Below are 130,347 nucleotides of genomic sequence, written 5' to 3' on the forward strand. Positions count from 1 at the left end.
CACTACAGCAAAACTCCTACCATCTCCATCTCTCTAGTCTCCTCCAGCATCCCAGCGAACACACTGGGCTGGCTTGGGCACTGACAGGTCATACCACCACCTTCAAAGGGTGACTTAAGGAGTGTCAGGAGGCTATACTTGATCAAGGACCTCCCCCCTGGTCAGTTCAAAGCCTCCCATTTGTCCTTACTGACCTAAAAGGTCCAGTGTGAAACAGTTAGACAACATCAACTAACCCAGGAACTACTATAGAAATGTTCATTTAATACATGAGAGATGAAGGAAAGACACTTCTCTTACTAGGTATCCAATGAGTCACTAGTTTACAAAAACTGATCAGATTAGTGCATCAAAAAGAGAGAAGACAGAGAGCTGGGTCACAGATGGGGAAGTTTTACTGGGATCACAGGGAGAAAACATTTTGCTGTATGAAGAACAGGCAGCTCTGAGGACCATAATTATTGGAGGAAGTGTGTGGGCTTGATATGCAGAAACTCAAAAGGTAAGAGGCCCAAGGTTGTAGGGAAGAGATGTAGGAAAGGTCAATTTTTCCCATTTTCCGACTTACAGCCTGAGTCTTGCCGCCCTGAACCAGAAGGCAACAGCTGGCTGGCTGGCTATGCATATTCATGAACCCATGCTGCTGCAGACAGAAAGGTGTGAATATTTTAAATCTATATTTTCTGTTTCTGTCAGGAGCTTGAAAATTTTCTGCAATCAAATTATGGAAGGCAGGAAGTTTGAGGGTAGAAATTATCGTCTTTTGGGGCTTAAAGAACAATAATAACCTTTTCCACCTGCAGGATCTGTTGGGTAACTTATAGCAGAAGAAAGAGGCAGGGGAGGGCACTCCCTGAGGGGCTTTTCCCATGTCCCTGTGGTGGTTCGCTTTATGTGGGGAAAGAATTCAAGGGCAGAAAAAGCAATGATAAATGCAGATCAGAATACACAGACTTCTAAAGTATCTCAATTTATAAAGTTACTTTGTGTGACTTAAAGCAGCTGAAGTATGAAATGTGATTTCTTTGACTTCCATAGATGCCATTAACATTTAGCATCTAACTCCCTGATGCCTGCACACTTAACAATAAAGAGAAAAATAATGTAGGCACATATAGTAAGGTTAAAACTCTCCCACTTCAACCCCAAATCTCAGTGATTCGAGAGAGAAAAGTTTATTTTTCATTCCCACCACAGTCCAGGGTGGAATGCAGTCCCTCAGGTACTTGGATCCTTCCAGTGACTTCTCTTTGGAGCTGATCAAGAAGGCAGAAGGAAAGTGCCCAAAGAAGGCTTTCCTGTGCTTAAACAGCTCAGCCCAGAGGTGACTGATATGGGAACTAGTCACATGGTCCAGACTTAATACAAGAAGCTAGAGAAATGTATGTCCTCAGGCAGAAGAGAACATGGTTTGGCAAGCACCTCATCTCTACCATAGCAAGTAACATTCATTTTAGCATCTAGTCAGTTTCCCATTTGGTTTTCCCTCTATTAGCACAATATATAATGCAGATCATGGCTGTGTTGAACAACATTCAAATTCAAAGTGTTCGTAGGAAGCATCTTCCTCTAGATGGCCACATCCTTGCCAAGTTTGCTGTCACTTCGCATTTCCTGACCATAACAGAAAGAGCTAATTAATCATGACATTTTTTCCTATAACTCCAGTCACAGCCACATAATCCTTCTCAGTACCAAACAGTATATAGATACAGATATATAATACAGTATATAGACACTCAGTATCAATGGATCCGAAGCAGTTGTAATACAATATCTATTTTCATCAAGAATCACTTGATTTTTTCCCTCATCTCACATTTTATATATGAAGGAACTGAAAACTTAGGGAAGTAAAATAACTTCATTCACTGAAAAAATTCTCTTTTGTCCCTACTATACACTAGAAATGCTAAGCTTAGACAATACTCCTTCAAACAAGTTACAGGCCTGCCTCCAGAAACTTATGGGAAAGTGGAAGTCAGATGAGAGGAGAGTAGTTACAGTGCATTGTGACAAGTACTAAGAAAGAGGTAAGGGTGGGATGCTATGGGAGAACTTGGCAGTGACATCCAACCTGTTCTAGATGAGGGCTAGGCAAAATTTTCTAGAGGAATACGCATCTCCACTAATCATAAAAATGGACAAACTTTAGTCAAGCAAGGGGTGAAGCTGAAGGATAAGAACATTTCAGGCAGAGGAACCAGCCTATGTAAAACTCAAAAGGTAAAAATCAGGATGGCAATCCATAGAAAACAGTAAGAATTCTATTTAGCCTGACTGCACTCCACAATACAGAGAGGTGAAATAAAGGGTGTATCAGTCAGCTACTGCTATATAACAAACCACCCCAAAACCTGGTGGCTTAAAATAATAGCATCATTATTATTGCTCATGAGTCTGTAGGTCAGCTGAGCTGTTCTTCTCATCTTGGCTGGCTCATTCACATGTCAGCAGAGAGCTGGGCAAGTAGCCTTTCTCTCGCAGGTCTGGGCAATAGCTAGCTATAGACTGACTTAGGAAAGCCCTGGCTGTGACACCTAGGCTGTCCTCCAAATAGTCTCTCATGCCCCTGCAGCCTAGCCTGGCCTTGTCCACATGGCAGTGGCAGGGTTCCAAAAGTGAGAGCAAAAGCACTCCAAGCCTCTGATGCCAAGGCTCAGAAATTACAGTGCCACTTTCAGTGCATTCAGTAAGCCAAAGTGACAAGGACAACTCAGAGTGAAGAGGTGAGAAAACAGACTCTGCCTCTTGATGGAAGAAGCTACACAATCTTTTTGCAAAGCATGTGCATATCAGGGGGAAGGATTTAGTCTGTTTTTTAAAAAGTCAAACTGCCACAGAGAGAGACCAGTGGCAAGAAGTAAACTGTAAAGATAGACAGGGCCAAGAAATAAAAAACCTAATTTTCCAAACTCAAGTGTTCAGAGAGGCAATGGAGAAACATGCAGGAGTGGCATGTTCAGATTTGAACACTAGAAAGTTGTTACTTTAACCCAAAAGATAGTTGAAGGCCTGGATTATAGCAGGAGAAATGGATTACGGTGGTTGGAATTAAGAGATAACTACAGATGCTACCTGTCATAGGGGTGAAAAAGAGGGAAACATCTAATATTTTATAGCTGGTGAGTGGAAGAGCTTAAAGCCAGGCCTTCTACACTGCAATCTCATGTCACTATCTTTTTTCCCCTAAGTATAGTATTTTAAGTTCATAGATTTTTCCATCCCTCCCCTACCAGTTAGTGTTTTATTGATTGTTTTCTAAACCCATTACCAGGAAACAGGCACCAAGGCCATTGTAAGAAGCAAACCTCGTTAAGATATGAAGCCCTGCTTATCACATTTAACTGTCAGCGGTAGAAAGCCTTTAGTGATAGAGAAATAACAATAGACCCCAATAACATGCGTATCCACCTGGTGTGGCCTGGAAAATCATTAACCATTGTTAGATAAAGAAATCACAACTATTGCTTTCCCAGGAGCATGCGTCTCAGAGTTGCTTATGTGAGAAGCAGCTCAGTTGCAAATCAACACCTCTCATTAGGAGCATTTACCCTTTGGACTTTCAATTTAGGACACACTCATATTTGAAACTATTCTGTTTTTCTCTGCCCACAGCATCTCAGTCCTTTGGCCAGTCTCTCTCAGCCAGCAATCTGCAGGTCTCAGTTGAATATCAACTGTTCTAAAGAATAACTTCTCCAGAACTCTTCCCAAGTCAATCCCATGTGTGCCAAATCAATGTTGCCCATATTTTGTCTGATCTTTGTAAGCATACCCTCCAAATCTGATAAAGTCCACCTAATTGGTTTTGTAGATCAAGGTGACAAACAGAATCTGTTTATTTATTGTAGACAATTGACCATGCATGAGTGCTAAATCTCTATAGTCGTGTCCAACTCTTTGTGACCCTATGGACCATAGCCTGCGAGGCTCATCTGTCCATGGATTTCTCCAAGTAAGAATACTGGAGTGGGTAGCCATTCCCTCCTCCAGGGGATTTTCCTGACCCAGGGATCGAACCTGTGTCTCTTATGTCTCCTGCATTGGCAGGCAGGTTCTTTACCACTAGAACCACCTGAGAAGCCCACAATTGACCATACACTGCACTTTTCTAGCAAGGAGTTCCTTCATTTAATAGTACACCTTGACAGGTATGAGTCAGCTGTCATTATTTCTTTGTTTTCAAGTCCAATGTGACAGCTGATCTGCAAAGACGGTCTGCTGCTGCTGCTGTTGCTTCAGTCGTGGCCGACTCTGTGCGACCCCATAGACGGCAGCCCACCAGGCTCCCCAGTCCCTGGGATTCTCCAGGCAGGAACACTGGAGTGGGTTGCCATTTCCTTCTCCAATGCATGAAAGTGAAAAGTGAAAATGAAGTCGCTCAGTTGTGTCTGACCCTCAGCGACTCCGTGGACTGCAGCCTTCCAGGCTCCTCCATCCATGGGATTTTCCAGGCAAGAGTACTGGAGTGGGGTGCCATTGCCTTCTCTGCCCACCCTTTATATCACATATCCTTTTTCAGGAATTCCCACCAGGAAATAGAAGCTGTTTCCCCACCTCTTGAATCTGATTTGGCCTCATCACTCACTTGAACGAACAGAATATGGCATAAGCGGCCTTGGCGTCTCAACTGACCTTGCAGCTTCTGGTGTAGCTTTCTTGGAGCTGCTGCCACGTTAATTCATGGGAGCCTGCCAGAGAGCCTGCCAAGTTAGCCAATTGCAGGATTAAACAAGAGAACATGTACTGAGTCCCTGTGGAAAACTAAACAAGAGACTATGTCCTGAGTCCCTAGCACACAGTAGGTGTTACAGTAGATGTGAGTTTCTTGCCTCATTTTCTGTGGTAATCAGTTTCTATCAAGGTAAGGTTTGAATTAAATCAGTAATTTTTTCACATTTCTCTTTAAGAGCAGGAGAATGGTTTTCCCCTTTTCCTTGTTCAGAAATGTACTAAGAACCTGGTGTGAGGACGGCCAGTTGAAGTATGTCAGATACGATTACCATCTGAAGGACAACAGCAGGGCTCTTCAAAAACCCTCTGCCCCTTACTGAGAGAAAGGGTTCACTTTGTAATATGTTCTCAAGCCATGGGCACAGAGAGGACTTTGAGTTCTGAATACTAAGTATAGTTCAAAAATCCAACTCATTGGAAAGGAAAAAGGAAAATCACAGGTTTTACAACAAAGTCGCTCTTCAGGTTTTCAGAATCACTTGAAAAGACCAATTTTAGTGTTTGCCTGCCAAACCTGAGTATTTTTGTCCTATGGCTGCTAACCACATAGGTCTCCGTGGGTCACCAAGGCCTCAGAGACCAGTCTGCTGCAGCAGGAAAAACCAGTCAAACTGGTGGGGGGCAGTGCAACCGGTGGTAACTTATTCCTTCCTTGGGAGTCCTTTGAGATTTACAAAGAGAAAGGGGTATGGGAGGTGGGTGGTGGCAGAGGTTGTGTGACATTCTCTTGCCAAGACAGTTGTGATAGCTGCCGCAGAGCCGATAACAGTCCAAAATCTGGATCGTCATAAACGTCCTCACTGCCAGCAGGAAATACAATCAGCCAGGGTCTGCAGTCTTTCAAAAGCACCCATTCAAGACTTCAATGTACGCACTTCCATTCTCGGAGACTGTACCTCCTATACAGGGTGCGTGGGCGCTCGGGACAGAGAGTAGAGAAGGAAGTAAGAAAGTCAATAATCCCCATAACCAGGTGCTTTAGCTGGGGCGGCAGGGTGGGGAAGATGACTCCTATGCCAGTTTTCTTTGGCATATGAGTTGACACTTGCCAATACTTGCTATGAATTGAAGTCTGTATGAAAGTTATTTTAATGAGTAGAAATTGTGACTCGATACTCCAGATATGAGCAATGTCACATATTTTTATGTTTATAAACCACACAAAATCCACCTTCATGTCCCAGACAACGAGGTCAGTGAGAAGATGACACCCATCATCAGTCATTTTTGTGGCTTCTCTCCTCTGCCTTGGTTTGCATCAGAGCATGGGTGGGGTGCGTTCCAGGGGGGAATGTAGGTAAAAGCTCTGGGCAGTCCCTTCTGGTCACTCTCACTACTATGCCTTTTGTGTGCCATGATGAAAAGCTGCTCCCTCTCCCTATGTCCCAAGACCACAAAGGCTGCGACACCCTTCCCAAGAGCATAGCATTCACACAACCACTTAGTGGCCAAGGGCCTGAGATTTTTGAAGGGCTTTGTACAAGAGGCAGCCCAAATTTCAGACATCCTGCACAGAAGTCTACAATCCCCATTCTGCCCTTGTCTCCAGGGCAGAACTTCAGCCTGAGATTTTTGAAGGGCTTTGTACAAGAGGCAGCCCAAATTTCAGACACCCTGCACAGAAGCCTACAATCCCCATCCTGCCCTCGTCTCCAGGACGGAACTTCAGTAGAGCCCTCGCATCTGGAAAATAAACAAGGTTGTCAATGCACCTGTGGAGCAGGAACCTGAAACTCAAGGCTGCCTGTCCTTCCTCAGATGGAAATGGAAAATCTACCTCCTCATTCTTCGGCTCTGAGTCTACCACAATAAATAAAACAAAGCATAAACTAAATAGTTGTAAATGGCAGCCTGTCTGATGCTGAACTGTGGTCATTTCTCTGTATTTCCACTGTTGGTAAATAACAGTAAACTTTTCTTGATACTTTCTTGATGTGTAAAGTTGCTTGACAACTTGTCCATGCTTTCTTTGTCCAAGCTACTATGGTTTCTAAGACTGTCAATTCTCAGGGTGTCATCACCAATTATTTATGTTTCAATATAATTACAATATGATGCAAAACTAGGTACTCATGTATAATGATCCCTTCTAATAATCATCATTATCCTATATTACCCTTTATTGAGAAGTTATTTTGTGATAAGCCTATGTTAAAAACTATACTTGTGTTATCTAATTTTGTTCTCAGAGCAACCCACAGAAGTAAATGTTATTATCCCCATTTTCCAGTTGCGAAAATCAAAGCATGGAAAGACTAAATTGCTCATGATCACTAGCTACTACACTAGTAGGGTCAAGGTCAACCTCTATGATACTTCGTCTTCTACCACATACAGGATAAGCCCAAGTGTGGCTCACCAAGACCCTACTAACCCCTCTGACTTTGTACAGCCACAAGTATAATTTCAGGTCCATCAAAGAATATGCAACTCCCTGAACACAACCTGTTGTTTTATGCCTTGGAGCCTTAGTTCCTTCCTATGGGTGTCTCTGCTAGGATCACCTGCTCCCCACTACTTTTGCTCATTCATTTCACACAAATCAGCTGAGACATAAGCTCCCCAGAACTTTCCCCAATCCTTTCACCAGGCTGGGTTTGTCTCCTCACTCTGTTACCCCTAGAACGCTAGGCATTCTTCTGTCTTTGTACGTACACTGAAGCATAGGATTACATTTCCTATTTATTCATCTGTCCTACTAGACTTTGAGCTCCTTCAGAGACAAGAGTATGTAATATATTGTATCGGTTATATAATATATAGAAATATACATTTTATATAATATGCATTATATTATATATATATATATAATATGTACAAGACCCTTGAGTCCACTGTTAATCAAAGCACAGATGAATGACCAAGGGAGTTATATCAAAATACCAAAGCATATCTGTATATCAATCAGTCAAATAGTATTTATGTGCATATGCTGCTGCTGCTGCTGCTAAGTCGCTTCAGTCGTGTCCGACTCTGTGCGACCCCATAGACGGCAGCACACCAGGCTTCTCCGTCCCTGGGATTCTCTAGGCAAGAACACTGGACTGGGTTGCCATTTCCTTCTCCAACGCATGAAAGTGAAAAGTGAAAGTGAAGTCGCTCAGTTGTGTCTGACTCCTAGCGACCCCATGGACTGCAGCCTACCAGGCTCCTCCATCCATGGGATTTTCTAGGCAAAAGTACTGGAGTGGGTGCCATTGCCTTCTCCGTATGTGCATAGGTAGACATATAAATATATACATATATACATATGTCCTGTTATATACATTAAATTTATATTTTATGATACATTTGTATTTTATATATATTTTTAATTTCCAATACTTCATAAATTCTCTATTGTATATTAGATACACAATAAATATTTGCTAACTTCCACTTCCAATAACATTAAGTGAGTTTCTGATGCTCATCTAAAAGTATTACCTACAGCTTTGAAACAATAAGTTAAAAATGATCACCATTTAATCTAACCAGTATTTATCATAGTCACTTAAAAGAGCATAAGGAGATCTTGGAGAAAATTCAGGATGGCATATAGATGAAAGACTGTCTGGAATGGGAAGTAAGGAACTGAGTTCAAATCCCTTGTAGCTACTTTCCAGCTCAGGCACTCCCTAAGCTTCTATTGGTTCATCTGTGGAACAGGGTGAATCATATCTTATTTATTAATACCATGAATGGTTTGTGTGAGGAACAATTAAGAGAATATTTATGAATCCTGAAAACATTAAACAATTAAATGGTTTTGTTTTGCTTTTCACAGAGCCTGGGACATAGTAAATATCCAATAATATTATTTAAATGAATTAATTATTAAACTCTTCATTCTCTGGTTGAGATATCAGAGAACAGGTTAAATAACTTATTTAAGTTTACCCCTAAACTATATAGTCACTGGAAGCAAGACATTTTTTTTATTCCCAGCACCTAACACAGTATCTGGCCCATGGTAGATGTTCCATGAATTTGTGGAAGAAAGGGAGGAAAGAAAGGAGGAACATCATAGAGCTGAGAGTGACTGAAAACAGACCCTTCCATCTGATCATGTTATTGGGTAGTCAAGGTCAGTGGTTCTCAACATATGGCCTGAGAACCAGCAGCACCAGCATCAAGTGGAAACTTGTTAGACTCACAGACTTAGAAAAAGAACTTATGGCTGCCAGGGGGAAGAATGGGAGGAAGGGATAGTTAGGAAGGTCGGTATCAACATGCACACACAGCTATATTTAAAATGGATAACCAACAAAGACCTACTGTATAGCACAGGGAACTCTGCTCAATGTTATGTGGCAGCCTGGATGGGAGAGTAGTTTGGGAGATAACGGATACATGTATATGTATGGCTGAGTCCCTTTGCTATCCACCTGAAACTATCACGACATTGTTAATCAGCTATTCTCTAATACAAAATAAATTTTTTTAAAAAAGAAAAGTTAAACTTGTTAGAAATGCTCAGGCTTCATCCCAGATTTGCTAAATCAGAATCTCTGGAGATGAGTCCCTGTAATCTAGATTTTAACAAGACCTCCAAGAAATTCTGATGTGTGCCAAAGTTAGACATCATTGTTGAAGGAGAAACTCTTCATCATTTGCTTACATTTGAAACAAGAGGGACAGGGTGAATGTATTGATATCTTTTAAATAATTTATTCAAGACACGTAATATTATTTTAATTGTTATTTCCTTCTAAATTGATATATTTATGATACAAGGCAGGTACATTGTTGGAAAGATTGCATCAATAACACAATATGCTTTTGGTTAACAATAATATTTACTGAATTATTTTCTAAGTATAGAAGAGTACATGATCATTGCTAATAATACGTATAATACTGAGAATTGTAATCACACCTACATAGTTCTGCTACATACCAGGCACTATTCTAAACACTTTTTCTATCTTAAATCACTTATTGCTCAAAACGATCCCATAAGTAGGTATAGTTTTTATCACTTCCACTTTTCAGAGGGAAAACTGAGGCATGTAGAAGTTACATAACTTGCAAATAAAGGTTACATGGCTGGTAGAGCCAAGATTTGTATCCATGCAGTCTAGCTCCAAAATCTATGAGATTAACCCTATTATACTATAAATCACCCATAATTTAGAGATAATCACTGATTATTAATATGTATGAAGGATTTAGAATTTTCCTTCAGGTTGGTAAAATATATATATATGCACTCACATCTGTGCATTTACATGTGTATATAATATATTGGCAAACATATTTACTTATAATTTATTTATTTACATGTAAATAATTTTAATAGTTTTTACATTTTTAACTTATCTTTATATTTTTTACAAATACATTTCTTACAATTTACAAAATAAAATTGAGTAATATGCTGCTATAGCCTAATTATTTTATTTAATAATATATCATATACACATTCCAATATTACTTCAACTCTAAAATAATTGTAATGGCTATACTGAATTCTCTTCTAATTTAATCAGTTTTCATGTTGAACAATCAGATTATATCCAACATTTTGTATGATAACTTGGTAATGAACATCTCTGAACTTAAGGCATGATGATAACACACTTCAGTTTTAAACCTCTGAATCATTCTTTAACATGGTCCCACATAAATAAAGAAAAATAACTCTCCAAACTGTACATACAGTCAATAAACTTTCTTGCTTTAATACTTTATGACAGCAAAATCTAATTATGCCCTCCAGTCCAGCAACAAGACTATCTAATAATTATACAAGTCATTTAAAAATACTCTAAGTGACAATTTTATTAGCTTTATATTAAGGAAACCACAGGCACTATCATCAGAGATTCAGAGAGGCAGTAAAAGAAGAACTGAATAGCAATAAAAGGTCAAAATATTTATGAAGGAAAAATAAAGCTCTCTTTGCATCTAAATTTATCCCAAAGGCTAGACAGAGTCTAGAACACAGCAAACGGTTCGTGAATGAGCCTGCCAATGCAGGAGAGGCCAGTTTGATCCCTGGGTCAAGAAGATGCCCTGGAGGAGGGCAGGGCAACCCACTCCAGTATTCTTGCCTGGAGAATCCCATGGACAGAGGAGCCTGGTGGGCTACAGTTCATGGGGGTCACAAAGAGTAGGACACAACTTATCAACTGAGCACACAGGCACACATCCATCTAACACCAATTAATCAATGAAAATATGAGAGAGACTAGAGAAAAGGAGAAAACAGTCCCCTTTTCCAGACTTCTCTGAAAAAGGCTATTCATCCCATGGAGGCAAATAATTTGAATATGATTCATCCACCAACACTAGAGACTAATATAAATAGTAAAGTGATTCATTTACACACCACCACATGTGGTACAGCCTTCTAGGGCCTTGGTGTATTTGTTTGGATTTGGCCTGAAATCTCCCAAATCCAAACTCCCAAGGAACTTGAGGGAAACAAATTTATTTAAGTCAAACTGGAGGGGCCCAGGATGTTTGCTGCAAGCTAATAATAATAATGATAGGACCTCTGTGTCCACACCTGTTACAGTGGGAAGGGAAGGTATGACTCTACTAATCCAGATTTAAGTACAGAATCAATGCTGGGGAAGACGTGTGGGGAGGAGGCAGGTTGGTAGTGCCAAGTGTTTCAGGAAACTCCCTCTTCCTCTGCGTGTTGTGTGTGTGTGTGGAATCTGGAAAAGGAAACACCCAACAGTTCTTAAAGTTAAAATGACACTGTAATATGGAAGTGGAGCCTTATATTTAGAGTAGTTGTGGTATCTGTAACTGAAGAAGAAAAAAAAAAGATTGAAATAGATATATACTCCCAAGAGTGAGAGGGTCATTTCAGCGTCAGAACCTACCAAAACCTCTTTTCGTGTCATTATCTCCTGCACTTTCTTGCCAAAGGAAAATTTCATACAGCGGAGAGACAGGTTCTTCACGTATAACTGATCCTTTCAGATCCCATAAGTAAATTTTAAAGCCATGCTGTTGACGCAAATGTTTGAGAATCCCAAGTCGCTGAAGTTGGAAGGACGTTCGTGTTCAACAACTCTCAATCTAGCATTTCTCATGAGAAAATGAAAGCCTAAAGAGGTGAAGTGACTTCCAGAATCACAGAACAAATTAGGGGCAGAGCCAGGATGAGGGTCACAGCTTTGATTTCCACTCCCACACCACATGGGCACTGCCCCATGCTTGTGACCTCAATGCTATGATATTACACTTCCTCAGACTATCAGCTAACAAATTTCATTTTACCCCAATACTGCTTAATTCCTTTGTATTCTTTTATTCAACACCTATTTACTGAGTACTTTCTAGATATCAATGTTCTAAATGAAAGTGAGAAAGTATTTAGCAAGTTGTGGTCCTTGTCTTCATAGATTTGTGGGGATACAGACAAGGAGTAAGTGAAGAAGATAAGTTCAGATGGTAATAAATGCTATGAAGACAATATAATAATGTGGCAAAGGGTGTCTAGGATTAGAAGAGGCTACCTTCTAGAGAGTAATCAGAAAAGGCTTAAGTGACCCAGATGACATTTGAGTTAAAACTTGAAATATGAGTAGGAGTTGGTCAATCAAAGATGTAGGTGAAAAGCATTTCAAGCAGGGAATAAAATAAGTGCAAAATCCCTGAAGCCGGAATTCCAGCTCCAGATTAGATGATGTAAGCACGTTCTCTCCCACAGATGTGGCTAGAAAGCCTCAAGTTTTCTTAAACCATTGAAGGCAAATTGGAGAAGACCAGAATTTGAAGTACCAGCAAACCAGCTGTGAATTTTTCCTCTTGTATCCTCAATCTGGTTTCTAGACATCCTGATATCCAGAGTTGGGCAGTAGGCACAGAAATAGAGGTTGAGAAGAAGCCTTCTAGCTCTAGGGTAATGCTAAGGGAGAAAGGAAAATTTCTTTGGGTTTGTTTTCTCATGAACCAATCCTCAGACAATTAATTCCACAATAATTGTTAATATTGATAACAATAGTAACAACAGCCAGGGCCTATAGATGCCTACATTCTGAGGAAGGGAAGCTTTCTCTCTTATCAGAGGAAATTTGGTCCTAGGGACATGGGAAGAACATCTATTGTTTTCTTCTATCTCGCTATCCTCCCAACACTGATGCAGGCATGGTTGTAGGAAGTCCATGGCTGAGTTATACCTAAGGGCCTGAGGACTGAACAGGGGAACAACAGGGACCTGGAAAGTACAGGGAGCTCATGGAAAGGGAGGAGTCAGAAAGAATTCTTTCATTAAAAAAAGAAAATGCAAACGACTCAAACACATAAAAAGATATTCCATCTCTTTCAGAGAGAGAAAACTAAAACCATGCTGAGGTATCACTTCTCACCTATCAGATGGCAAAAGGTCCAAAAGACTGACAACATATTCTGTAATATTACTTTGAGGAAACAGATCCTTTCATTCCTTTATGGTGGGAAGGCAAAATGGTACAACCTCTATGGAGCTTAACTGGCAATATCTACAAAATTCTCATTTTCTCTTTGACCCAGAAATTCCATTTCCAAGTATCAATCCCAAAACTACACTTTAAAAATATGAGAAGTTCTGTGTATACCATGTCAAATGCAAATTGCATTACTTGGAGTAAAAAAGACTAGATGCAACTTTAAATGTTCATCAGTAGGAAGCTGGCTGCATAAATAACAGTACATGCTCACAATGGAGTTCTCTAAGCTGTAAAAATGCTATGAAGTGATTTCTAAGGTATAACAATGAATGAGAAAACAAGGCAGAGAAGTTATTTCAGTAAACTCCTGTTTAAATACGTATATGTTTATATATACATGATACTTATGGTATACACACATACACACACACACATGAGGTTGTTGTTGTTCAGTCACTAAGTCGTGTCTGACTCTTTGCGACCCTATGGACTGTAGCCAGACAGGCTCCTCTGTCCATGGGGTTTTTCCAAGCAAGAGTACTGGAATGGGTTGTCATTTCCTTCTCTGGGGGATCTTGCTGATTTGGGGGTCAAACCCATGTCTCCTGCATTGGCAGGAGGATTCTTTACCACTGAGCCACCTGGGAAGCCCATATAAGAGATTACATATATTTAAAACAGAATGTTACCTATGGGAGAGAGAGGGAAAAGGACAGAGGGAATAAGATGAGAAACTAGACTCAATATAATTTGTTTTGTAGATTAGACTTCTAACCATTTAAATGTTTAGATGATTAACTAACAAAAATAAAAGCACTCCCTGAGAAATAAAAACAAAATAAGACAAAAATTAACAGTATATTGAAAGGAATTATTTCACATAATTTTAAAACATAGTGATTTGGCAGTATATCCCCAGTGGAGAAAAAGAACTGCAAAACTACCTTAAACTATGTTTAGTAATCATATTGCTATTATTATTCTGAAACTATTATACTCATGGTAGAACAAAGCAAATAAATTATAGTTAATATTGTTAGGCACCAATATTTTCAGATTAGAAAAAAATAAATACAAATACTATGAAAATCAAAGAAGTTATGTAATACTCTGTAATAATAAATTTCATATTATTATGAACTCATGATGCCTTTTCTTCTTAAAAAAAAAAAAAAAGTATGGCCAAGATCTCTCCACTGAAATGTCATAAAAACAATAATAACTCCAATAACAATGAACACTGCTAATCTTCAGATCATGGGTCTCTAAATACCATTTCCTTGGAGAAATGCTTGACTTGAGGTTGGAGCAGAAAATGTAAAAGACAAGCTTGGCTATCTTGTCATAATAAAAAGCAAGGAAGCAATTAAAGAAGTTTGGTGTTGCGTCAAAAGGACTCAGGAGCCATAGTGAAAAAAGCTCCCCTTGGACAAAGTTGAAGTAATTTGAACATTAAAAAGAATAACATCTGTAATTAATTCAAACAAGTCAAAAGTATTAAACTTCATGAGTTCATTTTTTTTTTTAAAGCATTTTTGAAAGATGCCAGGGAACCAGCTCAGTATTCTAAACACTGGTAAACACAAAGAAAATCAAGCATAGATTTTTGTTCTTAGTGTTTCCAAACAACTGATGAAGGAAACATTTCTCTTAAGAAAAGATTCCAGTTGCATGAAGTAATGATTGAATCAGAATGTGACCATTTTTGCAAACTCTGAATGAAATAATGCTAGTTAATAATCATCAATGTCAGCTTATATTACCACAGAGAAAGACAACCTCTCGCTATATGCCTCATGATGGAAATTCCCAACACCACGTGTGTTAGTTTTCAAGGGCTGTTGAAACAAAGAAAAGTAACCTGAGTGGCTGAAGCAAAAGAGATTCATTTTCACACAGTTCTAGAGGCTAGAAGGGTGAAATCAAGGTCTCAGCAGGGTTAATGTCTTCTAAGGCCTCTCACTTGGACTTGTAGATGGTCCATCTTAGGTTTTCTTATGGTTTTCCCTCTGAAATTGTCTTTTTCCAAATTTCCTCTTCTTCTAAGGACACCAGCCATACTGGATTAGAGCCCAGCTTAATGACCTCACTTTAACTAAATCACCTCTTTAAGGATCCTATCTCCAAGAACAGTTCACATTCTGAGGTACTGGGGATTATGATGTCAACATACAAATTTGGGGGAGACACAGTTCAGCCCCTAACAATATCCACAACATATTCTTGCCAAAAACTAGAATCTGAATTAGATCAAACCTCTACTTTACAGGAAATATACCAGTTTACAGGGAATACAGGGAGAAGAGAAACATGTTAAACAATATAATAGGAAGGGGCTTCCCTAGTTGTTCTGACGGTAAAGCATTTGCCTTCAATGCAAGAGACCTGGGTTTGATCCCTGGGTCGGGAAGATCCCCTGGAGAAGGAAATGGCAATCAACTCCAGTATTCTTGCCTGGAAAAATCCCATGGACGGAGGAGCCTGGAGGGCTACAGTCCATGGGGTCGCAAAGAGTTGGACACAACGGAGTGATTAACACACACACACACAATTTGCTACATTCAGAATTTGAAAAACTCCAACTGACTTACTTCTGTAACAAATAAATTGCAAAGACAAAAGAAAAGAGGAAGAAAGGTACCCACAGAGTATCAGTAGACCTAAGAAATATACTAATCAAATGCTATCTATGTGCCTCCTATGGATCTCAGTTAAACCAAGCAATTTTTTAAAGGACCGCTCTATGAGACAATTGGTCAATTTGAATATTAACCAATTCTGAGATTTTTTTTACGTTATTAAGGAATTGTTTTTAGGTGTGATAATTACTGTGGTTATGTTTTTAAAACAATTCATGTGTCATGACGTTAGATTCAGTAGATTCATGTCATGTCAGTAGATTCAGCCAATCCTAAAGAAATCAGTCCTGAATATTCATTGGAAGGACTGATGCTGAAGCTGAAGCTCCAATACTTTGGCCACCTAATGCGAAGAACTCATTGGAAAAGACCCTGATCCTGGGAAAGATTGAAGGCAAGAGGAGAAGGGGACAACAGAGGATGAGACGGTTGGATGCCATCACTGACTGAATGGACATGAGTTTGAGCAAGCTCTGAGAGTTGGTGATGGACAGGGAAGCCTGGCGTGCTGCAGTCCATGGGGTCACAAAGAGTCAGACACAACTGAGGGACTAAACTTACTTACTTACTTAATATGGTGTCAAGTGAGTGTGTGCTCAGTCCTGTCCTACTCTTTGAGACTCCATGGACTGTAGCTCATCAGGCTCCTTTGTCTATGGGATTTTCCAGGCATGAATACCAGAGTGGGTTGCCATTTCCTACTCCAGGGGACCTTCCCAACCCAGGGATAGAACACACTTCTTTTGTGTCTCCTGCATTGGCAGGCAGATTCTTTACTACTTCACCACCTGGGATATGATGTCAGGGATCCATTTAAAAATAATTCAGTGGGGAAGGAAGCACACAGAGCAGCAATGAGTTAATGCTGATAACTGGGTGATGAATACCAGCTCTCTACTTCTGGGTATGTTTTAAGTGTTCCATAATTAAAGGCGTATAAAGTAAACCGTAAATGAATGAATGAATGGGTGGCCATGAATCCCACTGGCCAAGAGCCAAACAACTGAGATGGAAACAGGGAAGATCAACATACTAAGGGAGGCAATTGGAAATAAAATTCAACTAACACATGACAGCGACTGCCCTTTGTTGAGTAATAGAAAGCTTTCAGGACAAGGACTAGGCAACATCATCCATCTACATGCATAGTCACAAATTTCTACTGCCTTTCATCTTTATGATATTCCTGGAGCAGGGGACATATTGGGTCATTTTACAAATAGGGAATCCAAGATTCAGAGATGCCTGAAACCACAAGCTGGTAAGGACCTGAGACAAACCCAGGACTTAGATCTACTATATATATCCCCTTTCCCTTACACCACTCTGCCTCTGGGGGTTCAAAAGAGAATGGGATCATGGCCAAAACTTGAGTCAAGAGGGAGTGGTCTTTTATTATCTGGAAATAAAACTTTGTTTTCTTTCTTTGTTCTTATGGAAATGTGTTTTAAGAGCTTCTTTTGCTTTGTCCTCTACTTGTACTCTTGATTTTTTATTTTTTTTTTTAAAAAAGCACACTAAATGGTCCTCATAAAAGAAATGTTTATAGTCATATTTCTTCTGCAGGTTCATTTTTTAAATTCATATATTTATTTATTAGGCTGTGCCAGCTCTTAGTTGCAGCATGCAGGATCTTTAGCTGCAGCATGCAAACTCTTAACTGTGGTATGCGGGATCTAGTTCCCTGATCAGGGGTCAAACCCAAGCCCTCTGCATTGGGAGCAAGGATTGTTAGCCACTGGACCAACAGGGAACTTCCTGCAGGCTCATTTTTACAGTAATGAATACCAAGCCTTTTTTTCACCTCCAGTGTAATATACGTAGAGCTATAACACCAATTTGAAAAGTATAAATAAAACAGAGATAGTATGGAAAATATATGTGCATTCTTTATCTTATGCTATTAGTTTCTAGGTATTCCTTTCTGCCAAAATAAAACTCTTCAGACATGATTCATATGCACATGTTATCTCAAATAAAATGGCATCCATCTTTTTTCATGTGTAGAGTATGCTTTGGTTCCGTTTTTATTTTCACTACACTCTTTTTAATAACACAGGGAAGTAGACTCCATTTTTAAAAGATCTCCATCAAGACAGGTAACAATGAAAGGATCAGCCCTTGAAGCTGAATCCTGGCTCACCGGTGATTCTACACAACCAGGCATTACTCAAGCTACTAGAATGTCAGTTTCTCTCTCACCCCAGATTTTTATCTCCCTCATGAAGGTTAGGGAAAGAGTTGAGGTGGAGGTGGACACTAATGATTTGTCCCTTCCAGAATCATGTGCTTGATTGCTCCTTCAAGCTGCTTGTTCTCTGGCCACGTCTCTATCTGCAAAGGTGTTGGGAGGGTCTGGGGAAAGAGAGCCTTTACTTTCCCTTTATGAATCTGCCTCGAATCGAACACAAAGGATTGGAAGTACAGGGATACATAGAGGCCTTTTGGTCTGACATCTCATTTATGAAAGGATTAACATTTTCCTTTACAGACTTTTCTAAGTGGAGTTACATATAAAGATAGAAAAAGGCTGACAGGAGTGGGAGATACTGATGTTTGCCTTGCCTTTCAGCTTTAGGCTTGTATCCAATCCCTGAGCTACAGCACCCATAGTATGCAATTTGTATACCAGGTAATTACCCTGTTAAGAGCACACTTTCATTGCTTGTATTTTGCATGTGTGTGTTGCAAAGCACTAATTTGTGATATGTAAATGTTTAAAGCATACCAGTATTTTGCAATCATATTTTGTAATTTCCTTGTTTTTTAATACAACGGCAGCCTCAAAAAATGGAAGTTGCTCTGGCCTCTTTGGATATCTGAAAAGCCTCTGAGAAGAGGAAGAGGAGAAGGTACGGTAATAACAGTCACAGCAGTGTACATATACTAAGCATTTCTATGAGCCAAATGCTGCTTGGTATCCTAATTTGACTTGTTAATTAGCATGTTAATTAACATGTATTAATTAATTTAATCCTCACCTAAGAGGTAGATATTATCTCCATTTACAGATAAGGAAATTGAGGCACAGATGATAAGAAGCTGGGTATCAAACTTTACTGAAGAGTTGGCAGAAGCCAAAGGGAATTACAGAGTGTGAGGGAAATAGTATAAAACTAAATACTAACTATAGCTGTCTGTGATTAAAAGGAAAAGCTGCTAAGGTTAAACCCTTCATAAAGGGAATTTCCTTCCTGGAAACCCTGTAGATCCTATCGTTGTTTCTGGACCCTCATATTCTCATATGAGAAAGCAGCTCTCTTCTCTACCAATCTCTAGAAAACCCACCTTTCCTTACAGGGACTGTTCTTGCAGGGTCATATCTCTTCCCCGACCTTTCCACTAGGGAGTGTGTTCGTGCTCAGTCATGTCTGACTCTCTGCGACCCCACAAACTGTAGCCTGCCAGGCTCCTCTGTCCATGGAAATTTCCAGGCAAGAAAATTGGAGAGGGTTGCCGCTAGAGAAAATATCTCAAATTCTGAGTTACACAGTCTGGCATAACACATGGAGTTGGTACTCCATGTGTCCAGCCCTCTTTGGTGTCTCTCTGACATGATAGGTGACAGTTAAAAATCATCTATCTTGGCCTGTCAATAACTACTGAATCTACCCTAAGCTTAACATTAATCATCAGAGGCAGTTAAATCTAAACCACTCCATAGGGTTACAAAGAACTGAACCAAAATGCTTCATAATTTGCAAATGTATCTGTCCCAGCACTGGAGTTAGGGCTCTGAATTACCATGATTCCTTGATGGGGTTCATTGCCCTCTTCCCTCAGTATGGTTTCCTTAGGCAAACCATCTTCCTCTCCATAACTGTCTGGGGCGGATAGGAAGTATGTCAGTGAGGGTATGAAGGCTTAGGTCTTCCAGCCCCACCACAATATAAATAAGGTCATCTGAGACTTTTTTTAAAAACATACTTCCTCTGTATTCTAAGACATCAGTAAAAGATTGTGGTTGATATCACTCAGTTACATTTCACCCCAGCACCAAAAGTATTTGAGAGATACCTGAGGTCTTGGTTGTTAATAAATACTGTATAACTACTTTCTCTAAGGTAAGTACCAGGGCTTGGCCCTTACCCAGCTAAGTGGTAAGAAATCTCCTGTTAATGTTTTATTATGGTAAACATTATTTGGGGCTGGCTCTAAACACAGGGATAAATTGGTACTATCAACAATTCAAGGTCAGTTTTTAGAATGAAAGTAATGCACAGAATAATAAGTTCTCCAAAGCACTTTTACACCAACTACATTGTTTCAGTCTCATGATAATGCAGAAAGGTCGTTAGACTTGGCATTATTACTTCCGTTCAATGGAACAGGAAATTGAATATTTAAGTGATTGGGTAAGGTCACTCAGCTAATTAAAGTGCAAAGCTTGCTTTCAGACAGCCTAGCCAAAGCATTGATGTTTGCCTCCTTTATATCTGTAAAGCATTTCAGTTATTCCCCTAATGTATAGTTCTATAGAAATCTATTAAAACTCATTTAATCCTTGTGATGGTTAATCTTATGCATCAACTTGACTAGGCTAAAGAATGCCCAGATAGCTGGTAAAACACTGCTTCTGTGAATGTCTCTGAGAGTGTTTCTAGAAGAGGTGAACATTTGAATTGGTGAACTGAGTAAAGCAGATGGCCCTCCTCAATGTGGGTGGACACTATCCAATCTGTTGAGGACCCAAATAAAACAAAAGAGTGGAGGAAGGGTGAATTTGCTATCTCTGCCTGTGAGCTGGAATATCCTTCTTCTCCTGCCAGCGACATCAGAACTCCTGGCTCCTGGGCTTTCAGACTAGGCCTGGAACTTACATCATTGTCTTTCCTCAGCCACTTCCCTTAGTGGGTTCAGCAGTGTGTTAATCAAGAATACAAGTCTGACATATATACACTATGATGTATAAAATAGATAACTAATGAGAACATGCTGTAGAGCATGGGAAACTCTAATCAATGATCTGGGGTGATCTAAATGGGAAAGAAATCTAAAATAGAGTGGATATACTTATGTGTACAACTGATTGACTTCACTGTACAGCAAAAACTAACACAAAATTGTAAAGCAACTATACCCCAATAAAACAATAAAATAAAAATTAAAAGGTAGACATGGGGAAAAAAGAATACAAGCCTGAGATCCTGGAATGACTTCTGAAAGAAAAGTACTCAAACTGGAGAAGACAAAAATTCCTTATGGAAACTAGGAGACAGCAAAAAAATAATTCTAGATATTATTATTGACATTAGGAATACCTTCTGAGAGTTATCATCAATCAACTAAAATATGTCATTGGGGAAAGAATAATATTTTCAACAAATGGTGTTGGGACATTTGCACTGGATATTCACACACGAAAAATGAAATTGGTCCCTGTATCATTATATAAAATTAGCTCAAAATGAATCAAGGGCCTGAATCTAAGAATTAAAGCTATAAAACTCTTAGAAGAAAATACAGAGGTAGAGCTTTGGAACCCTGAAATAATCAATACTTTCTTAGAATCCACACCAAACAGACAAGTAAGCAAAGAAAACATTGATAAGTTGGTCTTCATCAAAATTTTTGAATGTCGTGCTTCAGAGGACATTATCTCTGAAGAGAATATCAAGAAAGTAAAAAGACAATGCATAGAATGGGAGAAAGTATTTGCAAATCATCTAGCTAATAAAGGACTTATATCTAGAATATACAAAGAAATCTTACAACTTAACCATAAAAAGAAAAAAAATTCAATGAATATATGGGCAAAGGACTTGAATACATAATTCTTCAGAAAAGATAACAATGGCATATAAGCACATAAAAAGATGTTCAACATCATTAGCCACCAGGGAAACACAAATCAAAACCACAACGAGGTACCACTTTGTACCTACTAGGATGGCTATAATCAAGTCTTAAAGAGAATGTGAACAAACCCTCCATACATTGCTGGTAGGAATGTAAAATAGTGCAGCCACTTTGGAAAACACTCTGTCAGTTTCTCAAAAAGATAAACAAAAAAGTATCATGTGACTCAGCAGTTCTGCTCCTGGGTTTATACTCAAGAAATTAACATATGTACGCACAAAAGGTTGTACACAAATGTTCACATTACAATTATTCAAAGTAGCCAAAAAGCAAAAAGAATGCACATCAATTGAAGTATAGATATACAAAATATGGCATATTCATACAACAGAATAATATTCAGCCATGAAAGAGAAATGAAAAACTGATATATGCCATAAATGAATGAACCTTGAAAATACCATGCTTAGTTTGAGAAGCCAGACACAAAAGGTAACATATCACATGATTCCATTTATATAAGATGTCCACAATAGGTAAAGGCACGGAGACAGAAAGTATATTAGTGGTTGCCAGGGGCTGGGAGGAGAGGGAGATGGTAAATAACTGCTAATAAATATGTGTTTAATGACAATGTTCGGGAATTACACAGTGGGATGTGAATATGCAAAGAAATAGAGGAAAACAATAGAATGGGGAAGACTAGAGATCTGTTCAAGAAAATTAGAGATACCAAGGGAACATTTCATGCGAAGATGGGCGCAATAAAGGACAGAAATGGTATGGAACTAAGAGAAGCAAAAGATATTAAGAAGAGGTGGCAAGGATACACAGAAGAACTGTACAAAAAAGGTCTTAATGACCTGGATAACCACAATGGTGTGATCACTGGACTAGAGCCAGACATCCTAAAATGTGAAGTCAAGTGGGCCTTAGGAAGCATCACTACGAACAAAGCTAGTGGAAGTAATGGAATTCCAGCTGAGCTATTTCAAATCTTAAAAGATGATGCCATTAAAGTGCTGCACTCAATATACCAGCAAATTTGGAAAACTCAGCAGTGGCCACAGGACTGGAAAAGGTCAGTTTTCATTCCAATCCCAAAGAAGGACAATGCCAAAGAATGTTCAAATTACTGCACAATTGCACTCATTTCACATGCTAGCAAGGTAATGTTCACATCCTTTAAGCTAAGTTTTAACAATACGTGAACCAGGAACTTCCAGATGTTCTAGCTGGATTTAGAAAAGGCAGAGGAACCAGAGATCAAATTGCCAGCATCCATTGGATCATAGAAAAAGCAAGGGAATTCCAGAAAAACATCTATTTCTGCTTTATTGACTATGCTTTTAAAGTCTTTGACTGTGTGGATCACAACAAAATATGGAAAATTTTTAAAGAGATGGGAATACCAGACCACCTGACCTGCCTCATGAGAAATCTGTATACAGGTCAGGAAGCAACAGTTAGAACTGGACATGGAACAACAGACTGGTTCTAAATAGGGAAAGAAGGACATTAAGGCTGTATATTGTCACCCTACTTATTTTACTTATATGCAGAGTACATCCGGAGAAGGCGATGGCACCCAACTCCAGTACTCTTGCCTGGAAAATCCCATGGACGGAGGAGTCTGGTAGGCTGCAGTCCATGGGGTCGCGAAGAGTTGGACACGACTGAGCGACTTCACTTTCTTTTCACTTTCATGCTTTGGAGAAGGAAATGGCAACCCACTCCAGTGTTCTTGCCTGGAGAATCCCAGGGACGGGGGAGCCTGGTGGGCTGCCGTCTATGGGGTTGCACAGAGTCGGCCATGACTGAAGCGACTTAGCAGCAGCATCAGCAGCAGAGTACATCATGTGAAATGCTGGGCTGGATGAAGCACAAGCTGGAATCAAGATTGCCAGGAGAAATATCAATAACCTAAGATATGCAGATGACACCACCCTAATAGCTGAAAGCAAAGAGGAACTAAAGAGCCTCTTGATGAAGGTGAAAGAGGAGACTGAAAAAGCTGGCTTAAAACTAAACATTCAAAAAACTAAGGTCGTGGTATCTGGTCCCATCACTTTATGGCAAATACATGGGGAAACAATGGAAACAGTGACAGACTTTATTTTCTTGAGCTCCAAAATCACTACTGACAGTGACTACAGCCATAAAATTAGAAGACGCTTGCTCCTTGAAAGAAAAGCTGTGACAAGCTACACCTAGATGGTGTATTAAAAAGCAGAGACGTCACTTTGTTAACAAAGGTTTGGATAGTCAAAGCTATGGTTTTCCAGTAATCATGTATGGATATGGGAATTGGACCATAAAGAAGGCTGAGCCCCGAAGAATTGATGCTTTCGAACTGTGAGCAAGAGAAGACTCTCAAGAGAAGACTCTTGAGATTCTCTTGGACAGCAAGATCAAAGCAGTCAATCCTAAAGGAAATCAAACCTGAATATTCATTGGAAGGACTGATGTTGAAGCTGAAGCTCCAATACTCTGGCCACCTAATGCAAAGAACCAACTCATTGGAAAAGACCCTGATGCTGAGAGGGATTGAAGGCAGGAGGAGAAGCAGGCGACAGAGGATGAAATGGTTGGATGGCACCATCGATTATTCAAAGTACATGAGTTAGAGCAAACTCCAGGAGATAGTGAAAGACAGAGAAGCCTGGCATGCTGCAGTCCATGGGGTTGCAAAGAGTCAGACACAACTGAGTGACTGAACAATAGCAACAAATGTGAATATGCTAAAAATCACTGAATTAATGTTAGAAGACCAAATATTATGCTATGTGAATTATATCTCAATTAAAAAACATAACTTCCAGCTTCTTAAAGGTGCTACATTAAGGAAGACAAATAAATCACTTAATTCATGGAATCTAAACCCAACACCACTGGAGAAGGCAATGGCACCCCACTCCAGTACTCTGGCCTGGAAAATCCCATGGACAGAGGAGCCTGGTGGGCTGTAGTCCATGGGGTTGCTAGGAGTCAGACAGGACTGAGTGACTTCACTTTCACTTTTCACTTTCATGCATTGGAGAAGGAAATGGTAACCCACTCCAGTGTTCTTGCCTGGAGAATCCCAGGGACGGCGGAGCCTGATGGGCTGCCGTCTATGGGGTCACACAGAGTCGGACACGACTGAAGTGACTTAGCAGCAGCAGCAAACCCATCAGCTGGGGCTTCCCAGGTGGTGCTAGTGGTAAAGAACTTGCCAGCTAATGCAGGAGACTTAAGAGAGGCAGGTTTGATTCCTGAGTTGGGAAGATCCCCTGGTGGAGGGCATGGCAACTCACTCCAGTATTCATGCCTGGAGGATCCCATGAACAGAGAAGCCTGGCAGGCTACAGTTTATAGATTTGCAGAGTTGAACACAACTGAAATGACTTAGCATACATGAAAACCATCATCAGGGAACCCAGTAAGAAAAAAATAATGTTCAGAAAACCACCAGGGAGGTCAGTTTGGCTGTTAAGACTCTAAAAGTATTCTAGGAGCACTCCACATCAGTCTCTAGGAAATCTGCATCATGCTTATACCATGACCAGCCCCAAAGTGAAGCTACAGTCTTAGGACAAAGCTGATCTCATTTCTCATTAACCTCTATCTTGCCATCTTTCAGATGTTTCCTCTGCAGTATCAGAAAGAAGCAAGGTCAAATTTATGACTCCTTCTCAGATAAATGAACTCAATTCATTCAATATGTTTTATTGAGGTGCCAGATACTTCTTGGACCCAGGGAATCCATCATGATCAAGGTGGATGTTCTTCTCCATTGATTAAACTCATATTCTAATATGAAAAAAAGGATAATAAAAATTATGCTTTTTGTCTTCAAGGGCCTTCCCATTCCCAATCTATTCAATAGCCTTTTCTGATCTGCTTCTGGAGAGGTGGGGTGCATATCTGTGGATGGTATAAACCAGACTCCCTTTTACAAGCAGGAAACAGGCAGCAAGAAGAGGGAGATCAGGGTATTTCTTCTCCCTGCCTCAGCCCTACAGTTCTGGCAGATTTCAACTACTACATCTCCTGTAAAATAGACTTTCTCCGCAGTGCCAGATCTCATTGGAAATTCTACTTTCTTCCTCTGACTTTTTATACCAAAGCACATGTGGTAAATTATCTGAAAGAGTTAGTTGCTCAGTTGTGTCCAACTCTGCAACCCCAGGGACTGAAGCCTGTCAGGTCCCTCTGTCCATAGGATTTCCCAGGCAAGAATACTGGAGTAGGCTGCCATTTCCTCCTCCAGGGGATACTCCTGACCCAGAGATTGAACCTGGTCTCCCGCATTGCAGGCAGATTTTTTTACCATCTGAGCCACCAAGGAAGAAAGGAAGATTATCTGAGACAATAGCTACCGATGATTCATTTCAACCCTTTATGTTCATACTGATCCGCCTCTTAATAGGTAGTATCCAGTTTGCCTCCCCTTGAAACTGGACTTGCCTTTTGACTTGCTTTGACCAGGAAAATGTGGCAAATGTTATGCTCTGTCAGTTCTGGGGTAAGTCCTTAAGAGGCCCAGCAGCTTCCACTTTGACTTTCCTGGGACCCAGACACCTAATAAGCACTCAGGCTAAATTATTAAATAAGGAGAGAAAGAGATATAGGCCTAGTCCAACACTCACCAGTCCAGCCCACTCCAGCACAGAGGCAACAGATGTATGAATGCACCCATTTCAGATCCTCACTCAGCTCCAGGTGAATTTCCCCAGCCAACTCTATCAAGTAGAGAGTGGAGATAAGCCCTTTCTACCAACCCCTACTCAAATTGAATAACTGTGAGCAAATAAATGGTGGGTATTTTTTTAAGTTACCAAGTTGTGGGCAGTCTGTTACACAGCAACAGACAACTGAAACTGATGGTAATGGGTCCTCACTGCTGCTAGTCCCCAATACTCGACATCCTTATTAATACCCTTGCCCTGACCTTGACTCCATGAATGGTTCATTGACTTCATTCTCTTGAAATAAATCCTTTTGAGTTCTGTTTCACCAGAAAGAGTGGTGTCTCTGCCCCGGGCCACAGAGCTACAGCTTGGAATTGCTTTCATATCTCTGGGTAGAGCACTCATTTCATTTGCCCCACTAGGCTGGATATTTGAAGTAGAAGAAAAACAGAAAGAATGGGAACAGCTCCTTCCCAGCCATGTGTGCTTCCTCTCATCTCCCAATATACCTGAAAGTATGATTTTTAAAATGTATTTATTTATTTTGGTTACGCTGGGTCTTAGTCGCTGCTCTCTGGCTTTCTCTAGTTGTGGTGAGCGGGGGCTACTCTTTGTTGCAGTACACAGACCCCTCATTGAGGGGCTTCTCTTGTTGCAGAGCACAGGCTTTAGGCGCTCGGGCTCAGTAGTTGTGGTGCATGGGCTTTAGTCTCCTGTGGCATGCAGAATCTTCCTGGACCAGGGATTGAACCCATGTCCCCTGCAATGGCAGATGGATTCCTATCCACTCTACCACCAGGGAAGTCTTGAAAGTACAACTTTGATGGGTGTGCGCCATACTGCCCAAGAAGAACCAGGACTAAAAAATGGGAGGGATGTTAAAAGGGACTTTTATATAAGGTATGAAAGCATATTTTTTCCCACAGTTAGAAGTAATTTGAAAGGCAACATATTTTCATCAATACAATTGGCAAAAACTGTAAAGAGCAATAGCATCTAGTGCTGATGAGGATGTGACAAAGTGGGCTTTTCAATATGTTGCTTGGTGAGAGTAAGAACTGCTGTCCTCTCTTTGGTACAAAATTTGCCAACATCCTTAAATTAAAAAAAAAAAAAAATGCAACATATCTTCCCCTGGCCCCACTTTTGAGAATCTAGTCTAACCACCATATGTAAAGATGGATGTACAAAGATCTATTTTATTGCAATACTGTTTACAGTGGCAAAAATAAAAAGTAGGAACAACCTGATTATCCACCAATAAGAAAATGGTTCAATAAATTATGGGACATTCACATTAAGTGTGATTCACAAGGAATCACACTTGTATTAAAAAAAAAATGAGTTAGATCTGTATTTATTTAGCTAAAGGGATATTTATAATATACTATTAAGCAGATATTTTAAAAAGCAAGCATCATGTATAGCATGATCCTAAAGCAAAACTTACATATGTGCACATAAATTTGTTTATATTTGTATGAACATGGAGACAGTATAGAAAAATACCTATCATGCTTTAACAAGATTACCTTAGTGGGGTGAAAGCAAATGGAAAAGAATTAAATTTCCTATATGTATTTTTGGACTGTTTCACTTGTTGAGTATATGTCACTTTCATATTTAATTCTCCTGTCCTCACCCCTCTTTTCCCCTGAGGCAAGCAGACCTAATTTGTTTCACTTTAGATCAATTTAAACTGTTCTAGAATCTTACATAAATGGATTCATACACTTTTGTGTCTGGCTTCTTTTGGTTCACTGCTGTGTCTATGAGATTCATCCAGATTGTTGAATATATTTGTAGTTCATTTCCTTTTGTTGCTAAGTTGCATTCCATTCAAGTGGTATATTACAATTTGTCCATATCCTGCTAATGGACATTTGGGTTGTTTCTAGATTTTGACTATTGTAAATAAAGCTGCTGTGAACATTCTTTTTTTTTTTTTTTTTTCATGAGACACCCTCAGACATTTTATTAGGGGCTTAGAAAGGGTCCTACAGGATCTTCCTCTGTGTTCCCAAGGGTTATGGGCCCAGGAATAGATCAGATCTGGACGTAGGACAAGGTGACATCACCGTGGATCTCCACCAAGTCCACCCTCTGGAAGGCTGAGAGGCGATGGGAGAAGTTGAAGAGGTGCTGGCCATTGGCATACACCTTGAAGCGATCTGCACCACAACAAACGGACAGATCAAAGAGCTGTCCAGGACCAAATGGGTTGTAGGGGACCTTCCTCTCCTCAGATCCCCAAGAGCCATTCAGAAAGCTGTTCCGAACCACAGTGCCCTCAGTCATGTGGGGGTTAATGTGCAGAGCCGTGTCCCCAGAGGAGCCCACCTTGAAGTTGATGACAAAGCTCTTGGCTGTGGGGGGTATGTAGCCCTTGATAATGATGGTTCTTCAAGCTATGAGCCCCCCTTGCAGTCTCCCATTAAGTGGCACGGGCGGGTTGAAGGCTGGGGGTCCCTCCATGGTAGGCAGTCTGCTTTGTTGTTGATAGTACTGTCCGGGACTTGGGTACGCCTGAGCAGGCATGGGCATCTGGTTTGAGGGGGGCTGGCCTCCAATGAAGTTAATTGATTGAAGCATCAGGTCGCCATCCACATGCAGGTGGGTGGCCATCTGCAGCAGGATCCGGTGCTTAAACTCATGGAAGGGAGTCCCATTCACCACCACCTGGAGAATTTCAGGGACAGAGGAGCCTGGTGGGCTGCAGTGCATGGGGTGACAAAGAGTTGGATACAACTGAAGCTACTAACACAAATCTCAATCTCGCAAGAACACAGAGGGGCAAGAAGATAAACGCGAAACATGTCAGAAGGGTCTCCATGGTGGAGGAATGGCAATAAGAAAAAGAGATGAGAGAATTTGTATTTAAAAAGTTCTAAATGAAAAAAAAAAATTAAAAGAAAAAGAACTGGCTAACAGGCAGAAAAGAAGGAAAAGAAAAGAAAAAAGGGAGGAGGGAGGGGAAAGGGAAAGAGGGAAAAAGAAGAAAGAAACGGCGGGTGGGAGGGAATAAGGGAAGAAAGGCAGGCAGGCAGGCAGACAGGAAGAAAGCTGAACATTCTTGCACAATAATTTTTTTATTGAAGTATAGTTGATTTGCAATGTTATGTCACTATCTGCTATACAGAGAAGTGATTTAGTTATACATACGCATACATCGGAGAAGGTGATGGCACCCCACTCCAGTACTCTTGCCTGGAAAATCCCATGGGCGGAGGAGCCCGGTAGGCTGCAGTCCATGGGGTCGCAAAGAGTTGGACACAACTGAGAGACTTCACTTTCACTTTTCATTTTCATGCATTGGAGAAGGAAATGGCAACCCACTCCAGTGTTCTTGCCTGGAGAATCCCAGGGATGGGGGAGCCTGGTGGGCTGCCATCTATGGGGTCGCACAGAGTCGGCCATGACTGAAGCAACTTAGCAGCAGCAGCATACATACATCCTTTTTTATATTCTTTTCTATTATGGCTTATCAAAGGATATTGAATATAGTTCTCTGTTGCACAATAATTTTGATGTAGATTTCCATTTCTCTTGGATACATACTTAGTATTTGAATTACTGACTCAAAAGATAGATATATAAGGATGCAAGAACATATTTTACTATTGAAAATTAAACAAAACAATAAAAACATTTCCAATGAAAACTTTGAAGAAAGAAAATGAATCTGTACTTCAAAAAGATAATAATCATTGCTATCTTTTTGTCTACTCCCTCCCCTCCCAATAGGTGTTTGCGTTTTGTCTGTCAGTTCTTAGGCTTCCCAGGCCAGACCAGTGACCCACTACTTTTCAGGATGAATCATCAAAGATGAGGAAATTCTAATGCTATACTTGCCCAACAGGAACTCGATTTAGATAACACCCACAAGAAGCCTTCAGATTCAAATGATAATTTAAGAGAACTGCTAACACACAGGAAAAGCAGCTTCCATAATCGGAAACTTCTTGCAAATCAAACAAAACAAACCTCATAACACTCCTTTTCTATAATAATAAGATGCCACCAGAATAGATACTTAGCATGAAAAAGAAGAACCGAGTCAAATCAATACATCAAGAAAAAGAGTAGCAGAAGTAACCCTACTGCAAGGGAGAGTTTATAAACAAACTGAACTAAACCTTGGTAACTTTCCAAACTTAAACTGAAAGTCCAGAATGCTACAAAAATCCAGTCAATAACAATGAAGACCTATTCTAGGAAGGATTGGCTAGAATAAACACTTTTTTTTAAGTGTTAATAAAAGGGCACTGCATGGACGGAGGAGCCTGGTGTACATGGGGTCAGAAAGAGTCAGACACGACTGAGCGACTTCACTTTCACTTTCACACCATCAATGACAGATTTTAGGGGTACCTGCTAAACCCATGGTCCACTGTCACCCTTTTTCTTAGAAGTGGCCTCGAGTTTTAACTCATAGGAGGGTCAGAGTATCAGTATTTCCTCTAGGATATGGCTGTTTGGACCAGAGATGGGTCTTTTACAGTTCAAGTTTGGATTCTAAGTGTCATGGTAAGAATGAATTATTTTGTGCAAGTAGTAACATGGTCTGATATAAGAATTGAAAAGATCTTGGAGGAATAAATTAGCAGGCATTTGCAGTAGTTCAGGTGAGAGATAATTAAGGTCAGCGATGGCAGTGCGAGAGAAGCCCTGCTGCTGCTGCTGCTGCTAAGTCGCTTCAGTCGTGGCCGACTCTGTGCGACCCCATAGACGGCAGCCCACCAGGCTCCGCCATCCCTGGGATTCTCCAGGCAAGAACACTGGAGTGGGTTGCCATTTCCTTCTCCAATGCATGAAAGTGAAAAGGGAAAGTGAAGTCGTTCAGTCGTGTCAGACTGGTAGCAACCCCATGGACTGCAGCCCACCAGGCTCCTCCATCCATGGGATTCTCCAGGCAAGAGTACTGGACTGTGGTGCCATGAGAGAAGCCCTAGAGAACCCTTCAACATCTACAAGCCAGGGAGAGGAACAGAGGATTTCTGAAGTAACTGACATGTAGGCCTAAAAGACTATGGGGTCTTGAAAGCTAAGACAGAAGGAGTTTTTGAGAAGGAAGAAGTGATCCATTGTGACTTGAGAAGCAATGACAAGGAGCCTGTTTGTGAAGAAGACAACACTCTTTAAAGAGAGCAGAGAAACGGGGCTGTAGCAGGAAGAAGATAAAGTGACAAGGAAGTGACTATAGCATGTTTGTACTTTCTTGTTGCATTGCAGAAAAAATCTAAAAGGCCATGTTCTTAACCTGACATACGAGAATGCAGGTGATGAACTGCACAGAGGTCAGGAGGGCACAAAGCAAAGCAGAGAAATCCATGGAAGTGGGTTGAGCCAGGAAATCACCAGCAAGCCGTGCTCACCTCCTCAGCTCATCTCTGATCACTCTTCCTGTCCCCACTCCCACCACTGGGCCTTCTTTCACCCAGAAACAAGCCAAGCTGCCTGCGGCTTTGAGCCTGGGCACAGGCTGTTCTTTCTGTCTGGAGTACTCTTCCCCTCTCCGCCTCATTAACTCAAAATTGTATTTTCACCTTCACTTTAAATGTCTCATTCCCAGAGAGGTCTTTCCTGGCCCTTTTCTCTATCCCACCTGAAGGAAACACCACCATTACGTTCTCTCATAGCACCTTGGTTTTTTTTCCTTTTCTTTTTAAAAAATATTTATTTATTTGATTGCATCAGGTCTTAGTTGTAGAACAGGGGATCTTTTAGCTGTGACCACCCTGTTCTTTTCTCCTACAGTACTCTTTATCACATACAATGACAGATTTACCAAGGAATGATTTCTTTAACATCCATCTACTCCCTCAGACTAAATTTCGTGAGAACAGGAATTTGTGTCTGTTTTCACAGTACAGTTCTTGGCAATGGGATCAGATCAGATCAGTCGCTCAGTTGTGTCCGACTCCTCGAGACCCCATGAATCGCAGCACACCAGGCCTCCCTGTCCATCACCAACTCCTGGAATTCACTCAGACTCACGTCCATTGAGTCAGTGATGCCATCCAGCCATCTCATCCTCTGTCATCCCCTTCTCCTCCTGTCCCCAATCCCTCCAGCATCAGAGTCTTTTCCAATGAGTCAACTCTTTGCATGAGGTGGCCAAAGTACTGAAGTTTCAGCTTTAGCAATGGGATAAATGCCCAAATATCAATGTATATTTATTTTAAGACTTAATGAACCTGTTCTTGTACCCTCTCCACATCACCCATGATCTCTGGATACTAACAGTGTAGCAATGATAACAGATCTTATTTAATCTGTTACATGTCAATCAGTGTGCTAAGAATTTAATCTATACCATCTCATTCACCCAGGTAAATAGCAGGGAGGGAACACAGCTCCACCCATCAACAGAAAATTGGATTAAAGATTTACTGAGCATGGCCCCACCCATCAGCACAAGACCCAGTTTCCCCCTCAGTCAGTCTCTCCCATCAGGAAGATTCCATAAGTCTCTTATCCTTCTCCATCAGAGGGCAGACAGACTGAAAGCCTGTCTGCTTTCAGTCACAACCACAGAAAACTAACCAATCTGATCACATGGACCAGAGCCTTGTCTAACTTAGTGAAACTATGAGCCATGTAGGGCCACCCAAGATGGGCAGGTCATGGTGGAGATTTCTGACAAAACGTTGTCCACTGGAGAAGGGAATGGCAAACCATTTCAGTATTCTTGCCTTGAGAACTCTATGAACAATATGAAAAGACAAAAAGATAGGACACTGAAAGATGAACTCTCCAGGTTGGTAGGTGCTCAATATGCTACTGGAAATCAGTGGAGAAATAACTCCAGAAAGAATGAAGAGATGGGGCCAAAGAAAAAACAACACCCAGTTTTGGAAGTGACTGGTGATAGAAGCAAAGTCCAATGCTGTAAAGAGCAATATTGTATAGGAACCTGGAATGTTAGGTGCATGAATCAACGCAAATTGGAAGTGGTCAAACAGAAGATGGCAAGAGTAAACATTGACATTTTAGGAATCAGTGAACTAAAATGGACTGGAATGGGTGAATTTAACTCAGATGACCATTATATCTACTACCATGGGCAAGAATCCCTTAGAAGAAATGGAATAGCCATCACAGTCAACAAAAGAGTCTGAAATGCAGTACTTGGATGCAATCTCAAAAATGACAGAATGATCTGCTTTATTGACTATGCCAAAGCCTTTGACTGTGTGGATCACAACAAACTGGAATATTCTTAAAGAGATGGGAATACCAGACCACCTGACCTGCATCTTGAGAAATCTGAATGCAGGTCAGGAAGCAACAGTTAGAACTGGACATGGAACAACAGACTGGTTCCAAGTAGGGAAAGGGCTACGTCAAGGCTGTATATTGCCACCCTGCTTATTTAACTTATATGCAGAGTACATCATGAGAAATACTGGATTGGATGAAGCACAAGCTGGAATCAAGATTGCTGGAAGAAATATCAATAACCTCAGATATGCAGATGACACCACCCTTATCGCAGAAAGTGAAGAAGAACTAAAGAGCCTCTTGATGAAAGTGAAAGAGGAGAGTGAAAAAGTTGGCTTAAAGCTCAACATTCAGAAAACTAAGATCATGGCATCTGGCCCCATCACTTCATGGCAAATAAATGGGGAAACAGTGCAAACAGTGTCAGACTTTATTTTTGGGGGCTCCAAAATCACTGCAGATTGTAACTACAGCCATGAAGTTAAAAGACACTTATTCCTTGAAAGAAAAGTTTTAACCAACCTAGATAGCACATTAAAAAGCAGATTCATTACTTTGCCAACAAAGGTCTGTCTAGTCAAGGCTATGGTTTCCCCAGTAGTCATGTATGGATGTGAGAGCTGGACTATAAAGAAAGCTGAGAGCTGAAGAACTGATGCTTTTGAACTGTGGTGTTGGAAAAGACTCCTGAGAGTCCCTTGGATTGCAAGGAGATCCAACCAGTACATCTTAAAGGAAATCGGTCCTAATGTTCATTAGAGGGACTGATGCTGAAACTGAAATTCCAATACTCTGGCCACCTGATACGAAGAACTGACTCATTTGAAAAGACCCTGATGCTGGGAAAGACTGAAGGCAGGAGGAGTAGGGGATGACAGAGGATGAGACGGTTGGATGGCATCACCGACTTGATGGACATGAGTTTGAGCAAGCTCCAGGAGTTGGTGTTGGACAGGGAGGCCTAGCATGCTGTAGTCCATGGGGTCGCAAAGAGTCAGAGACGACTGAGCGACTGAGCTGAACTGAACTGATCTCATTCACAGCCTACAACAACCCTTTGAGTCAGGAACTCTTTTCAGCCCTATTTTCCAACAAGGGCACCAGGATTTAGTCAATATCACACAGCTTTACGTTGCAAACCAAATTCTACCGATACCTTAGACAGTGCCCTGACCTTCCTCCCTCCCCCTCCCCCATTACAGATCAGATCAGATCAGATCAGTCGCTCAGTCGTGTCCGACTCTTTGTGACCCCATGAATCGCAGCACGCCAGGCTTCCCTGTCCATCACCAACTCCCACAGTTCACTGAGACTCAAGTCCATTGAGTTAGTGATGCCATCCAGCCATCTCATCCTCTGTCGTCCCCTTCTCCTCCTGCCCCCAATCCCTCCCAGCATCAGAGTCTTTTCCAATGAGTCAACTCTTCGCATGAGGTGGCCAAAGTACTGGAGTTTCAGCTTTAGCATCATTCCTTCCAAAGAAATCCCAGGGCTGATCTCCTTCAGAATGGACTGGTTGCATCTCCTTGCAGTCCAAGGGACTCTCAAGAGTCTTCTCCAACACCACAGTTCAAAAGCATCAATTCTTCGGTGCTCAGTCTTCTTCACAGTCCAACTCTTACATCCATACACGACCACAGGGAAAACCATAGCCTTGACTAGACGAACCTTTGTTGGCAAAGTAATGTCTCTGCTTTTGAATATGCTATCTAGGTTGGTCATAACTTTCCTTCCAAGGAGTAAGCGTCTTTTAATTTCATGGCTGCAGTCACCATCTGCAGTGATTTTGGAGCCCAGAAAAATAAAGTCTGACACTGTTTCCACTGTTTCCCCATCCATTTCCCATGAAGTGATGGGACCGGATGCCATGATCTTCATTTTCTGAATGTTGAGCTTTAAGCCAACTTTTTCACTCTCCACTTTCACTTTCATCAAGAGGCTTTTTAGTTCCTCTTCACTTTCTGCCATAAGGGTGGTGTCATCTGCATATCTGAGGTTATTGATATTTCTCCTGGCACTGCCTCATAAATACCTTTCAGTGCTTTTGCTTATTTGTTTATGAAATGGCAACCCACTCCAGTATTCTTGCCTGGAGAATCCCATGGACAGAGGAGCTTGGTGGGCTACAGTCCACGGGTCGCAGAGTCGGACACGACTTCACTTTCACTTTTACTTTCTGTCTTCCATATTTGACTATAATCCCCTTGGATAACAACAGGTTTTGGTTATCTGTTTAACCCCACTGCACATGATGCTCAATAGACACCAAATGTCAACTCTTTCCTACCAGAAAGGAATGACTCGTGCTGACTGACCTCTTGCCCTACTCCCAGTCTTTAGCCACATTCATTCTGTTTATTAAAGAGCAGCAATTTGTCAATTCGACTCTTGGTGTCCACTGCAGTGTGCTCTTCCTAGAGCACAATTCTTTTACTGAACTGATAAGAGTTCAAGGATCAGCAAAGTCTCCTGAGAAGTCGGGACATGTGGGGGCTTTCCCAGGACATTTGACTTTATCCAGAAAGACTCTGCCTCAGAAACCAGCCAGCCCATCCTTTCTGATATCCACCCCAGTCACTCCTGAATCTGACTTAACAGCCAGATAAATTCCCACAGTCACAAGAAACATAGTTGCTTCATTGATGGCACCTTGGCTTCCTGTGAATAGAGTTTTCAGAGATCCAGCTACTAGAAACAGTGCACCTTCTCTGGGCTCGCCTGTGGTCAGGGGACAGAAGGAGAGAGAGCACCCCAGAAGACAGGAAAATGATTCCAAGAGCACCTCAGCCCCCATCTCACTACTGCCAGCACCTGCACACTCTTGCAGAAGGACTGCAAGAATAGAATGTGTTGGCCCTTTAGAGCACCTACCAGGGTCTCTGAATAGATCCGCCTGAGCCCTGCTGACAGCCCTGAAAGGAAACTGCATTTCAGCCAAGAAGACCAGAACAGAGAGTTGGCGAGGGCATGCCCTGCTACCAGCTTATCTGTGACATGATGCTGTGGCTCCACTTAACTCCTTCCTCTTCACTGCCATCTTTTCTTTTCAGTTATCTTCCATGGCATTCTTTTCTCTTTTGCTCTCCACAACCCAACTTTTCTGTAATGTAGACCAAATTAAAAAAAAAAAAAATTGCAAAGATTTGGACACCACTGAGCATGCACACACTCACGCAGACCCTACCTTAGACTTATAGTAGTTAACAACTATTGCTTTTGTCTATGTAAACAACTATGGCTTTCTTCAGTTTCTTCAGAGAGCTTTTGGTTTTCACTCTACACAGCTCTCCTAGGGCTAACGATCGCACAATGCATGGCAGCAAGACAGGTACGTGAGCCAAATTGGGCCAGTCAGTCATTCCCTGTGCTATTAGACTCAGTGGATGAAAGACTAAAGTGTTTCTTTCCCACTGGTTGCCTAACCAAAAAATGGAACCTATTCTCCACAAGCTAATACCCTATTTCCTGCCAACTAGAAGAAACTTAACTGCAATAAAGGAACATGAAAATCAGAGAGAGTTCTGACCGTATTTGCTAAGATCCTGAGGTAAATTCAATCTCTGAACTCCTCTATCTCCTGGGTCAATAAATTCTCTTACTCTGGTTAGGCTTAGGATACTCTGATAGACCAATCCCTCATTATAAGGAAAAAGTTGAGATCTACATAGTAAAAACAGTGAAAGTGGTAATTGCTTAGTCCTATCTGACTCTTTGTGACCCCATGGACTGTACCCCGCCAGGCTCCTCTATCCATGGAATTCTCTAGGCAAGAATACTGGAGTGGGTTACCATTCCCTTCCCCAGGGGATCTTCATAATCCAGGGATCAAACCTGGGTCTTCTGCATTTCAAGCAGGTTCTTTACCATCTGAGGTACCAGGGAAGCCAGAGATCTACATAACAGATTGATAATAATGATAAGGCAGAATTTAGTGAGGACTGACTGCATGCAGGACACAATGTGAAATGAGTTATTTATATTACCTCATTCAATCCTCAGCATGTCACTTTGAATTTACTATGTTTACCAAATCTATTTGCTTGTTTAATATGTCTCTTTTATCTCTGACTGTATGCCCACCACCTCACCACCCAGCACAGTGTGTAGAACATAGTAGCAGCTTACTAAATACTTGTAATATTGAATAAATTTTGCAAATTAATATAATCACTAGCAGCAGTAATAGTAGTAGTAGCAGCACTGTGCTGTGATAGGTCACTTCAGTTGTGTTCGACTCTTTGCAACCCTATGGACCAGAGCCCACCAGGCTCTTCTGTCCATGGGATTCTCCAGGCAATACTGGAGTGGGTTGCCATGCCCTTCTCCAGGGGTCTCCCTGACCCAGAGATTGAACCTGGGTCTCTTACATCTCCTGCATTGGCAGGCAGGTTCTTTACCATAAGCAACACCTGGGAAGCCCAAGTAGCAGGAGGATCACTAGCATTTACTGAGTGTTTATTTTGTGTGAGATTTTTTTCTAAGTTATTTTTAAACATTAGCTTATTTAATTGTCTGAGAAAGTTTTTAAGATGAGTTTCTGTTATTCCTCATTATGATAAGAAAACTGAGTCACAGAAAAGAAAAGATAACACTTAAGTCGTGTCCGACTCTTGCAACCCAGTGGACTGTAGCCTGCCAGACTCCTCTGTCCTTGGGATTTTGCAGGCAAGAATACTGAAATGGGGTGCCATTTCCTTCTCCAGGGGATCTTCCTAACCCAGGAACTGAACCCAGGTATCCAGCATTGTAGGCAGATTCTTTACCGACTGAGCTATAGGAGATGTCAAATAATTCCAAAGTCACATATTTACAGCTAGTAAGTAGCAAAACTAAGATTCAAACCCAGGCAACCTGGCTCCAGAGATCCAATTCACAACCTCTATGCTTTATGAGTTTACTTAACTTATCCAGAATGACCAAGCTACTGAATAGCAGATATAGAATTTGGACCTAGGTTTGTTTGAGTACAGATCCTGCACTCTTGAACCACTACTTTATACTTTCTCTCTGTGGTTAACTGACTGACAGTTCACAGTATTACATATAATTGGGGCTCTGGGGTTGTACAATACATAATCTGCCTAGCTCTTGTGGCAACCCTCATATTAATATCAGAAATCAAGTATCTTGACTTCTAGAGAAAAGCGGTTATGTGTGATCAAAAACAACAGTCACTGGGTCAAATACTGAAACCAAGGTATAACTCTGCCTCTTGTTTCAGTTTGGATACTGCAAGAAGCAGAAGCCAAGCTGGAATTAGAAGTGTAGATTAGAGATTTATTAAAGGATAAATGGAAGAAGGAACAAGAGTACATGGGAAGAGTCTCAAGCTACAAGAAGTTCTGTCAAGGGAGAAAGGAGAAGGAAGGAAGATTGGGTTGGAAGATAATCTGTCCAGTTGCAGCAAAACTGAGGAAATGTGGGCCAGGTTGGGGCAGAGGGGAGCCAAAGGAAATTGCTGGCTCAGCAAAGGAGTCTTGCATTGGCTGGCTCCAGAACACCTTGCTCAGTCATTGCCTGGGAGTAGCCCATTGACAGCACAGCCTTGGCATAAACGCTGCACCTCATTCCAAAGAAGTAGAAGTGGCTGCTGGAGCTGTTAGCTATCCACACTCCCCTCAATGGGTTCTCTTGAAGAAAGATCTGGGAGGTGCCTTCCCATGGCTGCCACAGCCCTGTACTAGGAATTAAACTCCTCTGAAGGACACACCAAGGAGCCAGCCATAGGAGATAAGCATACTTATAATTGCTCCTCACACATAAGTAACACTGCTGAGTACATTTGCTTTCAAACCTTGTGCTGGTTTGGCCTCATTAAAAGCCCATTTAGTAAAAAATATGTTTTCCTGAAGAGGGTAGGTGGGACATTTTCTTGTTTATTTTTCTACTGTGGACACATTTAAATTGCCACAACTATGTTACTATGGAAACTGCTCTCAAAGTTGCAAGATAAAGGGTAAAAATGGAACACTTTGTTAAAATGCAAATGATTAGTCTTTGGAGACCAGACCACTTTTTAACAAACTCTCCTTGTTTGGTTCTTCTATTAAAGGCTCTTTTGAGTCAAAGGTAGACAGGCAGGTTTTTTGGTGTTACATTCTAGATGGCACTGGTCAACTGTGAACAGACCACAGGTGACAACATTGGAATAAGTCTAGACACTTTCAAACTTGTTTTTGGAGCAGGCAAAGCAGGTGACAACATTGTACTCATTGGGTAACTCTGGTGAAGTTGATCATGAATTACTATGAACGTGTAAACAGGCCTAGGGCAGGGAAGGCCGTTATTTTCACGCCAGGCTCTTTCTGCTGGTGTACCCTGGACCTGCTTGTTTGAAAGTTAACTTGCTGAGCTCTTATTTATGGAAAGCAGATTCTCTTTCTTATCTTCCCTGGCCACATTCCACCTTTCGAATCTTGAGCTGGACAGTCCATTCAACATGAAACACAAAATTCTCATTTGAAAGCCCTATTTCTCTGCCTCTTTACGTGCACCTCCCCACCCACCTCTTCAACTCACTTTACTTCTGTCTGCCTGAGCACTCCTATCTTGACAAAGCTCTCAGACAGTTTTGATCTGATTTGTGCTTTTTATACTTTTCTGCCTGGCAATTCTTTCAACTTGTTTTGGTGAAATCCTGAAGTCTTACTGAAAGCCGTTCTAGAGCTCAGTCAGTCAGTTCAGTCACTCAGTCCTGTACAACTCTTTGCGACCCCATGGACTGCAGCACGCCAGGCTTCCCTGTCCATCACCAACTCCTGGAGCTTGCTCAAACTCATCTCCATCAAGTCAGTGATGCCATCCAACCATCTCATCCTCTGTCTCCCCCTTCTCCTCCCACCTTCAATCTTTCTCAGCATCAGGGTCTTTTCCAATGAATCAGCTCTTTGCATCAGGTGGCCAAAATATTGGAGTTTGAGCTTCAACATCAGTCCTTCCGATGAACATTCAGGACTGACTTCTTTTAGGATTGACTGGTTGGATCTCCTTGCAGTCCAAGGGACTCTCAAGAGTCTTATCCAACACCACAGTTCAAAAGCATCAATTTTTCAGTGCTCAGCTTTCTTTATGGTCCAACTCTCACATCCATACATGACTACTGGAAAAACCATAGCTTTGACTAAATGGACCTTTGTTGGCAAAGTAATGTCTCTGCTTTTTAATATGCTATCTAGGTCGGTCATAGCTTTTCTTCCAAGGAGCAAGCATCTTTTAATTTCATGGCTGTAGTTACCATCTGCAGTGATTTTGGAACCCCAAAATATACAGTCTGTCCCTTTTTCTATTGTTCCCCATCTATTTGTCATGAAGTGATGGGACCAGATGCTATGATCTTCAGTTCAGTTCAGTTCAGTAGCTCAGTCGTGTCTGACTCTTTGCGACGCCATGAACCACAGCATGCCAGGCTTCCCTGTCCATCACCAACTCCTTGAGTCCACCCAAACCCATGTCCATTGAGTTGGTGATGCCATCCAACCAGCTCATCCTCTGTCATGGCCCTTCTCCTCCTGCGCTCAATCTTTCCCAGCATCAGGAACTTTTCAAATGAGTCAGCTCTCTGCATCAGGTGGCCAAAGTATTGGAGTGTCATCTTCAACATCAGTCCTTCCAATGAACACCCAGGCCTGATATCCTTTAGGACAGACTGGTTGGATCTCCTTGCAGTCCAAGGGACTCTCAAGAGTCTTCTCCAACACCACAGTTCAAAAGCATCAATTCTTCAGCGCTCAGCTTTCTTTATAGTCCAACTCTCATCTCCATACATGACCACTGGAAAAACCATAGCCTTGACTAGACAGACCTTTGTTGACAAAGTAATGTCTCTGCTTTTTAATATGCTGTCTAGGTTGGTCATAACTTTCCTTCCAAGGAGTAAGCGTCTTTTAATTTCATGGCTGCAATCACCATCTGCAGTGATTTTGGAGTTCAGAGAAATAAAGTCGGTCACTGTTTACACATTTTCCCCATCTATTTGCCATGAAGTGTTGGGACTGGATGCCATGATCTTAGTTTTCTGAATGTTGGCCATGATCTTAGTTTTCCAAATGCTGAGTTTTTAGCCAACTTTTTCACTCTCCTCTTTCACTTTCATCAAGAGGCTCTTTAGTTCTTCTTCACTTTCTGTGATAAGGGTGGTGTCATCTGCATATCTGAGGTTACTGATATTTCTCCCAGCAATCTTGATTCCAGCTTGTGCTTCATCCAGCCCAGCATTTCACATGATGTATTCTGCATATAAGTTAAATAAACAGGGTGACAATATAAAGTCTTGACATACTCCTTTCGTGATTTGGAACCAGTCTGTTGTTCCATGTCCAGTTCTAACTGTTGCTTCTGAACCTGCATACAGACTTCTCAGGAAATCTTCCAGAGCTCCTTCCAGTTATTTAATGGATGCAGTATGAGGAACTGATTTGACCTGAAGAACTAACTACGGGTCAGGTGTTCTAGATTCTTGATTTGGGATCATTTTTACCTAGCTTCATGACTAGCAGCAATCGATTTCACGTCTCCATTGTGAATCAGTCCTCAATAGAAATTCTTTTCTTGCAGGTTAAAAAAAATTTTTTTTTGCCATTTCCTTTTTATCATTAAAGTTTCAGCTTAAATAAAATGTCCTCAGGGGACTTCCCATGCATCCACTACAGGGGGGTGGGTTCAATCCCAGGTGGGGGAACTAAGATCCTACCTCCCCCCTAAAAAAAATGTCCTCAAAGACACCCTAAATATTCCCTAATACTATTTTCCTCTAACATCATTCTCTATAACATTCTCTTCTGTTTTCTTCACTTTCTATCAGCAATTATCTTAAATGTTTCCTTGATTACTATGTTTTCCTCCAAAGACCTTTAAGATCCAAGAGAGCTGAGGCCTTGTCTGTCTTCTTCCCAGCTGTGTTCTCCACTCCTTCAGTTCAGTTCAGTTCAGTCACTCAGTTGTGTCCAACTCTTTGCGACCCCATGGACTGCAGCACACCAGGCCTCCCTGTCCATCACCAACTCTTGCGTTACTCTCTCTCGTGATACCATCCAACCATCTCATCCTCTGTCATCCCCCTCTCCTTCTCCCCACTCCTCTCACATAGAAAATGTTCAATAAAAATTTGTAGAATGTAAAGAACTGTAAAATTTAAGCAGTTTGACCAAATGAACTTTAAGAGTGTTTGTGGCTCTAACATGAACATTGTCAAAAAATGAGTAAGTGAAAAATAAAGTGACAATAATCATTGCAATAAAACAATGAATGCCGTGTAGGTGTGTATCTACACTTTGAGAATATACACCTGTCAGGTTCTTGGATCCGTCATAATGTCGTAGTGTTGTTTTTCTACAATTTCCCATGGAGTGTGAACTGAGGCTCTGAACTTTATAGTAAGTACCTAACAAGGATATTAAGTATCTGTCTAAATATAAGAGCACTGTATGGTAGAATTAGAATGGAATAGGTTTTAAGATACAACCTTTTCAATGTACAAGGATGGAAACTAAAGCCCAGGGAAGGAAATATATCTGGGCATTTGGAACCAAATACAGAATTACTTCTGTCAATGAGGAGTTCATATGCCAATTATACTTCTTATAGTCATCGCGTGCACGCGTCACTTCAGTCGTTTCCGACTGAGATCCTACGGACTGCAGCCTGGCAGTTTCCTCTGTCCATTGTTGTTGTTGTTGCTCAGCCACTCAGTCATGTCCGACTCTTTGCGACCCCATCGACTACAGCACACCAGGCTTCCCTGTCCTTCACCATCTCCTGGAGCTTGCTCAAACTCATGTCTATCGAGTTGGTGACGCCACTCAACCGTCTCATCCTCTGTCGTCCCCTTCTCCTCCTGCCTTCAACCTTTCCCAGCATCAGGGTCTTTTCTAATAAGTCATTTCTTCACATCAGGTGGCCAAAGTATTGGAGTTTCAGCTTCAGCATCAGTCCCTCCAATGAACATTCAGGACTGATTTCCTTTAGGACTGGTTGGATCTCCTTGCAGTCCAAGGGACTCTAAAGGGTCTTCTTCAACACCACAGCTCAAAAGGATCAATTCTTCGGCTCTCAGCTTTCTTTATGGCCCAACTTTCACATCTATATATGACTACTGCGTAGGGGTGCGGAGAATCCGGAGAGCTTTTTTACCGAAGAATTCTAACTTTAGCTTTCCTCTGAAACTCTTTCAGCCTAATTTGGCGCACAGAGAACTACAAGTCCCAGCGTGCCCCGTGCGCAGCGGGCGGAAAGTCAGGCACTTCCGCTCCACGCAGCGCCTCTGCCCCCGCGTCTCGACGTGTCACTGGGCGCCGCGGCTGTGGCAAGAGAAGGAGCTGACTGGGGGAGTTTGAGGCGGCGGGCGGCGGCGGAGGCGGCGTGGACAGCGGCAGCGACCCCGGCCTGGATCTGCCCCGGCGCGGAAGTGTTCCGGGGTCCGTGGGGTACAGGAGAGGGAGGTGGAGGCCCGGCCCGCTCGGGCAAGATGTTGAACATGTGGAAGGTGCGGGAGCTGGTGGACAAAGCGTGAGTATCGGGGGGCAGTTGTGGCCGAGGCCCACGCGGGGGAGGGGCGGGGGGGAAAGGGAGCCGGTTCTGCGCTCCGGGCCGTCCGCGTCACGCCCCCCAGATGGGTCGGCCCTATCATGGCGGCGGGCGACTCTCTTCTCGGCCCGGGGCCGCGTCCCGATCCGCCAACCGAAGGGACCTTTTCTCTGTCGAAACATCTTAGTCCCCTTATCTCCTATCCAGGCCTTCCTCACCCTGCAGCTACCCCACCCCTCTAGGCGCGGACACTTTGATCAGGGGCGGGGGCAGGGTTGTCTCGAGCTGGGTCACTGCCCTGGCCGGAGAACTGTCTTGGCCCCTGGCTTTTGGTCTTTGCCTCCTGGGCAGCAGTGAAAACTTGAGGCTGGGGAAACTTATTTCAGTGGCTCCCTGTGCTCCTCAGCGGTTGTAGAGATCTTAGGCCTGGTTGGGATGTGTCCTTTACCTTGCTGAGCTTCTTTTAATTCCTAATGAGCCTGAGGTATTGTAGTGGGTGGTAGGTGTAACAAGTGGCCATTGTGGTCAGACTGAAGTTACTCAGACTCTCTCCTTTGCTTTTCTAACACTAGTGAGAGTAGATCACCATGTAATTTACTGTGATTCCTTTCCTGTTTCCTTTTCCACTACATTTCATTTTTGGAGGGCCATTTGTTCCATTTAGTTTAATTAACTAATCACTGAATTAACAAGAAATGTCTCCCCAAAAAGGAAACAACCAAGGTTTATATCCTGTTGATCTACTTGTAAGTACAGACAGGTAAAATGACTAATGCATAGCTGATAGTCTTTAAGATTTAAGTGATCACTTTAGTATCTTACTACCCTAGGGAAACCTTAACACTTACATTGAATGTATCATATACATTATAACAGTGGTTAAGTAAGGTCTTCTAGAACAGCAGGAAGTAAAGTTTAAGAATTTAACTAGTCCCCTTCTTTTCAGGTTTTAGTGATGATATAATAAGTGTAATGGCAAAAACAGTTCATTTGTGCCACTCATCCAATCTAAAATCAGGAAGTGAGGATGGCAAATTCTTGGCTTTCTTGACCCCCCAAAAAATAACTTATTGTAAACTGCTATGTATAAATTAGATCCAAGCATATAATGTACAGCACAGGAAATACAGCCACCATTTTATAATAACTTTAAACTGTATAATCTGTTAAATTATCGAATTACTGTTTGTACACCTGAAACTAATAAATCAACTATACTTCAGTAAGAAAAAATTCAGTGGCTTGGATAATGCATCAGATAGAATTTAGAGTTTGACTGTATTTTCAAGTTTTCTGTGCTACCGAGAATGCAGTAGAGTGCCTAAGGAGCACAGATTTCTGAACCTGCAGAGCTGGATTCAAGCTCTGTAACCTTGGCAAATTACTTACCCTTGAAGTGTCCCAGTTTTCTCAGGTGAAATATGAAAATAGTGATGGATATTTACCTTAGAATGTTGTGAGAATTAAGGGTGAAGAACTTAAATAGCATATAAAGGCCATAATGCAGTAAGTTTAGATCAGTATGCTTTTGATAATTATAGCACATGTTCTACATCAAGAGTAATATTAAAATTCATTAAGAGAAAAGCTCCATGTTTGAAAAGTGATTTGGTGGTTTTGCTTTGTCAACCATTTATTTGACCATTAAGTCCCCAGTCCTTTATTTTGGTTTTGTTTTGCTATTTATATATCCTTTGCTTTCCAAAGGTAAAAATAAAATCATGTTTTTGTTTTTTGGTTTTTTTTTTAATCCAAGTTTATTGGTGGTTCTTTTATATATGGTGTAAAGGATACCAGCTTAAACAGTCTTTGAAGATCCAAAAATCTCTACAGAACTATTTCTTAACCAGAGGTCGGTGGAAGAAAAAATCACTAAAAAAGCACCTTCTTACCTTAGGGGACTAAATTTGTGGTACTCAAAAATTTGAAGCAAGGTACACTTTTTCAGGAGACAAATCAAGGCAATATTCTTGCTCTTGTTGTTCTTTTCATGTTGTTTTTCTCACCTTTGTTACTAAGTTTCAAGTACCTCAGATTAAATTTGTCACATAAATAGCTATCAGGTCAATCTAATGGAAGAGCTGCTGTTGAAAAATACCTTCAGTCTTCCTTTTTACTACCCAAATAAGAATGGAAACCTGGGGATTTCCCTGGTGGTCCAGTGACAAAGACTTGGGGCTTCAGTGCAGGGGGCCCGGCCGGGTTCCATCCCTGGTCAGAGAACTAGATCCCACATGCAGCAACTGAGACTAGGTGCAGCCAAATAAATAAGTATCTTAAAAAATTTTAGAAAGAGTGGAAACTTAAACCAAGTTACTCAAGAACATGTAAGAATGTTGCCACCAAGGACTTTTTAAAAAACTTTCAGTGGTGTCTGACACATATTAGGATTAGAACATGAGGTTATTTTACTGATGAGTACTTAATTTTCATCTTTCACTGGAAGAAAAGAAATAGGTCTTCCACCCCAAATACAAACATTTTACAAAACCAGTACCTGTGGCATTATGCCCATTTAGACCGTTCATCTTAAATTGCCATAATGGAAGTGAAACAGATCCATAGAACAGCTATTCAGGTTATCAAGGGGATAAGGTGATGAGGAAACTTGCAAAAGAGGAAACAATAAAGTGATTAAGGACTGCTCTCAGAGCTGTGTTGAATAGAAATGAGGCTTTATATGATATAGCCCTGGCTAGAGGTTTGGGGAGACCTGGGTTCACCTTCTGATACTGCTTTTTAAATTAGCCATATGTATAATTTGAGGCAGAATCATATGACTCTCCAGAGCTTGGATTCCTTATCTTTAAAATGATGGGATTGTATTAGAATGACTTTTTCCAACCTTGTTGGCATTTTGGAAATACGAATTTCTGTCAGGGGAAAAATGGAGCAAGTATTTCATAACAGCAGATGAATTTTAGAAAGTCATTATCCACCAGAGACAGTTTCAGCTGAAAAGACAGTTTTTCTATGTGACAATCAATAAATGTTATATTTAATTGCTTTATGCAATAAATAAAGTGCAATCCATGACTCTGGAAAATTAGGACTTTTTATTTAGTATATATCCCTACCCAATTGAGGTTTATACTTCAGAAAGAAAAATGCTCTTGTGTCCTCTGAAGCTACTGTTAGATCCAGTATGATGGCAGTTCTTAAGTATAATGATATATTTTAAATATTGACTTTTGAGAATTTGAAAACTTTCACGGAGGGTTAGGGAGATACTTTCCACAAGTTTTGAACCTGCTCGTGGTATTAAATGCCTCTGTTTTGCAGGACATTGTGGAACTGAGGAAAAGTAGATAAAACCAAAAGCTCACCAGAGCTTGGAGTGCCAATTTCCTCCCACATGTACTCAAGTTGCATTAAAGGGAGCTGTGGCAGGAAAGGATAAGTGGCACCACTTCCACCAACTGGGACTAGCTTGATCACTGTCATCCTTTGACCTGCCTCCCTTCATGTGATGATGAAATAAAATTGAGCACTTTAATATTTTGTTACCCCATTTTTGGTATGAACTGAAAGTTGCTGCAGTTCTGTTGTGTTCTTCAAATTTTGGAAATGCAGTGAAGGTAACCTGGTAGTGGAGAATCAAACCACTTACTACTGCTTCCTGTTCAAGGCCAGCCAACCCTTCTCTTTCATGCAGGGAGTAATATTAATGGTAAATCTATTTCATCAGTGGCCCTTATTCTCTTTAAGATAGTGATTCAAGCTGCTAGCAATTGCTATAGATTGTCCATTTTAAGTTATTCTCTTAAGCATAGCTTGCATTTTTTCCCCTTTAAGATGATTTTTGTTGGTGTATTTGCATGTTTTTAGTTTCTAAATGTTTGCATAACATAATAGAATTGTGCAAATTTCTATTTTAGTCTAGCTGACCCCAGAAGGAGAACCTTGCTTTTAATAGAAAATATTTCATTCAGTTATTTCAACAGTTAATACATTTATTATTTATTGGAATAGTACTGTATTTTTTGGACTTGAAAAATAAAATACCTGTCTTAAAAAAAATTGCCACTACAACTTGAACTTATCATTGGTTTTCCCTCTCAGTCCTCAGATGTATTCCCCCTAATTTCCCTATCTTACTAGTAAATCTCTGTTCAGTTTGCTTCTTAGAATTTAAAAATAAAGGTGATTTTCAGCTTTCTAGTCTCTCCATATCAACTTTTCTTTAAACCAGTTGTTATTGCTGAAACAGTAAATTCATTATCCTGTCATCCTCTCTTCTAGTAACTGGACACAAGTAAATACTAAGAATTTAATTCCAAAGAAAGATGAGTTTTACCTTTTGCGAGCGTATTTTAGGAGTGGTTTTTCTGTAGTTTAAATTAGTCGTTAGTACTGTTGCCAAGGTGCTTCTTAAAAGCTCTTAGCTGCATCTTACGTTTTCCTGTGCCCTAGTGTTTTCAAGCAGTTTTTCGTCTGTTTACTGATACATCCATTGAAAGTATTTGGCTTTTTAAATTTTAAGTACCTCTAACTAACACTCCTAGGTTTTACAAAGTAAGGCTTCATAGTTGAACCTTTTTCTGTGCTCTTGTGTTATTTTCTTCCTATTTCCAATGTTTATTTATTATTTCCTTTAAGAAAGAAAGAGTATAGGCAGCTTAAGTAACTTTTTTTAATCGTGAAGAAATTTTATGTTTCATATTTAGATCTAATTGGAATTTAATTTTGGGCTTTTATTTTGGAAAATTTTAAATATATCCAAAAATGGATGTAGTGAATCCCTGCTTACACAGACCTAGCTTCAAAGTTTGGCTAGTTTTGCTTTATCCCCACTCCATATTATTTTGAAGCAAATTCAAGACAGTGTATCATTTCATTTGTATCAGTCTTCAAAAGGTAAAGAGTCATCTTTTTTTTATTATTATAACCAGATTATCATACCTTTTAAAAAAGATGATTACTTTATATCGAATGTCCAGTCATCATTCCTTTCTCATTTACCTCTTGATTCCTCTTTGATGTTTCTGAGTTGGTGGGTGTATCTCTTGATTCTCTTTTTGTCTAGGTTCAATCCCGGTCTTTTTTTTCACTCATACTATTTATTTGTTGAAGAAATTAAGTTTTTTGTACTTTCTTCAGTTTGGATTTTGTTAATTGGTTCCCATACAGTTGTTTGTTTCTCTAATGTCTATATGTCCTGCAATTTGGTAATTGTATCTACTCACTTGATAAATTCCAATTCCAATTTTGGGGACAACAGGACTACTTCATAGAGTCAAAGTACATTTGCAGTACTTTTAATGAGTCTTATGTATAAAGATTAGCTCTTTTTAGTCTTAGCTGACATTACCTAACATTCTGGGACAGTATACTTAACTGTTTATCTTTTTTTTTTTTAAGGTGTCACTTCTTATGACCTTTCATTGTTAGGTCTAATTATGTATACTAGTCCCTGTATATATTTTTATATTACTTTTCTAGCTATATGCACTGTCTTATACTTAGGCACTTCCATCTGGTGTTGAGTGAATCTGGGAAGAAGTTTGTGGTTCAGAGATCAGAAATGGGTTGAAATCCTAAGTCCATCACTAAGAAATAGTGATCCTGAGGATTAGGACAATATCTCCAAACTTTCCCATCTATAAAATAGGATGGTATTTTGTTTTACAGAATTCTTGTGAGGATTAAATTTGAAACACTTAGCGTAGTGCTTGACATAAAATAAACTCTTGAAATGCTACTTTTATTGTGCAAAGCACAAAATAATTTATATAACAATTTATAACAGAAAAAAATCAAAAGATATAGTTTGAAGGAATAAAGAAAATGTCAAACTAAATTATTTACAAATGTGTAAGAACTGTGTCTTAATCCATAAATCATTATTTTCAATGTGTATTCACCTAAATAGACACATTAAGCAACCCATAGAACTCATAAAAATATCTCTGTTATGTATGCCTTGTGTTGTGTTTAGCAAACCACAAATGCCTTTAATATTGTAAAGCATATTACAGAAACGCTTTTGAAAGACACGTTGAGGAATAAAGTCTTTGGAAAGACATATTGCAATTTCCATCTGCTCATTTTTTTTCAGCTTGTATTTCTCAAGGTTTTAAAGATGCTGCTAATATAAAATATTTCTTCTAAAATACATAAAGATTTATGAAGGCAAATTGAAGTGGACAATCTATCCTTAAAGAAACTGAACAGAATCAAGAAAAGTGACTCTAAAATGTGATTCCCAATTCATAATCTCTGATAGTAGATGAGCAGTATATACAAGAAAGGGGGCTTCCCAGGTGGCTCAGCGGATAAGGAACCCGCCTGCCAATGCAGGAGACGCAGAAGGCATGGGATCAATCCCTGGATCAGGAAGATCCCCTGGAGAAGGAAATGTCAACCCACTCCAGTATTCTTTCCTGGGAAATCCCATGGACAGAGGAGCCTGGTGGGCTGCAGTCCCCATGGGGTTGTGAAGAGTCAGACACAACTGAGTGAGCACACATTTACAAGGAAAGCATGTTACAGTGTGCTTTCCAGTTTTTCGATACACTGTCCCAAGTTGGTAAGAAATCATTTTGGCTTACCAGAGTTCATTAGCCAGAAAATTAAATATAGGTAGAGTAACATAATCGGAGAAGGCAATGGCACCCCACTCCAGTACTCTTGCCTGGAAAATCCCACAGATGGAGGAACCTGGTGGGCTGCTGTCTATGGGGTTGCACAGAGTCGGACATGACTGAGCAACTTCACTTTCATGCATTGGAGAAGGAAATGGCAACCCACTCCAATGTTCTTGCCTGGAGAATCCCCGGGACGGGGGAGCCTGGTGGGCTGCCGTCTATGGGGTCACACAGAGTTGGACACGACTGAAGCGACTTAGCAGCAGCAGCAGCAGAGTAACATAATGCATTCCCACGTTGGAACCAGTTGATAGCTCCTCATTACTGTAGATAGATCTAGCTAATGAATTATTAAATATGAATAATTTTGTTAATGTGCAACAATAGCCAGGCGTGTTTTGTACTTAAGATTAAGTCCAGTTAGCCCTGTTTTGGAGTGTCTTCTTTTGACATAGGAATTTTGCTTAGTTTATAAATTCTCAGGAGAGTAAGTTTCAATCCCTGGGTTGGGAAGATCCCCTGGAGAAGGAAATGGCAACCCACTCCAGTATTCTTTGCCTGGAAAATTCCATGGACAGAGGAGCCTGGCTGGCTATAGTTCATGGAGTCTCAAAGAGTTAGATACAACTGATCACACATGCACACACCTGGAGAGTAAGTTATACATAATTCTAATTATGAATAATTTTTTATAGTGAAAGTCACTCAGTTGTGTCCACCTCTTTGCGACCCTATGGACTGTAGAGTCCGTGAAATTCTGCAAGCCAGAATGCTGGAGTGGGTAGCCTTTCCCTTCTCCAGGGGATCTTCCCAACCCAGGGATCGAACCCAGGTCTCCTGTACTGCAGGCAGATTCTTTACCAGCTGAGCCACAAGGGAAGCCCAACTTTTTATAACTTCCACACAAACTCATCAGGTAAAATTTTTCACTCAAAAAAAAAAATTCTTATCTAGATACTGGCGACTCATCCCACCCTGGCCCCGCTTTTGTTTTTCTCTTTGGCTGTACCATCGTGGCTTGTGGGATCTTAGTTTTCCCACCAGACCTTGAATCAGACCTTCTCAGTGAAAACGTGGAGTCCTAACCACTAGCCCACCAGGGAATTCCCTTAGATAGTCTTTATTTTTGTAAGAGAAAGAAGATATACATTGAAAATTCAATTTGTTTTTCTTGCTATTTATTTTCATGCAATATTAGCAATCATTAAAGAACATTCATCACTTGTAATTTTTAAGTGACTTAAGATTGTATGATTAAAACTTCTTATTAACAGTTAAACCATAATGGTATGATATGTTTGGTTTATAGTTATAAGTTTGGTACTGAATGGGTTTCTGAAGTATATTTCATTTCTCATGAAGCCAAATAAACATTTTAATCCTGTAATCTGCACATAGCAACAAGGGTGATCCTTTAAAACTGTTTAAATCACATCGGTTCAGAACTCTCCAGCCACTTTTTATTTTGCTGCTCACCAGCCTGTACTTGGTCTAGCTCTGCGGCTCCCTCTGACCTCATCTCCCACCACTCTCCCTCATTCACTGTTCTGTGTCAGTCTAATAAGATGCCTGCGTTCACACAAGCTGCTCTGCTATTATTTTAGCACAAGCCACTTCTTCTACTTTTATTTACATCTGTCCATCTGCTGCCTCTGGGATGTAAGCCTCTTGAGGGCAAGTCCAGATACTTCTAATAAATCATTATTGAGTATTTGCCATGTGCCAGGAACAATAGTGACAGCATTATTATTAATATTAGTTTGTGGTTGAGAAAATTGGCCACAGAGAAGTCCAGAAACTTCCATGAAATAACACATATAGAAAATAAAGTCTAGATTTAAGTCTAGTGTCAGCTTTTAGAACATATATTTCACAGTTTTTGCTAACTTGTACAAGACATTACTGTAATAAAGGTGAATTACTGGTGAATTACTGGTTTTACTTAAACCAGTTAAAAAGTACTTGGAAGAAGTTTGTAAGCTTCTGAATCAAATTCCATAAGCATTCTTTTTTTCCCTGTATATACTGGTCATAAAAGAAAAATTTTTCTAGCCTCTGAATATTGTCTATAAGTAGGATGCCCTTCAATGATCGAGATGCAAACAGTTGTTTTGTTAGTGGAAAAGGAAATCTTAGCTATTATAATGAACTTACTCATTGTAATTAATCCTAAAAAAAAGTTCATGACAGTCATAAGCTGTATCATAGGTTCAAAATTACCCTGTAATCAGCTCCCACAGCTTTAATAAACTTCCCTCAATTCTTTGATCTTTATGTCAGTTAGCTATGCCTGTAGTGCTGTGTTGTATTAATCCCTGATACATGTCCAGAGTTTCCCAACTTTTCTTACACTCAGCTTAAATTGGGTAATTTGAAAATAATTTTCCTTAGTTCAGTATGTGCCTATCCAAGGAGGATGGCGTAGTTTGTAAATATCTAAATGGTATACAATAACTGAAAGTACATTACTGATATTCTTCCTCATCTTACAGGGATCCTTCAGTGAGTGCGTATTAAATATCTACCATGAGCACTGTAGAGCACTGTAGACTGAGTGACAGACCTTATGGTTCCAGTGCAGCTTATGGTTCTGTTAAGTGGATGCACATGACAAGCACATGAAAAAGACAGAATAATATAAGATGGTATGATAGCCAGATTTGTAGTATAGGTAAATATGGTGAAATTCAGGGAATGGAAAGAACAGTTAAGACTGAGCAAAAGCTTAATGAAGTAGATAAATCCTGGTATTTCAGTGTTTCAAAAATGTGTATCTGCTGAAAGGACGATAAGGCCGAAAAAGGTATTAAACATAGAATGAAACATCTGAAACACAGGTCAAATGATGTGGTCGCTAATAAGAACCTACTGCTGAATGGTTCCAAGTAGAGGATGACATCAGTGATACTGTCTCAGAAGCTGTTCTGTTTCAAAAGGAAGTTCCCCTTCTATCCCCAGATAGTCCAGATTAAATAAAGCACAGGTGTTTGATGGTGTGTGTTTGTTTGAGAGTTTGAGGGGAAATAAATTATATAGGTTTCAAAATTTTAGTAGTAATGTTCTGGGAACAATTTCTTTAGTGTCAGAAAAGTTGAGTCTAGTTTTTGGGATTTGAAAGTCATTTGAGTAAATCTAAGTTTAATTGATCTTAGGTAAATCTAAGTTTAATCATGGATGAAAGTGGGAGAAAATTTTGCTGACAATTTAAAATTTTTAAATAACACTTAAAATTTAAAAATATCAAGTATTAGAGTTCACTTACAGGTAGTTCTATAAACTCAAACTTTCACTGCTGAGGTGCAGGATTTCTCATTATTCTATTGATAGGATTTCTTATATTCTTTCAGTTCGTGTTTGATATTTGGCAGTACATCTGAACTTAATCACATAGAGGTGGAAATACCTATAAGTGATGTGGTCAAACTGTACAATGTCAAGCATTTGTGTCTACAAAGGTGTAATTTTCACATATTTCCCAGTGTAGGATGTTTCATCATTTTCTCCTCTTAGAAGGGTTTTATGCTTTTCTTTAAGCTTAACTAATTTTGGTGCTTTCTTTTACATTACTTTCCTGAAGAAATCTCATAATACAGTTAATAATTGTTGTTGTTTAGTCACTAAGTCGTGTCTGACTCTTGCGACCCCATGGACTGTATGTAACCCACCAGGCTCCTTCGTCCATGGGATTTCCCAGGCAAGAATACTGGAGTGGGTTGCCATTTTCTTCTCCGGGGATCTGAAGAAGGGATTGAACCTGCATCCTCTGCACTGGCAGGTGGATTCTTTACCACTGAATCACCAGGGAAGCCCAATACAGTTGATAAAATTATCTTAATAGGATATTTTAAATAGGTTGCCACATATTTTAAAAGGAATTTGTTATGAGTATGCCCAAGCTGAGCTAACTTCTTTGAGTTTCAATTTTGTTTTTAAATGAGGGGTGGAAGGAGTAATTTGAGGGAAGACATAAGTCAAGAGACTTTGTACATTTTTGTATAGAATGGGGATAAGATCTACTACCTTCTAGGACTGTTAGAATTAAATGAGATAATATATTATAAAAAGGTTTACCATTGTGTTATCAATAAATTCTGGTTCTTTGGTCTTGTTTAATCATGAGGTAACCTTAAAAAGCTGTAACCTAAAATTAAAAGATAAAGGTGAACAAAAACTCACTCCTTAGATTAGTTCCAAAGAGTAGGAATTTAAAAGTTGGCCAAACTTTTTAATAAACTTTAAACCCCTTTAACAAAATCTTTACTATTAACGTTATTTTAATAGCTACTATTTTGTTGTACCTATAAAAACTAGAATTGGGATGTATAATGCTAATAATTCTTATGCTGCATCCATTTTTTAATACCCTGGGATGTTTGATTTGCTTCTGAGATCAGTTTAACATACACATCTCTTGATAAAGATAAATATCACACCGTCCTTTCTTTTTTGAGAAGAAATTGATTTACTAAATAACCTATTTAAGTGACCTTAAGCAGTTGTCAGCAATAGGAAAGATAGTTTCACAAGTAAACTTATACACAAAACAATGCAAGTCTGAAGCTGCTTTAAGTACAGAATAGGACTGTTTCTGATTTTTGAATAGGAATAATATTCCTGTACTTAAAAAAGATATGTACCTCAGGAGCATATGCTTTCAAAATTTATTAGAAATGGCATTTGAGAAACTTGTGCTTGCATTGATAATGTGTGTCATAATATATATAGTTGAGTTTGTAATAACTGGTATTTCCAGAACAATTTTCAAATAAATGTTTTATGCTGAATATTTCTTTAAAAGTTATTCTGGCAAGTGGGAATCTATGCTCTAGTTATTCAGAGCCATAAATAGAATATTACTGTTGTATCTAAATGTAACATTTTACTAGCTTTTATTAACTTTTGTCATTAAAAATAATAATATTACTATTTTTCATGAACACTTTGTAACTAGAATAATCCTATAGTCATTGAGGTTGTGATAGGCCTATTAGTTGCTTGAAATGTTTAACCTTTAGGATTTTTTACTCATTGAATAAGATTGCTTGACATGGTAACCTGGTTTGAGGCAAGGGGTATGGTGGTTGATGTACCAAAAGAATAAGATTTGCATACATTATATTACTAATTGTTCCTTTTTAGTGTAACTTAATTATAAAATAAAATGACGCTAATTATAAGACATCAGGTGAGCCTAAATATCATGTTTTAACTATAAACTTCCTTTACATTAAAATTGATGCATTCTGTATCTAAAAGCATAACATACAATGTTCACTGTATTAAAACTCTTTAATGGAGGAATGATTATATTTGTCATGCTGTTTTATTTTCTGAGCACTTTCTTACATTCTGGCACAAGCTGCTTCAAGCTTATCCTGTATTTTCACTACTTCAGCCCTGGAGTTGGCGATTTCTGCAAGGATCCCTGGTTTTGGTTGTTTTTAGCAATGGGACACATTTTTAAAGGAAATGTATGGTGGACTAGAGAGATTTTTCTGTCACAGTTAAGATGTTGCTAGAATTCCCTATGTGTAGGAACACCTACAGTAAAAGAGTTGGCACATGGGATAAAGACCTCTTTGGCAGTGCGGTGGTGGTATTTTTCTTTTGAATAATTAAGGTTTTACATTTTTGTTTCATATTTTTAAACCTTAAGATAATTAAGATTTGTGAAGGGTGCTACATTGCCATTCTCTCCCCAACAATGCAATTTGCTTTCTGTAAATCACTTAAGTATGAAAAGACAAATAGCAAAGCATTTTCTGTTTAAGTATATATATTGTAGATAATGTGATGATGTCAATAAAATGCCCTCGAGAATGTACTTTTCCTAATGGTATTTCATGTTACAACCTGTAATTCACATACTAAATTCCTGTTTGGCTTTTGAATTGTTTATACTAGCAGCTGATTACTGAGTAATTTAAGTCTCACTTAATTATGGCAGTACTATTCTAATTAGAGTGCTGAATGTTGGCACTTTATTTAGCAAGCAAATATAAAATACTTGATTGTGACATTTGTGGAAATAAGTATTGAAGAATAATTTTCTGTCGATAATCTTAGGATATCTATCTTAAGTGTAGACATAATGCCTACTTTACCCCCAAACCAAATAGATAACCCAGTTGGAATATGAAATCCTTGTGATCTAAATTGGAAGGAACTGGTCCATATGTTGAGAATCTCATTTTCTGAACAATTAACAAATTATGTATGTATAAATGTAAAAAGCAGCAAGATTATATAATATTAAATAATTAAAACAAATACAAGTAATATGAACATAAAGAGTTAAAAGAACTTGAGAAATTTGCTGGAAATATAGCCCTGGTGTTGGAATTTAACATAGGTAATCTCCCTTTGGCTATGTTGAGATATATAAGGAATAAGCTGAAAACAACAATATATAATTAACATTCCTTTTAGACTGATTAGTTTTTTTTTTTTTTTGGCTGAAGATCCATCACTTTCAGAAAGAGATAGCCAGAGAGGACGAGGGGGCAGAGATACAGAGGCATTCTGGCAACACAAGAGAAACAATCCTAGAATGATAACATTTTTAAGATATGAGTTTTTTAGAATAAATGGTGATAATCTTTTCATGAATGAGTTATATATTCTTAATACTTAGATAATCTCGTAATAAAGAAAACTCAAATTATAGGTCTGCTTCTCATGTCAGATTACCCATATGACAAGGAGAATGAAGTAGACTAAAGGTTGCAGGGAAGCCACAGGATAACCTGGCTTACTCATCTACAAGGGCTTCCCAGGTAGCGCTAGTGGTGAACTCGCCTGCCAATGCAGGAGACTTAAGAGACGCAAGTTCAATCCCTAAGTGGGGAAGATCCCTTGGAGGAGGGCATGGCAACCCGCTCCAGTATTCTTGCCTGGAGAATCCCATGGACAGAGGAGCCTGGCAGGCTACAGTCAGTAGGGTCGCACGGAGTCAGACAAGACTGAAGCGACTTAGCATGTGTGCATGCATGCATTCACTTAAATAACTGTTCACTGAGCATTTGGAACTCTTTCAGATACTTAAAGTACAGTTGTAAGCAAGTTTTGGTGGGGAAGAGATAACTAAAAAGAAAAAGTAAGCAAAATAATTACATTTTTTGAGTGTTATGAAGAAAAGGGACTGAAGTAGAGAGTGGTGAATGGGGCTGTTTCATTTAGGGTGGTGATAGTAGGCCTTTTTGGAGAAAGACATGGCAACCCACTCCAGTATTCTTGCCTAGAGAATCCTGTGGACAGAGGAGCCTGGTGGGCTGCTGTCCATAGGGCCGCATAGAGTTGGACACGACTGAAGCGACTTAACACGCATGCATGCGTTGGAGAAGGAAATGGCAACCCATTCCAGTGTTCTTGCCTGGAAAATCCCAGGGACGGAGGAGCCTGGTGGGCTGCCGTACAGAGTCGGGTCGCACAGGGTCGGACACGACTGAAGCGCCTTAGCAGCAGCAGCATAGGCCTTTTTGAGGATATGATCTGTAAAGAATTTAGAGCACACAGAGTAAAGGAAGAGTGTTTTATCCTTGGAGTGTTTCACTCATGGAGTGAGCAAATAAGGAGCTAGTGAGAATATTAGAGAACAGTGTGGCAGGAGCATGTGGAAGAAGAGTGGTAGGCTCAGGGATTTGTGGGTCATTGCATGGAGTTTGGATTTATTTTAAGTATTATTAAGCAGTGGAATTTTGATAAGCAAAGGAGTGAAGTGATCCCATCTATGTACCTTACTGTTGGTGCTGAGTTGAATAATGGATTGGAGGTTGAGGTGGGAACATGAGTAGAAAGGGGCACTGGTTAAAATCATGATTATAGCATAACAGTTATGGAATGGAATGTAAAGTGGGCAATAAAATGTGTTTGTTTGCCTCTTATTTGTGTTACTTTGGAAGGAATACATGAGAATTACTGTTATACAGTATTTGCTTTGTTCTTCTGTGGTAATAGATTGTGCAAAGTAAGAGCCTGGTCCAATATATAGGAGTTTCAGTTAACAAGATGCCGTGCAAAAGGAGGCTTGTATATTAGAATTCCAGCATCTGGAGAAGTGAAATCTACGATGCTTTCAAATTCATAGTTGATACTGAGCAGAGTATGAGATTTAACAAAATTTTTTTAGCCTTAAATTTCATATTTAGCTTTTCATATATTTATATGGGACACAGAAGTCTTAGGCCAAGGTATCTTACCTTTTAAAGTCTTTGCTGGGGGTCAGTAAGCTAATTTTAGGGCTTATAATAATTTAACAAATCTTTCAGACTGACTCCAAAAAGCCTGGGATTGAAACATCTGTGACAGCTCTTTAAAAAGAAATTTTGTGAGGGTATTACTTCTCATATCATTCTGTTTGTGTATATGTATATGTTGGTCAGCGGGTGTTTATTTTAGTCCTCTCTATTCGTATCTTAATCTCAAAGTCCTTATCTTCCATTCCCCCCCCGCCCCCCCACCGCCATCTTGTTACTCTCTGTTACCAAGAGATCATAGATTTCATTTATGTATTCACTGGTCAGTTATTAAATATTCCATTTTATGTGAGGCATCCATTGTTAGGTACTGAGAGGGAAACAAAAATGCATAATATATAGTACAGTCAGTACTGATTAATTGAGGTAGTTATGTTTTTAAAAGTTACTGCAAACACTGAATCTTTGTTCTTAGAGGAAATACAGGATTAGGTTCCTGTGGGCCTCTGATCACAACATTTTCATCAACCAGTTAGTATGTAACCTTGTTTTATCTGTATTTCTGTTTAAAGATGCCTTCCTTATTACATATATTGTTGATTCATTAACATTGAACCTAGGGCCAACTATATTACATGTCTTATATGCAGATATTTTTTCTATAAGGCACATCATAACCTCTTGGAAACACTAGACAGCACTTTAGCACTCAGCTTGGGGGCCATGTTAAACAACAAAATCAAGAGAAATCATAAAGATGTGAAAAAATATGGCACTGAGTAAACCAGAGAAAGGACATTTGTTTACAGTATGAGAACTGAAACGAGAGCATCACCTTTTTGACCTCATCTGGGACTGTAAGACAGATAACTGAGAGTTTTGCTGCACACTGTTCACAAATGACCATGAAAGTGCTATGAATATTGATTTTGGTGTTAAAAATATATTTTGGCAAGGAAATAAACTGAGTCCTCAAATAGTCAACTCTACTTGCTTTTTAAACATACTAAGGAAATTAAATTCAGTTATAGCCGTTGTACAAGGCAGAATATAATTCATAAGAGTTATAAATGTAATGTTTATTTCTTCATAGGAAAGGAAGATTATGGGTTGGAAAGAGTCAGGAAGACTTCATTTTTGCATCTTTGTTTAAAACTAGGGTTGATTTTAACTCAAAGAAGAGGTGGGGATTCTGGGAGTGAACGGTTAGTCAGGTAAGAAAGTAAAGTGAAGTGTTAGTTGCTTAGTTGTGTCTGACTCTTTGCAACCCCATGGACTGTACCACAGGCTCCTCTTGTCCTTGGAATTATCTAGGCAAGAATACTGGAGTGAGTTACCATTCCCTTCTCCAGGGGATCTGCCTGACCCAGGGATTGAACCCATGTCTCCTGCATTGAAGGTGGCTTCTTTATCATTGAGCCACCAGGGAAGCATGCTTAAATTTCAACTAGTAATACAATATGATTATCTCATAAAGTAAATGAAACAAACAGAAGTAGTGGGAGAAAAGGCTGGAGAGATTGGTTGAGGACTACTATCAAAAGTCAATTAGTACTTTTTTAGTCAGAGGAAAGAAAATATTTAAGAATTATAATCCTTTTGTTCAGTTATTCAATAAATATTTACTAAACATCTGCTGTCACCAAACCTGTTCCAGGTACTGAGGTTCTTAAGTGAGAAAGACAAAATCTGTGTCCTCTGGTTGTTTTCAGTCTAGAAGGTGAGACAAGCAAGGAAACAAACATGCCCATTATATAGTGGCCCAGTTTTAGTTTTAGTTCAAGGTAATAGAAAGTGCATACTATTCTTTGCTATGTAGAGCATATAGGCAGTTCCCCAAAGTTGAAAGAAGATTTCTTGGAAGAAGTAACATTTAAGCTAAAATCTGATAAGGTGGGAATTAGGTGGGGGGATGGGATAGATGGGCAGAGGATTTAAAAACCAAAAGAAAGTATGTGCAAAGACCTGGAGAGAATGGCAGTGGTGGGACTGAAAAAATAAATTGGTATCTCATATGAAGGATTGAGGACTTCATCTTGAAGGTAATAAGGAAATCTTTGCTGGATTTAAAATGGGAGGTCAGATAAATAGGATTTTTATTTCGGCAGGAGTTCACTTTGGCTCTAACCTGTTGGGAGATAGATGGGAAGCAGACTAGTTACATGGTTGTTGGCAGTAATCCCTGTGAGAAATGGTGGTAGTGGACTAAGGTAGTGGAGGTGCATGTGGGAGAAGCAGATGGACATATTTGAGAGATACTTAGAAAACAGAGTTGAAAAGGCCTGGGAATGGATTGGATGCTGGCTAGAAGAGGGGAGAGAAGTAATCAATAGTGATGTTCAAACTGTAACCCTGGATGGTACTGTCCATTGCACAGGAGGAGGAAGATGTTTCGGGGAAGATGGATTTAATGAGTTTGTGGTAAGCTAACATGACCAACACTAAACACTAGGAAGATGAATCTGTTTTGCTTTGGAGGATGAATGAAAGGATAATACACCTGAATTGGAGAGATTGTTAAATGCTTTTGTGGGAGCCTAGGCTGGAGTTGAGTACCTATATTTTTAATGCAGAATGAACAGGTTTTGGAAATTAATAGGAAGTAGGCACTGTGGGAAGAGACTCCCAAAGATAACTCCAAACATCCCAACAACTGCACCCAACCTGCCCAGCTTTTATCATGTGCTCTGAGATCATGTATCAGGGTGAAAAATGGTGAAGCTGCCTCCGTGTTGCTACCTCTTAAAATACATAGAGACATTTTCTTGTTAAAAAGCAGCTCTAATTTGTAAGAATAGTCATTTTTTCCACTTTGGGACTATTGGGGTATCTCATATGGGTATTGATCCTTGTGAAAAATGTTAGGTCTGCATGAGGGAGCCTAGAAAAGCAGCTACTAGTGTGAGAGTAAGGCCCGTGGGGAGACGTCATCTATCTCTTCCTGAGCTCTTTGCTGTGTTTCTTTTTGTTAGCTGTGCGTTATAAAATGTCATAAAATCAGTAAAATATGCAGGAAATAAAGATATTTAACTTTATTTAACTAATAAAGATATTTAAATAAGATATTTAACATGGTTATTAAATGAAGATTAAGAAATTAAAAATTGAAGCTAAAATAAAGTGAAAACTTTGGAGTGGTTGGAATAAAGTTTTAAACATTTAAAAAACCCAATGCAGAAAGGGTTAAAAAAGAGTAAAACAGATGAGACTTAAAATAATATCAAGAGAATTCCCTGGCAATCTAGTGTTAGCACTTAGGGTTTTCTCTGCCGGGGCCACGGTTTGATCCCTGGTTGGAGAACTAAGATCCCTCAAGCTGCGTGATGTGGCCATATTAAAAAAAGAAAAAACTAAAATTAACAATAAAGATCAATCAAGGTTTTTTGTTTGTTTTTTAAGTATGATAAAACTAGGTAAGAAGTAAAGCAAGGTAAAAGGCTGAAAGCCAACCAACAGTTTAAAAACATAAAAGGTTAAAGGAAAAGCTATTCATGAGATTAAAGATAAATAATAGAAAGTAAAAACAATGGTAAAATAAAAGGTATCAGCTGACAATATTTTTAGAATTTTGGGGGAAAAGGGCCATTTTTTAAAAATACATTGAAATGGGTTTCTTGGGACACTTGGGAAATGCTCCAGGGAAAAGGTATGTTATCCCCAAAGGTTTAGAAATATTTAATATAGTCCCCTCTTGGAGACTCATAATGCACATGAGAATAGTAAAGTCTCCAAGAAGTGTTGCAGTAATAAAGTTGCCTTTGTTTTATGTAACATTTCCTAAACCTCACCATGGAACACATTTCTCACATAACACCTATTAATGTCTCCCAGAGTATTTTTCGCAAAACACTAGAGTGGTGTTTCAGAAGAAAATAAAAACCGAAAATCTTAACAGTTACAGAGATATGTGTTAAAAGAAAAAAACGGTCATCTGGAAATAGAAAATGGTTTTGGGTTGGGGCTTGCATTCATTCCTTGGGAACAGGCTCCTTTCGAGGCAGCAGTGTCCTTTGGAGCCAAGAGCCCGAGAGTAACTTGATACTTCTATCTTCTGGCCTTCTATCCGTAGCTGTCTTTTCAGAAAGCTTTTATCTGTGCACAGCATACAGGCTGCTGAGCCAGGGGAGTGGAAGCCAATCCTCGGCAGAATTAGATCAGCTCAGCCAGCGGGCACTTCCCTAGCAAGTGTAAAGAAGTTGTATATACAAGTACTATTTTTCTTCCCCCCCAAATTAGTTTTTTTTTTTTTTTTTCATTGTATAAATGAAATTTTAAATGTGTGCCTCCACCCCAACACTTTTTATGGGCTTTTTAACTTTAGGCTTTGTCCACATGCACACGTGTTTTTATCTAGTTGGTAGTAGTTAGTGTTCATACAATTTTGTATTGTTAGAGCTGCTTTCTTACGGCTATGAAGGGAAGAATTTCCTACTGGTGGCTGCCTCTGCCTGTTCTGTTGCTGTTTTTCCAAGCACACTGCTGCAGCATTTTGAGAGCAGCTTCTCATTCTGCTTTCCTGAACCACACACAATAAAAGTCTTCCATTTTGCCACCCTCCTCAAATCTTATTGCTGCCAGAGTGCCTCTCTGGAAATAATAACTTGTAGCATCATGGGACTAGCCTACATTGGGAAAGCTTTTCTCTAATCCTGTCATCTGCTGTCCAGTTCATGTTAGCAGCACTTGTGCTAGAGAGAAGGGCTTCCATATAAGACCTGTGAATATCCAGACACTTCCTAGGATAATAATTTGTGCTGTTACACAGGAAACCGAATGGAGAAACTGGTTGCTGTGGCTTTTCTAACATCCTTTGTTCAGGTAGGCACTTCATGGAATCAGTTACATGGACCTTGTTTTTGGCATTTTGAAAGCTTAAAATTCTACAACTTACAGTATCTAAATTGTAGATATAAACTTCATGCTGAGAAAGTTTCTTTTTATAATAGCTTAAACATCTTTTTGTTTTTCCCATAATTTGCTTTTGGAATGTCTGACTCTAGTAGCTGATACAGATGAGTTAGTTTAGTAAATCCAAAAAAATGTTAAAGACATTATCAGATGATATCAGATTACCACTATAGGACAAATTGCTGCTTAATGTAAACTAAAACCCTAGAACATGGTTGGTGGTACTGAGATTAAAGAGAGTGAACTTCAAAATACAAACTCTGTTTGTAAAATGGCTTGTATTGATACTTGTCCTGTCCCTTAGAGAAACTCATTTCCAGATCTTTGGCCATTTTTAAATAATAGTCATCCTGCCTTGAAGTGTAGTTATATCTTTGAACTCTTCATTTCAGCATGCATACTGTGGGTCAGATAGGCTGCCAGTTACCTTGACTATAAAGTTCCACAACAATGAATAGCATAGGTAAGTAATAAGTATTAATGCCAGTATATTCTAAGGGGCCATATAAAGAATATCTTCAAATTAAAAATGATAAATTCTGGCAGAAAAATAACCATGTGTGGTAAATGCTTTACATGCCATTCAATTTAATCTCAGTAATACATAGGAACTACCTTTCAGATTAGGTAGCTGAGACACATAAGTGGTTGATTTGTCCAGGGATCAGAGATAAGATATGGGCCCTATTCATTTCTAATAAATTATTGGTCAATTACTATACATATTTTCTACAAAATAGCCATAAGAGATGAAGCAGATTGTGAAAATTAGTGGTTGTACAGTGTTTTCCTCTAGTGTGGCCTTGTGTTTTGGACCAGTTCCTAGAATCAGAGTCAAAGCCCAAGCCTGTTTTAATGTCTGAATATGGGCTGCCATCAAATGGATTATTTAATTTGGTATTGCTAACCTCTGAAGTTGTACAGGAAGGGAAATAGTTTTATAGTTTCTTCCTCCTACAGGTCATAATTTAGTTGTGGACATCAGGATGTTTTTCTTGACTTATCTGATCCATATAGTTTTCCTTTGCACATCTGTTACATAAATTACTAAACTACTTCCTTGAAAAGTTGCCAGTTTGTCACACTAGTAGTGATCAAGGGGTGGTACATTATGGAAAAAAAAATTAAATGACAGACTCTGAGGGGCAGAAATCCAACTACCATCCCAATTAAAGGTTTTGTGGTTTTTTTTTTTTTTTTGGATCAATTCCTATATTTTTTTGAGGCATTGAAATAAAATTATATGTGGTTTCTAATGTGTTTCCCAAAAGACCATAAATATTTAATGATCTTTCGTATAAAATGAGGTATTTTAGTTACTGCTTCTGTTAAGTTTTTATCTTTTCAGTGATCAATTTATTTACACATTCTAGTCTGGTACAGAGTTTGCTATTTGAAACTAAATTTGGAATGTTGGTTTCTTTAACGACTTTGCCCTTTCCTGACCTTGAATTCTGCATAAACCATAGAATAATGATTTTTCTGTGTTTTTCTTTTGCGGGGGGAGGAAATTCATAAGATTTATTATTTCTACTGGTTACATGTTAGGACCATTTTACACTTAAATGATGAAAAAATCAGAAATCTCAGAAATATTAGATGTGGGTCTGGTTCGTTTTGGCTTATGCAAACTGATAATGAATACTGGAAATTTTCATGGAATGTTCGGTAAATTTACTAAAGCAAGGAACTAAGTTATTTTTTTAACACTCATTGTGAAATTGTGTGGCTTTGGAGTGCTGGTTTTGAGCTTGTAATCTTTAGATAAAGATATCATTTGGAATACTGAAAATCTGTAATGGGTGTTTTTAGAGATTAAAAGAGAAAGTACGTTATAAATTGGTTAGTGTCAGTTACTGATAAAAGTTCTTAGATTAATTTTTTTTGCATTACATTTCCTACTGTTGTAACCATTCTTTCTAAAGTACAGTAGAGTCTTGATTTTTCTGTTCAGAGTTTTGAGTTTTTAAACTCTTCTTAAAGCGGATTTGTTAACAGGAAATAATGTTTAATTTTGTTATGATCCAAATCTGACTTGCATGTGTGGAAACTAGTCACTTAGCTAAGCTAAGTCAGTCACTGGTATCCATCTTGCAGCTCAGCTTTGTTGTGTTCCAACTCTCGGGCTGTGGTAACACCTTAGCTTTTTTGTGAAAAACGATTCACAGAAAGCCTGTGTTTAGTATTGGTATTGAATGTGGCAGAGCCTTATAAAATTCACAGACAGAAAATAGAAGTTTTATACATATTTAAAGAGGAACGCATTGGGTCTGGTGGTACCTTGGATTGACGACACAATCAAATCTATATGGAATCAGTAGAAGAAATTTATGGAACATGTTCTGCCATGCAAAAGTTGCTTACCTAAGAAATATAATTTGGTTAATTTAAATATTGGTTATCTTGTATTGAGGAAGTATAATATGCAGAGGATACTTTAATTCTTGATTGAATTTGGGAGATTGTCAAGAGTCTGCATTTTTATACACAAAGGTCTTCAGTTTATCTTTCAACAATGTTAGGGGTTTATTCTTATAGCTTCTTCTACCTTCAAAGTAATGCTTCATTTGTTCTCTGTTCATTCTACTCCCTGCCCTCCCCCCTCTCCCCACCATGCCACTGCAATGAAAAATACTTCTATAGAAAATAGTTTTGTAGAATTTATCCTTCCACTTTATCTGTACGTAGTACAAATGCAGTGTAAAATTTTGAGTTAAGATTGTAAGAATATTGAGCTGTATCTATCAACAGTGTTCAGTAATAGGAAAACACCACAGGTGATTAAAATTCTATACTTCAGTTTTCCAACCCCATAATAGTACTGGTCTGAACTGTTATTGAAATTGAAGGCCAGCATCACTCAGAATGCATCAAAGAATTTGGTGGTAGGATTGATGTGATAATAGCTTTTGATTAAAAAAGAGTATATAGTCCTTAATTTTCTTACAACTTAAAACAATTAGAATTTTTAAAAGTATATCAGGGGTACTTTTCTGTTAAAACTCAGTATTCAAAAAACGAAGATGATGGCATCCGGCCCCATCACTTCATGGCAGTTAGATGGGGAAACGATGGAAACTTTATTTTCTCGGGCTCCAAAATCACTGCAGATGGTGACTGCAGCCATGAAATTAAAAGATGCTTGCTCCTTGGAAAAACAGCTATGAAAAACCTAGACAGCATTTTAAAAAGCCAGAGATACTGCTTTGCCAACAAAGGTCCGTCTAGTCAAAGCTATGGTTTTTCCAGTAATCATGTATGGATGTAAGAGTTGGGCCATAAAGAAGGCTGAGCACCAAAGAATTGATGCTTTTGAACTGTGGTCTTGAGAGTCCCTTGGACTGCAAGATCAAACCAGTAAGTCCTACAGGAAATCAATCCTGAATGTTCATTGGAGCGACTGATGTTGAAGGTGAAACTCCAATACTTTGGCCACCTGATGCGAAGAACTGACTCATTGGAAAAGACCCTGATTCTGAGAAAGATTGAAGGTGGGAGGAGAAGGAGAAGACAGAGGATGAGATGGTTGGATGGCATCACTGACTTGATGGACATGAGTTTGAGCAAGCTGTGGGAGATAGTGAAGGACAAGGAAGCCTGGCATGCTGCAGTCCATGGGCTCGCAACACAACTGAGCGGCTACCAACAACTTTTCTATTACCTACTACTATGTGGAGAGAGAATAATTAATATGGTGTTTTTGAGCATTAATACATTTTCCATGGTTTTAATGTCATATAGGCAGGCTGCTTGAGTTTTAAACTTAGTTTTTCTGCCTGTGCCATATTTTTCAAATGTATTCAGTATCTGGCTATAGTATGATCTTCATAACTTGATCTTTAAGTATCCAGAATTATTTTAAAAGTTAGAAGCTTTAAAAATGATTATGGGACTCCCTTCCTCCCTCAATAAAACCTGATAAATTGCTATGTAATATTTATTTGGTTTTAATGTTTCTTGACTTTGAGAGCTAAAGAATGAGATATAATATTTCAGTGCCTATTATTCTTGTTGATTATTTTTAAAAGTAGCAGGTTAAATATTTTAGCATTTTAATGTTCTTCTGAAAAGTGAAAAGGAAAACAGAAGGTACATAATCAGCATAGTCCTCTGTGTAAATAAGTGATCATAAATAATATGCACATGAGCATATTGTCAGTACATATTTATAAGTGGAAGTGGATTGATATAAGGTCATTTTTTTTAAGTAGCTTGGTTAGTCTTTTCTGAAATCTTGTTACTGCAGGAGCATGGTTAAGAGAGCCTCAGATTTTAGATGTTTTCAGTCTCAGTTGTTTCCTATTTAAACTGATGTTTTCTTTACATTGCTTTTAAGAATATGTATGTTTAAGAGAGGGGTACATTGGTTTCCTCCTTTTTAACTGGTTAGTTTGTATTTAATTTTAGTAAAACCAAAGGAAATGTAATTTCCATGACCAAGAATATATTTTTTAAAATATTAATTCAGCATTCAGTTCTTTTTGTAGCATAACTTGTGATGTCATCTTACATATTAACTATATTAACTAGTAGACTTTTAGCTTAGGTGATATTATTAATTCTCTGATTCTGCAGCATTATGGCATAATAGGAAATGGGCTACATTTAATTAAAATTCAAAACCCTAACATCTATTGCTGTTTACTAGTCTTTTCATCCTGAGTGTAAGTTGATTTAAACTTCTCTACTAAGGAGATGCTATTAAATATTTTTCCCTTCCTCCTCTCTCAAATTTTTGAATTATTTTTTGGTAGAGGGACTTTTGCTAGTAATGGCAGCGCTGAAGAGAAAGTGGCAAGCATTGGCTTTGTTATTTTGTTACTTCTGTAGTTTTCAGTAGTTAACTTACTAGTTTTCTTATGGAGGGAGTACTGTAGTTTTTTTTCTTTGTTTTAGCATTGTAGCTATTTTATAACTAAGATGCTATGTAATCAAACATGAAAATATCGGCTTTAGCAGCATTAATTCTTGTACTGAATCATTACTTGTGTTAGGACATTATTCATTGCTTTGTGTTTCCTTTTCAGATCCAGAAAGGGCTTTTTTTTTTTTTTTTTAAATGGGTAGCAAATACCCAACCAAGTAGATGAACCAATTTTCCCACCTCCCCTCCCTATTTCTATACATTAAGATTTTTTGATAAAAATGAGAGTTATGTATTTGTCAAATTTAGGAGTACTAGACTTCTTGGTTATTGACCATAAATTTGATACCATTCACAGGGACTGTAGTAACATCTAACTTGGCTTTAAAATATGAGTATTGAACCTGTAATTGTTCAGCTTGCAAGTAAGGATAATGTGGTGAAGACCATCATCCCCTGATGAAAAATGAATGTCACATGGTCCATTATCTAGCTTTTAGAGCAGGTATTCTTAAAATTATTTCCCTGCTATTTTGGTTAGAAACATTTTTAAAAAAGAACAGATTTTCCTGGCTTAAGTAACTTGTTACCTGAGAAAACTATCTTTTTTCAGTGTTTATTTTAAGAGTATGTTATTGTTTTTAGTAAGTTTTTAAAAGATTAGTATTTTAGAGGGAGCATTATAATTTTACCTATATCATAAAAGTATATTCTGAAATCTGTGGCATTAAGATTGAGAGGTCACTTTTAAATATAGATTTTAATGTCTAGAATCATTCTTCTCTAATACAGTTGTTTTTTTAAGCAAGTTAATTTCAATATTAGGTACCTAAGTTGATCCCTGTGGTTTTACACAGGTAGCATTTGGTATACATATTTTAGTATGTGTACATACATATGTGTAGTTATTAGTTTGCTGCAATTATTAGTCTGATGATAATAAGACATTCAGTTGAGTTCAGTTCAGTTCAGTCGCTCAGTCGGACATTGGAAGTACAAATAATACTCATTTGATATACCATGATGCTTATTTGCCTATTAATAGTTAAAATGTTGCTAATGATGATATAGTACTCATTTGTATTCTTAATGGCATTTTAATACTTTCCTCTTTGTTACAATATAATATTCATGGGGGAAATTTTGGAAAATACAGGAAAAAGAAAATAGTTTGAAGGAAAAAAAAAAACATTATTTAAAACCATTACTTTGAATGCTGTGTTTGTCTCGTCTCTACCTCTGTTTTTCTGACTCTCTTGTGTATGTAAGTGTGGATGTTTATATGAAAAAACACAAATTGAAAACCGTCTAATAGAAAATACTGTTAAATATTTTCTCCTGAATTCAGAATGAATAGTCTTTATAATAACTTTGAAACAAACAGTAGAAACTATTAAAAATATGGACCCATCTTATTTTATTTTTTTTTTAATGTAAAATTAAGCAGGCTAGGAAAAAGACTTTTTACTAAATCAATTTCAATTTTCATTATCCTTTGTTAGCATTTAGGACTGGATTATACCTATACTTACCTTTTCTCTTGGTTTGTAGTTTTGTTTTAGCAAAGAATATTCTTGAATTTTTGGCAGGAAAAAAATACCATAAGACTAAGTTTTTTCTTGTCTGTTATTTTACTGATTCTTCTTTAAGGACATTAGAAGAATCATTGACCATCTGTAGGTCAAAACTCCATTTTAGCTTTTACTTTCAACCAATTTTGCCTCTAAACCCTGGACCAAAACTATTACCAAGTAAAATAATGTGGTATTTTATCAGTAGTGACCAGTGAAATAAGCAGAAAATGGGGAATAAAGAGGAGGGCCAAAATGAACACTAATTATTTACAAATTGAGTAATTGAATGAATATTGACTGTGTTCATATAGCCATAGAAGCATATGTAGAGGACTTGAGGGTGTAACTTTTAGAAGTTCGCATTGAAAATCCAGTGATTGGGTGTAGTGCTGGACTGTTCAGAGTTAAGTACTCCTCTTGGGGACTGGTAGTCAGTCTTGTATCCTATTGCTGGGATGTTATAAGGAGCAAATGTGAAAGTGTGTACGTGGTTTGATTTCAATTGTGGGTTTTATCCTTATAAAAAGCAGTAGTTCTGTATTGCTTTAAGGTAAAAATCTTCAGCACATGAGCAGCTTCTTAATGTTCTTCACTCTGGTCATTCCCTGGTAATTTCCTGTAATTTTGTTTGCAGAGTGGATCCTCAACCTTTGTCTGAATTTTCTGTGTTTTAAAAAGCTGATGAGAGATCCCCCTCTAGTGTCTGAATTACCCATTCTTAAAACATTTATGTCAGTCATAAGTTTTAGGAATTAAGCTAGCTGTGTTTTCCTTTCACATCTGGACATGATTTTTTTTTTTAGCTTTTCATTTATGAGGGAAAGCGGGGACTTATTTTCCTTTCTTAAAAAGGTCGCTAGAATTATGGGCAGGGTGTGGATTGGGGGCAATAGAAAACATAGGACGGGAAGGATCAAAATGCTATTTTTACCTTTTTAGAAATAATTATTTTTAGGTAACCTGGAATAAGGCCAAACTATACACTGTTGTTTTGTTTTAGTTTACATTTGTTCCTGAATTAAGTGTAGCTTTAAAATACTTCTTTTGGAATTCTTCATTAGATCTTATCCTGAGTGGTTTCAGTTTCTGGAAAGCAATGCTTTCATTGGAAAATGGTTTCAAAACAGAGCCTGATACTTTTCATGGAGTTTTCTAACTTTGTTACTTTTTGTTACTGTTGTTGCCATATTTTTCCATATTGTTGCCATTTTATACTGTGAGTATGTTCTACTGGCAAGTTGTCCTTTTACATAGTTCCCATTGTTTTTCAACCAAGGAAATAGGAGATTCTTAAGATGTTGGCTCTCTGCCACCTCTTCCTCTTAAACACACAGCGCTCAAACACACAGGCCTTCAGTTAAGAATCTTGTGAAGGGTTAGGGAAACAGGACCTTTCTCATTTGACCCATGGGCTTTTGTAACTTGAACAAGGAAAGTAGTGTTCTGAAAGCTGCAGCATTTATGAAGGCTCTTGTAAAAATATTTCATGTACATGGACTAGAGATTAACTCTTTTCATCTCGTTCTTCAACAAATTAAACAGTGCAAACAGTTTCAAGTGCTTTCTTCGTCATGAAATGCTTGGATGAATTATAATCCTAATTGCTATTGTTCATTCCCATGCTGCATTTTGACACTATTAACTGCCTAACGCATGCATTCTTCAACCAGTAAGCATTTTGAAATCTGTTATTTTGTGGCATCTTAAATTGCAGATATGCCATTGGCTGCCTTGATTTTATTTTGGTTCCACTGTTAGCAAAAATTAGGAAAAAAGTTATCTCTATATTTATACATAAAATTGCCAGTAGAATGATCACTGGGTTTTTATAAAAGTCCATTCACTAATAGTCTTAAATTTTAAAGAGGCAGTAGAGACCATGGATTTATTTTAGTGCTAGGGAAATAATTTGTATTCATGTTATCAAACCAGTGTGGCTTTCTCTAAGATTTGAAAGAAAGTAATAAATTTCATTTTTCTACTTTAATAGAACTGAATTCTGAATGTAAACCTAGAAGCCAGATTAGTTTTGTGATTTGACAAGTCATTTATGCATAATGGTTCCTTTAAGATTTGAACTAATACTGTTTATTAATTGAAGTATTTGTAATAAATTTGAAGTTTATATGTGAGAGATTTGAGTGCCAGTTATTAACAAACCTTCATTACTTAAAACAGAACTTTTTTGATAACTGAAAAACCATATAACAAAAGTGGGGTAGATATAACTAATGTCATTGTCACATCATGTTTAGTTGTTCAGTTGTGTCTGATTCTTTGTGACCCCATGGACTATAGCCTACCAAGCCCCTCTGTGATGGGAATCGTTTCTCCAAGGCAGGAATACTGGAGTCGGTAGCCATTCCCTTCTCCGGGGAATCTTCCCAACCTAGTCTTCGAACTAGGGTCTCCTGCATCACAGGCAGCTTCTTTACCATCTGAGCCATCAGGGAAGCCCATAACAGTTAGCAATTTCTCACTTTTTGACTATTGCTAAAACTCAGTTTTAAGTGGACGAATTACCAAATTCACAGGCATCTGATACAATAATTTTTTCTGTAATAATTGGAGCTCTCTATGTCAAATGAGCACTACTACAGTATGTCACATTCTTAAAGTATTTATTCCTCAGAATGTCTTTGAATTCTTAAATCCATATAAGCATGAGAAATTCTTTTTTAACAACCAGATGTTTTGCCATCTCATATCTTAATTGTAAGGTGCTTTTTTCAATGGTAGTTCCTTATTATAAAAATATTACTTAATATTTTAAAATTCTAATGGGGATATTAGCTAGATACTGTACCGTGGTATACCATTTGATATGTTACTCTTTGAGGTAGTAAATAGTATTCCTCCTTATTCCCATTTTTACGTTTAAGGAAACAGTAAGAGAAGTAAAATAATTTTGCTAAAGATCACAAAGTAATTGTAGTCAGATCTCTCTGACTCCTAGAACCCATGTTTTGGACCACTGATGAAGTCTTAAGTGAAAATTAAATACATTGTCATATAATCCTCTGATGGAATATTATGTAGCCATTAAAAGTAAGAGTTACAGTGACATAGAAAATGTATGTGGTACAGTAAATGAAAAAAGGCAAGGATTACAGTTAAAATCCATCGTGATTCTAGACATCTTTAGTGTTTGATATTTTATTGTGTTTTAATTTAAATACAGTATAAATAACATTCAGCTTCTATATAATTTTGCTTATTAACTTAAAGAATTTCTGTAAACAGGGGACCTAAGACTGAATGTAAACCAGGTCTGGTCAGCAAACTGACAGGTTAGTTTTATAATAGACTTTAGCATGTTCAATTTCCTTTTTAATTTGACCTAAAGCCATTTTTTACTGGACTTATGCCAGCTCTAATGTAATCTCTCATTTATATTCTTGAAGGCTAATGGAATAGTAAAATCTTCCTAAAGATAACTTAAATGTGTTATATAGTGTCCTAAGGGTAGCTTGTGCACAAAAGATGTTTTCTTTCCCACCCTGTAGAGGTATCTCATTAGGACACCCAGTAGTGTCATTATTAAGTTTTCATGTGTTTCTCAGTTTTGATGCTAATCTTTGTGTGTATGTGCGTGCATTTTTTTTGTCTTCAGCACCAATGTGGTTATGAATTATTCAGAGATCGAGTCTAAGGTTCGAGAAGCAACGAATGACGATCCTTGGGGACCTTCTGGGCAACTCATGGGAGAGATTGCCAAGTAAGTGATAATTTGACTCAGCGGTGCAGAAAGAATGCAACTATCTTTACCCAGAAACGTGAAATTTGCTTTCAGTTTTAAACTGTTCAACTACCAGATACAATAAATTTTGCATATAATCGTTCAGATATCAGTGCAGGAAATTTTATGAGGATCCATTCCTCCTAAATATTAGCTCAATAAAGTAAACAAAATTTTTCTTTTTCAATGAAGTTTAGAGACTTTCTGTAGCTTAACTATGTAAAATTTTGACAAATGCATATAAAATGACTTAAAACTAGGAAAATTTCTTCCTGACAAACAACTGGCTGACTATGCCACTGAATGAAGGGCTTATGAAATATGATATTAGTGTGATTTATGTGCTAGATACTATATAAAATAGACATTTTTAAGGTACCATATCTAAATTTTTTTTAAATTAAACTTATTTTTTAAAGCTCTTTAGGAAAATACAGTAACTTAGAACAAGCCTGCCATCTACTGTCAAATCAACATACTACAAACTCTTGAGGAAAACTGTTCTTTTTTCAGGGCTACCTTTATGTATGAACAATTTCCAGAACTTATGAACATGCTTTGGTCACGAATGTTAAAAGACAACAAAAAAAATTGGAGAAGAGTTTATAAGGTATGGGTATTAGTCTGTATTTGTTATTTGACATGTAGAAGACATGAAATTTTAAAGTGTACGTACATAAGTGATTATGATAGACATTGAATCCTAGAATAGAATATTCTAAAACAGATAAAAAATTGATTTGCTATTTGAGTTGTATTTTTTAATCACCATAAACAGCTATTCATATATTTGTGCATATCGAAAGTAATGAATCTATAGTAGTACCTATGTTTAGTGTTGGAGCATTTAAGATAAAACCACCCTCTAATATCATTTGTCATCTCTACATAAAAATTTTCTAGTAGTATTACAGTATTGTGCACCAGAAATGTGTTATTTTTAAATATAATAAATTCTAAATCATTAAAATTCTAACATTTTAAAACTTGCAGATATGTACTCTTCTGTTAGATTCCTTTCATTTAATTCTGATCTCATCATATAGTGTAGAATTCTAAACAAGATAGTAATCGGTTCTTCCACCTCCACTATATTTTCTTGCTGCTTGGAAGGTTTTTTTATGCTTTCCAAAATGTCATTATAATGTTCATATATGAAACTTTAAAAATAACATTTCTGGCTTTCAGTGTTAAAAATTAGTGGCTTTATTTAGTTTCATGTTTTTGATGTTGTTTGTTTCTGAAAACATTTACTGTCATTTCTTTAGCTTGTACAGTAGTAATGATGAAATAGTTTAAATTCCTATAAATTAATTTTTTATAATTAGGGGGTTTTGTTTTAATAATTCTAGAGTAAACTACTTTTTTAAAGAATAAATTCCTGCTCAGATGAAGGTTTTTTGTCCCTCAGTTCTCCAGCCTAACTAGATTTTCATAGGTCTAATCATCTTTATGTGAGGTTTATTCCAAACAAAGTTCAGAATTCATAATTCAGTGATTTTTTAGTGCATTCACAAAGTTGTGCATTGCTACTACTGTCTAAATCAGAACATTTTTCATCACCTCAAAAAGAAATTCTTAATGTTTTTTTCTCATATTTGTTGACAGTAAGTTTTTTAAACAAAAGCCACATCACAAACCTCCCAAGTTAAATTTTATCTGGGAAAAGTGCTCTGAGATCATATAATTACCAAATAATTATTTTCTTTAATGTTTCTAACAGTAAAACTGAATCAGCTTTCTAAAAGCTTAGTGTTCATTTATATCATACATTCAGATTTTTCCTAACATCTTTTTCCTAAAAGATTAATTTTTTTAATCTTTTGACACATGTATCCAGTGGACAGTTTATAATTATTTATTATGCTTGGTGTAAGAGGAACTCTAAATTGAAAATACGAGGTTTTAAACATACTTAAAGTCAAATGTATGGTAAAGAATGCCCTCCCCCCCAACACACACATACAGATTATTTATTTGCTGTTAATTTTTTTTTTTTTTTTAAGCTATTTACCAGAGCTCTACCAGAATTTATTTCGTTAAATCATTTGGTGCTTTGTATTTTTACAGTCATTGCTGCTCCTAGCTTACCTCATAAGGAATGGATCAGAGCGTGTTGTTACAAGTGCCAGAGAACACATTTATGATTTGCGATCCCTGGAAAATTACCACTTTGTAGGTGAGCAATAGAAAAACCTTATAAGCAAATTAAAACAGTAGTTGGAGTTGTCAGTCACCTGAACCAGCTTAGAAGCTTCTCTGCTCTAATTAGAATGTGACTGTTGCTGGTTGTGTGACGAGTGCAGAATCCAAGACGTGGGGCCCTAGAGTATTAATTAGTGAAGACAAGAACTTGCAGAAAAGACTGGCTAATAACAACAGAACCAACACAACATGAGTGTTCGGGTTTATATTAAAATATGCACTGGAGACTGGTCCCCTGTGGTGTCCATAAAGGAATAGCTTTAATCATATGGGAAGAAAAGGTTAGAGCTCCAAAACACACACATCTGTTTGAAGCTGGGGTTTTTTTCCTCCCACCAAATAATATTTACTGTGCAAAGGCAGCAAGGCCAGAGTGTGTTTTGAATGTGAAAGAGGATACAGAATGAACCACATTTCATTTTGTAGTGTACCCCAGTTGAAAGCACTTTAAAATTTCAGTTTTTCAGCTATACTAAATCCTGGTAATTCGTGTTTTTAAACTTGTATTGGGGAGAGGAAGGCACTTAGGTGCTTTTCAGTCATTAAAATGTAGATTTTGTTTTGTTAAAATACTATAGAAAGAGAAAATAACATTTTTGGATATTAGTCCATTTTTGTATGATTATTGTTAGTAATCCTTTTTAGTGGATCTTTAATTGATTTTGCATGGCACCGTTATCTGTGGTCCTTTTTAGTTCATTTCTGCAAGCTCTTATAAGCCAGAATTGCATCTCAAGATTTAGGATTTGATGAGGAAATGACAAAATTCAGTAACACAGTTTGCCTCTTTTTATTAATTTAAAAATATTGAAGGTGGTTTCTTACTTTGAAATTTTCATGTCTTTGTGTGTGTGTTAAAAGGTTTAATACATATTAACTGAATTCTTAAGGTTTTGTTTCTCCCTTACCATCCTCACAGATGAGCATGGCAAGGATCAAGGTATAAATATTCGCCAGAAGGTGAAAGAATTGGTTGAATTTGCCCAGGATGATGACAGGCTTCGTGAAGAGCGAAAGAAAGCCAAGAAGAACAAAGACAAATATGTTGGGGTTTCCTCAGACAGTGTTGGAGGATTCAGATACAGTGAGTATCAAAGACAGATTAGCACCTGAACTTCAGTTTAGCTTCTTGGGTATATTTTAAGAATCACGGAAGACAAAAATGCTATTTTGAATATATATGATACTAAGACATATGTAATACTCATTTTGTTTGCTTTGGATCCTGTGAATCTGTTTTTTTACTTTTGTGGTTCAAGAGTATGATTTTAATCATTAAGCATTATTGAATGACCAAACTTTGAGTTGACATACAAAGAATAAAATAGATATATGTCCTTTCCTCTTCGAGTTCCCATTCTAAGAAGAAAAGGATTCCTCTAACTTAACCATTTAGAGCAATTAAAAAAGTTTGATCAGGAGATTCATCCTGCTAATTCGAAACCAGTTTAGTTATATTTTTGGCTAAAAATAGAGCTGCAAGTTAGTCCATCCTTAATTCCCTCCCTTAATTAAGCACTGTGTTAATTTGATGTAGAAAAAGGTAATGATACCATCAGTTTTTCATCTAGGCCTGTCAGATATATGTTCTTAATATATTTAAGGACAGCTAGAACATTAATCTCTCATGTTTATTTTTAATGTATAATATAGTTTTCCTAAAATAGGTCACTAGGTAGGTGCTTGAAACAGATACAGAAAGTAAGAACTCTGTTTCACAGTATGTTCCTTTGGACTCGTTCTGTCTTCTGTGAATGCTGACAGTCCCTTGCCATTTTGTGTAAGGGACTGGCTGGTGCTTTGTATACTTAGCAGCTGCATATTGGAACTCTCTAACCACCCACAACCATAGCTGTTTTTTATATTTGAATTTCACTGAGATCTCGTGATTCTTCATTGTAAACATGTAAAAATCTTCTATTTCTTACTTTGTATCTATAAAATATCTTCACTCTTTTGCTCCTCTGCTTTTCTTGCATTAAAGAAAAAGTACTGCAGTTAATAGGCTAATGTTTCTAATGGCAGAAAGATTCCTTTTATGTCTCATATCACATACTAGTCAGTCCTTGAATTGGCAAAAATGTTACTCTTAAATGACATAAATATGTTTTGGAGTTCTTGTTTAGGGAAGTAAGAAGTCTTTTATTTTTTACCCACGTATTCAATAGATATTATTTAGATTTTTCAAGGTAGCTTTAGCAGATCAATGTGGTTTTTAGCAGAAATAGCTATTTGCTGCTCATTCTACTTGCTAGTAGTCCTTTTTAAAATCAGCGCAATATATAATTAGATGCATTTAGACAATTGAATAAGTGAATAAGTGAATAAATAGTTCAGAGTGAACTAATTACAGCATTTGCATTAGAGATAGAATTCAGTGTCCTGTGTATCTGCATTGGTTTCTTTTATACGTTGTTTTTAATGCTATATGTATTATTCAGAGACTTAAGTAGTCAACTTTAACTATTTTACATGGTTTTCATTTTGACATTAAAAAATGTCTTGCCAATATGCAGTCTCTTTGACACTTTCTTAGTATGATGTTTACCATGCTAATCAGTTTAGTTTTCATGTGCTTTTTTCATTTTTTCCTATAAACTTGTTTTTTTCAACGCCTAGTTCATCACATTGTTACTGAAGTGTACATATACATTGTTGGAAAGCTACTCACTTTTACAATGCCATCCTGGCTTAAATTTTGTTCAGAAAACTTTTTGTCATGTTCTCTTTAAGTTGGGGATCACTTTCAGATTTAGTAGACATATTTTTAAATCCTCAAACTCGTACAGAAAATTTTGCTCTGTAGTTTTACTTAGTAATTCAACAAAATGGTTTTGTTCAATCTCCAGTGGGCATGTATGCCATCCGAACTTGTTAACCAACTTTTAAGATAAAAGCTCAATTATCCACCTTTTGATTATTTTGCTGTTTCTCATTGGTCTTTCCTTTTTCTCTGCACCCTGCTTAGTTTTCAGTCTTTTCTTCTTTTTAACCTCACGTGATTTCTCTGACATTTTACTCTTGGCTCTTAAGTTTGGACATGGAAATGGAAAAGGTTCCACTTAGTGCCTGCAATTCCTATCTCTTCTCTAGGTCTTCAAGGACAAGGACTAAAACAGATTTGGGAGCTTTTTTCCACTGCCAATGATCTACTGACTCAATTCACAAATTCACACAGAGAGTCCCTAGGTTTTGCCAGTCCCAGCATATGTTTGGACTTGGTGTTTGAATAGATCATCACTATTCTGAACCACTTGAGCATATTTCATCATTCTAGTCTGTATAGTTTTTGGTAGTTAGAATATTATTTTCTCTTTACAATAATTGAAAGGTGCTTTCCCAGGTGATGAAAGACATTTATTTTTCTAGTTTGATAGTTAAGAATGACAGTTATGAGTCTTTACACTATTGAGATATGTAGCATTCAGAATAGTGTTTCCTATAGTTTGTGTCTTTTAAGAGATTGTTGCTGTCCTGATACTTTTCTAATAATTGAAAAACCATTAAGAGATGAGAATGAAATATAATGCAGTAAGCGACTTCTGTAAAAATAAAAAGATTTCAGGACTTCCCAGGCAGTCCAGTGGTTAAGACTCTGCACTTCCATTGTAGGAGTGCAGGTTCCATCCCTGGTCAGGGAACTAAGATCCCATGTGCCTCATGGCCTAAACAAACAAAAAACCCCGCAAAACCACATAAAACCAAAAAGATTTCCATTTCTCTTTTGCTTATACATCCTGTTTTGGTTTTTGTGTTTTCTTCTACTCCTTTCAACAGCCCTAAAGAACTTCTGGATATGCTGTGCTTTGCATTAAGGTTGTATAAGTTTTCATAAACAAAAGCTTTTGAATCTGCATTCCTGCCACTTAATGACTGGCACTCCATGCTGTGCCTTGCTGTAATTGTGTTGATTCAGCACTGTGGGAGCTTTCTGTTTTCCTTTGAAAACTATTTTATTATGAGGAAAAGCTTCAGAAATAAGGACTATAGACCCTTTTTGAATTTAATGTCCTTAGAATCGCTTCTCTTTTTAATGCTTTATATAGGTGAAAGATATGATCCTGAGCCCAAATCAAAATGGGATGAGGAGTGGGATAAAAACAAGAGTGCTTTTCCATTCAGTGATAAATTAGGTGAACTGAGTGATAAAATTGGAAGCACAATTGATGACACCATCAGCAAGTTCCGGAGGAAAGATAGAGAAGACTCTCCAGAAAGATGCAGGTATTAACACTTTGTCTCCTGGGTCTCTCGGAAAGGGTACTAAATTTATGCAGTTGGGTCTTGGGTTTTTTTGTTTGAGTGTTGGCATTATCTGAAATTCAGCTTTTATTGTTTGTTTATTTAATGGATTTTATTTTTTAGAGCATTTTTAGTTTTATAGAAAAATCGTGCCTAAAGTACAGGGAGCTGCCACATAACCCCACCTCTCTGAGTACAAGCGTGTGTTCACACACACTTTCTTCTGTTACTGACATCTTGCATTCATGTGTACATTTATTAACAATTGATAACCAGTATTGTTAACTAAACTCTTCAGTTTGCATTAGGGTTCACTGTGTTGTACAGTTGACAGATGCATAGTGTCCACCATTACAGAACCACACAGAGTAGTTTCACTCCCCTAAAAGTGCTTGTGTGAAAATATGGAATAGTCTGTGAACTGTTGTCCTTGCATAGGGACATACTAGTCTAGTTCCCCAACCAGGGACTGAACCCAGGCCATGGCAGTGAAAGTGCCGAGTCCTAACCACTGGATGACCAGGCAGTTCCCAGGGCGTGCAAATTTTCTCTGTATTGTTCCAGTTTCTGTATATGCTTTTTTATGCATATAGTGTGTGTGTGTGGGTGTATATATACACATACATACATAATATATACAGTATAGCTGTTTATAAGATGGTAGATCAGACATTGTTTGCACTTAGTATTGGCACATTTTCCTTGTCTGCGTCCATTTATTTCTAAATTTGATCACATTTCGTATATGTTTTTATTCAGGCTGTTTAATTAGATTTTTTTTTTCCAGTAAGAACTTTGATGGTTTATTTTGTACTTGAGCATCTGATGATCCAGGGACCTAAGGTATTGCTGAGGGATAATGAAGTTTAGTATATTAGGTTTAAAACAGAAGTTAAGGGGGTTGAAATTTTAATTCTTTCTGTGACACTTCATTTAGATTCTGTGTCACTGTATACCAGAAAAAAAATCCAGATTGATTTTTGAGCTAAAATATTTTCACATATCACCTGTATTTTTATAGATTTTATTTTCTGATGATGGGGTATTCGTATTTAGTTTCACATAGAATAGTACTTGGAACTTTTTAGCATTCAGTTTTTGTTCTTACCTATCAGTATAGGTATTAATTAGTCTTTCTGCCAGTTAAGAGGGTAAAATATATAGCATTTAATCTGCAAAGCAAGTTTTATAAGATCTTTGTCATTAGTGTCTCACCGTATTGCTAGTAGATAGTCTAGAGCAAGGATTTTACCCTTATTTTTTGGAAGTAAAACCTGAGGCCCAATCATCTGTGTGGAACTTGCCTATAGTTATACAGAGATGCAACCACAACTTCAAGTGAGTTCATCTAACTTAAGTACCATCTCTTTTTCTCTTATTAAAAAAACTCTTTTTTTGACAGTTCAGATTAGGGGTTGTGGAAAAGAAATAAAAATACAGTTTTGAAACTATTAAGGTTCATCTATGGAATTCCTGTCTATTTATGGAATATGGTCTTTGAAGAACCAGAATTTATTTTTAATAGTCTGAATATATTTTACAACTAGATTTCTAGCTCTTTTATACTTAAAGTATATGCATATAGTAATAATAAATAGTTGAACTTTGGAAAATGATGCCTACTTCAAATACTCTGGTATTTTTCCCTCATTAGTGTTCTTGTGGCCTTAGCGTTTACATTTTTGGTTTGATTTAGAAAACATAATGGCCACATATTCTCTTGTTATATCCTGAAGAAGTATGGCAATCAGGTAGGTAGGCTGGTTAGAGATCTAACTACGTACATTCTCGTTCTATTAACTTTCTCTTTGCCCTCCACACTCAATTTTTCTTTGTTTTTGTCTTCCTGTTCTTTTTTTTTTCTTCCTGTTTCTCCCTTGATTTTTTTTCCCCCTACATTTGCCTCTAAGACAGGATCAGGATCTGTAAGAGTTCCTAAATCTTTTAAATAGAGTATTCAGATTTAAAAGAGTGAAAATTCAGTGTGTTGTTTGTTTTAGTAACTAAAGAGCACGCTAGGGACTTTATTTCTTGGAGTATTTGTGAGAGAAGAATGGATTTTTAGACAAAGTTGCATGGGACCTCTTTGGCATGTTATCAGAATTTCAGACTTTTCATTCATCATTATATTTAGAAATTCTTGAACACTGATCATATATGAAGCTTCCATTTCATTGTGTGCTAGTCAGGTTTTTGTTCTCAACTTGTAAAGAAGTTATCTTGCTCTGGAATCAAATTGAACATGAGAAAGGTAAGAAATTTCAGTTTTAGATACAGGATTGATGATGGGAATCTTCAGGTCATTTGTTGCTAAGAAGGTAGTGACAAGGGCTTTTGAATACTTAATCAGAACTAGTAGATTCCTTAAAATGCTTGTAGATAAAAATACATTTAACCCCTTTACTCAGTGTGGGAAGTCATTCTTCTTGATTCTTGATTTATACAGGCTTCAAATTGATTTATATTTAAGTAGAAATTGCTTTAGTCTTAGTTAATTTGCATCAGTAATAATACTCATAATTTTAAGGAGAATTTTAAGTATTTTATTTCAGAATATTTATAATTTAAACCACCTACTCTAAAATTAAGAAATAAAGGTAATGGAACATATTTCAGGTAATTTCTCTCTCTGTCTTACTTGCAACAGAAAAAACCCCTCAATACATCATTACTGGAGAATACATTATTGCTGACATTTTTAATTTGTGGCATATGAAATATGCATTTTTTACTCATTCTGCATTTTTATTTTATGTTTTTACTTTCACACTGTTAAGGAAAATAATTTTTTTTTTAATATGCCCAAAAAAGAATTATTTCAAAACATTTAAAATACATTTAAATTTTCTGTAGAACAGTTTTCATAGTTTTGTAAAAGTTTGATCTCCTGATTCTATATATAGTAAATTAGAGCACAGTTGTTGTAAAGTGCATTATCTCCTGTTTCTGCATTTACAGATGAGAGTTTAATCATTTGAATTCAGATAGGATGATATTTAGAAGATATCCATTGAAATTATAATTATATATTTGCTTAGTATATGGGAGTCACTGACAGAATTATGTTATATAAATGAAACTGTAGTTGTTGCACAAAATCCATTTCAAAAAAATGTACCTTGCAGTTGTTTGAGCTCCCAGGGTCTCATTAGTTGATTCTGATATGATAATAATTCAGCTAATTTATTTTTTAATTAAACTTTAAATCTATTATAAATAAGCACCTGAATTATTTCAGGCCTTTTTATTTGTACACATTTATGTAAATGCTTTTTTGTAGCAGTGTTTTAGTCTTACCTGGGGAATTTGATGGATTCCCACTTCCCCTCCCCAGGGCACAGATATCATATTCAGATAGCTTAGATAACATTGTCTTGATCACTGTCAAGTAAGTCAAAGTACAGAATTTTGGAGTGACTGCATTTGAAATTCTTTACCTCAAATCACTGAAGGCTCCATTTAAAAATAATCTCTTGTCTTATTATTTTCCTTCATTTTTAATATCTTTTAGTGACAGTGATGAGGAAAAGAAAGCAAGAAGAGGCAGATCTCCCAAAGGTGAATTCAAAGATGAAGAGGAGACTGTGACGACAAAGCATATCCATATCACACAGGCCACAGAGACCACCACCACAAGACACAAGCGCACAGCAAATCCTTCCAAAACCATTGATCTTGGCGCAGCAGCACATTACACGGGGGACAAAGCAAGTCCAGATCAGAATGCTTCAACTCATACACCTCAGTCTTCACTTAAGGTGCGAATGGCACAAGTTTACACATTATACACAATTTTAGTCTTAAAAAATTACTTTTAGATTTATTGCATTAGTAGTCTCAGGCATTTCTAGGTAATCTTATTAATTATAGATCATCTGGCATATATTACTCAGTCATTAATAATAAGAAATCTCTTTGGAGGAAGAAACCTGTCCAGTTGCTGAATGATTATCTATGCACTTTCTGTGGAAATAGTAATGACACTCTTGGTTCATTTGGGAAAAGTTGTGAATCAGAATGTAGTGCCTTTATTTCGTACTAGACACTACCACTGTATGAAGTGCCAGATTCATTAAGGAAAATATGGTAGTGTTTGGAAGTTGTAAGCAATGACAATGTGTATATATGACAAGTTAATATATAGGGGAAATGGTCTTGTTTAATACAGGGATGGTGCCTGTGATGGGAGGTTAATTTGCCTTGTGGTCAGTATTGATTAGTGGCAGCATTACTTCATGTACCATCATCATTTTTTTTTCCACCAAAGAAATGAAATCCACTTGCCAGATACCTGACTGCAAGCTAGTCTTTTGGGCAGAAATCTGCCAAAGAGGGAGGTTTACCCCAAAAGGCTAAAGAGTTGTTTTGTTACTGTACCCCTACTAGTGTTCTCACAGTTTGTACCTGCTCATCAAGTGTAGCCTATGGAAAATATTTTGCTAATGTATTCTGTGAATTGCAGGTGACTCTAAAAATAAAGCTAGTCCTACTTAGTGGCAAGAACTGTGTCAACTTTTCCCAAATATTTTCTGGTGTTTCACTCATATTGTCCTCTTTATAGATTTGATGAAAACCTCAAAATTCAAAATTATAACTCAACTTTAGTTGCAGTTAAAATGGGGAAATGGCGCTGTTATTTCTTTGTGTGTTAGCTTTCCCCTGCTGTAGATACAGTTAGTTTACTGATGACTCTCTAAGATTTGGTAGTCATAATTAAAACCCAGATACATGATGGTTGTCATATGGAGAATTCATTTAAGGTTGCATGAGGAAAATCATTCAATCTGTATATGCTTTTAAAACAGTAAACTGAAACTTTTTTCATCTTAAAAGATTTTAATATTAATTTGTAGTACAGCCTGAATGTATGTCACACCAAAAATATTTTATATTTGTAGTATATATGCTTTTTGACTTTCTTTTACTGCTGAACAGATGTCTTGAACTCTGAAGTTCTTGAAAAGTTACTCAGCCACTTCAGATATCTTTCAATCTCAAGGACTTTTTGAACCACAGTATACAGTGTTTTAATCTTCGAACCTCAAATTAATATGCCTACTTATTTATAGTATTTCCCTATTGCTAGCACTTTTGTTCTAATTTAGTGTGTTTATATTGAAAATATTGGACCTGTGTATTAGAGTGTTTAGGACTATGGAGAAGAGAGAAATTACAACTCTAGCCCCACAGTTTGGAAACTAAATATAAAACATATGTCAAGGTATATCACACCAATATAGAATTATACTGACAAATATGATATACAAACAGTGTTGCTAAACTTCACAGAATCATAAAATTGTAGAGCTGGATAGGATCTTGGCCTCCAATCCAGTAGATCTCAGACCTTCTTACACATTGAAATTACCAAGGGAGCTTTGTAAGACTTTACAGACCAGGATCCCACCCTGGGCAATTACTATTCAGCATATTGTATATATATGTGTATATGTATATATGCGTATAAAATGTGTGTGTGTGTGCTTCTCAAATGATTCTGCGTTAATATTTGAGTGGGATCTGGAAGATACGTTTTCTCATAGTGAAATACAGTAAGAAAAGAATTGAGAAAGTAATCCAGGATTAGTGGACATGCCAAACTCATCTGATTTCGGAAAAGAAAGGAGTTAGGGGAAAGAGGAGTGTGGATAAGTTAGGAATAGAATTACTTAAAAATATCTCTTTAAAGGGATTCAAGTTCACTTTTCTTTTTTCAGAAAAGGAAATCTGCCTTTATTCAGATAATTACAGGTTTTTGTGTCTAAGTTGAGAATTGGAGATGAGTAGAGCAGATTTTTTTTTTTAAGTGGTAGAAATTTGTTTCCTAAGCTTATTAGTTCTGTGTGTGTTTCCAGACTTCAGTGCCTAGCAGCAAGTCATCTGGTGACCTTGTCGATCTGTTTGACGGCACCAGCCAATCAACAGGTAAGCTTCGACATTGGCTTTTGGTTGGTTTCAGAGTAATTTTTTTTAATGGCAAATAAGAGATGGAATGAAAATTTCTAAAAAATTTTTCTTACAGTAGATTTACTTTTAAAGTGAAATTAATGAGCCTTAAGTATTATTTAGGAGGAAATATTTAATTGCCTAAAATAAGGAAAACGAGTACTTAAGTATTTGATAATTCAGTAATCTCTCAATTTCCTTAGAACTGAGTATTTGGGGTCCCTTTACTTTCTCTATAAGTGAAATATATTGCTCTTCCCATTTCACTGTCTTTTCATATTCTGAAATTAGCCATGCCTAGAGTTCATTTCAGAGAAGGCAATGGCACCCCACTCCAGTACTCTTGCCTGGAAAATCCCATGGATGGAGGAGCCTCATAGGCTGCAGTCCATGGGGTCGCCAAGAGTTGGACATGACTGAGTGACTTCACTTTCACTTTTCACTTTGATGCATTGGAGAAGGAAATGGCAACCCACTCCAGTGTTCTTGCCTAGAGAATCCCAGGGACGGGGGGAGCCTGGTGGGCTGCCGTCTATGGGGTCACACAGAGTCGGACACGACTGATGTGACTTAGCAGCAGCAACAGAGTTCATTTACACTTTTCATTCATTTATTCAGTAAACATTTATTGAGCCAGACACTGGCCTGGGTGCTTGAGGTATTGATATAATGCTTAGTAAAGGGTCACAAATAGTTACACATATATAGAGGAAAAGGGCATTCTGTGAAAGTGTGTAACTATCTACCTTACATATTTTAAGAGGGCTATATCAAAAGAATAATAGTCCATTCACCATGATTTTCTCACGGAGAAGTTTAATGATTTCTTCAATTTGATTTCTAATATGTGGTAGATATTTTTTTTATTAATCCCCAATAAGTTGTTTTCAAGAAAATTGGTCCTTTATGGTTGCATTTGAGGATTGTGGAGTCATAATAAACTACTACAAGTCAAAGTAGCTTAATAAATCTTTGTTTAAACTCCATTTCACAATAAAATATAACTGGCAAGATAGGCATAGAAATGTCAAAGTAAATCTATTGTTTCTAGTTGTGTGTAATGATTTTTCAAAACTTAATTATTTTAAAATTTACATTAGAGTTTAAGTGAATGTTTATGATGAAAATTACTTCTCACTGATAGTTTAGCACATGTGATTAATTTATTTTAATAATTTACAGTGGGATTATTTTCTCCCACTCCTTACCTATTACCATAAAATTAATTCTTAGATTGGGTGTTAACTTACTAGGGTGTCTCGTTCAAACCAATGTCTGAGATTCTTCAATTTCCAGTCTCTCTTTTTCTGTAACTATAACTGTTCCTAAAATTATTCTTTAAAATCTATTGAACTGTCATGCCCAGAGTTACAAACAACTACATTAGTTGTTTAACAATTTATGTGCTGTCTTTTTGTATGCTGAAGATTTTAACTGTAGTATTAACTGGTAGTTAGCATGTAATCATATAGTAGAGACTTAGTGTTACAGAATATCAACTATTTTGGACTTCCTGGTATGAAATATTTAAGAGCCCCTTTCATGCATCTGTGGAAAGCTTTAATGGAGCAATCAGAGAAGAATTAACTAGGAAGGTCAGATGAGTGAATCCAGCTTTTCCTTGGTGTTATCAGGATTACTTTGAACAGAGAGAATTACTAAATCCAACATGCTTCCTTTACTTGTCAAGAAACCTTTGAGTGATTTTTCTTTTCCAGTGCTAACAGTAGATTGACTAATTAAATAGAAGTAGTAGTTAATATTAATACAGTAATTGAGACAAAGTCTGAATAAAATCCGAAATATTTCTTGTCTTAATTTTTTAATATTTTCTAAAAACCATCTGATAGTGGGTTGACAACCTAATTATTTTTTAAAGTTCTCTCCTATTTGAAACAGTTTGTTTAACCAGTTTGTGCAGAACCCCCTCCAATCAGTAAGATGAATTTCATTACCATGAATTTCTATTTAAATATTTTTAGTAATAATACATTTTAAATTGAATTCAGCAGTGGAAAAAAAATTGTATTTTAAATCTATAGCACCTGTATGTGAGAAAGTCTTAAAGAATCTACCATACTAGCATTGCTGTTTGGTATGCCATTTGGGTGTCATTTACCAGATGTGCCTGTGTTTATAATGGTGCCATCATGCAAGTAATATGGGCAAGAACTGTAAACCTAAGCAGATATGACTTCTGTACCACTCACCAGAAAAATGTCTCCTTGGAGAAAATGAATTTTCTTTTTTTACGTGTTGTTACATCCTTCTTGTTAGCATCTTTAGAAGTATATGTGGTAAAATCATTGTGGAATATCAACCAAGTTTAAAAATAGACATATGAAACCCATTTATCAAGATTTATTTGAGACTGTCTTGATAAATATCCCACTCTGGTGATGTTCTTTTAAGATCTGTACTCAAATAATATTTTGATGACTTTTATGTATAGTATATTTGCTGTATTTAAAAAATAAGCCAGTTACAAATATAATGCCAAGAGTCATTCTGTTTCATTTTTTAGTATATCTTGTCCTAAAAGTTTACGTTGTCTCCTTTGTCACTTTTGTAATTAATGAATTTAGGTCTTGATTAACATACTATTCTGTAAGTTATTTCTAGTACAATTAATGAGGTTGAAGAGAAAATAGACTTTACAAGGCTTGCAATATGTTTTGATTTTAAGTTAAAAAATACATAAGATTAACATACATCAAATCCAAAATCTTCACTTTATATACATTTGAACCTGTTACCCTCTATCCAGTTAGTTAGTTGAGAATATTTACATGGATATGGGCTTCCCTGGTAGCTCAGCGGTTAAAGCGTCTGCCTGGAATGCCAGAGACCCGGGTTCGATCCCTGGGTCGGGAAGATCCCCTGGAGAAGGTAGCCAAGTTACTGGTTGTTACAAACCAATTTATATATTAGAATTTTCATGGGAGTTGTCTCTAGTTTAAACCAAGTTTACTAAAAATATTTTGCCATATTCTGTTTTCACTAATTAAAATTAATGTATGCTCATTTTAGAAATTTTATGGAAAAAAGTAATTCACTGTAACTGAGATAAAGTTAACTGTTAATAATTGGGGTGAATATTCTTATTTTATATTTTCTATATTATCAGTCAGTATATTTAAGCATTATCTTTCAAATATTTTTCAGGCTTCTAGATAAAGATTTTTATCATTATTACATTTTTTTTAATTTCTTTTTCACTTAAAATCTCATGACCATTCCTTAACGATAGTTGGTATTTGCATACCTTTAATTGCTTTATAATCTTAACATTATCTAAATATGCTATAATCTACTTGATTGGTCAGCGTCTTATTTTTTGGACATTAGGTTTTGTTTCCAAACTTTTCTCTGTTATAAAAGTAGTGAAATAGTATCTTTGAAAATATTGCATTTTGGTAAGGAGAAAAATAATATTTCATTTTATTTTGTATATGTTTGATGACTGAATTTGAAACTCTTCATGTTTTATATGCCAGTTGTAACTTGTCTATTCATTTTCTTTGTCCTTTTTTTAAAAAAATGGGGTTGTTTATCCTTATTTTTTTAAAAAACTTATTTAGTTATTCATCATATATTTATAATTTTTTGCATTTTCATTTTGTATTTATTAAAATTCCTCTTGCAAAAGTTTTCATAATATAATCTAGATTAAATTCTTTATTAAAGAAAATGTCCATTTGTAGTTAAAGCACTGTCTAGTTCAGCTGTGTTTTTCCTGTTCACAGTATTGCTTTGGAAATACATGTTCCCAGCTGGTGACTGTAAATAACCTCCTTGCTGCCCTGAAAAGGCAGATGGAAATGGTTCATTTATAATGACACCTCTCATGTGGGAATCTTGAAGGATAGCTCTTATTGTGAAATTTAGCAGTCTTCCCCATGCAGCAATTTTTGGTACATTATTCTTATTTAAATTCCCTTAGATGGATGTTATCTAGAAAAATGCTTAAATATAGAAATTTTGTTAAATTTAAGCATTGGTATGCATAACAACATGCATATATGGATAGTCCCTTCTCAGAGTGAGAAACTTTTCTAAATGAAATAAAAGATTTTTAATTTCTGAGATAGTTTCCAAAGTTGAGGATCACATTATGTAAAACATAAGTAGAAGCATAATCTGCAGTACTTCAAAAGATGGAGAAGAGTTAAATCCCTTTCAAGGAAAGGTGGCTTCTATGTGTAAAATATTTATATTTGTGTTTCTATTCTTTCCCCTCCAGTGTTCTTAAATTAGTCATATTTGAAATTAAATTCCCTATAGTATGGTTGGAGAAAATAATAATATTTGCTGTAGATACATTATGAACATTGTATAATTTTAGTTTAGGTGTTAGGAGGTAGAGCAGTAGAATAACTAAAATAGATTCTCACTTGAAATATTAAATTCAGGATGTGACAAAAATAAAGCATGTCACCAGTATGAAGTTACGATTTCACGTTACTCAGTGCTTTTCTTCACAGCATGAATTTTCTTTGTAGCCCGGACTGGATAAGATTTCCCTAACTTATTTGGCATAATAAATTACATACTGATATCTATTCACTGTTTAAATGAAGAAAATGAAAATAATCCCCAGTTTTCCTTCTATTAATAATCCCTTAATGCTATAATAAAAGATTATCTTTCTGTTACCTAACTGTATACTTGGATCATATGTGCTTGTTTATATAGTTAAAAAATATAGCTCACTGATCTTTTGTACACATCATCTTTTGTATGTATTATGACATATGTACCTTTAGAGAGAAATCATTGTGATATTTATCTTTAGATAAAGCAGAAGTAGACATGTGAGCTTTAATTGTTGCTCAGAGTAGAGAACCTCAGCCTTCATGGAAGTTAGTTCATGGTGAATGGGTATATATGTGAATTTGTGCATCTGTTATGAGGTGAAGAAATGAGGAATTCGTTAGACCTGCTGATAGGTGACTATAGTAAATGTGCATTAAAAAGAAATACCAAGTATACATGTATCAGAAACTGATTTGTTCCATTTATTACTGCTGGCCATTTATTAAGAAGGGGAGATGGTTCTAGTTTAATTAACCCAGTTGAGTGTAGCAGATGGGGCAGAATGTCTTGCAGCGATAAGACAATTCAGAAATGGCACCAGATGTTGGAAGCTGTCCCTGGTGGTGTTTGAGTGCAGCCCAGATGTTCTAGTCCCACCTGGCTAGTTTCTAAGCACTGCAGGCTAAGCAGCTGTGATGTAACCTATATAATGTTCACATAACACTAAAAGCACTATAATTGAACTGCTGCTCTAAATTTCTAAGGTTGTGACTCTTTTAAGAGGTGAAATCTTTAAGGACAAACAAAAAACAAGGACAGCTATTTAAGGTTTTAGATCGGTTGACTATTGCTATTTCCTTGGTAACTGAATTGGGAAGTGGAATATAAAATTTACTTTTCAAATTGTAGATAAAAGGAAATATTCTTACTTATGTAGTGTTTACAAGTGAAAATTTGTATGAGAATGTGATGTTATGCAAGCAGAGATTGACCTGCAGTCTTATGATTTGAATCTCACCTCTTTAGAAACACGAGTCTGGAAGTAGCAAAAAGCTACTATTTTTTCAAATACTAAAAATGCAAGTATTTGCAAGTAAATAGTAGGAGAAAAAAAGTCCACCTAAATCATTGCATTCATTGTTTTTCCTGTAGTTATTAAAACTGACTTCTATGCAGATCAACTTCAAAGTTTTTTTTTCCCTCTATTTTTTTAAATACCAAGCTGCAGAAAATGTGTCACAGTTTCTTTCTCTTTCTAGTTCTTTTTTTTTCTTTTCTTATTGTGCACTGTTTAAGAGAGAATTACAAGCATTGTGACATTTTACCCTAAAATACTTGAGTATATGTCTCCTTACAGCAAGGACATTTTCCATCATCATCATCATAATATAATGATCATACTTTGGGAATTTAACATTAAAACAGTATTACTGTATAATAGATCATATTCACATTTCCCTGGTATCTCAGTTACCTCATTTCATTTACTTGCCATGTTCCTTTAGGCTTCTTTAATCTGGAGTGGTCCCAGTCTTTTTTGTCTTTTATGATGACATGTTCTGAAAAGTCTGGAGAGTTGTTTTGCAGAATGTTCCTTGATTTGTATTTGTCTGATTTATTCCTCATGATTGGATTCTGGTTAAATATTCTGGGAAAGAATTTCTACATGGGTGATGATCTCGTTTTTAGTCCCTTATATTAGAAGGCCTATGAGTACTATTTTCTCCAATTATTAGTGACATTAAGTTAGAGCACCTGACATTGTTTAAGATGGTATCCATCTAATTTCTGCATTGTAAAAATAGCTTCATCCCTTTTTATTTTTAAATAATCTGTAGGGTGATGATTTGAGAATATTTGATTATCCTATTACCCCGAAACATGTTTCCCAGGTTTTAGCATCCATTGAAGATTCTTATATAGGGCGTGATTGGTCAGATAAACTGTATGCCTACATTAGGTTTGTGAAGTGTAAGTAAGGGATAACTTTAATAACAGTTGTATCAATCAGTAGATACAGAACTGAGGGTATTAGAGAGTCGGTGATAGCTTAAAGGGAACATGGTAGCATAAAAAGCTAGATCAGCTAACTAGCTTTTATGATAGGTCTTGGGGTCTAATATATTGAGTAATTTTTGAGTACTGTGCTAAAATAGCTTCCTAATAAAACTGCTATCAATTGTGCTGTGGTCCTAACAATTTTTCCCTCATATTTAATTTCTAGGCGGCTCAGCTGATTTATTTGGAGGATTTGCTGACTTTGGCTCAGCTGCTGCATCAGGCAACTTCCCTTCCCAAGGTATGATATGATTTGACTGGCCAGAAATCTAGAGGCAGTGAAAAGGTTACCAAAACAGCTCTTCCCCCACCCTGTTCCCTATCTGCTTCTTTCAGCCATTTTTCTACTTGTAGTATTTGTAATTCCCACTTATCAAAGAATTTATTCACAAAGGTATTTTATTAGGCTGGTTCACTTTCACTTTTCACTTTCATACATTGGAGAAGGAAATGGCAACCCACTCCAGTGTTCTTGCCTGGAGAATCCCAGGGACAGGGGAGCCTGGTGGGCTGCCGTCTCTGGGGTTGCGCAGAGTCAGACACGACTGAAGCGACTTAGCAGCAGTGGCAGCAGCAATATCGTAAATGTGCCCAATGAATTAATTTCATTGCAAACTACTCAGGTACACCTAAATAAAATTCTCCTCACTCATAAGTGACTCTTGTTTCGTTTTCTCTGGAGGGAGGAAGGGGGTGGGGGTAGGTGGGTAGGAGTGTGAATAAGTATAAATCTCATCTTAGCAAAAGAAAATATTAATGATTTTCTTGAATGAAATTCAGGGACATTGGAATTGGGCAGACTATTTTGCCAAAATTCATTTCTTTGAAATTTAGGTATCTTAGAATTTTTATGAAAAATAACTGAACTTCATTTTGACATATCCTTGAATGTGAGGAAAATAAAACTTCCTCATTCTATGTTAGTTAAATAAGAAATTTTAAAATACCCTAGATTTGCTGTGATCGATTCACAGTATTTGTAAAGATCAAATCATTATGTTGTCTACCTGAAACTAACAGAATGTTACATATCAATTAGACACTCAATTTTTTTTTAATGGCAAAAAAGTTTTAACATCTAAGCAAAATACAGACTTAAACATCGTGTATTGAGTGAAGGGCTTGTATTTTTCCCCTTTTTTATTAATATGTTTTATCTTACTGCCTCTGCCATATACTTTAGTATATGAGCCTCTACCTTTCTAAGATTCGGAATAATGCTTCTTGTCATGGTTCTTTATAATGTCTATAGAAATGTGTAGAATGGAGTCTTAAGTTCATTATTAAGTGTCTCTTAGGTTGTAAAGTGTTGGTTCTAATGTTTGTTTTTTCTGTAAAATCTGGTCAGTCTCAAATTTGAGAGATAATATAAAAAACTTACATATAAAAATCATAAATATGAGGTGAGGCAAAGAGAAAAAACTCAGTCTTGTTTTCAGTAGAGTTGTATGTCCCCATTATTAATTAGATTAAAATTTATATTTAGTAACAGCTAGTTTAGGTTTGTGAGGATTTAGGAAGAAAGTTGCATAGTTTTTAATGTGAATTGGGTTATTTGGACAACTTGTATAAATTCCAAGTATTTCCCAGAAATTAGCATTGTGGAGTAATGAAGTGCTTCATTTTAAAAGTGTGACTATGACTTCTAAATGTTAATACCTTACTTTAGGCAAATCAAAGTGGAAAATAAACATTGCCCCAGTTTTACAGGCTGCTTGTGTAATTCTCAAAAGTTTTTATGTATATAAAGTTGCCTACTATGCAAATAAATCAAATATGTTAATGTTGTTAAGTGATGCATCTCTTCATCTGTATGCATGTGATTAATATAACCTGATCACCATTACGCAAGGGGCTGAAACTGTTGGAACAATGATTAATCATTTCTGAACAATATATGCCTCACTAGAAATCTCTTCCTCTCATGATTAATCATTTCAGATAAAGTTTTCAGAAGGGGCAACACATTTTGCCCCAGTTTCCATTCTTACTCTGTTTTCTAGATCAAGCAGATAGAAAATCAGCATACAGTTTACCTTTATCCAGCAGTCTTCCTTAAAGTAATTGTAATTTAAATTGTTTAATATATAGAACTAATTGTAAAACTCTTAATTCAGTCACTTTTGTAAAGATCAAAGACATGTTTTAGCAAAACCCTGAGGTAATGAATATTAGCCCAGTTCTTACATTAAATTGTTGATAGAGCTTGGGGTTTCTAATGAATTATTTTCTCTTTTGAGGGTGCTTATAATATAATATGGTAATAGAAGAATATAATTGTAAAGACTTAATGTTATTGTTCTCTTTTGATATTTAGCATAATGAGATACAGTATTATAGTGGTTGCTTACCTTTTAGGCTAGACAAAATGCATTTCCAAGTTGTAAGTGAAGATAGCAAAGCAATGGTGTGATTAACTCGGAACTGCACACTATTCACTTTCAGAGGACAGTTCACATGTAGCTCTTTCTTCACCTTTGCTTTTTTCAGCTTCCATTAATTCATGTGTATCTGTTTGTCCCTTTCTTGAAGTAAGGTTTGTTTATTTTGTATAGACTAACTTAAAAAAATTTTTTTTAAGTATAACTTGACTTTATTGTGTTCTAAATACTTAATATTGTATGCAGAATTTATAGAAGTTTGACTTACACTTTTATATGGCATTCCTGAAGGAAAGAGTGACACTTGAGCTCACCTCTGTCTTGTCACAGTTAATCCAAAGTAACAATAACAAACCTTAAATGGCATTTACTATATATTAAGTTATTTAATCTTCTCAACTTAGATTTTTTAAAAAGTAGGGCACAGGGAGCTTGCCTGGCTGTCCAGTGGTTAAGACTCTGCGCTTCCACTGCAGGGGGCATAGGTTCAATCCAAAGGTAAGGCATATAGAAGATTAAGTTAGGGCCACACAGCCAGTTAGGGACAGAGTCCATTCTCTAAAATATTTCAGTCTATTAATTAATCTATTAATTTTTATATTATTAAATACATTAAGTTCTTAAACTTATTATACTTTGAAGCATAGTGACAGTTTTGTTCCTTTTTAAAAAAAATTAGCATGAGTTCCCCTCTTAAGACTTGCCCCACTTTTTAACGTAAATAGATTGAACAGTTCCATTTGAAGTGAGCAGTTTTCTAAGGTTATAATATCATAGCTCTCTGTAGCCTTTATATTTTAAGTGGAAGCATGGCCAAATGGGTGAGAACTTCTTACAGAAATTTACTAGTCCTACTCTTAATTTCGTTGCATTTTTGTTTTATGTTTTAATGAATTTGGGGTTTTATTTCCATGAGATGGTATAAGTCATAGCTTGCTTTCTCTTTGACCCTTTCCAAATAATGAATGAACCCTCCCAGCAAAAGGTTTAACCAGTTTAGAGTTTTGTTCTTGTTTTGAGGGGAGCTTAGCAGCAGCAGCAGCAGGCTAGTTCATATATAATTTAGCTAGAAACATAGTTGATATGCATGCTTAGGTTGAAGGAAAGTTTTGGTTTCTATCATTTCATGGTGTTACCTTAGACCTGCCAATGGCCAGAGATGGATTTTACTTTATATGTGGAAGTTTTTATTTTTTCTTTGCCACCTTGTTAAATAACACTCATGGAATATTCATGAGAAAAAATGATGTCCAGATGGAGATGGTACCTACAGATGCTAATTTGGATGGACACAGATCAGCTCTAATTTGTTTCAGTTGGTAGATTGTTAAATTTGTTCTAGGCATGTCAGAAACTTTCTTACCCTTATCATTCTTTCTTTCTCAGTAACAGCAACAAGTGGGAATGGAGACTTTGGTGACTGGAGTGCCTTCAACCAAGCCCCATCAGTCCCTGTTGCTGCCAGTGGCGAGCTCTTCGGCAGTGCCTCACAGCCAGCTGTAGAGCTTGTCAGTAGCTCACAACCAGCTTTAGGCCCACCTCCAGCTGCCTCAAATTCTTCAGACCTATTCGATCTTATGGGCTCATCACAGGCAACTATGGCATCTTCCCAGAGTATGAATTTCTCCATGATGAGCACTAATACTGTAGGGCTGGGTTTGCCCATGTCAAGATCACAGGTAAGTTACCTGCCTCCCTTGGAAATGGTAATTCATAATTTTTGAGGTGCTGTGACTAATCTAATGGAAGATTGGCATAAAACAGAAAAATAAGTATGTGATACATAGATTACTTTTGTACATTGCATTTACCTTGTGCCCTTTCCCCTGGAATAGTCATTTGGTTCTCCAGGGCAAGGCTTTCTCACCCATCTGGCTGTCCATGCAAAGCCAAGTGTGATACCTTTCACAGAGGAGGCATTTGCTGAAAATTTTATTGAACAGATAATTGGTATTTATTTTAATAGTTTAAAAAAGTGTTTTTAAGAAGAAGGAATAGAGAGATATTGCTAATACAGAAGAGTATTCTCTAAAATAATGTTCTTCCCTATTCTGGGCCTCCTATACATTATATAATGTTTATATAGGCTTTCAACTCTCACTTTCATAAAGAAAAACAACTGAATAGGAACTTTGTAATTCACTTTAAAAAATTAAATCTAAATCACCTAATACTCACTCAGAATTAAAACAAGTGTATATTTGTCTGAATTGTACCAGGAACTTGCTATTTTTGACTCAGGCTATTCAGAATATTTGCTTATGATGCTAATTATTCATTTTAATGTGTAGATTATCTTCTTTGGGGTGTTAGGATGAAGGAAGAGATGGAAGAAACAGAAAGGTGACTCATCTGTATAACAGATATTAGACCTAACATTAAAAACAAAGGACATAAAACCCATACCAGTGCCATTAAATTGAACTGAACAAGCCCAAGCTAGTTTATTCTTTATAGTGTTTGTTTCATATGGTCTCATCATAAAGCCAGTCTACTTATTTACAGTCTTAATTGCATCTGTGTTGTGATTCTTTGCATTGGTCCATTTTTAATTATTCCTCCTACTCCTATCGCTTTCCCTTTTTCTGTCCTTGCTGCAGTTATTCTGGTAGTAATTACCAGGTACCTCTGCTGCTTTTTCCTGAATCTCTCCTCCTGAATTGGTCCATATTATAGCTAGTTCCACTAGTGTTGCTCACTTTAGGCAATAGAAATGTACATGGAGCAAGGCTACATCAGTCGGGTTTTCTGGAGTATAATTTGCTGTCTTGATGGTTTTGCCCTTTTTTTTTTTTTTTTTAGCATGAGAACTTATACCCTGAATTCCATTTTGTAAGAATAAATTTCCACTTCTGTATTTCCTTAAAGTTGTACTAACCTGAAGTTAGTAGTTACCTTGGGATGGTGGCTTCTAGACTTGGGGTGATGGGAGGATAATTGTTAATGTAAATATCTTAGTTTTTTCTCCAAATATGATTTGGACTTCAGGAGGAATATTATGGGAGGCTAGTGGTACAGGAAGGGTATTGAAGACCTTAATACAGAACATTAAAAGTTTCAGAAGTTTATTACAAAGTCTAGTATATATCAGTATTTGGAGTTACTGTGATTAAATTGCCATTTGATAATCTTTATAGATAAGATACTTAATTTTTAGAGCATTTTTCTATTTTCCAGCCTTTGCAAAATGTTAGCACAGTGCTGCAGAAGCCTAATCCTCTCTATAATCAGAATACAGATATGGTCCAGAAGTCAGTCAGCAAAACCCTGCCCTCTACTTGGTCTGACCCCAGTGTAAACATCAGCCTAGACAACTTACTACCTGGTATGCAGCCTTCGAAACCCCAGCAGCCATCACTCAATACAATGATTCAACAACAGAGTAAGTTACTGCAAGACATCCATTTGTTTGTGTACTTGTAATCCTTTGCCCTTATGCCAGGACTACTTTAAAACGTACTGAAGGCAGCTTTGTGTTCACATTAAGATTTTTTTTCACATAAGATCTGGTATCCCTTCTGCCGCATTAAATTGCTTTGTATTCTGGTCTTAGCATGATAACATTTATTGTATGATGGTGAGTTTTAGGAGCCTGATCACTAAAATAAAAAATACTGTTTTTAACATAGGCAGATATGTCAAGGAAACAAACTCATCTGAACTCCATAATCCAGGGATAATCACTATTAATTGATATTTCTTCACATTCCATCTTTGCTAACCGCATTTTTAATGCTTTAGAGTGTTATGTCTATATTTCTTGGAGTTCACATTCAACATTAAATTGTTGTTTTTCCTGTGTTGAATATTCTTAAGAAAGTATGACTTTTGAATCTTTATAGTTATCCATCATATTACTGTGCAGTTCCTCTATTTCCATTGTTTCCAGCTTTTTGCCATAAATAACTCCATGATTTTGTGTAAATTTTGTATTTGTGATTGTTTTCCCTTAGTATGATGTTCTAAAAATAGAGCAAGTCAAAGGATAAAACCTTTTTAAAGGTTTTGATACACAATAGCTCTTGACAACTTGTTACGTTGGATTCAATAATAGATTTTATAGGAATGATTTTAAATTGCCTGATGTTTTCCCCCAGGCCACTCTTACTATTTCTACATCTTGGGGAAACCAGAGCTGACAGCCACTGAATATTTCTCAAGAGTAATCAATACAAGTTAATTGACAATTGACTTCTCTTATAAAATCACTATGAAGTAATTTTATTGAGGCTTACAAGTATTGATGTATTATTTTTCTGCTCTCTAAGTCTAAGATTATTTATAATGGTAAAGTTCTTTTGTCTCTCTTCTTCTGTTAGATATGCAACAGCCTATGAATATGATGACCCAAAGTTTCGGAGCTGTAAACCTCAGTTCTCCATCGAACATGCTTCCTGTCCGGCCTCAAACTAATCCTTTGATGGGGGGACCCATGCCTATGAGCATGCCCAATGTGATGACTGGCACCATGGGAATGGCCCCTCTTGGAAATAGTCCAATGATGAACCAGAGCATGATGGGCATGAATATGAACATAGGGATGTCAACTACAGGGATGGGCCTGACAGGCACAATGGGAATGGGCATGCCCAACTTAGCCATGACTTCTGGAACTGTGCAACCCAAGCAAGATGCCTTTGCAAATTTCGCCAACTTTAGCAAATAAGAGAATATAAAGGAACAGATTGAGTGAAGGATTTTTAGCGGTGTAGATAGGTGATGTTGGGATGGAAAATGCTAATCAACTCCCCTTTCTTTTATCAATTAATTAAAATAAACCTACATTAAGAGCCAAAAAGGCTGTTTTATAAAAGTGAAATGTCTAGTATTTTAGATGGCCAGGCAAGGGCACTTCAGATGAGGCAGTCTGAAACATTTTTCCAGTGAGACCACAAATGGGGTAGTGAGATCGTTGAAAGCCTTTATAAATTGAAGAGCCAATTTTAATATCATAATATGTGGGAAGACTAGAATAGGGCTGAATAAACATGTTTGAATCTCTAATTTTATACTTTTCTTTTCCTGAAGAACTTGATTTTTCTGTCCCTGAATCACCTTGTCACAATTGGGTCTGTTCCTTTTACTACCACTCGTGAGTCCATATATGAAATCATTAAAGTTGGATGATCAGTTTTTTATAAAAATATATATTTTTGTCCAAAAAAGGCATACATATGTGATTATGGCTAAATCAAAGGTAACTGGAATGTATATACTTTTGCTAATGTTCCAACAACACTGCTATTATACTATCCAAATTTTTATTGTAACAAAACCTCTTTAAGCAATTGGTGATAGCTATGGGACTTTTCCCATTTCTTCTGCTATAATTATCCTGTGCAGAACTAGAAAAAATATTTTTTTCGGGACTGCTCTATGGTTTCCTTTAAAAAAAAAACCTCCAGTATTTTTGGTTTTAGCAGTCATTATTTACACTTTGCAGTGATTAACCTGGCAAGACTTCCCTTCCATGTTTATCCCTGTAGCCACCACGTAATAGTCAGGAACAGTCAAAAGAGAAAAATATTTATTTTTTTTGGTGTCTTTTAAAAAAATTGAAAAGGTGAAAATTCATTAAGACCTTAAATATAAATGTAAGAACTCAACAATGTTGGCTTTTAGATTTTATACAGTATTGTTTTGTTTTGGTTTTGAGTGTATATAATATGGCATTAGCAATATGGTTCCAATAGAGGCAAGTTAAATATCTATATTATTAAAGGATACCTGTAGCAGTCAAAGATTTTATTGATTTAATGCAAATAAAGGAAATTAATTAAGATGTTTTTTGTTTTCCTGCTGTAATTCTGCATTAAGCTCACATGAAAATCATGATTCTAGAGTTTGGAATGCAAAATTGTTTCACCCTCAAGCTGGGAATATTTTTTAAAATGAATAATATAGGTATCAAATTATTACCTCCCCACTTTGTGTTGAAATTTTTTAAATTGATGAAACTTTGTTTCCATTGTATTCATAAAGTTCTGTTATACATAACATTAAAATGTTCATTAAAATCAATGTTGAACTGCTTTTTCTTTCATTATGTTAGACATTTGAGACCGTTTGGGGAAAAAATAATTATAATTTGGGTAAAGTAATTTTTATGAATAATTTAAAATTATTTAATGACTTCTCTATTTCTTCCTATCAGACTCTACTGTTAGGAATTAAAAATGAAGCAGCAAAGATATCCTGACCTGCTCCATTTTTGCTAATGTTCCATCTACAACATTTCTAATTAGGCAGAAATTCATGTACTTCTGCTAAGCAGTAATGAAAAGTGATTCATTTGCTGAATAAGAGATGAGAGAGAGTGTAATTAGCTGACTGTGGTTTTTAATCTTTCAACAATTCAATGTGTTTAAATTAGTTTCAAAGAATAGGAGCTTTCAAGTGCTGTTACTTCAGAGCAATCAAACCAGGCTCTGGTAGCAGCATGGAGAGGATCTTCATTGATATTTGAAATCTGTAATCTTGAATTTTTTCTTTAAATTGAGAAGTATAGCATCACCTTCTCAAATATATACGGTCCTTAAAAGAAATAGTTTGTTTCTAAACTTTTGTGTTTAAAAAAATTTTTTTAATAAAACTGAGATTTATCTCAAGCATTTTTTGTACTATGGCTTCTTCTAGTGTTGTACTTCTGAAGACAGAAGTGAGCCCCTACCTTAGTTATTACTGTGTCTCAACATACAGTTTGCTGTTTTACTAGTAGTTTCAGTTTCAGAGCCCATGAAAAGAAAACAAAACTTGCCTCATTGGAATTCCATTCGGTTTAATGATTTATCTCTGAATATTTGCTTAATATTTGGGGGAGTGAAGGAGAATTAGTTACTGTTCTTGCAATTTACATACACTTGTGTGAATCTCCACTGCCATTCCAGATTCACTTTTTTTCCCTCTTCAGATGTTTTTTACTTCTCTGTTACGATCTTCAGGAACCATAAATGTATACAGTGTTCTTGTATAGTACTTTGGATGTTTATTTTTTTTTAAATTTTAATAAATTGCCTGAATGATATCAATAATGCTATTGGTTAGGGGCTAGTCACTAATAAATTGAGGCCTATAGGTACTTATATTTGGAAGGAAGAGTTAATACTTTTTTTCTCTCAAGTATTTATGAAATAGTGAAATAAAGCTAACTGTCCTGAGCACAGAACACACCTTAATGGTGAATAGATTTCTGAAACAAACTGGCTTTGTGTGCTGTCCTAGGAGATAGCATTGCATTGTAGAAAGAGCATGGACTTGGAAGCAGATCTAATCCTATTTCAACCTCTCACTTTCTGTGTGACACCTTGATCAATTTATCTGACTTCTCTGAGGCCTCATATTTTTTTCTATAATGAACTTAAAATTTAAAAGTGTTGAGTAATTAAATGGTGAGATCAGCAGCACTGACATATATGCTATAAATGTTTGTTCTTTGCGTCTCGTCTTTATCATTTATGTAAATGTGCTTCAGTGTCAGGAACTTCCTATGCACCAGTCACTGTGCCAACCATTTCACCACATGTCATTTTAACCCATATGTCAAACCCCAAAACCTCATATTCCTAGAATATGAGTGTAGTTAAAGAAATGGCATCCCACTCCAGTATTCTTGCCTTGAGAATGCCATGGACAGAGGAGCCTGGTGGGTTACAGTCGATGGGGTTGCAAAGAGTTGGACATGACTGAGCAACTAACACTTTCACTTTTCAAGAAAGCATGAGAAGGACTTCCCCTGGTGGCACAGTGAATGAGAATCTGCCTGCCAATGCAGGGGACAACAGTTCAATCCCTGACCTGGGACGATTCCACATGCCAGGGAGCGACTAGATTGGTACCACACAGCTCCTGAGCCTGCTCTCGAGCACGGAAGCTTCAGCTACTGAGCCTGTGTGCTGCAGCTACGGAAACCCGCGCTCGAGCCTGTGCTTGACGAGAAGCCACCTCAATGAAAAGCCCACATAGAACAACGAAGATCCAGTACAACCAAAAATAAAAATTAAAACCTGAGAGACGAAGTTGATTTCTAATTGAGGATTTTCCTATTTGCCTGCATTTAATTCTTTTTAACACAGTTGTAAATGAGCTGTTTTGTTAATGTATTGACTCCTACTTACTGCATTAGTGCAGATGTAAGGGGGAGAACTATGAAAGTGAGCTCTTGATTTGCCACACAAATAACCCTCATTAAATGTTCACAGCTTTTAGAAGCAGTAGAGATCTCAACTTTTCTACCGACTTCTTGCAGTTTTGTTGACTAAGATCTTACTATTCTTCTAACATCCAGAGAAGCAGTCTGATATAAAGACTTTTTTTTAAAAAAGAATTTTATGTGTACTTTTACCTCATTATAACCTTAATTCTTAAGTGTCTTCCTTCTGTGATAGAGGCAGCCTTGTACTCCTGGCACCCTGTCACACTGCCCTGGCTTACCCCAGTAGGTGGGGAATCAGCGTACAGCCAATTCAATGTTTAGTTTCCCAGGAATTTGGGATGGATTTGAAAGTTCTGATGGGCAAACATAATTTGTTACTCTTTAAATGTCAGGAATTCCCTGGCAGTCCAGTGGTTAGGACAGCACTTCACTGTAGTAGTGACCTGGGTTTAACTATTGGTCAGGGAACTACAATCCTACAAGCCATACGGCTCAGCCAAAAAAATAGATAAAAACAATAAAGTGTCATTACATTAAATAATGGAGTCCTGGACTATGGAACCTTACATTTCCATTTGATTTTTCTTAACTGTCCATCTTGCATCTGTATTCTTTATATGCTCCAAACACATTGTTTTTGAGATAAAAGTGCTTATAGTTGGTGTATAGAGTAGCTTGACCTCAGGATCCCTTTAATGCCATTAATTAATGAGCACCCCAAAGAGCTTTTGTTTATGTGGGTCATATCTAATGATATTAACTGTATTTGAAATAAAAAGTGAGAAACTTTAGGGACTTTGCTGATGGCACAGTAAGTAAGAATCCACCTGCCAATGCAGGGGGCATGTGTTCCATCCCTGGTCTGGGAAGATCCCACATGATGTGGAGCAACTAAGCCCCTGAGTCATAACTACTGAGACTGCGCTCTAGAGCCCACGAGCCACAACCATGGAAGCCCGCATGCCCTAGAGCCCACACGCGGCAACTACCGAGCCCATGTGATGCAACTACTGTGCCCACGTGCCTAGAGCCCGTGGTCTGCAACAAGAGAAGCCAACAAGGAGAAGTCTGCGCACCTCAACAAAGAGTAGTCCCCAGGCACCAAAACTAGAGAAAGCCCATACGCAGCCATGAAGACCTGACCCAGCTGAGCCAAAAATAAGTACAAATAAAATATTTAACATTTTTAAAAACTGAGAAGTCTTTAAAAGTATCAATTGGTTTTACTGTAACAAGTCCATTATCTCCCAAATTACACTTTTATTAAAAAATATGTTTTTCAAAATAAATTTGTGGGAAGAGTGGCATTGTTTCACATTTCTCTTTATTACCTGGCTTAATGAAACACAGCTGGATTCTCTTACCTGCTTCTGCATTCAATCTGCTACACCATGTTGTTTTGGTGGAAATACATGAAAAAAATCCGGCCTCAGAAATAACTGGTTGGAAAAGGTGGAACCTCATAAGTCCCTGAATGGGTCTCAGGGCTTTCTAGTGGTCCTCTGGCCACACTTGGGGAACTGCTGCTATCTGTTGAGAATTAATAGATAAGTATTTCCTGGTAACTATGTATCCATTTACTTGATTTATTCTGATTATAAGGTGATTTGCTTGAGGTACAAAGAATTTAGTTTTGCCTTTCACTTTAGTCACAAGTAAAATGCCTGTCATGAAATTGCTCTCTGGACAGTGACACCAGAGCTTTTGCTCAGATTTTGAGATTATTTCTTCTGATACATAGTGTATATTTACTAGCTTCTTATAATTATGAAGTTTCTTACCCGCTCTATATTTTTTGGGAAAGCTTAGAATGAGAGACTGGGTGTTGAGTGCTTAGTGAATTATGAAACTTTTGAGCCTCCTTTCAAGGTTCAACCATCCTTTGAGAAGAAAGAGTAAATGGGTCAAAGCTGAAGGTCTCTGAGTTGATCTTTAGTGTCTGGTAATTTATAAACCAGTTTTATTGGACTGTATTTTCTAAAATGTAGCTAAAGTATTAGGTAGTAGACTGTGTTCAAGTATTCCTAGTTTTTTTTTTCATGATATTTCACTTAATCATTAAAAATTAAATCAAAGAAAACAGTCCCAAAACAGTCATGATAGAATTGTAGCAAGTCCAAACCCACCCAGCTGGGAAACAAGACTGCGATATGGTAATAAGCCACTTAACCAGAGAACGACTACCCACATTTTCTTCCATGTGTTTATTTGTGCAGAGATCTGAAGAATAATGAGAAGGAGCCAGCCCTATGAACTACGCATGTGAAAACTCCAAATGGATAAGTAACATCAGAAGTTTAGAAGGGTGTATCTAGAGCTCCATATGAAAGGAAAGGGATTGGGGAGATAGCAAGGACATGGTGACAGTAGGTGCTTTGGGCAATCTACCTATCAAGTTACCCATGACATTTTTCACAGAACTAGAAAAAATAATCCTAAAATTCATATGGAACCACAAAAGACCCAGAATTGCCAAAGCAATCCTGAAGAAAAAGAACAAAGCAGGAGGCATAATCTTCCCAGACTTCAGACTACTCAAAACTACAGTAATCAAAACATGATATTGGCAGGAAAATAGACATATGGATCAATGGAACAGACTAGAGGGCCCACAAATAAACCTACATACCTACAGTCAATTAATCGTCAACAAACGAGGCAATAGGAAGAAGTCTCTTTGGCAAGTGGTGTTGGAAAAGCTGGACAGCCACATGTAAATCAATGAAGTTAGGGCACACCCTCTGACCATACACAAAAACAAACTCAAAATGGCTTAAAGACTTAAACATAAAAAGAGAACACAGGCAAAATATTCTCTGACATCAATGGCACCAACATTTTCTTCAGTCAATCTCCCAAGGCAAGGCAACAGAAAAACAAAAATGGGACCTAATCAAACTTGCAAGCTTTTCAGCAGCAAAGGAAACCATAAACAAAATGAAAAGAGAACCTACAGAATGGGAGGAAATATTTGCAAATGATGTGACAGACAAGGGCTTAATTTTCAAAATATACAAACAGCTCATACAACTCAACAACAAGGAAAACAACCAATATAAACATGGGTAGAAGACCTAAATAGACATTTCTCCAAAGAAGAAATATAGATGGCCAAGAGACTCATGAAAAGATGCTCAATATGGCTAATTATTAGAGAAATGCAAACCAAAACTATGATGAGGTAACACCTCACACTGATCAGAATGGCTGCCATTAAAAACTCTACAAATAACAAATGCTGGCAAGGGTATGAAGAAAAGGGAACCCTCCTACACTGTTGGTGGGAAGGTAAGTTGGTGCAGTCACTGTGAAAAACAGTATGGAGGTTCCTCAGAAAACTAAGAATTTCCTGTTGATCCAGCAATCCCACTCCTGGGCATATATCTGGACAAATATATAATTCAAAAAGATATACACACCCTTATGTTCATAACAGCACTATTCACAACAGCCAAGATATGGATGGCCATCAACAGATGAATGGATAAAGAAGATGTGGTATATATAAATATATGTGTGTGTGTGTGTATATATATACACACACACACACACACACACACACACACACACATATATAATGGAATACCACTCAGCCATAAAAAGAATGAAATAATTTGCAGCAACATGGATGCAACTAAAGATTATCATACTAAGTGAAGTTAGAGAAAGACAAATACCACATGATATGTGGAATCTAAAATATGACACAAATGAACCTTTCTATGAAGCAGAAACAGAATCACAGAACAAAATGGTGGTTGCCAAGAGGGAGGGGGTGGGGTAGAGTGGGAGGTTGGAGTCATCAGATGTAAACTTTCATGTGTACAATGGATAAACAACAAGGTCCTAGCACAGAAAACTATATTCAATAGTCTGCTCTGGTATTAGTCGCTCAGTCGTGTCCGACTCTTTGCAACTCCATGGACTGTAGCCTGCCAGGTTCCTCTGTCCATGGGATTCTCCAGGCAGGAAAACTGGAGTGCCATTCCTTTCTCCACAGGATCTTCTGGACTCAGGGATCGATCCCTGGTCTCCCGCTATTCTATCATAAACCATAATGGAAAAGAATATATATATATATTTTAAATGTTCAGTTCAATTCAATCACTCAGTCATGTCCATATAACTGAATCACTTTGCTGTACAGCAGTAAATCAACTATACCTCAATTTTAAAAAGTCACAAATCCCTTCCTTTAAAAATGTACACTTTATAATCTTTTAATAATTTATGCTAAAGCATTTAAAAGTTTTAAAAAAATAATTGGTGCTTTGAGGGCTGAAGTAAGTAATTACTTTACTTTCCTCAAAAGTTCCTCAGAGGGAACTTGGACCACCAGAGACAGTGTATTCTGAAGCCCTAGCCTGTTTTCATTGCCATGGTTGTCACAGGGCTCACTTTTTTTATTTTTAAAATTTTCATTGGAGTATAGTTGTTTTACAATGTTGTGTTAGCTTCTGCTGTACAGCAAAGTCAATCAGTTATACATATATCTATTCTTTTTTAGATTCTTTTCCCATATAAGTCATTACAGAGTATCATAGGGCTCACTTGAAAAACTTGAGTGGCAAACTGTATGGCAATAGTTTGATACTTATTGTTGAATCAGAAATACATTAATAGTGCATTTATATGTGGGAGATATGAATTTTGGTACCTCAGGGGCATTCATAAAGAAAGACCAGCTGAGTATTTCAAATAGTCATAACCTGCATTTGCATATTAGTTTACAGAATGGCTTCACAGTCATTTCCTCCTTGATACTCATAACAGTCCTAAGCTAAGAAGGTAAGGCTATGGTTTTTCCTGTGGTCATGTATGGATGTGAGAGTTGGACTGTGAAGAAGGCTGAGCGCCGAAGAATTGATGCTTTTGAACTGTGGTGTTGGAGAAGACTCTTGAGAGTCCCTTGGACTGCAAGGAGATCCAACCAGTCCATTCTGAAGGAGATAAGCCCTGGGATTTCTTTGGAAGAATGATGCTGAAGCTGAAACTCCAGTACTTTGGCCACCTCATGCGAAGAGTTGACTCATTGGAAAAGACTCTGATGCTGGAAAGGGATTGGCGGCAGGAGGAGAAGGGGGCGACAGAGGATGAGATGGCTGGATGGCTTCACTGACTCGATGGATGTGAGTCTGGGTGAACTCCAGGAGCTGGTGATGGACAGGGAGGCCTGGCATGCCGCGATTCATGGGGTCGTGAAGAGTTGGACACGACTGAGCGACTGAACTGAACTGAAGAAGGTAGAACAGTTATTATCTCCTTGTTAAAGATGAGAAAACAGGCTCCAGGAGAGCAAAGCTGTGACTGAAACCACATCTCCTAGGATAGGTTTTTGGAATCCAAATCCAATTTTATTCTACTATCCCACATTACTCCTCTATTAATATTTCAGAGCTTTTAATCTGAAGATTGTCATGTCCTACAGAGATACTGTCGGTTTTCCTTGCATATCCCTGATCTCTGACCACATTGGGCCAGATGCCATACGTAGTAGACAGCTAGTAAATGGCTGTTAACTACTATGTTTTTTAAGTAAGCACTGAAATCTATTTACATTTTCTAAAGGTTACCAGCAGGATATGAGCCACAGAGCAAATAAAAACTAATCTCTTCTGAAGAACAAAACCTTTTACTTCTTTTGTAGAAATAGTGATATAACTTGTGTAGGACATTAACCAAATTTCAAAGGCAGGAAATCCCAATAGATTTGGAGTAGCATAACACAAAGGCTCCTCAAGGGATGGGAAGACATATAAAAACAAGCCACAGTACAGTTGGATGGCCTTGGATTACTTGTTTAGGGAATCCATTTCCAAAAAGAGCACTGCAATATTTTCTAAAGATTATGTGCTCTTGGCAATTTTTAATTAGCTCCTGTGATCCTTGCATTTGAGAAATAGAATTGACATGCTCAGTCACCAAATAAAAGTAGAAATGGATTTTCTAGATTTAAGGTGCTCTTAAGGGACTATCTGAATTCACAGGTATAGAACAGGATTTTTATAAGGCATTTGGAGAAATTCAGGGGTCAAGATGCCAGAGTAGAAAGACCCTGGAGGGGGAAGACAAGATGGCCAAGGAGTAAGTGGATGTGGAGCACATCTCTTTACACAGATGCATCAGGAATATATCTTCAGATGCAGAAGATCTTGCAGAGCACCAGCCGAGTAGTGGCAGGAGTCCTTGACCACCGGAAAGGAATATATAGATCCAGGCAAAATTTAGTAAGATGAAGGAAGGAAGGGAAAAATAAGAAGAGAGTGAGCGGGACAAGACCTGACACAGCTCCACCCATCGGCAGACAGTCTGTCTAAAGACTTTTCAAGCCCACAGCCACCTCCAGACCCACTCATTAGACACACTGCTGCCCACTAGAGGGCTGAGACTCAGTTCCACCCAGCAGTGGCCAGATACCAGCCCTGCCCTCCAGGAAGCCTAAACTAGCCTCTGGATCAGCCTCACTCACCAGGGGGCAGACACCAGGCACAAGAAAACCACAATCCCACAGCCTGCAGACCCAGTCCACCCAGAGCAGGCCAGATCCTGCCCTGGGACCAGCTGGGCCCTGGCCCTTCCCACTAGCAGGCCAACAAAAAGCTTCAGGATACCCCAGGCCTCATACCCAAATGTGTGCCAGGAACCAGCCCCCTCCTCTTTATCCCACCCTCAGTGATCTGATACTAGCTCTAGGATCCCTGAGCCCTGCAGCCAGACTCAAGGACCCAGCTCTGCCTGCCAACAGTAGTCTGGCACTAGCTTACCTGTGGGTGAGCAACAGCCCCAGAATCTTCTTCAGAACCCTGTCTTCACCCACCAGTGAGTTAGCACTAGCCCCAGGGCCTTTTAGGGTTTAAAAGTCAGCCACCTAGTGACCGGACCCTTCTGGCCAGCAGCAACCACACAAAGCAGGGCCTGGCAATCAACCAAGTGAGGGGCCAGCCAAGCCTACCAGATCACCCACATGGTCAGTTGCCACATCAGAAGGTCCCACACATCTCTGTTAGGCAGAACCGCTAGAGCATTTAGCTTGGGTGACCAGAGGGGAGTGCACTGCTGGGATGCATAAGACACTTCCTACAGGGGACCACTTCTCCAAGGTCAAGAAACATAACTAACCACAGACATAAATAAAACAAATAGCAACTCAGACAAAATGAGGTGACAGAGGAATATGTTCCATGTGCAAGAACAAGAAAAAACCCCAGAAGAACTAAGTGAAGTGGAGATAGGCAATCTACCTGAGAGTTCAGAGTAATGATCTAAAGATGATCAAAGAATTCAGAAGAAGAATGGATGCACAAAGAAGTTTTTAACAAAGAGTTAGAAAATATTTTTTAAAAGCCCAGAGATGAAGAATACAATAACTGAAAGGAAAAATACACTAGAAAGATGTAACAGTAGAGTAAATGATACAGAGAAATGAATCAACAAGCTGGAAGACAGAGTAATGGAAATCACTGCTGCTGATCAGAAAAAAGTAAAAATATAAAGAAATGAGAACAGTTTAAGAAACCTCTGGAACAACATCAAGTACACTGATCTTCATATCATGCTGCTACTGCTGCTGCTAAGTCGCTTCAGTCGTGTCCGACTCTGTCCGACCACATAGACGGCAGCCCACCAGTCTCCCCTGTCCCTGGGATTCTCCAGGCAAGAACACTGGAGTGGGTTGCCATTTCCTTCTCCAATGCATCAAAGTGAAAAGTGAAAGTGAAGTCACTCAGTCGTGTCTGACTCCTAGCGACCCCATGGACTGCAGCCTACCAGGCTCTTCTGTCCATGGGATTTTTCCAGGCAAGAGCACTGTAGTGGGTTGCCATTGCCTTCTCCATTCATAAGTCCCAAAAGGAGAAGAGGGAGATAAAGGGTCTAAGAAGATATTTGAAGACATAATAGCTAAAAACATCCGTAACTTGGGAAAGGAAATAGTCACCCAAGTCCAGGAAGCGAAGAGTCCCACATAGAATTAATCCAAAATGGAACACATCATGACACATTGTAATCAAAATGACAAAAATTAGATATTAAAAGTAGCAAGGGAGAAGCAGTAAATAGCATACAAAGGAACTACCATAAGGCTATCAGCTGATTTTTCAACAGAAATTCAGTCCAGCTGGAGTGGTATAATGTTTAAAGTGATGAAAGATGAAAAGCTGAGAACCAAGAATGCTTTACCCAGCAATGTTCTCTTTCAGAATTGATGGAGAAATCAAAAGATTTACAGATAAGCAAAAGCTAAAAGAGTTCAGCACCACCAAACCAGCTTTACAACAAATGTTAAAGAAACTTCTCTAGGCAAAAAAGAAAATGCCACAACTAGAAATAAGAAAATTACAAAATGAAAAAGCTCACTGGTACAGGTGAACATACAGTAAAGGTAGGAAATCATCCATACACAAAGCTAAGTAGGGAGGTTATGAGATGAAAGCAGTAAAATTATCTATATCCACAATAAACAGCTAAGGGATATATAAAACAATTAGATGTAAAATAGGACATCAAAAACAGTAAACGTGAAAGGAGGAGAGTACAAATGGAGGGTTTTTCAATGCATTTGAAATTAAGAGATCAACAACACAATCATATATATATATATATATATACACATATACATATATATATGTAAATATATACATATATATATATATGGCACAGTCTCTCTCCCTATGTATACAGACTGCTATAAAGGGCATTTAGAAATACTTGGCAATTTGAAAATCCTAGTTTGCTTGCTAGTTATTGAACTATCTTATTTTTGACAGAAAAAATAGGAGCTTTAATGAAAGCGTAAGTGAGGCATGCTTCACAAAGACCCATTTTTCAAGTCATCTTTTATAGGAAAGTGATAAAGTTAGATAAAAGAAATATTAAAGTAACTTTAATAAATTTAGTAGGCTTATCAGTGTTGTCCTTTGGACCTAATTGAACAAAGGAAAGGATACCTTGAAATTTTTCAGTTGTTAGGAACGTTTCACTTACTTTTAACTTCTCCCACATGGAAAAGTATGTATGTATTATCTCCACATGTAAAATATCTGCCTATATATATTTACTATTATATAATAAAGATTGGCTCTTAAATGCTGTCTCTTCTCCAAATTTTTAGATATCCCAAGAGCTCTCAAATTTGAATGATAAAAAGGGTGCCATAAGGTATCGCTTTAGTAATTAACTAGTTCTTTAATAAGGCCTCAATTACTTTGTTTCATGATAAGGAAAAAAAAAAATGTTCCAAGACACAGTTACATTCGACATCTGGGAACCTCCTAACAGCTGGCTACCTAATGAATATGCATCTGCTTAAGAGGCTGTAGACCATTAATAAACCAATAGATGTAAAGCAGAAACAATCTTTGTCAGCTTCAAATGAGATTGGATGCAATGTGCTGTGAAGTGTCACTGTCACATTGAATCGAGTTTGGGAGGTTAACAATCCACTGTTAGCTACTCATGTCTTTGTAGCTCTGTACTTGTGCTAACACTCTCCCCAAACTGGTGGCCATACTCCTTATGTACTACTTCTTTCTCCTGAGTGCCTGATTTGAGGCTTACAATGTCTATGCTTCAAAAATGTCTTCCATTGTGTTCTACTAAACCACATATTTGCCAAGACTCTTAAAGCAAAGGAGTCTTGGGCTTTCCCTGTGGCTCAGTGGTGAAGAATCCACCTGCCTGTACAGGAGACACAGGTTTGATCCCTGGAAGATCCACATGGACCTTCCAGGAAGATCTCACATGCCCAACTAAGCCCCTGCCCCACAACTATTGAGCCTGTTCCCTAAAGCCCAGGAACCATGAGTACTGAGCCTACGTGCCAGCAACTACTGAAGCCCGCATGCCCGTGTTCTGCAACAAGAAACAACTAGAGAGTAGCCCCTGCTCACTACAACTAGAGAAAGGCCCACACAGCAACGAAGACCCAGCGCAGCCAAAAGCAAATAAAATTAAACAACAATGACAAAAGGAAAGGCAGGGAAAGCCTTTGCTTTTCCAGATGGGAAAGGCAGGAAATATCAGGCTCAAGTTGATACAAAATGGACTTGAAGTGAATTAGAGACTATTTAGAATGGAAATGCTATGTGTCTGCAGGTAACTTGGGAACTGTGGATCACTCAAAGGCATCCCTCACTCCCCATGCAGGTAGGAGTCAGGTATTGATAACCAATCTAAATGAGGCCCTCAAGTAAGTGGTGCACCCATCTAATAGTTCCCTAGTTTATTGATGAGATTTCTTGAGGGATATATGCATGAAAAACTTGTTTGAGATTATATCCTAGATGAGGGGATATTAGACCTAAGAGAACTTGCATTTTTACAACTAAATGTCTACCCATCACTCTGTTTTCACTGAAGTACTTGCTTACATATATATTTGGGAGAATATTAAGGGCAATTTGGAAAATTGGAAGTTCTCATAAATTCAATTCAACTGTCTTCTCTATTTTATTTGGCTTATCTTTTTAAACTGTGGTAAAAAAATACATAATATATTTTATGTGTATAATGTGGTGAACTTATGTGTATAAATGGGGTAAAATAACATCAAATTTGCCATTTTCATCATTTTAAAGTGTACAGTTTTATGGCCTAGGTACATTCACATTATCATGCAGCCATCATCACCATCCATCTCTGGAACTTTTCCATCTTCCCCAACTGAAACTGTGTATTCTTTAAACTCTAACTCCCCACTTGCTCCTCACCTCAGCCCCTGGAAACCACCATTCTACTTTCTGTCTGAATTTGACTACTCTAGAGACCTGATACGGAGAAGACAATGGCAACCCACTACAGTACTCTTGCCTGGAAAACCCCATGGATGGAGGAGCCTGGTAGGCTGCAGTCCATGGGGTCGCTAAGAGTCGGACACGACTGAGCGACTTCACTTTCACTTTTCACTTTCATGCATTGGAGAAGGAAATGGCAGCCCACTCCAGTGTTCTTGCCTGGAGAATCCCAGGGACGGGGGAGCCTGGTGGGCTGCCGTCTGTGGGGTCGCACGGAGTCGGACACGACTGCGGAGACTTAGAAGCAGCAGCAGCAGCAGCAGAGACCCGATATAAATGGATTCATATAGTATGTGTCCTTTTGTGTCTGACTTATTTCACTTAGTATGTCTTAAAGTTCATTTAAAGTATGTCAGAATTTCATTCCTTTCAAGGCTGAACAGTATTCTACTTTGTGTACATACTTTCGGTTGTTGTTGTTGTAAAAGTATGTATATACAATAGAATATTAGTCAGCCTTAAGAGGAATGAAATTCTGCCTGTTACTTAAACGTACACTGTTTCCACTTACTGGTTGTTGTGAATAATGCTGCTATGAACATGGGTGCACAAATATCTGTTCAAGTTCCTGCTTTCAATTCTTTTAGGTATATACTCAGATGTGAAATTATTGGATCATGTAATAATTCTGTGTTTAATTTTTAGGAAGTGTCATTTGGCTTATTTTGGATTTTGGTTCATCTTACCTTGATATGGGGCCCTTGATTGGGTTCCATTTTCTCCCCTTGGTCTTTTCAAGAAGAAAGCTCTTAGACTTTATTCTGTTTGTTTTGATTTTTTTCTCATTTCATGGCTGGAAAATAAGTGAAAATGCATACCATGGGAATACGTTTTAAAATGGGAATTAAGACCCACCCATTCCCTATGCCAGGAAAAGTGTTTTACTACAAATGAGGTATTCTGTTACAAATCGAGAATTTTGGTTGTCTTTGAAAGAACCCATAGTATCAAATACAAATGAAAAATTCTGTAATCTCTCAGTTGTGCAAGCAACTCCTTTGTTAAATAAAACATTACCTTGAATTCTTACACAGAAATTATTACATTATTTGTAGGAATGTAAGATCCATTTCCCCAAAAAACTATATAAAATTGACACCACATCTACCACCCCCTTTAATATGCTCATATTACAGATGCAAAGTCAAATACCAAAAACTTCAAATGATGGACTCAGTGATAAAGGGAAGTGGTTTAGAAGGGAAGAACAGGTTGTATTGCTCATGTAACTATGATAATATTCTATGTCACAAACTAGTAGGAAATCATATATTTGGATATGCAATAATAATCTCTAACTCTGAATGGGAGGGGAGACATTTATTTGAAGGAATTCTAATGCCATACTATCAAGCAGATGTAATTATACTTGTAGCATTTTCAACACAAAAATGACAAAAATAATTTTTGTTTTTAAAGAAAAATTTTCCTAAGAAATTATCATGCATCTCGTATGTACAACTGCATATCTTAAACACTAACAAATAGCTTAAACTCGGAACATGTAAGTAATAATATTCATTCACCCCTTGTAACATATGTGTGAAGCAACCTCCTTTTATTATTCTTGTTTCCCCCTTTACCACACCATGTTCCAAAACTGTTTGGTGGCAGATAATAGGTTCAGTTGGTTTCAGTTAGGAGCAATCTGAGAGGATGGTATTTTTCTCTGCCAAGGCAGAGAAAAATATTTTTAATGTTATATGGCAAGTATGGGCCCCATGCTGAGGATTTTTCTATGGGCTTCCCAGGTGCATTCTCAGGAATCAGCCATCAGTGTTGTGGTTCATCAAATTCTTCAGTAATTCTAAGTCATTATTTAAATTCCTATTGTAGCTTTCAAAATTACATATTTTTATACTTTAAAAGGAATTTTCAAAATTTGTTATTGGATGGGCAAAAACATCAAAAACTTTGAAAAGATGAGACTGTATAACTCTTTGTAGCTAAAAAGAACAAAAAAATATACAAGATCTGCTCAGGAAATACATGGGATTAACATGGCTCTGAATCAACTAACATCTTTTCCATTCCCTCTGCACCATTCTCATTTGATTTCAGAAAGACTTTCACAATCACCTTGTAACAGCTTCCTAACTGGTTTCCATGTTTCTAATCTTCCCTTCATTTCAGAAATCTTATGCATCTTTCTCCACTCATAACATTCCCAACTGAATCAAGTCTAGATATTCAAGGCCATCTAACTACAGGCTACCTCTCCAGAGTTTATCCACTGGCTCTGCTCACATTCACCAACCAAGGGAGACCGCCCCCCAGTGTTCTCCCATCACTGAACTGGGATCCTGGAGGCCTTCACCTGGACTCATGGCCTGTCTGTTGAAATACCCATACTTCTCTGTGAAGGCTGAGGAACATAGGGGAAGTGATCACTCTCTCTTTCCTTGGATAATGATATCAATAATAACAACAGAGTAGGCACTTACAACTGATAGTTCCCTCTCTGGGTGAAAAAATAATAATAATATTATAATCAAGGTTCTATTAACCTTTATGATCATCTATGTACCAGGCATTATGCTAAAAAGTTTTTGGGCATTCTCCCATTGAATTCTCATGATGTCCTGTCAGTTGAAATTATTATACAATGAAGTTACAGCTTGTGTTGGGTTTGATTGTAGAAGCAGGAATATGACAGATATCGGGTAGTGTCAGAATTGCCCTTGAAAATCCCTTAAGTTGTCATGGATTTGTATATATAAGCCTACACAACTATATATGCATAAACATACAGAGTTACATACAGCACATAATAAAATATATGTAAAGTGGAGTGTAATTATATGGACCTGAGTCTTTAAACACTAGGACACACTCGAAGAGTCAGATGGAAACTGAACCCAGCTGAGGAAACAGCAGACTTGGGCCTCTCACCATCTCTTCCAGGCCAAACATGCTCAAAGAAGAAAGGGGCAGAGAAGAGCCTATACTCTTTATCAAGTGCTACTGAAATAACACACAAATCCACAGTGTAGACCTCATTTTCCAGATTAGGAGCAAACAGGGGCTCAGCAGAATTGAAGAAAATGGCCCACGGTCTTGGCAGCTCTTCTAACTCCCAAGCCTGTGCTGTTACCCAGGCTGCTGGAGGTGTGGCATGTGGCCCCTTAGAGCTGCACTTAAAGTTGCTTCCCACATGCTGCCTTGGCTTGTGCTTGATCTCCTGTCTTTCCTGCACAACAGTGGAAGGGTTGAACGTTCAGGCCCTGCTGACTCACTGCCCAGGGCACTAAGGACACAGCCCTGAGGAAATGTCACAGCTAGGCTGCCAGAACTCACGCCCATCTGGGTGTTGGTTGTTATACAGATTGGTTCTTCCTTCTCTGTGCAGCATACTTTTTTTTCCCCCAGAAAACAAAGGACTCTTCTGCCCATCATATTTCAGTTACACTAGGCTAGCTTCCTTTTCCAGAAGGAGAAAGTGAGGTCCTATAACTTTCTTGATAGAGCTAGGAAAATAACTGAGACTAAATATTTCCAGAGAACATACAAGTTGATTCTCAAATTGTTAGCACCACTAACACCAGATGAGATCTTTAAAAAACAAAACAAAACAAAAAAAAACCAGAAACCTATGATATGGGAGGAGAACCACTGACATTGACAGAGCTGAGAATATAGACTTCTCAGTGATCCAGGTCAGTGGGTGACTGGGGAAACGAGGTCCTGTGGCACACAGCACGGCAATCAGTGGCAGAGCTAGAAGGCGCCTGATAACCCTAGCACACACAGTGCTACACCCTGCACAGTCTACAGCTTCCAAACGGAAGAAGAAAACATCTCACGGAGCTCAGGATATAATCTGTTGCATGATTACACGTGTCAAGAGAACCAGCAAAACCAATTAAAGGAAACTCTACAAAATATATTAATTTTTTTTAAATTATTTATTTATTCTTAGTTGCACTGGGTTTCCATTGCTGTGCAGGCTTTCTCTAGTTGCAATGAGTGGGGACTACTCTTCACTGAGGTGCATGGCCTTCTCTTGCTGTGGAGCACAGGCTCCAGGCACACAGGCTTCAGCAGTTGTGGCTCACGGGATTTAGATGCCCTGTGGTATGTGGGATCTTCCCAGATCAGGGATGGAACCTGTGTCTGCTGCATTGGCAGGCAGATTCTTATCCACTGTTGTTGTTGTTCAGCTGCTCAGTTGTGTCTGACTCTTTGCAACCCCATGGACTGCAGTATGCCAGGATTCCCTGTCCTTCACCATCTCCTGGAGCTTGCTCAAACTCATGTCCATTAAGTCAGTGATGCCATCCAATCATCTCATCCTCTGTCATCCCTTTCTCCTCCTGCCTTCAATCTTTCCCAGCATCAGGGTCTTTTCTAGAGTTGGCTCTTCACATCAGGTGGCCAAAGTATTGAAGCTTCGGCAACAGTCATTCCAATGAATAGTCAGGGTTGATTTCCTTTAGGATTGACTGGTTTGATCTCCTTCCAGTCCAAGGGACTCTCAAGGATTTTGTCCAATGCCACAGTTCAAAAGCATCAATTCCTTGGCAGTCAGCCTTCTTTATGGTCCAACTGTCATATCCATACATGACTACTGGAAAAACCATAGCTTTGACTAAATGGACCTTTGTCAGCAAAGCAATGTCTCTGCTCTTTAATATACTGTCTAGGTTGGTCATAGCTTTCTTTCCAAGGAACAAGCATTTTTTAATTGCATGGCTGCACTCATTATCTGCAGTGATTCTGGAGCCCAAGAAAAAAAGTCTGTCACTGTTTCCATTTTTTACCCATCTGCCATGAAGTGATAGAACCAGATGCCATGATCTTAGTTTTTTCAATGTTAATTTTAAACCAGTTTTTAACTCTCCTCTTTCACTTTCATCAAGAGGCTCTTTAGTTCCTCTTTGCTTTCTGTCATAAGGGTGATGTCATCTGCATATCTGAGGTTATTGATATTTCTCCCAGAAACCTTGATTCCAGCTTGTGCTTCATCCAGTCCAGAATTTCACATGATGCATATAAGTAAAATAAACAGGGTGAAAATATGCAGCCTTGATGTAATTCTGAACTCCTTTCCCAATTTTGAACCAGTCTATTGTTCCATGTCCGGTTCTAACTGTTGCTTCTTGACCTGCATATAGGTTTCACAGGAGGCAGGTAAGGTGGTCTTGCTGGGAGCAAGCTCCACCCATGGCAAAGGTCATGAGGAAGGAGGCTTGGCATACACAAAGGCGGGATGGAGCCTCAGGAGCCCCCCTGGAAATTCTCGAGCATCTACCCCCAAAACCAGAGTCTGCCTACTTTCTGCTTTGTGCTTTCACCTACACCTCTGACTTTACGGGGGGCTGTCCCCCACTACCTCTCTCTGAAAAAAGAGTTAGCTTACAGCTCCAGTTAATAATTTCTGGGTGTGACAGTGTTTCAACCTACAAACTCCTTTGGAAATCCTCTAGCCTGCCTGAATAGGTTTTTCCGGCCACATGTGATTGCTCAGAGCCCCCCAACTGTGAGAGGCATGAGATGTTCTAGAGATGTTCTAAACTGTCTAAATACAGATTCCTTTGAGCAGTTAAAAGGTTGATTAGAAATTGTATTGGTGAAGGGTTTTTCACTTGTTGGGCCAATGTTTGCTGTTAAGTTTCCATATCCCTTACCTACTGTGTCCTTGGCAGTGTATTGATTGATATAATGGGTGTATAGAAATGTAAGTAGTAGCCTCAATGTTTGTAACCTTGGACCCTTGAGTTAATTCTTTTCTTGACTGAGCCCACCTTACCTTTGCCTTATATGAATGCAACTTTATCCAATGCTTTTTGGAGGCTGGCGCCTGACTTTAGAATAATCACCTTTAGAGAAAAATAAGTTTCTTAAAATGTTAACAGGCCTCCTGGCCAGAAGATGATGTAAATCACCTAAACTTTTGCATATGATAAGTTTGAAAGCCTGGCTTCGATTAGGATCAGGAACTGCTGTCCTTGCATGACTCTACCCCTTCCCCCATTATCCTCTATGCATAACTTAAGGTATAAAAACTATTTTGGAAAATAAAGTGCGGGCCTTGTTCACCGAAACTTGGTCTCCCCATGTTGTTCTTTCTTTCACCTTCTGGCTGAATTTTTCCTCTGAGGCGGGGAAGCTCGTCAAGCCTACTAATTTTGCCTGGGCTTCTAAGATCTGACTGGGGAGGCCTTAGTGTCTCCTCTCCTTCGGGAGAACGGGAGGATGCCTGCGGTCTTCGTAGGTGACGTAAATTCCTTGCTTTGGAATTTTATTCAGCCTCTTTTCTTCACTGAATTTTCCTACTGAGCTATCCTTATTTCAGCCGCTTTTCTCCACTGAATTTCCTCACTGAGCTATCCTCATTCTATTACTCTTTATATCTTTGATGAATATTTAAATAAATAGGTTGCCGATGCCATCTCTCCTTCGAATACCCTGGATCAGCCGGGGCTGGACCCCAGCATGGTCTGGTATTCCCATCTCTTGAAGAATTTTCAACAGTTTGTTGTGATCCACACAGTCAAAGGCTTTAGGATAGTCAATGAAGCAGATGTTTTTCTGGAATTCTCTTGCTTTTTCTATGATTCAACAGATGTTGGCAATTTGATCTCTGGTTCCTCTGCCTTTTCTAAATCCAGCTGGAACATCTCGACATTCTCAGTTTACGTACGTTGAATCCTCACTTGGAGAATTTTGAGCATTACTTTGCTAGCATGTGAAATGCGTGCAATTGTGTGGCAGTTTGAGCATTCCTTGGCATTACCCTTCTTTAGGATTGGAATGAAAATTGACCTTTTCTAGTCCTGTGGCCACTGCTGAGTTTTCAAAATTTGCTGACATATTAAGTGCAGCACTGTAACAGCATTATCTTTTAGGATTTGAAATAGCTCAACTGGAATTCCATTACCTCCATTAGCTTTGTTCATAGTGATGCTCCCTAAGGCCCACTTGATTTCTCACTCCAAGATGTCTGGCTCCAGGTGAGTGATCACACCATCGTGGTTATCTAGGTCTTTAAGATCTTTTTTGTATAGTTCTTCTGTATATTCTTGCCACCTCTTTTCAATATATTCTGCTTCTGTTAGGTCCATACCATTTCTGTCCTTTATTGTTCCCATCTTTGCATGAAATGTTCCCTTGGTATCTCTAATTTTCTTGAGATCTCTAGTCTTTCCCATTCTATTGTTTTCCTCTATTTCTTTGCATTGTTCACTGAGGAAGGCTTTCTTATCTCTCCTTGCTATTCTTTGGATCTCTGCATTCAGATGGGTATATCTTTCCTTTTCTTCTTTGCCTCTTGCTTGTCTTCTTTTCTCAGCTATTTGTAAGGCCTCCTTAGCTAACCCATTTTGCCTTTTTTGCATTTCTTTTTTTTAGGGATGGTTTTGATCACTGCCTCCTGTACAATGTTATGAAATTCCATCCACAGTTCTTCAGGCACTCTGTACCACCAGGGAAGCCCTCAAAGTTAATTTTTAAATAGCTTAAGGCAATACTTCCCAACACGTGGTGCTTTGGATTTTCTGTTTGGGTTGGTTTGGTGATTTTGGGTAGCATGTGAAAATTCTTTCTTCTTTGGGGGGAAGGGACATTTTAAAAGGCTTTCCCCCCCAGCTTTATTGAGGTAATAAAAGGTAACAGAGGTTTATTGAGGTATAATTGACAAAACTGTATGATATTTAACACATTCATTGTAACGATTTGATTGATACACATTTACATTGTGAAAGGATTCTCCCACTTACTTCATTAACACATCCATCACCTCATATACATTTTTTTGATGAGATCATTTAAGTTTTACTATCTAAGCAGCTGTATATTGTCACCCTGCTTATTTAACTTATATGCAGAGTTAGCAGCAGCAGCAGAGTACATCATGAGAAACGCTGGGCTGGAAGAAGCACAAGCTGCAATCAAGATTGCTGGGAGAAATGTCAAAAATGTCAGATATGGAGATGACACCACCCTTATGGCAGAAAGTGAAGAGGAACTAAAAAGTCTCTTGATGAAAGTGAAAGAGAAGAGTGAAAAAGTTGGCTTAAAACTCAACATTTAGAAAACTAAGATCATGGCATCTGGTCCCGTCACTTCATGGCAAATAGATGGGGAAATAGTGCAAACAGTGTCAGACTTTATTTTTTTGGGCTCCAAAATCACTGCAGATGGTGATTGCAGCCATGATATTAAAAGACGCTTACTCCTTGGAAGGTATGACCAACCTAGATAGCATATTCAAAAGCAGAGATATTACTTTGCCCACAAAGGTTCGTCTAGTCAAGGCTATGGTTTTTCCAGTGGTCACCTATTGATGTGAGAGTTGGACTGTGAAGAAAGCTGAGCGCCGAAGAATTGATGCTTTTGAACCATAGTGTTGGAGAAGACTCTTGAGAGTCCCTTGGACTGCAAGGAGATCCAACCAGTCCATTCTGAAGGAGATAAGCCCTGGGATTTCTTTGGAAGGAATGATGCTAAGGCTGAAACTCCAGTACTTTGGCCACCTCATGCGAAGAGTTGACTCATTGGAAAAGACTCTGATGCTGGGAGGGATTGGGGGCAGGAGGAGAAGGGGACAACAGAGGATGAGATGGCTGGATGGCATCACCGACTTGATGGACGTGAGTCTGAGTGAACTCCAGGAGTTGGTGATGGACAGCGAGGCCTGGCATGCTGAAATTCATGGGGTCACAAAGAGTCAGACATGACTGAGCCACTGAACTGAACTGAACTGAGCTGAGCTGAACTTCAGTTATACGATACAATGTTATAAACTGCAGTCACCATGTTTTACATCAGATCCTCAGAACTTATTTATCTTATAGGCAAAAGTTTGTACTCTTTTACCAATCTTTCCCTATTTCTCTCACCTCTCAGCCACTTTTCTACTTTTTGTTTGTATGAGTTTGACTTTTTTTTATTCTACTACAAGTGATAACGTGCAGTATTTGTCTTCCTCTGTCTGACTTATTTCACTTAGCATAATGCCCTTACACTCCATCCATGCTTTCACAAATGGCAAGATTTCCATCTTTCTTACAGCTGAATAATATTCTGTTGTACATATATTTCATAGCGTTGTCCACTCATTCATTGATAGACACTTAGGTTGTCCCCATATCCTGGCTATTGTAAATGATATTGCAGTGTACTTGGGAGTGCAGATATCTCTTTTATATCCTGTTTTCATTTCCTTTGGATATAAACCAGAAGTAGAATTCTGTACAGTAGTTCTATTCTTAATTTTCTGAGGAACCTCCATACTCTTGTCCATAGTGGCTATACCAATTTACATGTCCACCAATGGTGCACGAAGTTTCCCTTTTCTCCATATCCTCGACAATACTTGTTGTCTCATGTCTTTTTGGTAATAGCCATTCTCATAGGTGTGAGGTGGTATCTCATTGTGGTTTTGAAAAGTTTAATAATTACATGCTTTTTTTTTCTTTTTTTAATTTCTCACTATTTATGGCAAGCAAAGTTGACTTTACATTTATGATAGTGATATAAAAGATCTTTTTTAATTTAAGTGAAAATGAGAAAATTTAAACACAACTATTCCTAAAATAACAATACCATGGTACTTTGAGAAGGTAAAAATTGTGATGGTAATATGAATGGGGCAGAACTTGAGGAGACATTGGCATATGGATAAATGCAGATCTCTTTTCAAAGCTTTGATCACTGATCCCAAGAGAAACTCCAGGGAAGGTCAAAGGCCAGAGTGTTCTATTTAATGCATTTTCCATCCAGATTCTTATGCAAGAAAAGCCCAAAAATGCTCTTAAAGTGTTCCTAGAGGTGGATCTCTTCCCCATCAACATAAGGCACATTTCTTCAAGAACACTTATTCATTTACCTCAAATTACCTCAATTGTTCAGAGCAGTGATCTTCAAAGGTAGGCTCACACAGGCCCAGATTAAGGCCAGAAGACCTATGAGGCATGACAAAAATGGAGTATCTATTTGTATTTATCATGTCTAAAATATAGAAAAATAACTTTCAATTCAGTTCAGTCGTTCAGTCATGTCCGACTCTTTGCGACCCCATGAATTGCAGCACGCCAGGCCTCCCTGTCCATCCATCACCAACTCCCGGAGTTTACTCAAGCTCATGTCTATTGAGTTAGTGATGCCATCCAGCCATCTCATCTTCTGTCATCCCCTTCTCCTCCTGCCCCGAATCCCTCCCAGTATCAGGGTCTTTTCCAATGAGTCAACTCTTCGCATGAGGTGGCCAAAGTACTGGAGTTTCAGCTTTAGCATCATTCCTTCCAAAGACCATCCAGGGCTGATCTCCTTCAGAATGGACTGGTTGGATCTCCTTGCAGTCCAAGGGACTCTCAAGAGTCTTCTCCAACACCACAGTTCAAAAGCATCAATTCTTCGGCGCTCAGCTTTCTTCACAGTCCAACTCTCACATCAATAGGTGACCACTGGAAAAACCATAGCCTTGACTAGATGGACCTTTGTTGGCAAAGTAATGTCTCTGCTTTTGAATATGTTATCTAGGTTGGTCATACCTTCCAAGGAGTAAGCATCTTTTAATTTCATGGCTGCAATCACCATCTGCAGTGATTTTGGACTTTACTAATGACTAATATGTAGACTGACAATAGAGCAGATGTCTATTTTATAATTGTACATATTGTGGGGTGGGACACTAAACACCATTTATGAATAGGATGTTCAATCAAAAAAGTGTGATTACTACCAAATGTGATAAAGGGGTTGTTAAGACTAGGACTTGCACTACTGGTATGTTTGTGAACTGTTTTCTCTAGGCACACTTGCTCTCTCTTCTATCTATCCCTGAGTGCAAGAGGGTAGAAAACCCTGAAGACACCACTCTTAAATAAAGATGTGTGTCCAAGAGGCAGCCCTCACGTGGGAAGGATCATAGGCTGTTTCTTACAGTCCTTGAAAAGTGAAAGTGAAAGTCACTCAGTCATGTCTGACTTTTTGCCACCCCATGGACTATATACAGTCCATGAAATTCTCCAGGCCAGAATACTGGAGTGGGTAGCCTTTCCCTTCTCCAGGGGATCTTCCCAACCCAGGGATAAAACCCAGGTCTCCCACACTGCAGGCGGATTTTTTTTACCAGCTGAGCCACAAGGGAAACCCAAGAATACTGGAGTGGGTAGCCTATTCCGTCTCCAGGGGATCTTTCCTGACCCAGGAATTGAACCGGGGTATCCTGCATTGCAGGCAGATTCTTTATCGAGTTATCAGGGAAGCCCTGATACAGTCCTTTGGAGATCTCAAAACCCAACCATTGTGCTCCAGCTCCAAATTTCAAAAAAGAAAGAAGACCTAAGCCACAAATGGACTGGGTTCCCAAATTTTCCTAGTATTCATCTATAACTCAGAGTTAATCTTTCTATAAAACAGTTTATAGTAATCCACTTTCTTAGGAAAGATCTATTAATACTCAGTGTGGAAGAAATAGACATTTGCAATGACATACAGATTATAGTGCTGTTATAATACTAGTGATTAAATGGAACAAAAATTTAAAAAATTATTTTGAACCATGTGATAGGTAGAGAAAGCAATGAGAATGTAAAATAGAAACTTTTGTGAAGACTTCTGAAAAGACCTTCTAGTCTCCTTCAAGGACAAGAAAGAGATACAGAACTGGCTTTTTCTTGTCCAAGTTCACTGCAAAATTCACAGCGCTTCTCTTCCTTGATACAGAGTATCAATAGTGTACTCCTTTCACTTACATTCATGATTAGCATCCATTTGTGGGTTGGAAAAGAAGGAAAGAACAAAGTCTCATTTGACTCCAACAGAACTTCACCCACAAAAGTGATTATTCAGTAATATAGGGGTCTGCTTATGTTAAACTTTTTCTTATCTTACTCAAAAATTATGTTCTCAACATACCTCTAAGAGATAAATTGAGCTGGTGCTGGGAGTCAGGTACATACTGGTCCTCATGGATATATATATATATATATATATATTTAAAAAAGGCCCAGTGGTTCACAAGCTAAGATCCCACTTTGCTAGAACACTGTTTAAGTTTATAATGGACAGAGATTATAGGGGTTCTTTTTGAGGTCTTCCCTTAGGGCCCCAGGTGGGATGATACTTCCTCCATGTATTTGAGCTGCACTCATGTCATTGTTTGGGCTATGTTGCTCTTCCCAAAGAATTTAGCATCCATGGGACAATCTGGAAATTTATGAATATTTTAAAGATTCAACAACACATCATATAGGTGCTAAAACAGGCTGGAAATATATAAACATAGCTGTAACCATTTGCAGAGCATGACAGTGGCAGGAAGACATAAGGGAAGAGAAATATCTCTCTGTGTAGTTTTCACCTACCAACATACACACTAACAATAAAATGCACACAAGTTCATATTGGGGTCTGACTGCAAAAACAAGCCTAAACCTGCAAAAAGAATGGCAATGCTAATGACAGCAGCATAATAATGCCATGTTCCATTGTCCTTAACAACTGGTGAAACCGGGAGTGGGAGTTGGTGGGGGAGGGGAGGAAACAAACTTTGAGTTGGCCAACACCGCCCCCCACCCCCTTGTCCATTTGCCAGAGAGGCCTTCCCTGACGAATCAGTCACAAGAACCTGCCTCAGTCACTGCCATTACTATCTCCCATCTTCTGGTGGGCCTTTTCCCTAGCACTTTGCATTGGCTAAAGTGGCTGTTTATACTTTGTTCCCTTGTGCTGTATGATTTTTGTTTCTCTTCCCTAATAGAATGTGAGCACCATGAGAGCAAGGGACTTGTCTATCCCGTTCATCCCAAGATCTCCAGTGCCAAGAACAGCGCCTGGTCCCAGGACGTGCTCAGTAAATAAATGTTGATTCAGCAAATACCCTGAAATATCCAACAGATGATAGAGGCAATCAACAGTGTTTATAAAGTAGATAGAAAGGACTCAGTACACAATGGTTATTATGGTTTTATTATTATATTGTTGTTAGCTGGAAAAAAAAACCCTGATGCTGGGAAAGATTGAAGGCAAAAAGAGAAGGAGGTGGCAGAGGATGAGATGGCTAGACGGCATCACCAACTCAATGGACATGAATTTGGACAAACTTTGGGAAATAGTGGAGGACAGAGGAGCCTGGTATGCTGCAGTCCATGGGGTCACAAGGAGTCGGATACAACTTAGTGACTAAACAACAAGAAGCAAGAAAGATCACCTAGTCTCTAAGTGCCAGTATTCTTTCCCAGACCAGTCAAAGGAACTGGTTCTTCTTGCCTCACCCTGATCGTAGAAATAAAACTTGATTCCAAGCTGCTTCCTACTTATCCTCAGCCATAGCCCCAACATCTCTGTGCCTTTGACAAGCAGACTTAGTACTATGATCCATGGTCTCCTTTGAGAATATTGGGTGAAGAACCCCCACAGGCATGGCCTCAGCTTTCTTTGTTCACACTGTTTGCTTTGAAGACCTTAACACAGTGCTGAGAAATCAATATCCAGGGATGCCGCCAAACCTGCATGTGTCTCCTGATTCTCCTCTGGGAGGCTCGGCTAACTCCAAAGCACTGATAAGACGTGAAGTGCCCAGCTCCGTCTGCAAATTAAGCCCTTGTAAGTAATCAAGAAACACTGAGCTTAGTGTGCTGTGGATTTTCCATCCTGAGTGTCATTAGATGAAACCAAAGTACACATTACAGGTTTGTGTAATGAACAAGCCTCAAGTCAGGTTTGCCGTGATATGGTTATCAGTCATTGCACACGTTAATTATTTAGGAAGGCACTTTTTACAGTGGGTTTTCATTTAAGTTTAGCCCCTTGATGTATGTGGATAAAAATGACTAATCCATTGGACAGTGCTATTGTACTTGTGCATCTATCACTATTGGGCCTTTTTTCATAATTGGTTTATTAATTATAGCATCTTAATGATCTGTTTAAAATAAATAAACCATTTGCACCATTTCAAAGGTATTTTGTGAGGCTCAGCTGATATTAAAATAGCACAAGCCTTATGTGCTTTTTCAGCAAGTGACCTAATTAGTTAATAAAGTAATTGAATATTAAAAAGGATGTTGCAAGTGATTAAAATTTAAGAGCCTTCAGAATGTTATTAAAGCTATAAATCATACATCACTGTTTTAATTTGCATAGCTACGGAATTACTAATGGTCCCATGTGCACAAGGGGCTTGGCAATTAGTCCTTTAACAAAATGTTGGTGATGCTGAGGTACCAAATTCTTTCAACCTCTTTTGATAGCTAGGTAGAAACCTGTTTTTGCTAGTCTAAATATCTAGCTGTTGAAATTGCTTGCTCCCTTTTGACAGGTATAGGCATTCATTCACTCAAAAATGAATCATCCAAGAATTGCTAGGTGTTGAGTATAAAGGTAAGCAAAACACATCTGGTCCTAATGACATTTATATTCTAGAGTTAGTTGGGTGGAGATACTAGTCAAAAACTTCCCTAAATTCATGTTTAATTACAATAGGTGATAAGGAGTTATAAAAAGTATATAGGATACTCTAAGGGCATTTTGCTGGTGACATCTGACCTCACCAGCTAGATTAAGGACAAAAGACTTAATTCCAGGCAAAGGGCCTGCTGGGAGCTCTTGTTCAAGCAGGAAATCCCTGATGACTCTGCCAGAGGCATGTAGGAAGGACTGGCTGAAAATGCTGGTTATTTACTCAACAGCTGTCATTCCTTCCTGGCTATCGGAATCCCAGTTCTGTTTGAGTATAGGACTAGTACTATGCTCAAGGAAAGCAGGCCAAGGCCTAGGGATAAATGATGAGAAATCTAAACCAATTGTTGCAATCCCATTGCCCTTTGCCTATGATTGGTTTAAGGTAGATGTGTTCTGAGGAACTTGAAGAGACTTTCTGGAAGAAATTTCCACCGTGGATAAGGAGGTACACAATGAGAACACGCCTTTTCTCTATGCTTTTGGATGTTAGCATGAGTAGAGGTGCTACTTGGAGCCATTGCAGCCAAACTGAGACCATGAGGGGAAAGACAAAACAAACAAAGCCACACACACACATGAACACATTCCCTAAACCTGAGGCCTAATATTGTCGAATTGCTGAACCGACTCTGGAAACTTTGGACGTCTTAATATATGGAAGAACACACTTGAGTTGGATATTCTGTTACTTGCTGCTTAAAGCGTCTTAACTGAACCAGAGGGTTCAAAAATGAAGATGACAGAAGCTAAAAGACAAATTAAGAGGCAAATAAAACTGTCAGATGAGCAGTGATAAAATGCTGAACATGGTACTGCGGAACAAGAGAAATGGAAAGTAAAGTCACCCAGGCCAGATATCCTGGAGTGTGAAGTCAAATGGACCTTAGGAAGCACTACTACAAACAAAGCTAGTGGAGGTGACGGAATTCCAGCTGAGCTATTTCAAATCCTAAAAAATGATGCTGTTAAAGTGATGTACTCAATATGCCAGCAAATTTGGAAAACTCAACAATTGGAGTTTTGGAAGTATTGGAAGGTTTTGGAGTATTGGAAAAGGTCAGTTTTCATTCCAACCCCCAAAAAGGGCAATGCCAAAGAATGTTCAAACTACCATACAATTATTTAGCTCATTTCACATGCTAGCAAGGCAATGCTCAAAATCCTTCAAGCTAGGCTTCAACAGTACATGAACCAAGAACTTCCAGATCTACAAGCTGGATTTAGAAAAAGCAGAGGAACCAGAGATCAAATTGCCACATCTGTAGGATCACAGAAAAAGCAAAAGAATTCCATAAAAACATCTACTGCTGCTTCATTGACTACATTAAAGCCTTCAACTGTGTGGATCACAACAAACTGTGGAAAATTCTTCAAGAGATGGGCATACCAGACCACCTTACCTGCCTCCTGAGAAATGTGTATGCAGGTCAAGAAGTAACAGTTAGAACTGGACATGGAACAGACTGGTTCAGAATTGGGAAAGGAGTACATCAAGGCTATATATTGTCACCTTGCTCATTTAACCTAGATGCAGAATACATCATGAGAAATGCCAGGCTGGATGACTCACAAGCTGGAATCAAGATTGCCATGTGAAATATCAACAACCTCAGATATGCAGGTGATACCACCCTAATGACAGAAAGCGAAGAGGAACTAAAGAACCTCTTGATGAAGGTGAAACAAGAAAGTGAAAAGGCTAACTTAAAACTCCACATTCAAAAAATGAAGATCATGGCATCTGGTCCCATCACTTCATGGCAAATAGAAGGGGAAAAAATGGAAACAGTGACAGATTT

At 38.0% G+C, this 130,347-nt stretch overlaps 1 protein-coding gene and 1 pseudogene across 3 annotated transcripts; one reads left to right on the forward strand and one right to left on the reverse strand.

Moving 5' to 3' along the window:
• Nucleotides 1-27,942: 27,942 nt before the first annotated feature.
• On the reverse strand, nucleotides 27,943-29,023 carry LOC102389338 (annotated as a pseudogene).
• Nucleotides 29,024-43,690: 14,667 nt separating this feature from the next.
• On the forward strand, nucleotides 43,691-101,218 carry CLINT1 (clathrin interactor 1). 3 transcript variants are annotated; one of them, XM_006058553.4, is made up of 12 exons: nucleotides 43,691-43,944; nucleotides 73,704-73,808; nucleotides 74,343-74,439; nucleotides 75,900-76,008; nucleotides 76,954-77,118; nucleotides 80,081-80,258; nucleotides 83,788-84,034; nucleotides 86,132-86,201; nucleotides 92,983-93,057; nucleotides 96,584-96,876; nucleotides 98,375-98,579; nucleotides 99,517-101,218. In XM_006058553.4, the coding sequence occupies exons 1-12, from the start codon at nucleotides 43,904-43,906 to the stop codon at nucleotides 99,861-99,863; spliced, it is 1,932 nt and encodes a 643-aa protein (XP_006058615.1). In that variant the 5' UTR covers nucleotides 43,691-43,903; the 3' UTR covers nucleotides 99,864-101,218. The 3 variants fall into 3 exon arrangements, with proteins under 3 accessions (XP_006058615.1, XP_006058616.1, XP_044803323.1); XM_006058554.4 differs by having other exon boundaries at nucleotides 98,429-98,579; XM_044947388.2 differs by lacking the exon at nucleotides 43,691-43,944 and adding an exon at nucleotides 73,362-73,380.
• Nucleotides 101,219-130,347: the final 29,129 nt, after the last annotated feature.

The sequence above is a fragment of the Bubalus bubalis genome, chromosome 9 (genome assembly GCF_019923935.1).
Source record: "Bubalus bubalis isolate 160015118507 breed Murrah chromosome 9, NDDB_SH_1, whole genome shotgun sequence".
Classification (NCBI taxonomy): domain Eukaryota; kingdom Metazoa; phylum Chordata; class Mammalia; order Artiodactyla; family Bovidae; genus Bubalus; species Bubalus bubalis.

What these genes read in the sequence shown, in the direction of transcription:
- CLINT1 (XM_006058553.4), top strand. Translation starts at nt 43,904, where the DNA reads ATGTTGAACATGTGGAAGGTGCGGGAGCTGGTGGACAAAGC. An exon ending in TGCCCATGTCAAGATCACAG is followed by an intron (nt 96,877 to 98,374) that starts GTAAGTTACCTG and finishes TCTATTTTCCAG; the next exon opens with CCTTTGCAAAATGTTAGCAC. An exon ending in TACAATGATTCAACAACAGA is followed by an intron (nt 98,580 to 99,516) that starts GTAAGTTACTGC and finishes TTCTTCTGTTAG; the next exon opens with ATATGCAACAGCCTATGAAT.